We start from the raw sequence: 121,896 nt of genomic DNA on the forward strand, positions 1-121,896 counted from the left end.
TGTGTGTGTGTGTGTGTGTGCTGTGCCTGTGTGTTTGTCTGTGTATGTCTGTGTGTGTGTCTGTGCCTGTGTGTGTGTCTCTGTGTGTGTGTGTCTCTGTGTGCCCCAGCAAACACAGCTTCCTGGGTGACCTCTCTAAATTGTCCTCTGCTGTAGAATTCATGGAGGGTTTTGTTGTTCCTTTAATTAATTTTTTAAGTTAATACACAAAATAATGTGCTTCACCATGGCATCTTCTTTTTTGTTTGTTTGGTTTTGGCTTTGGTTTTGGGCTTTTTTGAGGGGGTTATTTTGGTTTTTTGTTTTTGGGTTTTTTTATTTTTTTTTAAATTTTTTATTATTAATTTATTCTTGTTACATCTCAATGGTTATCCCATCCTTTGTATCTTCCCATTCTTCCCTCCCTCCCATTTTCCCCTTATTCCCCTCCCCTATGACTGTTCCTGAGGGGGACTTCCTCCCCCTGTATATGTTCATAGGGTATCAAGTCTCTTCTTGGTAGCCTGCTGTCCTTCCTCTGAGTGCCTTTGTTTTTGGTTTTGGGGGGTGTTTTTGTTTTTGTTTTTGGCATCTTCTTACATATGTTTTTATAATGTGTTCTCATCTGTTCCCCTTCCCCTTGTCCTTGCCCCAATGCCACCTGATTTGCTGTCTCCCCACTTCAGGGCTTATGCTTACAGTACCATATGTTTTTTGTGAAGTTTTAAAAGCACATTATTTATGTTATGCCCAAATTTTGAGAGTCTCCCCGAACAGACCACCCAAAAGCCAACTCCAAATGCAATGGCAAGGGATTCTTCATTGCAGGTTTGAAGCCGGGACACCCCTCCCGTGCACTGGCACAGCAGATGCAGGGAAGTGGCCTCGAGTCTCAATTGAGGGGTTTTTTTTTTATAGGTTTTAGACAAAGAAATGGGTTTTAAAGTATATAGTTGGATGACATTTGGGCAGAAAAGCTGCAAGCAGAGAGTTACAAGCCTTGGCATTTCGTGGTTGGGTAATAGGTGTAGGGGCAAGCTGGCCTATAGAGAAGATTGGTTGAAGCAGTCATGGGGGCGTTAGGAACTTTGGCCTAGCTTCTCCTAATTGGTTGTTGCTATGTGCAAGACCACCTGCTGGTCAGCTTGACCAGCAGAGAGTATATTTGGACTTTCCCAAGGAGAGCTGATTGTGTTTTCTGTTTAGACTAGTTTGTGGTTTTTCTGTAATCTGGGTTCAGCCCTTGGCTAGGTTTAACAAAAAATGGATTTTGTCTGGTTCTTACTTTTGTTATTTTAGTGGGTGTCTCGCCTGCATGTCTGCACACCACCTGCATACCTGCAGCAGGGTTCAGAAGGGGGCAGCAACTGTCCTGGAACTGCAGTTCCAGATGGCCGCCGTGTGGCCGTGCGGGTGCTGGGAACTGAACCTGGGTCTTAGCAAGAGCAGCAAGCCCTCCTCACCACTGAGCCCACCATAATTTGCATGTATATATTTCTTAGAATGTCTAAACTCACAAAGCGCTGTCCACAAAGAGTGCATTTGTTCCTGAAACAAACCTGTTTTTATTTCACCAGTGAGCGTATGCTGCTCTGTTTTTTTGTTTGTTTGTTTGTTTTGTTTTTTCGGGTCATTAAATGTTTGCAATAAAAATACAATTAAGTATCGAACCTGAGTGATTTGTTTGCTTAAGGATTTGGTGCCTCCTTTAAACAACATGCTTATTGTTCAACTGGGAAGCCACCTTTAGCTGAAGGACACGGAAATTTTATTATGTTTCTAAATATGATCCAAGAGAAACTAGTCTGGTTGTTAGATCAAAGTGTCTGTGAGTTGTTTTAAAGGATTCTCGCTTTGCCTTTCAGATGTGGGGGCCACTTTCTTTGCCTTCACAAGAGTAGGAAGTGCAAGCTTGCCTCGAGGACAAGGGGGGGGACGGGACAGACTAGGTCCCTTTGGCAAGGCAGGCACCCTGGACATGGCAGACGGAGCTTGAAGACCAGAAGGGACACAAAATCCAATCAGAGTAAAGCTGTCCGCTCCTCTGCCCTAGAAAACCCTCCACGGAAACAAAACACTGAAAGCTTGTTTAAGAGGAAGGCTCTTGTTTGCTGACTGAGGGAACACGGACTGTCACGGCCATGAGAGCTTCACCTGGAGGGACTGGGGGCATCCATCCGGCCCACCACAGAGCAGGCGGGAACACTGCGGACCTTCCTTAGCGGGAGTGGAAGCAAGTTCCTTTAGCTAACAGCAACTTTGTTGCCATTGTTGATGTTCTGAGACATAGTCTCACTGCGGTAGTCCTGGGAGGCCGAGAACTGGCCATGTAGCCCAGGCTAGACTCTTAACTCACCGAGCTCCTTCTACCTCAGCCTCCTGAATGCTAGGCTTCAAGGGCTGTGTCACCACAACTGCCTTAAAATAAGGCACATTTTAAACAACTTTTTAAAAGTTACTTCAAAGTAGGCAGGCAACAAACAGACTCATTGCCAGCCCACTCCCCACATGGGCGCTGGTATGGAGAGGAAGAGCATCCTGGTTGCGCTGGCCTTCTTGGCCAACTCTACAATCCTGCAAAAGGAGAAATGTAATTAACCGAGTGGGAGTTCTGAACTAGGAATTGCTTTGTGGTGGACCTGTCCTGGTTTGATCTGGAGCCACCATGCACTCAGATGTTATTTCCTTGTGCCACCGCCTCCCACCTCCCCTCCACCTCCCCCCACCCCTTTGCCTCCCAAATTAGTTATCCCTGATTGGCTAAGTAAAGTCGCCTACATACCTGGGCAGGGCAGAAGTGAGGTTGTCAGAACCGAGGCTCGGAGGACGGAAGGATGCCAGGAGGGGAAGAGGCAGGAGGAGAGAGACAGGAGATGAGGAAGAAGAAAAAGCGGAGCTGTGGGTTAGTGTAAAGAGGCCCTGAGGCACAGGGCCGGGAGGGGCCTGCCCTGAGCACGGGGAGCTGGAGAGAAGCAGCCCAGGTGGAAAACGTGTGCAAATATTTATGGGATTTTGGATGGGAAATAGCCCAGTTAGGAATAGTTAAAGCAAGCAGCGTGGAGTGTGGCACTGGGAGATAACAAGGGAGCTTAGGCCGCTGGAGAGATGGCTCAGAGGTTAAGAGCACTGTCTGTTCTTCCAAAGGTCCTGAGTTCAGTTCCCAGCAACCACATGGTGGCTCACAACCATCTATAATGAGATCTGGTGCCCTCTTCTGGCCTGCAGGTGTACATGCAGGCAGAGCACTGTATACATAACAAATAAGTCTTTTTTTTTTAAAGGTAGCTTAGGGGATTTATTTCTGCCCAGTTCTAATGTTTAGGCATATTAAAAAATCTAGCAAGTGTCTGTGTCTTTTATTGATATGCTAACAGGTTAAATAATAACAACTATATTTATTATATTTATTAATAATAAATACTAATAGCTAATTCTACAACATTGCTTAGATTATAGTTCTGTCCCTTCCAGATCCCACAACATGAATCAAACCACACCTCCCTGCAGCTTCACTTACAGCCCTAAACAGAACCTGGATCCTCCAGGCTCTTTGGAGTGTGGGCTAGCCTCGACTAAATCTTGTGGTGTAAAACTTCTCACCAGCACCTTCAAAACTATAAAGTCAGAGATCCCCTTTCCTTGGGAGAAGTTTCATGCCATCTTGTCCTGATGGCTTCCTCCCTTACCTCAAGCTGTCCAGTCTAGTGAAACTCCTTTCAGGACGTGTGTGTGTGTGTGTGTGTGTGTGTGTGTGTGTGTGTGTGTGTGTACTTTGTTGTTGTGTTGTTGTTGTTTTCCAATACTGGATTTCTCTGTGTAGCCTTGGCTGTCCTGGACTCCCTTTGTAGACCAGGCTGGCCTTGAACTCACTGAGATCCACCTGCCTCGGCCTCCCGAGTGCTGGGATTACAGGGGGCAGCAGTAGGCCCAGCTGAGACCCCTTCTCCTAATGAACCTCATCCTTGAAAGGTCATTGCTCGTCAGCTCCTTTCACAGGCGATGTGCCACACTTCTCCTCCATCCAGCAGGTTTCGCCAGCACATGGCCTGCTGAATGCATTCCTCCCTTGTGGGATTTTATTACATGATTATCCTAATTTATATATGAAGAGAAATTTTAATTGGTAGATTTGATTATTCTGTAACAATTCAAGTGTTTGTTTGTTTGTTTTAAGATGCCCATGTGTTTTCTGTGTACCTGTCTTGAAAGAGATGCCAAGTTTCCTTTTATAGATTCTGATAGCCAGCATTAAAACCTGGTTCTTGGACAGACTAAGCCTGCCATCTGGACTATACACAGCACACTGGCCAGCCTCTGTGAGCCTATTGTTTCATATTTGTGGAAGCCACTGGTGTCCTTGAGCTCACAGATAAGCATTAGAACAGTGGTTCTCAACTTTCCTAAGGCCGCAACCCTTTAATACAGTTTCTCAGGCAGTAGTGACCCCCAACAATAAAATCATTTCATTGCTACTTCATAACTGAAATGTTTTCTTACTGTTATAAATCATAATGTAAATATCTGATGATATGCAGACCACAGGGGGTCACGGCCCACAGGTGGAGAACCACCGCATTAGGGGCCCCTGGATTGTTCCTCACACTGGGTTGTTCCCTCAAGAGAAGGAATGTCAAACCTGTTGCCCACCCAGAAGGCAGGAGAGGACGTGCTCACCAGCCGGCGGCCTGTGCTCTCTCTGTGTGGCCACAGACTTTTCCAGGACCAGACCGCATCTAAGTTTGTTTTTCCCAGCCGGTCTGCAGAGCCCGATCTTCCCGGGCTTTACAAAGTGTCCTGTTGTAATCACGTCTGATCTTTATTTGGCTTTTGTTGTTGTTGTTCCACGAGGAAATTTATATGCACTTTGTGTGGGGTTAAATATCATCCAAAATCACTTTCGCCAAATGGTGCTGTACTTAAATATACCTAAAACAAACCCCTCAGAGTCCAGCTCCTGGGTTGCGCTGAGCCGAACTGTCTCCTTAGTTCCCGTGGCGCTCACTCTGCAGGCTGTGGCGGTCACAGAGACACCCGCACCCGACTCCTGCATGTGCACACGGACCTGTTGTGATTTTCACATTCAAAAGCCAATCCTCAGCAGGGCATGATGGCATGCCAGGCGGATCTCTGTGAGTTCGAGGCCAGCCTGGTCTACAAAGTGAGTCCAGGACAGCCGAGGCTACACAGAGAGACCCTGTCTGTAAAAAACCAAAACTTCAGGTGGCTATTCTCTCACTGATTCTTGTTTTATTTTGTTGTTTTGTTTTTGTTTTTGTTTTTGTTTTCAAGACAGGGTTTCTCTGTGTAGCCCTGGCTGTCCTGGACTCACTTTGTAGACCAGGCTGGCTTTGAACTCACAGCAATCCACCTGCCTCTGTCTCCTGAGTGCTGGGATTAAAGGCGTGTGCCACCATGCATGGCCTTTCTCACTGATTCTTTTTTTATTCCTTAAGTTTTTTAAAATTTATTTACTTTGATGTGCATTGATTTTATGCCTGCATGTATGTCTGTATTAGGGTGTCAGATCTTGGAGCTACAGACAGTTGTGAGCTACCATGTGGGTGCTGGGAATTAAACCTGGATCCTTTAGAAGAGCAGACAGTGCTCTTAAGCGCTGAGCCATCTCTCCCCTCTCACTGATTCTTATAACGCTGACATTTGTTTTCTTGAGCCTCTGAATAAGGTAGCATTCTGCATCTCAGGAAGGCCACTCCTAACGTCTCCAAGTCACAAGCACTCAGAGTGGGCAGGAAGTGCTGTGTATCCCACAGTGCCTTTCTCCTCCTGCTGAGAGTGACGGGGCTGGCATTGCACACGCACACGCACACGCATGCGCAGGCACACATCTGACTGAGTCTCTCTTGACATTTATCCTCAATCATCCCATTGTGGAGCTATATCTAGGCCTTTGGTCCTCCCTGGGCCACCTTCGGACACTCTGGCATAAGCCTCAGGGAAAGCGTCTCTGACTGTGACACTTCCCGTAGTCTGAGCAAAGCCAAGTGTCTGTGTTCACGTTCCCCATGGGCTGCCTTTGACAACACTTCTGGCCCCTTGACCACTGCTCATCTTGAGTCATTCGATAAGACAGATAAGGAAGAGTAGCCGGCCACCCATCCGGCAGCAGGTGGGCGACACTCAGTTTCCTGGAGGATGCCACAACATCCAAGTCATCCTTAGTCATCAGCACTATCACTTGCCTGTCCTGTTTTGTCAGCTGCACCCTAGAGAACTTCCAGAAGTCCTGTTTACTGTCAGTGAGTGCATGTGTGTGTGTACGCGCGCACGTGCATGCAAGCGTATGCGTGTATGTGTGTATGTATATGTGTGTATGTGTGTGTAGATGTGTATGTGTGTATGTGTGTGTGTAGATGTGTGTATGTATGTGTGTATGTGTGTGTATATGTGTGTATGTGTGTGTGTAGATGTGTGTATGTATGTGTGTAGATGTGTGTGTGTGTGTGTGTGTGTGTGTGTGTGTGTGTGTGTGTTACAGGCAGTTGTGAACCCCTTGGCACAGCTGCTGGAAGTTGAACTCCAGTCAAGCAGTGTACCACACCCCTGTGTCCCAGCCCTTGGCTCCTATTTTGTTTCTCTGCCTTGGGCTTGCCATATCCACAGCCATCTCTCCAGCACGGCTGTCATAGTTTATCTAACATGCTCCCCAGCAGGCAACTGATTTCACAGCAAAGCAAGGCCAGCCTTTTGGCTCAAGCCCACGGCCCTCACTGGTCTCACGGAGCCTTTCACCTGGAAGGCGCTTGGCAGACTCAGTCTGGGACATCCAGTCAACTCCGTCAGTGCCTGCTGGAAGGCCGTGCCCGCGAGATGCTGCTGCTAGCATGTGGACGCTCTACACACGCTGTTGCCCTGCAGAGCCAGAGTTTACAGGCCTGGAAATCTAAGGATCTCCCCCCTATTAAATTTGATAAACTCACCTGGGTCTGGCCTCCACTCTAGCAACTTTAGAAGCCATGCAGCCAGCGCTTGAACTGCTTATCCCAGGAAACCTAACGGGTCCGACCCAGAGGCAAGCTCACTGAAATGGCTGCGTCCAGCCAAAGAAACCCCAGGGGGAGTTTTGATTCCTGGACCTTGCAGATCTGAACAAAAGGCATGTTCAGACGGGGAGCCGGGCCTACTGCCAAAATGTCTAGCACGGCCAGTCCCTGGTGACTGCATGTGTCCCCAGAAGGTGACTGCTTTGTATTTCAAGAGTGAGAAAGTTAGCTGTTCCTTTGGACTCTCGTGGTGGGTGGCAGGTGATGGGTGGTGGGTGGTGGGTGCTGGGTGGATGGTGGTTGGTAGTGGTGGATGGTGGTCAGTGGTGGCAGGTGCTGGGTGCTGGGTGGTTGTTTATATTTGGTTATTTGGTTGGTTGGTTTTAGCCCTTCCTTCTTCTGTTGAGAAAACACACAGACCACAACAAAGCTGATTAATAGTGGATAAAAAAAAGGGTATGGGGAAAGCTGTCACACACGCAAAGGAGACGTTACCTCTGAGGTCAAAGGCAAACCACGGGTATTGCTGGTGATTTCTTTTATTTTATTATTATTATTTTTTTTTTTTTTTAGGAGCTCGGCTTGGAACAGTATCCTGAGGAGGAGGATGGCTTCATTGCCATGCGCCTTTTATGTGTGTTTGCTTTTCCTTTTTCTCCATCTTTCCTCAGCCCTGGGGTTGGGTTGGGCCTTGATGGAGTTGGGGTCCAGTTGGGTTTTCCCCAAACAGCACGTGAATCCTCCATCCCAGGACTCTCCTCTCCTCAGCCTTCCTCCATGCAGCAACGAATGCGAGGGCGTCTGGGGGGGAAGGTGGCTAGCAAGGCCCTTGAAGGAGCCAGGAGGCCTGCCTCCCTGGGACTCCCCATTTGACTAATCCAGAAATTACCAAGACATTCCTACTCCGGCAGACACTCCTGAGAAGATAGTCGATGATTCATTATGGAAGATGACAGAACCCTCGACGTTCGTCCCAAACCACCGATTTGAAAAGAAATTGTAAACCCACAAACGCCTTGTTACTCTGTGCTGTAAGGAAAAAGACAAAGTGCACTTACCCTCCACGTATGAAATATTTGGTATCTTGGAGTTGGCTTTCTTTTCAGTTGGTGCTATATTACAGCAAGAGAGCTATTTATACCTGTTTTTATGTTCCTATCAAAAATGGCAGCATAGGCGCTATAACTGGAAATTCTGATTATAGGATGACGCGTGCTCACGGTGTGAGTGGATAGAAGGTATTTTATTCAGCAGGAAGATCTTTAGCGAATGAACTAACAGAAACACACCATTGAACGGTCAGACAGAGCTATGCACCCAGGAGCACAGAGACAGTGTCTGCGGGATGTCGTCCGCTGTGCAGGACACGCAGCCAGTGGCTGCCCCAAAGGCCTTATTTATTGTAGAACCCACAACCTTAGGTAAGGAAGGGAAGAGCCCCGGGTCCTTCCCAGGTCAGGGCCAGAGCCTCCTCTGTACCAATTCCACTGTCTTTATATCCACCTGGTAAGAACTATGACCTCCAAATTAGAATGCCGAGCACATGTCACCCCAGGGTTTGAAACTGAGAAAGATGATTTATCACAGATAAGTTACTGGCCGCGTGTGGTGTGTGCCTGTAACCTCAGCTCTCGGGGAAGTTGAGGCAGGAGGATTGTGAATTCAAGGCCAGCCTACGCTACAAAATGAGACCTTGTGACGGGGAGGGGGAGAATTAAATTATTACTATTATCAAGGATCTCTGTGAGTCCCAGGCCAGCCTGGTCTACAGAGTGACTCCAGGACAGTCAGGGCTACACACAGAAAAACCCTGCCTCTAAAAAAAAAAAAAAAAAAAGTAAAAGTTTAAGACTAACAGTGATGAGGTGGGCTGGAGAGACGGCTCTGTGGCTGAGAGTGCTAACTGCTCTTCCAGAGGACAGAGATTTTACTCTCAGCATCCACATGGCGGCTCACAACTGTAATTTCAGTTCCAGGAGATCTGGCATTCTCTTTTAGCCTCTGCAGGCCCTGCATACATGCAGTGCACAGACATACCTGAGGGCAAAACAGTCATATTAAAATACAGAATAAACAAATAAATCCTTAAAAGAAAAAAGGATGAGATCAGTGTATTGGATCAAATAAGGAACGTCTCACAGCCATGCGCTCCATCTCTTGCTCTCTGGCGTGAGGTTCCTGGAGGTGACTAGGGGCTTGGATGTCATCAATACTTGCCTTTGTTTGTTTGCCCTCACCTCCGACCCCTGCACCGTCCTTCTTCCCACGGTCACCGTGGCAACCATGACATGACCCTTGGCTCTGGTTAATTAGACCACTTCTCAGGTGACCCAAACAGCCTCTTCTTAGGATCGAGCGAGCAAGTGAGCGAGGAGGGGAGGGGGGACGGTAGCTAAGCTTGGGAGCTGGGTAAGGCTGTTACATGAGAGGGAGAGAAGTCAAGGCGCAGTAAGATGTTTAGACAAGAGGCAGATGCCCTGCGTGGCACAGAGAACCCCTAGGTAAGCGGCAGAGCACCAGGCCCGCCTGCAGCCCTGCCTGGAGGTCCCATGATGACCGGCAGCCACTCTTCTTTGTATAAGCTGGTTACCACTGAATTCTTTTCACCACCAGCACCCCACCTCCTACCCCCCAACCCCACACCCACACCCACCCCACTCCCATCCCCCACTGCCACACCCACCCCCACACACACCCCCCACACACACACCCAACCACACCGCCGGGCTCCCTGGCTCCAGCCCTGAAGCCCTTCTGCATCCTTAGTTCATCTGCCATTCCTATACCAACGCCAAGTGCATTTTTAAAAATGACTTTTAAAATTTTTACGTGCATTGGTGTCTTGCCTGCATGCCTGTCTTTGTGAGGGGGTCAGATCATTTGGTAATGGAGTTACAGCCAGTTGTGGGCTGTCACATGGGTGCTGGGACTTGAACTCCGGTCTCCCGGAAGAATAGCTCTTAAGCGCTAAGCCATCTCTCCAGACCCGCCAAGTAAATTTTAATTATATTACTTGATAAAAGAGTTTAAGTTCTGGGAAGATACATTTCCTAACTGTTCTTTTTAAAACTTCTCCGCCGTCTAGTCTCACATGTCCATTTTTTTCCACATAAATTTAGATTCCTTTAGTCGAATTTTTTTCAAAGGCAAAAACCATTACTTATGGGTGTTTGTTTGTTTGTTTGGGGCGGGGGGGGGGGGGGGCTTGAGACAGAGTTTCTCGATGTAATAGCCTTGGCTGTCCTGGAACTCTGTAGGTAGACCAGGCTGGCCTCAAACTCACAAAGATCCACCTGCCTCTGCCTCCTGAGTGCTGGCGTTAAGGGGTGCGCCTCCACACCCGGCCACTGCTCATGAACTTTGCTTTGAAGAGTTTCAACTGCATCGATTGAGCAGGGAAGAGGGAGTGACCTCAGCGCTACAGCAGCTGAAATCCGTGATCTCTGTGAGGTTCCGGCAGATTTTTTGGATGTTTTGTACGTTTCCTAAGGTCACTCTTGTGTGTTTTATGTTGAGTTGCTGCTGGGCTTCTCGGTCGTCCTTAGTGGAGTTTGAGTTCGCGGACCGCAGAAGACACTCCTCACCCCTCCGTCCCCCACCCCTACCCTGCCCCCCCCATCTCCCACCTGCCCCCCTCCCCCGCCTCACGGCCTCTTGGTCCACTGGTTTCTGCCATAACCAGGGGCGGACAGTTCGCATCAGTTAAGCAGCGGGTGCTGACCACGGCTCCTGCAAGCTTGAGTTACGAGTTCTGCTCTAAAGCGTTCTCAAGGGCCATTTGGATCAACAGCACGAGTGCGGTGCGGTGCGGAGCTACCTGGAGTTAACAGCTGTGGGGAGCAGAGACTGCTGGGTAAATCCTAAGATCCGCCGTTCTGTATACTCGGAAGATGCTCAAGGATCGATTGCCTCGGTTGCCCAACACAGGCAGCAATTTTGTAATGCCCTCCTCTCTCTTCTCCTCCTCCACCCCACAGGCTTTCCTCGCCTCAGCTCCTAAGAAACCACCTCCCAGCTGGGCGGGGGTGGCGCATGGGAGGCAGAGGCAGGCAGATCGCTGTGATTTTGAGGCCAGCCTGGTCTTCAGAGTGAGTCCCGGAACAGCAGCTGCACGCGGAGGAAACCCTGTCTCGACAAACCAAGTAAATGAATGAGGGAAGGAAGGAAGGAAGGAAGGGAGGGAGGGAGGGAGGGAGGGAGGAAGAAAAAAGAAGGAAAGAAACTAAGAAAGAGCAAGAAACCACCTCCCTCAGCTCCTCTCAAGCTCGGCTCTTGGGAGACACTCAAGCTGGGACAGTGTGGAGAGCCACGGAGCCCTTTGTGGACCTCCGCCTCCACAGGGCGCCCGGCATGCAGCCGGAGCCGTTTCGATTTAAACAACCCCTTATTTGAAAAAGGCCCGCTGCTCGCGAGCCTATCAGAGCGTGAGACGTGTCTTGGTGTGATTGGCTGTTTGAGTGCTATAAATAAATGTGAGGGGAGTGGCTTGGGGGGATTTTCACCGAAGCGAAGAAGAAAGGCCTGAATAAAGCTGCTTAGGAGAAGAACCGGTGGTCGCGTCTTTCTTGCCGGTCAAGCGAGGCGCGACAGGACAGACCTCTGTGAGTTCTGGCTCTTAATAAGGCAACAGTCTGCTTCCCTCTTGCCGAGAAGCCATCACACCTGCCTGCGTTCAGTTAGCAGGCAGAGGGGGCCCAGCCAGACCTAGAGCCGGGAGCTCTATGATGCTTCAGGTAGAAAGTCCCAGACAAAGGAACCACAGAGAGGCCAGAGAGACGTGGCTGTGTGTTGCTGGGCAGTGGAGGACCTGGCCTTTTTAAAAAGATTTTATTGTTTTATGTATGAATGCTCTATCTGCATATACGCAGATCTCATTATAGATGGTTGTGAGCCACCATGTGGCTTCTGGGACTTGAACTCAGGACCTCTGGAGGAGCAGCCAGTGCTCTTAACCTCTGAGCCATCTCTCCTGCCCTGGCACAAGCCTTCAATCTCAGCACTCAGGAGGCAGTGCACATGGATGATGTCTGAGTTTGAGGCCAGCCTGGTCTACAGAGCAAATGCCAGGACAGCCAGGGCTGTGAAAAAAGAGACTCTGGCTGGACGTGGTGGTGCACGCCTTTAATCCCAGCCCCTGGGAGGCAGAGGCAGGTGGATCACTGTGAGTTCGAGGCCAGCCTGGTCTACAAAGTGAGTCCAGACAGCCAAGGCTACACATAGAGACCCTGTCTCGGAGGAAAAAAAAAAAAAACAACCACAGAAAATCTGTTTCCAAAAAAAATGGCTGTGTCTCACACACACACACACACACACACACCTGACACAGAAGACCAGAGGTGGGGAGCCCAGACAAATATGACTTTCTCTCCTTGGCTCTCCTGCCTTACACACTGGCAACATGTACACACATACTCACATCCTCTGGTGTCTTAGCATTCTCTTTTAAACACTGCCAAAAGTCTCACAGCACACAGGCCCCTAGCTCTATGGCCCTCCTCAGGGTGCCTCACCCCAAATCTAAACCGCTGCCTCTGCCATCCCTGTCAGCTTTACATTCCAAAGCGCAGTTGGTTCCAGGTGGTAAGGAGAATTGAGGCAGGACTGGGGAGGGTTAGAGCATTCAGCAAGGGTTCCCTGAAATGCTTTGTGGGGCAGAGTGGGAAGACAGGCCGTTAGCACCAGCTACAGAAATGCACCTGACTTAAGGTTTGACTTACACTTTCTCTACTTTACAGTGGTGAGAACACAGCATGCCTCTGGCCCGTTCATGCTTTAGACTTTGAATTAGATCCTCTCCTGGGCAAGCAGTATGCCAGATGACCCCTGTCCTACTTTGTTTCTCTATCTCTATGATAGAATATTGACCAAAAGCAACTTGAGGGACAAAGGGCTTATTTGGCTTTCAATCTGCTTTTGGAATGCTGGACAGCGACGAGTCACAGCGCACAGCCGGCCACACTATCAGAAAGAGAGACAGCGACAACGTTCTATACAGCACTTGGGTATAGTGCCATAATTTTGTTCTGTTTTGTTTTGTTTCGAGACAGGGTTTCTCTGTGTAGCCTTGGCTGTCCTGGACTCGCTTTGTAGACCAGGCTGGCCTCGAACTCACAGCGATCCACCTGCCCCTGCCTCCCGAGTGCTGGGACTAAAGGCATGCGCTGCCACCACCACTACCTGGCTTGTGTATAGTAATTTCTAATGGTCAGTGTTATAATCCCCACATGTGCCAGCTGGGGAGGTGGCTGAGTCAGGAAAGTACTTGCCACCAAAGAGCTAGAACCTGAGTTTGATCTCTAGCACCCGTGAAAAAAAAAATAACAACAACAACAACAACAACAACAACCCAGGCACAGCATTACTTGACAATACTCCCAGCAACAGGGTGGCAGAGGCTGAAGGCCCCTTGGGCTTGCTGGCCAGCGAGCAGAGCCAGATCTTCAAGCTCCAGGTTCAGTGGGGGACCCTGCCTCACTGGGGAGAGAGTAATTGAAAGAAAGACACTCACTGCCATCAACCTATGGCCCCACGTATGACAGCATACGTGCACACACACAGAAGGCATGTACAGCTTCAGCTTGCGATGAGTTCATCACATGAGATCACTCGTGATAAATCATGAAGCACCTGCATGCTGTCCCTGTGGAACTTTCCATTAGATGCTGTCTAGGGGTTTTCTTATATTTTCTTTTTCTTTTTTTTTTTTAATGGTTATGTATAGTAGATTTATATGACATGATTACCTCCCAGTTTGCGTCTTTCATGTAAATTCTTTAAAAGTCATTTCTTGCCAGGTGTGGCGCCGCACGCCTTTAATCCCAGCACTCAGGAGGCAGAGGCAAGCAGATCGCTGTGAGTTTGAGGCCAGCCTGGTCTACAGAGTGAGTCCAGGACAGCCAAGGCTACACTGAGAAACCTTTCTTTAAAGATTTATCTTACTTTTAATCGTGTGAACGCGTGCCTGTCTGCATGGCTGTATGTCACGTGTGTGGGGTTGCTTGTCAGATGCCCTGGAGCTGGAGCTACAAGCTAGCAGGGGCTGCCTGTTGTGGGTGTCAGGAATCCAGCTTGAGACATCTGGGAGAGCAATCCAGGTTCTTAACTGACTAGCCAACATCCTAAACACGATCCGCACCCAGCAGCTATTTCTCCAAAGTGTGTCACTTGCATCATATACTCAAGACAGTGTCCTTGTGAAGGGGCCTGAGTGACAACGACGTCCTAGCACAGCTGCACGTGCAGCTGCAGCGGGAAGGCAACAGCTGCTGGCTGCTGGTGCGCAAGGCAGAGAAATGCCTCAACCAGAAGTGACATGTGTTTACTACAGTGTCTTTGCACATTTCTCTGCTGAGCTTTTCTCTGGTGACTTTGTAGTTCCTTATAAGCCTGGATATTAATTACTCATTATAAACCTTGCAAATGCTTCCTCCAAGTGTGTTGCTCATTTCTAATTTTAGTTGTCAGACTTGCCAGTCTTTTCAGTAGAGGTATTGCATTTTGTAAAATGAATATGTACATACTGTATCATTAATATACACATACATATATACACCGATGTATAGGTATATATGCATGTATGTATATACATATATAGACATGTGTGCGTATGCACCATTTCTGATACTTTGGTCTTGTTTATGGGCAAACATTTTGCCCAGCTTTGTTAATAATTCCATGTCTACAAGGTGTCCATAACTGACTTGTCACCACTCCTGTCCTTGGCTGCTGTTATACTAAATATTAATGCTTTGGCCTCTTGTGTTTGTGGCCCTGAGTTGAGGGCTCACCGCACTTATTCGGTCTCCAGAGCCGTTTCTGTGTGTCTCGTTCCAGGTCTCTGGTGCACTCAACACAGGGGGCTGCAGTCCTCTTGAGGCCCTGCCACACCCCCAGACAGAGGTCAAAATCAAGCCTGCTTCCTCAAGCCGGCTTACCTGGACAAAGAAAGCCAGGCTGTGCTGCCCAAAGTCCAGCCTGTTCTCAGGGCACTGCGGCCGGCCTGAGGCCTTCCCAAGCCCGGCCACCCCACGCCTGCTTCCTAATCGCCAATGACCAGACGGCCCACGAATGGTTCAGTATACTTCTTCTTTTTTTTTTTTTCTTCACTCTAAAAAAGGGGGGAGGGTTGAGCACAGCAAGCCGCACACTGCACAAAGCTTCGTAGGTTTCAACAGTTCCACCGCAGCAGGCGTCATGCCGCATCCTCAAACACCCGTCTTTGCCCTCCCCTTAAAACCCAAGATGTGGAGACGCCAAGGTAGGGCCTCCCAATGCTAAACCTCTGCAGCTCAAGGCATTAAGGAAATAAATTAGGGGGAGAGCGGCTCCTAACGGGTCTTGCCCAGGTCTGTCTCACAGACCCAGCGGTAGGGCCTCCTGCACACGTCATCGTTCCAGCGGCCGTCGTTGGTGAGGTGGGCACAGTCCTCGCCCCCTCCGAGGCCATGGCCGTACCAGTCATCGGGCTGCCCAGGTCTCCAATTCCTGCAGACGAAAGACTGGCTGTGAGCAGTGCTCTTCCCCGAGGATCTCCAGCCTTGGGAACGCAAGTGGGAAGGCAGGCGGGGAAGGCAGGCTGGGAAGGCAGGCTGGGAAGGCAGGCTGGGGAAGGCAGGCGGGGAAGGCAGGCTGGGAAGGCAGGCGGAAGGCAGGCGGGGAAGGCAGGCTGGGAAGGCAGGCGGAAGGCAGGCGGGGAAGGCAGGCTGGGAAGGCAGGGCGCCCCCACCCAGGATGGCGCAAACCGCCGCAGGCGTGTACTCACTTGAAGCTTGACTCGTAGTCAGTCCCATCCACCCATTTCCAGTGCCCGTCCTGGTCATTGAGGCCAATCCAAGTGTTTGTAGGGCCCATGTGGTGCTGGACAAATTTCTGAGGGAAGAAGCAGAGCCGGTAACCTCTCCTTTTCACCATCCAGTGTCCCGGAAGAACCCACTGGCAGCCTCACCTGCTCCTCCAAGGAGGCCACCACCACCAGGTGCGCGTTCTCCAGCCGGCAGTACTTGTCAGCATCCGCCCAGGGCTTCCCGGCGCTGGAGAACCAGTAGCAGCTGCCTTCGTACTCAATCCAGTTGACCGGGCAGCAGGTCCTTTCAGAGCCTGAGGTGGGGCGTGGAGGTGAAGGGCTGAGGTGCTACCGACTGTGGGGTTGCTCAAGAAAGCGGGGCTGGTAACCCCGCCCCTCACCATTGCCCCGAAGTACAGCCATCTGACAGCTTAGGCTTCGCAGGTCAGACACTAACTGCTTCACGTGCAGCAGCAAGCTCGAGTGATCTGGGGTTGGCAGAGGGACAGGAGGGGAGAAGAGACAAGGCGGGGAGCAAAGGAATTAGGCAAATGTTAACCAATCGTCACAGCCTTTCCCCTCCCCCCCCAACCTCCGATCTGGGCTGAGAGATCTGGCCCCTCCCCCATGCCCTCCCCTCCCCCCTCCCTCTCTCCCTTCACCTCGCCCTCACCCCCTCACCTTCAGTCAGATCCTGCTGCTGTTTCTCCAGCCGCGACTCTAGTAGCTTCATCTTTCTTCCCACGTTGCCCGCTAGAGGAGAAACGCTTGGTGTCCTGACAACCCCAGCCCCCCTCAGCCCCGCCCCCAGGCCCCAGACCAGGCGCCCCCTCACCCTGTGAGCTCAGGGCCTTGACCTGGTCCTCAGTGCTCACGGTGAAGTTGCTGAAATTCTGCTTTAGAGCCAGCAGGTCGCCCCGGAGGTGGGAGTCTAGGCAAGAAGTGACGCGGATATGAAAAAACAAATTGGGCTGGAGGCATGGCTCAGAGGTTAAGTGCGCTGACTGGTATTCTGGAGGTCCTGAGTTCAATTCCCAGCAACCACACGGTGGCTCACCACCATCTATAATGTGATCTGATGCCCTCTTCTGGCCTGCAGGTGTACATGCAGGGAGAACACTGTATGCATAATAAATAAATAAATATTTTTTTAAAAGAAAAAACAAGTTGTCTGTACCCACCCACCGCTGCGCGCGCGCGCGCACACACACACACACACACACACACAGTTGCCCCCTTTCTCTGCCCAGCCTGGTCACCCACTTTGGGATGAGATCACACAAACAACCACCAGCAACAGGAGGCCGATGGCCAAGGAGAGCAGGAGGAGGCTGGGTCCAGAGCAGAGGCGCTGCAGGAGCGACGGAGTGGGAGGCGGACCTGCAAGAGAGAGGGTTTCAAGGGTTCACCGACCCAGACAACCTGGTGTAGACGCCGGGGTCCCAGGAAGAGCGCAGACTAAGCTCTCCCATAGACTAAGAAGAAGCATATAGATGAAGAAATGTGGGCAGTGGACAGCCCTGTAGGGTCGGAAGCAACCTAAGATGGTGAAGAAAAAGGTTATCAGGAGTGCGACGTTTTGACCTGCCCAGCACAGCCGAGGCCCTGAACCTCTGCTGCCACCTGGTGGCATGATGGTGTCATTACAGACGCTGAACTGCGGCTAGGAAGTCACCAAAGCGTGGGAAAGGCGCATTTCTTCCTTCCTCCGCGAATCCTGAACATCTTTGGCTGCACGCAGGGAGAAAAGGCGAGTCCCGTCAATCGGAGTGTGGGCCTTCTCCTCCGCTTTTCCTCCCCTGTGCTCCTTCTAAGTACACTGCCCACCTAGGCTACCTCAAGAGGCCTGTATTGTTTCTGCTCACACAAAAATCCCTCCTCAGAGGACAAAGAAGTGGCCGGGAGGGGTTTGCACTAGATACAGGGTGCTTCATCTTCCATCAGAATGGAGACCTCTCCAAGGTCCTCAACCTTGGGCCAGGCTGATCCCCACCACAGCCACCGCCACCGCCGCCACCGCCACCACCTACAAACCATCAAAACTGAGGGGGAAGAGGGACCTAACTTCAGAAGGGACTGGCGGTAAACTCATCTCCAAGCCTTCAGTAGGCGCCACACCTTGGATCCACCCATCAGCCAGCGGGGAGCCAGGGAGCCAGGGGCTGAGTCAGAGGGACAGCGCCTCTGCACGGGAGCACCCTCACCTCTCCGCAGTTGGTGATGGTCACTCTCGTCATTGTCCAGGTGCTGGAAATCTTGATAATCCTTTGTCATAATAGCGCCGCAGCTGGGCCTAGGACAGCCAAGCTTAGAGCCGAAGCCAGGGCTAATGGACCCGGAGCTGGGAGAAGTCCAATGCCCGCTTACATCCGGACAGGGTGAACACGCTTCCTTCTTCCCCAATCTGCTCCCAAGCCCAACATCCAAAATCTATCCTCTAGCCGGGCACGGTGGTGCACGCTTTTAATCCCAGCACTCAGGAAGCAGGGGCAGGTGGATCTCTGTGGGTTCAAGACCAGCCTGATCTACATAGTGAGTTTCAGGCCAGCCAAGGCTACATCCTGTCTAAGAAAAATCTGTCCTCTCCCATTTACACAGCGTGTGTGTCTGTCTGTCTGTCTGTCTGTCTGTTTGTCTGTTTGTCTGTATCGCATGTGCAGGACCCCTCCACCCACTCTTTCCTGGCTGCCACCCATCCATTCTCCCCCCCACCCCCACCCCCGCCCCGGTTTACTTACTGAAAGTCCCTCAGCACCACACAGGGCCCAGGCTAAGGAGGGGGCTGAAGTCTGAAGAATCAGGTAGATTCCTGGGCAATGTGAGGGGAGAGGACAGGGTCCACCCAGGGCCCCTGTGTATCTGAGCCCGCTGAACCTGGCATCACCAACGCCAGGACTTTGGACGGTAAACAGAGGTGGAAATAGATCTGGAACTGGGGCAGGGGTGGGGGTGGGGTGGGGGGGTTGGGGGTGGTGGCACTTGGTGTAGAAAAAAAGCATGGATGGGCTCTATTCTATGTCTCAGAAAAGAGGGGTCTACACACACACACACACACACACACACACACACACACGCATGCACACACACGTACACACACACACTCATGTATGCCCCCACTTTAATACTCTTTACCTGTTCGTGAGGAAGACAGGCCTAAACAGGCTAGGGTGCAGTTTGCTGGTTCCCCTCAGAGCCCCTCCCCCCTTCAGTTCTGAATTTCCCAGAATTGTCCATATCGCCAAACATCCCTGACGAGGATCAGAGGCACCAGCTGTTTCCCTGCTCTTGCCCAATCCTGACCTCTGACCTTGGCATTAGAGTTAAAGCTGTGGCTTCCTGGGGGCTCAGCTCAAGGCTCCTCAGCCCCAGCCTGACCCGCTCACTGCCCTGCACACCTCCAAGCACACGGAGGCAGCGGAAGGAACTCTTCTCCCGCGGACTTTGCGCCCTGGGCCTTCAACCTCCTCACCCTCGCCCCAGCGAACAGCGCGTTCTGCAAACAGGAAAGCCCTGTATGCTGCCTTCAGCACCTCACCCAGAACAGCGTCCTTAGCTGGTCCCAACACCAGGTCCCCAAGTCCCCAGAGATGCTTAAACTCGGCCCCTGTAGTCCTGAGGGCTTCAGAGAGGCCTGTCAGAATTCAGCTTCCAGCTTGGAAAGCGAGCAGTATTAAACACAGGCCTCCTGTTAGGCTGCAAAATGGAAACCAGACCTCGGCTGTGGCCGTCAAAAGCCTGTGCGCTGTTCAGGAAGGCATCGCTTACATAAAGGCAGCGCTCTGTGTGTCCTTGTTTGTCTGTGTCCTAAAAATCCTCATGTTTTTACACGGACCGGGCTTGCTGCCAGCGATTTTGGTGAAAATTGGGCCATTAATTTAACACTCTCTGATTTTTTTTTTTTTTTTTTTTTTTTTTTTTTTTTGCCATTTAGTTTATTCTGGCAAACAAAACAGATGCAGATCCAATGTGAATGGCAGTTACACTCATGGAGGTAGCGGCTAGCAAGGAGCAAGGTGGAGGTAAGGGCGAGGGAGCACCTCATCTCTAGATCTCTGAATGCCGGCGATGCCTTGGCATTAGCTTGCAAAACTGCAAAACGCCGTAAACTCGGGAGCTTTCCATCTTTCCTCTTGCACATTGTTCTGAAAGAAGGCATCTTGAAATCTGGTTTGTACCCTAGAGCCAGTGCCTAAGCTCATGGATGAGAGTGCAGCATTGGGCTAGTGGTGAGTGTGCGTGCATGTGTGTGCATGCACACATTTAAATAAGTGTAAGTGTGGATTGTGGGTGTGTGGGTGTATGGGTGGTTTTTCATCCCTTGTCAATAGACTTCTACCTAGGGAGATACATTTTATACTGTGTGTACAATAGGCCCGTCCCATTTGATATCTGTATTAGTCACATATACAGAATAATTACCCCAAATCTTAGCAACTTAAGCAATGAACACAGATCATCCCATTGTGCAGCTGACTCAGAATCTCTCCTGAGGATATGACCAATATCTCAGTCAGCGCTGCGTTCATGAAGACAGAACTAAGGCTGGGAAACCAACTGCCAACGTGACTCGCCACATGGCAGGCAAACTACTGCTGGTTGCTGCTTGAAGTTCTCTGTCCCTCAACACACAGGCTCCTCCATGAGGGTGTCCTCATGACATGACTGCTGGCCTAGCCTCAGAATAGCATCCCACCATCCCTGCACTGCCCTGTGGTCTCCCGGGGCAGCCATCCCATCATCTCTGCACTGTCCTGTGGTCTCCCGGGGCAGCCATCCCATCATCTCTGCACTGTCCTGTGGTCTCCCGGGGCAGCCATCCCATCATCTCTGCACTGTCCTCTGGTCTCCTGGAGCAGCCACCCCATCATCTCTGCACTGTCCTCTGGTCTCCCGGGGCAGCCATCCCATCATCTCTGCACTGTCCTCTGGTCTCCTGGGGCAGCCATCCCATCATCTCTGCACTGTCCTGTGGTCTCCCGGGGCAGCCATCCCATCATCTCTGCACTGTCCTGTGGTCTCCCGGGGCAGCCATCCCATCATCTCTGCACTGTCCTGTGGTCTCCCGGGGCAGCCATCCCATCATCTCTGCACTGTCCTCTGGTCTCCCGGGGCAGCCATCCCATCATCTCTGCACTGTCCTGTGGTCTCCCGGGGCAGCCATCCCATCATCTCTGCACTGTCCTCTGGTCTCCCGGGGCAGCCATCCCATCATCTCTGCACTGTCCTGTGGTCTCCCGGGGCAGCCATCCCATCATCTCTGCACTGTCCTCTGGTCTCCTGGGGCAGCCATCCCATCATCTCTGCACTGTCCTCTGGTCTCCTGGGGCAGCCATCCCATCATCTCTGCACTGTCCTGTGGTCTCCCGGGGCAGCCATCCCATCATCTCTGCACTGTCCTCTGGTCTCCCGGGGCAGCCATCCCATCATCTCTGCACTGTCCTGTGGTCTCCCGGGGCAGCCATCCCATCATCTCTGCACTGTCCTCTGGTCTCCCAGGGCAGCCATCCCATCATCTCTGCACCGTCCTCTGGTCTCCCAGGGCAACCCTCCTCGCTGTGGAACAGAACTACATACAAGAACTACACACAAGTCCCAGGAGGCCAGAATCCCTGGGACCATCGAAAGACAAGGAACACATCCCAGGAAAACACACACTCAAAGATGTCTTACTGGTAGCACTGCATGATAAACACATTTAAGGGCTGAGTTGCTACACCACGGGGCCATGAAGAGTTGCAAGTTGGCCTGGAAATGTCGCTTGGTGATAGAGAGTTTCCTTAATGTGCCCAAAACCTTGGGTCCAAGCCCCAGGACTGCATGAAAGGAGAGGGGAGGAGTGCAGGCCAGACTGTGGTGAGGCCACACATACCTACGGCGTGCAGCGGCCTCGGGGTGGACACGGGGTCAGAGGGGCTAAGTGGCCCAGAGGCAACGAGATGGGTAAGGAGTGTGCCTTGAAGAGGTATACCTTATCCTGGGAGTCTGTCTCCGCCTCTGCCCCCCAAGGCTGCTCTACAGTGGTAAGCAGCCTTCTCTGCCACACCCCCTACCCGGCCATGATGTTCAGCCTCGCCACAGGCCCAAAGTAACGGAGCCAGCCAACCACAGCCTAAGCCAAAGAAATCTCTCCTCCTTTAAGTTGTTTCCTCAGGAATGTTTTCCCAGCAGCAGCAACAACATAGACGACGTCCCTGGCCAGGGGAAAGCAAAGAACGGGGCTGCCAGCTCAGAGCTGAAAGTGACCAAGCAGAAAGAGAGAAATGAGTCTCCTTTGGGGGAAACCAGGTTGCGAGAGGCCTGGACAGCTACAAGGCTGAGAAGGGGCTGGCCCTGGTGAGTGTGGGGGCGCTAAGGATGAGCAAGGGGTACGGAGGACTGGAGGACCCCAGAGCGGGATGTGGAGAAGCCTGTTCTCTGACAATTCTGGGCTCCTCTGAAAAGTTGGAGTAATGCCCATCTCAAGGGTTTGTCGAGTCAGCTTTACTTTGTTCCGGGCAGGCCCATACCGAGTGCTGTGTGCCTGCTGCTTCCTTTATTCTCACCAGCAGCCCAGCAAGAGTTGGATTGTGTCTTGGTCACTTTTCTCTGGCAGTGAAGTGACAACATCACCAAGGCAACTTTTTTTTTTAAGATTTATTTATTGTAAATACGGTGTTCTGCCTGCATGTACACCTGCAGGCCAGAAGAGGGCACCAGATCTCATTATGGATGGTTGTGAGCCACCATGTGGTTGCTGGGAATTGAACTCAGGACCTCTGGAAGAGCAGCCAGTGCTCTTAACCTCTGAGCCATCTCTCCAGCCCCAGGCAACTTATTTAAAATAAAATAGAATAAAGCATTTAATTAGGGGCTTGCTTATAGTTTCTGAGAATGAGTCCATGACCAATATGGCCGGGAATATGGCAGCAGGCAGGCAGACATGGTGCTTGGGCGGCAGCTGGGAGCTCACATCTGACCCACAAGCAGGGGACAGAGAGCACAAGGCTGGGTGGGCATTTTAGACTCCAAAGCCGTCCCTGGTGGCACACCTCCCCTATCAAGATCACACCTCTTAATTCTTCCCAAAACAGCTCCACCAACTAAAGATGAAGTGTTCAAATATATGAGCCTATAGGGGCTATTCTTATTCAAACCACCACAGGTTAGGACTCTCATGTCAAAGCCGGGCGTGGTGGTGCACTCCTATAATCCCAGCACTTGGGAGGCAGAGGCAGGTGGATCTCTGTGAGTTCGAGGCCAGCCTGGTCTACAAAGCATGTCCATGACAGCCAGGGCTACATAGAGAAGCCCTGTTCTGAAAAAAACAAAACAAAAACAAAACAAAAAACAAAAAACAAAAAAAACCCCAGGGCTAGAAAGATGGCTCAGAGTTATAAGAGCACTGGCTGCTCTTCCAGAGGTCCTGAGTTCAATTCCCAGCAACCACATGGTGGCTCACAACCATCTATAGTGAGATCTGGCGCCCTCTCCTGGCCTGCAGGTGTACATGCAGGCAGAAAACTGTATACATAACTTTTAAAAAATTTTTTTTAAAGAACCAAAAACAGAAGAAGGAGGAGGAGGAGGAGGAGGAGGAGAAGAAAAAGAAGAAGAAGAAGAAGAAGAAGAAGAAGAAGAAGAAGAAGAAGAAGAAGAAGAGGAAGAAGAAGAAGAAGAAGAAGAAGAAGAAGAAGAAGAAGAAGAAGAAGAAGAAGAAGAAGGCTCATGTCAAGGAAAGAGGGGGTTAGGATCCAAGTAGCAAAGAGCAGGGCTCTGCTCACTACAGAGTGCAAAGTTGAGGCCCAGAAGATACCTCAGTCTGAGCTGCTTCCCAAACTCATGTATGACCTTGGCCTTGCCCCAGACTTAGAGGATGGTGGAAACTACTTGCCAAGGCACCCGGCACCCTTGACCTCCAGCATCTGGCCCCAGAAGATCTCAAGATGAGGGGACCCAGCACTGAATTCCTGTGAACCCCATAGCTAGGAAGTGCTGAGCTGAAGCCAGAGAGATTATCCAAACAATGATGGCATGAAGCTGGGAAGACAGGGACAGCCAGGGCAAGGAGACGGACCTACACCAAGGGTCCTCGGGCCTTCGGCGTCCCAACGCCATAGGTGACGGGCTACTAAGTCATGGTTAGGACGCATAAGCTATGGAGTCCAGCAGGGCCCCTCTCCCTCCTGTCTAGCACCTCCCTATTGTTTTTAAAATTATCTGTATTATCGGTATCATCAGTAGGCCCAGCTAGCAATCAATTAAAACACAGACACCTGTTATGTTTTAAAATAGCCTTAGCTAACCTGGGGCAGGGCAGACATCAATCCTCTAAACCACCTCCCCTAGTGGGGCAGGCATGGGATCCCTGCCTCAGTCCCATGACATCTGTTTTTACTAACTTCTATCAAGCTACCTCCCATCCATAATTTCAAATACTTGTTAATGCTTTTTATCTGGGCTGGATTTTCTTATCTATGTCGGCCATGTGGTGTTTTCCCATCCAGCCCATGGCGGCCTTCCTCTCCTCTCTCCACCTCAGGTCTCCTTCTGGCCGTTTTTCTTTTTTCCCAGAATTCCTCTCTCTCTAAGCCCCACCTATCTCCTTTGCCCTGCCCAGGTAGGCCGGCTTTTTATTAAGCAAAAGGTTGGGTCACACAAACAGCCAGGAGTAATTAGCATCAAAACACATCAAACCATCCCCCAATGCCTCCCCAATTTCACTCTTTCCAACCCACACATACCCCAAGTTTGCAGCCTTAAGAGCAAGTGGGGTTCTGTGGCCCAAGTCTTTCTGTCTCTTTCCCTTCAGAGGGCGACGATTCAAAAACACATTTTGAAATGCTGTATGCTATGGAGCTTATGTACTTTTCAGTTTTATGCACTCAGTGAAGAGACCCAGAGGAAACACACTCTTGTGACCACTTCCTACTGTGCACCACATCCAAGGCTAAAGGCTTTTTGTCCCATTTATTACTCTGTGAACCCAGCGAGGTAGGCAGTCACTGCAGCCATGTTACAGGAGGGAAACAGCCCAAGGGGCTAAGCTTCTTGGCCAAAGTGTCAATGACACCACAGTATCCTCTCACGTCAATGTGGGCAACTGCCTCTAGGCTCCCTAGCGCCCCCTGCTGTATGTCCCCTACTGGGACCAAAATAGAATCCTGCCACCCTCACAGCTTCTCTTTGTTTACTGTTGGTTTTGTTTTGTTTTGTTTTGTTTTTCTTCGAGACAGAGTTTCTCTGTGTAACCTTGGCTGTCCTGGACTCACTCTGTAGACCAGGCTGGCCTCGAACTCACAGCGATCATCCTGCCTCTGCCTCCCGAGCGCTGGGATTAGAGGTGTGCGCCACCCCGCCCAGCCGTCTTTGTTTTCTTAACATGTCTTTAGTTATTGTGTGGATGTGAGCATGCAGAGATCGGAAGACAACTTCCATCCTTCTGCCATAAGGGTCCCCTGTGAGGAACTGAACTCCTGTCATCAGGCTTGGCCGCGAGCACCTTTTCCCTCTGAACCCTATCTCCAGCCCCTTTAACAGCTTTCCACGGCACTAGAACGCCGTGGGGCTGGAAGCCATGTAAAACCCTAGGAGCTGGATCCTGCCTACTTCTCTCCCCCGTCCTATACCCCGGGGCCCCCTCCGCCTTCCACTCTGCCAACCCCCGTTTGTTGCTGCTCTTCTTGGCACACTCCTCCACCTGTCTCTGCCGCCATTTGTGCCTCAGCACAGGATTGCTCCGAGGGAGCCCACACACATAAACTAGCCCTAGACAGGTGTCCAGCGGGCACTTTATTTGCTTAATAACATCCATCACTTCATGAGGATTTGATGAAAGACATAAAGAGGGTAAGGAAAGAAAAGCCAGGATTTGAATCCAAGTGACTTTGGAAGACCAGGCTCTTCTCTGCCTTCTGGGGCTGGGAGGTGCCTCAATGGTTAATAACACTGGCTGCTCTTACAGAGGACCTGGGTTTGACTCACAGGACCCACATGGTGGCTCACAACCATCAGTAACTCCAGTCCCAGGGACCTGACACCCTCTTCTGGCCTCCGAGGACACCTGGCACGCAGATGGTGCACAGACACAAATGCAGGGAAAGCACCCATACACATAGCTTTTTTTTTTTTTTTTTTACTGTGTGTATGAATTTGTTTGCCTGCATGAATGCATGTGTACCATGTGTGTGTCTGCTGGGTCTCCTGAATCTATGACTGCAGATGGTTGTGAGCCACCCTATGGATGCTGGGAATTGAACCTGGGCCCTCTGCAAGAGCAACAAATGCTCTAAGCCTCTGAGCCATCTCTCCAACCCCACACATTTAAATCAAGACATTTCCAATCTGATGCCAAGAATGGCAGTGCTCGCCTTTAATCCTGCACTTGGGAGACGGGGGCAGGTGGATCTGAGTTCAAGGCCAGCCTGGTCTACATAACGGGTATCAGGACAGCCAGAGAGCTACATAAAGACCCTGGCTCAAAAAAAAAAAAAATGCTCAGGCTGGAGAGATAGCTCTGTGGTTAAGAGCACTGACTGCTCTTCTAGAACTTGGGTTCAATTCCCAGCACCCACATGGCAGCTCACAACTGTTGGAGGAAGGTCCAACTGTGTTTTCAAGTGCTGACTTCAGTGCCTTAACATGTGGTCACTGCCCTGCCATGGCATTGTTATGAATGCTGAACTATCTCCTGTAACCATGTGATAATAAGAAATGTTCCCCAGTTATCCCTGGTTGAAGGAGAGATAACCCTGTTTTTTTATGATCCCAAGTGTGGGATTGGAACAGTTTTGTGAGAAAATAGGTGAGGTTCATCTACTAGAAGACCGACCATCTCGTGCAGGAGCTTGATTGTTGCCAGCTGAAGAAAACCCATGAACACACTCTGGGAGGAGATATAGAAATGAGCCCAGAACTAGAGGCGGGGCTCTTGGGAGACTTGGGATAGTTTTGGCTGTTCACCGCTCCCCTTCAGGAAGCTCCTAGAGAGAACCACTCGAGGGAGGGCTTTGGGGCTCTGGGCTCCTGCTGAAGTTCCGGGTTCTGGTTACTCCAGGTTCCAGCAGAAGAAATCCTGCTGATTACGCCAGGAGAATCGCTCCTCGGAACTGATATCCTTACGGTTTTGTTATTGTGTTCTTTAATCCTCTTCTCCTATTGTTTTGGTTAGCTGGGTTATAAGTGACGTATGCTCAGTTAATACATTGTAATAAAATTATTATTGGTTAAGAAAAAATGAGCCTACACCTGATTGCCTAAATAAAGATGCTAAAGCCTATGACTGGGTAGAAGAGAGAGAGGCGGAGTTCTAGGTTCCCCAGGCTTGGGTTCAAGATGTGAGAGGAGAGAGAGAGAGAAAGCAGCAGAGCAACAGGAGGGGAGGGAGGGACAGAGGGGGGAGGGGAGGGAGAGGGAGGGAGGGAGAGAGAGGAGTTGCCTTAAGGCAAGTTGGCGTTGAGCACATGGCTTAAGGACAGACTGATGGCCACCCCTGGAGTCATCAGATTGGAAAGTGATAGGTTTTCATGGGGGGTTTTAAAGGTACTAGCATTAAAGTAGCTCAGAATCTGCCCAACGTGGTGCTTACAACTTAATAATAAATCACAGTCTCGAGCCAGGCAATGGTGGCGCACGCCTTTATCCCTGCACTCAGGAGAGAGGCAGGGGATCTCTGTGAGTTCGAGGCCAGCCTGGTCTACAAAGCAAGTCCAGGACAGCCAGGGCTACACAGAGAAAGCTTGTCTCAAAAAACCAAAAATAAATAAATAAATAACAGTCTCTCTGTCAGTCATTGGTGAACTAACTGGTTAAACAAAACTGTTGCTGTACCGGGCCCAGTGGCACAGCACTCAGGAGGCAGAGGCAGGTAGATCGCTGTGAGTTTGAGGCCAGCCTGGTTTACAAAGCAAGTCCAAGACAGCCAGAACTACAAGAGAAACCTTTTTTTTTTTTGCGGGGGGAGGGGACAGGGGGAGAAAGAAAAAAAAAAGAGAAAAGTGTTGCCATAATAATTTACTGCATTGTTTAATATAGAAAGAATAATTTGTCTTTCTACAACACACAACTGTCTATATCCAGTTCCAGAGGATCCAACACCCTCACACACACATACATGCAGGCAAAAAACACCAATGCGCATGAAATAAAAATAAATTAAAACATTAAAATTCCTTTTTCAGTTTGCCTCAGGGGACCAGAGGAGCTGAGGACATAGTTCAATAAAATAGTGTTTGCCCGGCCTGTGCCCTCGGTTTGAACCACAATACAAGGTGGCAAGGGCGCCAAAAACTTGTTCTCTGCGGACTTCGCACTGCTAACCACGCCTTCACACTGCTAACCACGCCTTCACACCGCTAACCATACCTTCACACCGCTAACCATGCCTTCACACCGCTAACCACGCCTTCACACCGCTAACCACGCCTCACACCGCTAACCACGCCTCACACCGCTAACCACGCCTTCACACCGCTAACCACGCCTCACACTGCTAACCACGCCTTCACACTGCTAACCACGCCTTCACACCGCTAACCACGCCTCATACTGCTAACCACGCCTCATACTGCTAACCACACCTTCACACTGCTAACCACACCTTCACACTGCTAACCATGCCTCATACCGCTAACCATACCTTCACACCGCTAACCACGCCTTCACACCGCTAACCACGCCTTCACACAGCTAACCACGCCTTCACACCGCTAACCACGCCTTCACACTGCTAACCACGCCTTCACACAGCTAACCACACCTTCACACTGCTAACCACACCTTCACACTGCTAACCATGCCTCATACCGCTAACCATACCTTCACACCGCTAACCACGCCTCACACCGCTAACCACGCCTTCACACTGCTAACCACGCCTCACACTGCTAACCACGCCTTCACACTGCTAACCACGCCTTCACACTGCTAACCACGCCTCATACTGCTAACCACGCCTTCACACTGCTAACCACGCCTTCACACCGCTAACCACGCCTCATACTGCTAACCACGTCTTCACACTGCTAACCACGCCTTCACACCGCTAACCACGGCTTCCCAGATGTGTAGAATGAGGGAACTTTTTTAATCCTGTGAATTTCTAGACGTGCAAATTTGTCAGGGACACAGATTGCTCACATCACTTAAAAACAGAAGACAAAAATGACGGTGGATGCTTGTAACCCCAACACTTGGGAGGTGGAGGCAGAAGGATCAAGAGGTCAGAGTCATCCGTGCCTGCGCCTCAAATTTGAGGCCAGGCTGGGAACCCCCGAGACCTTTTCCCTCAAAATTATAAAGCAAAACAGTAGCCAGTGAGACAGCTCATCAAGTAAAGATACTTGCCCAAGGCTGAAAACCTGAGTTTGATCCTTGGAAACGCACACAATGGCAGGAAAACACTTATTCCCTCCAGGTTGGCCTCTGAACCCCACACATGCACCACACACTTGTGTGTCTCTCTCTCTCTCTCTCTCTCTCTCTCTCTCTCTCTCTCTCTCTCTCTCTCTCTCTCTCTCAAGCAACTGGAAAAGGAAAAAGAAACCCACTAGGAGCTGAGGGGTGGCTGGTTGGTTGAGGGCACTTACTGCTCTTCCAAGGACCCAGGTTTGGTTCGCAGCACCCACAACTCTAGATCCAGGGCACCCAACATTCTCTCCTGGTGTCCTGGGGCATCCACAGGCATGTGACATCCACTTGCATAGACACACACACGGATGGATTTAACTTTTTTTTTTTAATTAAAAGCGGTAATAATAATGCAGAAACTGAGCCTGGCGTGGTGGTGCATGTTTGTAATGCCAGCCCTCGGCAACCTGGGAAACTTCCTAACAAAATGAAACAGAACAAACACACAAAACAACAACTACAAAAAAAAAAAAAACTGGGAAATCTAGGTTAAAACTCTCCTTAATTCCTTGGCCCCAAAACCATTGCTTTAGCACACCTTCCTCAGCTCCTGAATCCTCCTTTGGGCAAGTGACAGGGAATATCAGGGTAGCCTCACCAGGCTGTAAAAACGACCTGCGAGGCGCCCTCTGACCGCCCACCATGATGCCAGGACCACCGGAGCTCCTGCCATGCAGACCCTGGGTCATACACTCCGAGACTTGGAAACCTGAGTCTTGTGGGTCAGGACGCTGCGTGGGTAATTCCACTGGGCAACCCAGGGTCACGGACTCATGGAACCGTGCTCAGTGACCTCTGCCTCGATGCCGGATGCCTTCCCCTGAAACATTTCTACGTTGGACTTTCTGCACCCAGCTGTCATCTCTGCTCAGGGGGTGGCTACAGAAACTGCCCTTTTGCAGCTGTTGAGGATTTAGCAACTCGCAGGGCCCCCACCTCAGCCTTCTCCCCGACAATCAGACAGACATGGGATGGTATCGCAGCTGGTGCCAGCAAATGGCTGGTCTGTCCCGGTGAGGGATGACCATGGCTCACCTTCATATCCCCAACTTTTATATCTGGGGTCACATTTCTGCTCTCTGACCCACAGTATTTGCCAAGACTCCTCAAATCTTTTCCTGCAAGATGGGGCACAAATATATCCAACAATAACTATCCATACAGCAAATTCCTGTAAGGACTCTGTCCACAGCGGGCAGAGGCGGCGCACGCCTTTCATCCCAGCACCGGGGAAGCAGAGGCAGACAGATTTCTGAGTGCAAGGCCAGCCTGGTCTACAGAGTGAGTTCCAGGACAGCCAGGGTTACATGGACAAACTGTCTCAAAAAACAAAAAACAACTAAATAAATAATAAATTCTGTCCACCTTTAATCCCAGCACCAGGAGAGGAGAGACAGAGGCAGGCAGATCTCTGTGAGTCCGAGGCCAGCCTGGTCTGCAAAGTGATTCCAGGGCAGCCAAGGTTACACAGAGAAACCCTGTCTCAAAAAAAAAAAAAAATTCTGTCTACAACCCCATGAGTTTAAGAATGTTTCCTCTACACAGCCCTATATTTAACTGGTTAGCCTGGAGCTTTATCAACTCTAAAACAATGCAAGAAATATACATTTGGTAGAAGTTACCTTTGTTGTTTTTGTTGCACTGTTTGTCTTTCATGGTAGCTTCATCCTGAACCCTCACAGCCTGGGTTAACCCTCATAACCTGGATTAACCCTCAACTCCCACTTCTCTTGCTTGGGCTTCCCAAGTGATGGGATTACAGCGTAAGCCTCCATAATTGAGTTTTTTCATCTTTTCATGGGCTAGTAATGAACTGGGTGACTCTCGATGCTGGGAGGCAGTAGGGCACTTCGGCTTCCAGGCTGTCCCCATGAGCCGTTCAGTCCCTTGTAACACAACAGGCTTTGCCCAACCACGGACCAATGCTCTGAGCCCGTTAAGACGGAGGAAACCGAGTCCTAATGGTCAACAAGTTTAGTATATTGAATTTGTACATTCTGTGCACAGTTTTGTACATAGGTCATTTTCAACCCGCTGTAAGTCAAGGACTTCTGTATCTTCCCTTAGGAGCGAATGCGCTGCCAACAGCTAGGAGCGGTCAGGGCTAGACCAAGCTCGCAGGAGTTAACACAAAGTCGGCCAGGGCCTAGCACGGCTCTAGCTGCCTCGCTTTGGTAACTCCTTCCCAGGACCCCTTTAGGCACTCTGTTCTCTGTGAGGTAAGGAAAGGCCTGAAGTACTCAGACCCACCCGTCCCAGGCCCTCACCTGTGTCTCTCCACTTCCCTCCCTCACCCCCAAAGAACCAGGCCACACACTGGGTTTCAAGTATCTGTCTCTTCCTTTCACTCTCTCAAAAGAAAATATAAATAAATAAATTGCAGAAGGCGGCAGCACTTCCTGTCTTCCCCTGGCTCCCAGACACCCGACCCCTGACCCCTTGCCCCCCACCCCCCTCCCCTGTTCCCCCTCCCTAGACCCATCCCTCCCCTTTTCCCCAAAATAAAATAAAGTAAAATAAAATCCCAGGAAAAAAAAAAAAGTAAAAAGCCACAGTTAGACCTTCCACTCATGCAAACCGGCAAAGAAAAAAAAAAAGGTGGGAGGTGTGTGAAAGACAGGGTACGCATAGTAGAGTCCCCCTGCTTCTCCCCCCAAAGACCACCTTTGAGAAGAAAAAAATGGAGAAAATAAATGAGAAATCAAATGGCATGGGGAGTTATGACGGGGCAGGGGTGACCCCAGCCCCTGCCTCAGGAGAGCGCGGCAGCCTGTGGCCCTGCATCCCTACAGCGGGTACTTGAGAGGGGCCCTGACTTCTGGAATGTGTGTGGGAGATGATGGGGAGGGCGGAGGCCCCCAGTGGGTCTGTGTGTGCATGGGGGCGGGCAGGGGTAGGGGTCCTAAGGAGCAAGGGCTCGGAACCAGGAGCCCAGCTCCCACCCCCCAGACCCCAGGTTCCTGGGGTCCAGGAGCCCTGATCTGGGGTACAGGGATACATGCAGAGGAGTGTCCCCCCTCCAATGGGCTAGATCCAGTTAGAAAGGAAATAAATAAGAAGGGTTAGGAAGGGAAGCCGGGGTGCGAAGGGCTTGGGCTATTCAGTCCAGACCAAGGGCCCAGTGATGGAGGCAGGGTGAGTCCAGGCCGAGCCAGGGCAGGAGTCAGAGTCTCTCTCGGGCTGGGACCCAGATGTAGGGGCCTGAGAGGTCCTCAATGACGCGCTTCACTTTGTGGTAGATCTCTTCAAAGCTGTCGCCCTCTACGATGGCTGTGAGTGAGGTGGAGCAGGGCGTGAGGCCAAGGAGCGCAGAGCAAGCAGTGCCTCCTCCTCCTTCAGGAAGAGCCCACCGACGGGCACCTCCTCCCACGCCGGCCCAGTAAGGCAGCCCCGAGTCTCGGCACAGACGCCGCCGCGCTCACGGCTCCCGGAGCTGCCGGCCTCTCACCTGAGAAACACTCTGTGAACTCCTGCTCCAGCTTCGTGGCTCTGTCGAAGGCTTTCCGGGCTTGCTCCTCTGTGATCCGCTTATTGATCTCTCTGTCAAGAGGGAGAGAGACGCAGACATGAGGGCTGGACCCCTCTCTGCATTTTTACCTCCTCCATCCTGGCGTGCTAAGCCGCAGCTGGAGCACACAGCAAACCCTCTGGGGCTACAGATGAGCTCACGGCCGCCCACCCCATCCAGGACCTCTCTGGAATTCGCCCTTCTGTCTGTGAGCCCCACAGAAGGGATCCAGACTCTAACTCCCATCTGCGTCTGAGGTTCTGGTTCGCCCCAGCCTGTGTGCGTCCCAGGAGGCTACTGAGAACTTAGTCCTGCGTCGCCCACGGCACAAGAAAGGAGGAGAGGCCACTGCGTCAAGCTCCAGCTCCTCTCTACTCTCAAGCCGGCTCTCTGAGCACTGTGGGAGTTGCTGTCCGGGGTTCTAAGAGGACAGATCAAAGTCGGGGAGGCCTTGAGAGCCCAGGATCACAAGCGTAGGGAGCAGAGGGGGAGCCCCCAGGACCATACTCACAGCACATTCTCCAGGGAGCGGGGACGGATGAAGATGGCGATAGGGTGCAGGTGGGCCGCCTGCAGCCGCCGCACGGCATTGGCCGAGACATCCAGGATGCAGTGCTTCCCCTGGGGGCCGGCGGGGTGGGTGGAGGGGGACCAGCAGGTAGCAGGAAAGGACAGACAGAGGTGCCAGGAAGAGACACAGAATATAGAAAGGTGGGGGCAGGAGGTTGGCCAAAGGGGAAGGGACAGATGCCAAAGGACATGTAGGCAAGAGACCAGAAAGAGGTATGGACAGAGTGACCAACAGAGAAGAAAGGAAAAAGGAAGATGGAAATCCAGGCCCAAGAGGGCAAGGAAGGGGCAGAACAGGACACAGGCCAAGAGGGGACCCAAGAGGCGACAGTAGGGCAACGGCAAAAGGTGGGATGCAGGAGGCAACCAGGGCAGACAGGGAAAGACAGTAAAGGAAAAGGATAAAGAAATTAGGATAGAGGGAGGAGGGAGGAGGGAAGGGAGGACGGACAGAGGACAGACAGATGGAAGGAATGGGAGAGACAGATGGGAGGCAGATGGAGAAAGGAGCCACAGAGGGAGGACAGGGCGTGTGGGGAGCAGTAGGGAAAAGGGGATTAGGGAGTGGGAGAGAGGGGAGCGGGGACCCCACATTAAAGGAGAAGAGGAGCAGAGGGGAGTCGGGGAGAAAGAAGGGAACAAATTGGGGAAGGCAAAGCCACCAAAGGCAAAGCCCCAGGGAGAGGGAAGAAACGGGGAAAGGAAGGGAGCAGCAGAGGACAGACGGGGACAGATGGCAGTGCGGCGCGCGGGGTCAGGAAGCAAGGGACGCAGGCGGTCAGAGTTGCCCAAGAGGAGAAGGAGGTGGAGGAGCGGAGTGCAGACCCAGCAGGGAAAGAGACAGAGAGAAAGAGAGTTAGAGAGAGCTGAGGGGCAATGCAGTGGGCAGAGGGGAGGAGGAAGAGGGCACGGCGCCCGCCAGCTCTTACCTGCTCTGCTACTTCTCGCACAGACTGGACACTGGTCCCGTAGAGGTGGCTGTTGTACTGGCCAGCCTCAATGAACTTGTGCGCCTGAATGTCCTTCTCCATTTTCTCCCGGGAGGAGACGAAGTGGTAATCCCGGCCATCTACCTCATATTCCCGCTTAGGACGTGTCGTATCTGCCAAGAAGTCATCGCACCCCACAAAGATCTAACCACCACCCCGTAATACCAGATGCCCCGACCCCCAAACTCACCCCTACCCCCAGAGTACCCAGGGAGACAGAGACTAAAGTGGGGCAGAACTGCCACCCAGGGGCCTCCCAGGCTCTGGCCCAACCTTGCCAGCTGCACACATAGAAGTGGGCAAGACAGCTTTCTCTCCTCTAAAGCGATCTGTGTTGCACTTCCGGTGGTATGGCCCGGAAAAAGTGAGACTCCTTGGGTCCCCCCACCAATTCCAACTCCATAAAGATCCAAGCCCCCGCCCCGCCCCGCCCCGCTGTACTCACGAGGGACACAGGATCCAAACTTGTCGGGGAACTCAGAGAGAAGATCATCGTTGGCACGGTCTTTGGTGGGCCCAAGGATAATGATGGGACGAGCGTAGTGCACTGAGGAGAAAGAGCTTGGCTTAAGCAGCAAGCAGAGCGGGTGGACAGGAGGAGTGAGGCTGGGGCCGAGGCTCACCTTCCATCTGCGTCACTGTCTCATAGCTCAGAACCGAGTCTTCTCGACCTGGCAAAAGACAGGGCATCTGCAAGACAGGGCTCCCAAGACGGGGCACCTGGAAGCCACCTCGCCTGCTGTCCCGGGAGTGTCAAAGGGAGCTCACGCCATGTTCTGCTCACCCCACAGCTTTCCAGTTAACCCCACCTACCCTGTGATCCAGAGCTGGAGCCCCAGTCCTAGAAGAAAAAGCAAGCCTTGTGGTAGGTTCAGGATTTAGTTCAGAGACCAACCCTACCACTTCCCCACCAGGCCCATCAGCTACCTTCCACCTACCTTGGCCTTTAACCTTGACCACTCTCGTCGCTCAACCCTATGGGACACATGGAGGGAGAGCAGGAAATAGTAGGAAAATGCTCAGTGAGGTCCCCACCCTCTGGACCAGGTGACAGCCCCATCTTCCAGGAACACCTGGGCCCTACATCCCTCAGGGGGAAGTTCTCTCTCAGGGGTCAATGGGAGCCATGGTCCCCAGCAGGGCCTAGCAGACTCCCGAGAGTCCCCTATTGAATGCCCACCCTGGTGGGGACCTTGTGAACTTCGAATGCCTCTCCTCCAGAAGGCTGCAGAGTCCCACACGCCTCTCCCCCGAAAGGCTGCAGGGCCCCACATGCCTCTCCCCCAGAAGGCTGCAGGCCCAGGAGCCTCACCGCCGCTTGCTGGGAATGAAGCCAATGTCATCAGCCTCACTGTCAGAGTGGACTCGCCGCGCTTGCCACCACTCTTCGTCACTAGCGTCAATTACATGAAGCACATCCCCAAAGCGGAAGCTCAGGGCCTGGCTCAAGAAGCCGCAGTCCTTGGTCTTGTCGTAATCAAACAGGGCCCTGCAGCACAAGTGACCATGGGTCAGGGCCTAGCTGAGGACTCCAGGAAGGGCACACCAGCTCCCCCAGAGAACCCCGACCCAGGGCAAAGGATCTGCAACAAAGCTGATGGTACAAAGGAATCCCAAAAACTGTCTAAAGACAAAAAGTTCTGTGAAGTTTCTGAAAGAACAGCAGTGTATAGAGAAAAGCCCCCAGGACCGGGTACCATCGCCTGGCAGTGAGAAGTGAATGACCCCAGGGGCCCACTAGTTTCTAAGAGTAAGGGAGATCTTAGGCGTAGACCTCCAAGAAGGAACACAGCAAGTTCAGTGTAGAACATGGTGAATGTGACATGGCCATGGTCAACCCAATGGAGAGGGCCCAAAAGCAACAGCCAGAATTAGTCTGAACCTCCAAGAAGGTATCAAGCCAGGCCAGACAGCTCTAAGAGCTGTACAGCAGAGGGCGGATAGGGCCAGCCAACTGGACAAAGAAGCAAGGCTGAAGGAGAGGGACAGAGAAAGAGAGAGGCAAGAAGAGGGAAGAGACTTCAATACTTTGGGAGGAGACAAGAAGAGGAATCATGAGAAAAGGAGCCCTGACAGTAAATGCTCCTGAGAGTAAATGCTCCTGAGAGTAAATACTCCTGAGAGTAAATGCCCCTGAGAGTAAATGCTCCTGAGAGTAAATGCTCCTGAGAGTAAATGTTCCTGAGAGTAAATGCTCCTGAGAGTAAATGCTCCTGAGAGTAAATGCTCCTGAAAGTAAATGCTCCTGAGAGTAAATGCTCCTGAGAGTAAATGTTCCTGAGAGTAAATGCTCCTGAGAGTAAATGTTCCTGAGAGTAAATGCTCCTGAGAGTAAATGTTCCTGAGAGTAAATGCTCCTGAGAGTAAATGTTCCTGAGAGTAAATGCTACTAAGCAGACAGGAGGTGAGCTGAAGGGGATTTTCAGTGCCTACCTAACATGCATGAAGCCAGGAGTCAAGTTCTAGCATGGTGGGGGGGGGGGCAGGTAGGGCAGGGATTGATGAAAGGAAAGGAAAGAATTAAGAAAGACAGGAGGCAGGCACAAAAGAGCTGCAGCCCTTCCCACTGAAGCATCCCACAAGGGTGCCAAGCTGGAAGACCCAAAATATCCCAAAGCTGGGCATGGTGACAAATGCCTATAGTCTAAGGCTGGAAGATTATTGAGGCACAGGGGCTCAAACTCAGCCTAGGCAACGAGGGAAAAAGAGGGAGAGAGGGAAGGCAGGACAGAGGGAGGGAGCCACGGAGGCCTGCTGTGTCAGGCACTGGCCTTGAGAGCCACTGGGAAAGTACTTGGGTGATCAGGCGCTAGAAGACAATTAAGACACTTGGGGCTATTTTTTTCAACCAGATGATATATTCTAGAAAATCTGTGCAGCCAAAGCCCACAGACCCCTGGCCAAGCATCACGTCTGGATGGGAGAATGGAAGGCAAGCTGGAGTTAGGGAAAGAGCTGTGTTGGTGATGAACACAAGCTCAGGGGGAGAGGAATACAGGGAGACCTCGAGAGTCAGGCCCACCAAGCTTCTCACCTGATATAGAACCCTCTCTTGGGGTTGCTCCGCAGGGACGCAGTCCCCGAGCCCAGGCTACTATTCATAAGCTGCTCTCGAAGATCATGGATCTTGGCCTCGAATCGGCTATACTCTGAGGAAGAACAGGAATGTTCTGCAACTCTCTTCCCATCCTAATGGCACACCCCTCTACCCTCACCCCGCCCCTGCCGAGGTCACCCATGAGCTAATAAAAAGTCAGTGCTGAGGACCGTCTCAGCAAGCAAGACACGCAAGCTTGGGCATGGTACCTTCTGGTTTGTACTGAGCGATTATCGTGACCGTCTGACCCGCGTTCTTCAGAGCAATAGCAGCCTGCTCATGGCTGGCATTACGGAGGTCAACGCCATTGACCTGGAAAGGGAGAAGAGGCTGTCACCTGAGACGGGAAGTCAACAATCAGCCCTTGGGTCGGAGTGGGTCGGGGAGTGGTCCAGTAGGACCAGGCTCGAGCCCTTCGAGCCCCTCCCCAAAGGCATAGTACTCCTGGGGGGTGCGGGAGGGCAGTGCAGACCCTTGCACAGGCCTCTCTTACCGACAAGATCTGGTCCCCTTTCCGAAGCTCCCCACTGAGGTCAGCTGGACCACCAGCAAGGATAAAAGAGATGAAGATGCCTTCGCCGTCCTCGCCACCAACGATGTTGAAGCCCAGGCCCGTGGAGCCCCGATGGATCACAATCCGTCTTGGTTCCCGGGGGATGTCTTCCTCCCCCAGAAGGTCCTTGGCCACAGGGGAGTAGCGCCGAGGGGAGGTGGGGGTCATGGCTGTGGGGTAGTCAGTGCCCAAGTAGCTGCTATGACTGATCTCATTGTCCAGGTGCTGAGAATACGCTGAGGGAAGATAGAAAAGGATGAGGCGAAAATGCAAAAGCAGTGGTACCCACCTGCCCGCCCATCCTCTCCATCACCCTCTCCAGCAGGAGACCAGAGCCAGGATTAGCCAAAGGAGTTGTTCTGCCAGAAAGGTATGTTGATGATCAGCAACAGCAGCAGGGGTCAGAGATTTACAGATGACATCACAGGGTAAGGGTCATATGTCATAAGGTCATCCGTCTTTAGTATGCCAGGATCGGTGATGACAATAGTGACAACAGTAAATACTAGTATTATGCTTTTCAGACGGCCTTTTGGCTAAAGTGTCTCTCAATCCATTAAATTCCTCTCCCTCATGGTCATTCATTTGGTATCTTTTGTTTGTTTGCCTTGTTTTTTCAAGACAGGGTTTCTCTGTGCAGCCTTGGCTGTCCTGGACTCGCTTTGTAGACCAGGCTGGCCTCGAACTCACAGAGATCCACCTGCCTCTGCTTCCTGAGTGCTGAGATTACAGGCATGTGCACGGTGCCTGGCTTGTTTTGTTTTGAAACTGGGTCATTTATCTAAAGTTTTCCCCCGTATCTAAGAGGGATCGTCCTGCTTGTATCCCGTGGTCTTGCTTAACACCTGGCCCCCCGTCTCAACTCCTTCCTCATTTTCCTAGCCTGGTCCTAGAGTCTTGAGCAGACAGGAATTTAGTGTGAAAATATTCTTCCAGGATGGTGCCCTGTACTTCCCACTGCATCACCCCAGGATACAGTGAAGTCACCTGGGTGTGGTACCACACACTCTATAGAGTCACTGGAGAAGCCCAGCTACATAGTAAGACCCTGTCTCAAAAAAAGGGGGTTGGGGAGCTAGCTGCCTGTCTTTCTATAATTGGCAAGTTCTGGTGTCATCAGTCTGGTCTGCCCATTACAGTGTGCTCTGCTTTAACCTAAGTCCCTGCAACCATGTCTAATTCTGATATACACAGGGACTGCAAAATGTTAGTGTTCTACAATCATTAGTGAGATTTTTATAAAGGACTGTCCTTCCTGTTGAGCACTGTGCCCACCCTACTACCTCACTCAAGAGGGTGCTGCACACTGAAGCCTGGTGTGGGCTACATGGTGACTTTGAAGGCAGCCTGGGCTATCTCAAAACATGAATAGTAGAGAGCTGGAGAGATTGCCCAGGGCTTCTGAGCACCACCTGCTCTTTCAGAGGTTCTGAGTTCAATTCCCAGCAACTACACGGTGGCTCACAACCATGCATATTGTGATCTGACGCCCTCTTCTGGCCTGCAGGTGTACATGCAAATAAAGCATTCATGTATATTAAATAAATAAACAAATCTTTTTTTAAAAAAATAGTAACAGTAAGAAAACACACAAGAACTGCTGCACTGCAATCTTATGGTTAGTCTGTGATACGGTTTACATACGAAGGAGAGGCGGATAATCTCTCTCTACACTATTTGCACTTGCAGGAAGAATGGTATGCCTCTAGGCAACCCAGCATCCTCCAAAGGAAACAAGGGGAAACTTTTGTGTAGTGAAGATGGGACCCCAGACCTCACTCATCCAAACACAATCACTGCATGACAGCTCCCCAGTTCAGCCCATTTGACCACAGCTCCATTTGAGTTTTACTTTCAAGTCAGAATCTCAGTCCATTGCTTCTGCCCGGCTGAGCTCAGGTGACCCTCCTACTTCAGTGTCCTGAGTAGCTGAGTCTACAAACACCCACCACCAGGCCTGATTCCCAACTTTTCCTTAGGTGTTATTATGACCTCGTGTGTTTCACATACGAAATAAATTCTGAAAGGCCAGGAAAATCCTCTTCAACAATGGCTCCTGTGTCTGCTGTGACTCTAATAATCTTGGGTCCCTTCCTTAGAGCACTCTAGTGTGACAATACTAAGGCTCATCTTACACATTTATATTTTTCTTTCTCTGGCTTGGTTGGTTGGCTGTTGTGGTGGTGCTGGTGGTGTGTGTGTGTGTGTGTGTCTGCACGCACATTACTGAGCATGCACAAGGATGGAGGCCAAGGCTGACTTAAAGTGTCTTCCCCAAAATCATTCTTTATCTTGTTATTATTCATTTATTTATTCATTACTTATTTCAATACAGGATTTCACTATGTAGCTCTGGTTGTCCTAGAAGTCACTGGGCTACCCTTGAACACACCCCACTGCCATCTGCCTCCTGGGTGCTGGCATTACATGTGTGTGCTACCTCGCCTGGCTCCACCTCACTTTTGGAGGCAGGGTCTCTAGCTGAACTTGGAGCTCACAGGTTCAGCCAGGCTAACTGGCCACTGAGCTCCAGGACGCCACCTGTCTCTGCATCACCCCTCAGGATGACGGATGTGCACCACAGCACCCAGCTTTTTATGTGGGTGTTAAAGACCAAGCTCTATCTCTCATGCTTGTGAGGGAAACACTTTGCTAAGTGAGCCATCTCCCCAGAACTGTTTAAAGTTACTTTTCAGCGCAGGATCTCATGTAGCGACCCCTCGCCTCCACCTCCTGGTCATGTGCTGTTAACACCCAGTTCCAGCCAGCACTGGGGATAAACCCCAAGTGCTTCATGAACACTGTGAAAGCACTCTGTCCTCCCAGCCATTTTTTGGGACAGGTTCTACAGAGCCCAGACTTCCTTTTTATGCCCAATCCCCCCACGTCAGCCTCCCAAACCCCAGGACCACAAGTCTATAGTATCCCTCCTGTCTCTGGTCTTACGCTTCTTGCCCAAGACTGGAAATCATCCTTTTCCCAATGAGCCCAAGTTAATTTTGGTAAATTTAGAAATAGGTCCAGAGGCCGGGCAGTGGTGGCACACACCTTTAATCCCAGCACTCTGGAGGCACAGGCAAGATCTCTGAGTTCAAAGCCAGCCTGGTCTACCGAGCAAGTTCCTGGACAGCCAGGAATGCACAGAGAAACCCTGTCTCAAAAACACCAAAAAATAGGCCTGGGAGGTGGTGGCACATGCCTTTAATCCCAGCACTTGGGAGGCAGAGGCAGGTGGATCACTTTGAGTTCTAGGCCAGCCTGTTCTACAAAGCAAGTCCAGGACAGCCAAGGCTACACAGAGAAACCCTGTCTTGAAAAAAACACAAAATACCAAATAAAATAAAATAAAAGTCCCAGAAAGCTGGACAGGATCACACACCTGCAATGCCAGCCCTAGGAGGCTGAGGCAGGGGGCCTGCTGGGTGAGGGGCAACCTTGGCTACACAGTGAGACTTTGTCTCTAGACAAAATGTCAAAACAAATAGTATCATTAAATGTGAATATGGCCTAAGCGTGTTTCACATTTGATGAAGGAAATATCTCATTCTTTCCACACACACAAAAAAAATGTCTTAGTTACTCTCCCACACGTTTTTCCAATTGAACTTTAAGATGCAGCATAAATTCCAGAGATAATACTGAAATTCTGATTAGGATTCCATGAAATGTATAATTTGAGGAGGGTTGAGATCTTTCACACAGTAAGATTTTTCCATACAGGCTCAGTGGATAAAGATTCCTCCCAACCAAGCCCGACAGCCTGAGTTTGATACCCAGTACCCCATGGAGGAAGGAGAGAGCTGACTCCTAGCAACGGTCCTCTGGCCTCTCCACATTCACTATGATGTGTGAGCCTGGGAGTGTGCATGTGTTCATGCACAAACACACACACACATGCATGCACACGCACACACACACATGCACAAATTAATGTAAAAATAGCTTTAAAATGTTTTCCATCCAGAAATATTATTTTATACCCTTCAGTAAAATTTCATCATTTTTGCCAGGTGATGGCGCACACCTGTTATCCCAGCACTCAGGAGGCAGAGGCAGGCAGATCGCTGTGAGGTCGAGGCCAGCCTGGTCTACAAAGTGAGCGCCAGGACAGCCAAGGCTACACAGAGAAACCCTGGCTGGGGGTGGGGTGTCATCATTTTCAATGGCATGGTGGCACCCAGCTATAGACCCAGAACTAAGGAGGCAGAGGCAGGTGAATCTCTGTGAGTTCCAGGTCAGCCTGGTCTACATAACAAGTTCCAGGCCAGCCAGGGCTATATAATGAGACTCTATCTCAGAAAAAAGAAAAAAGAAATCCGAGACATGGTTTCTCTGTGTAGGCCTGGCTGTCCTAGACTCATTTTTTGACTAGGCTGGCCTCGAACTCACAGAGATCCACCTGTCTCTGCATCCCGAGTGCTGGGTGCCACCACGTCCCACTAATTTATTATATTTCTGGCCAAATGGCAAAAGTATTCCTTTTCTGTGTTCCCCGCTCTAATCGTAACAATCAATATGTTACGACAAATTTAGCCTAACAAAATTATCCTGGTTGAGAATTACACTGCTTTAAAGTAAAATAAAACAACGTTTGAAAACAGAGAAACTGAGGATGGAGACATGGCTCAGCACTGGCTGCTCTTTCAGAAGACCCTGGTTCAGTTCCCAGCACCCACATGGTGGGTCACAACTACCTAAGACTCCAGTCCAGGAAATCCAGCCCCTGTAACACACATCTAACTTGCTTGGGCACAGGCTGCCACACAAGTGGCACACAGATACACATGCAAGCAAGACAATTACACACATTTAAAACAAAATAAAGATGTCTTAAAAACAAAGCCTTACAAGCTGGCCATGGTGGCGGGCAGATCTCTGGGAGCTCAAGGCCAGGCTGGCTACAAAGCAAGTCCAGGACACGCAGGGCTCTGTTAGACACAGAAACCCTGCCTCGAAAAGCAAAAGCAAACAAACAAAAATCTTACAAAAGAGAGAAAGGAAGGAGGGAAGAAGTTTGCCTGGGCATGGCAGCACGAGCCCGAAATCCCAGCACAGCCCAGATCATAGTTGGTATGGTGGCACACAGCTTTAATCCCAGCACTGGGATGGGGTGAGGGCCCAGGCAGGTAGATCTCTGAGTTCGAGTCCCAGCCTGGTCTACGTAATTCCAGGACAGCTAGAGCTACATAGTGAGACCCTGCCTTGAAAAACAAAAACAAACAGGTCATGGGATGGGTGAAGTAGCTGGACAGGTAAAGGTGCCCGTACCAAGGTTGATGGCCTCAGTTTGAACCCCAGAGCCGACATGGGAGAAGAAGAGAACAGATTTCCACAAGTTGTCCTTTGACCTGCGCGCGCGTGCGCACACACACACACACACACACACACACACACACACACACACACACACCATGGCATGTCCATACCCACACAAATATACACAGAGAAATAAGCCAATGTTTTCTCTAATTTAAAAAAAAAGAACTGGTGTAACAAGGTCATGCATGATGTTACACATCTTTAGTCCCAGCACTTGGGAAGCTGGTTTGAGACTAGCTGGTTTCCATAGTAAGTTCAGGACAGCCAGGGCTACACGGAGAAACCCTATCTTTATTTTTAAAAAAAATACCCATAAATAAAAATCCTAAAACCAAGCACGGTGACACACACGTGTAATCCCAGCATTCAGGAGGCTGAGACAAATGAATTGGCACAAGTTCAAAGCCAACCTGGCCTACATAGGGACTAGGTGGAGCTACATAGAATGACCCTGACAAAAAAAGAAAAAAGAAAGCATGGAAGGAAGTGGAGCCCTCTGGGTTCGTTCCTTAATAAACATATATTGAGTCTACTAAGAAGAGGAAGGTGGGGGAAGAAACCACTGGGCTGTAAGCCCCAGGGTGTAATTCAGGTGCGCACACTCACTCAGCATCAGCACACATGGCCCTGGGTTCCATCCCCACCACTTTTGCAAGAAAAAAACAAACAAATAAATAATTTTTGCTTTTGTTTTTTCAAGACAGGGTTTCTCTGTGTAGCCTTGGCCGTCCTGGACTCTCTTTGTAGACTAGCCTGGCCTCGAACTCACAGAGATCCTCCTGCCTCCGCCTCTCCAAGTGCTTGCTGGGACTGCTGGGATTACAGGCGTGTGCCACTGAGTCTGGCTGGTAATTTATTTCTTAGTTATTGCAAGTTTTTGGTTGGTAAGAAATAGCAGCACCAACATGGAGAAACTGCTGGAAGGCAGTGACGACTCGCAGCAGTAAGTGCGCTCTGGCCTAACTGCTGGAGGACGGGCCACACGGCTGCGGCTTACTAATATGGAGTCTCCTCTTGGCTCCTGGTCCATACTCACTCTGTCACAGCACCCTCTACTCCTGGGCTCACTGAAGGTTGGCATTTGAAAATAGATGTTGAGTGTATCGTCAGTTGACTTTCACATCTGCACTTGAACTTCTCTCTTCCTTTTCTTTTTCTTTTTAAAAAATTTTTTTTAACAGGGTCTCATCTCACTCTGTAGCCCAGGCTGGCCTGTTACTTTCCAGTCCTCCCGCCTCTGGCTCCAGAGTGCTGGGATTACAGATGTGGCCACCACACCCGTCCTTCTCAGTGCTTAATACATTTCAAGGAGGTTTTCAATTATTAAACCACCCTTGGTTTTGTCAAACAAACCTCATTCTGTGGCAGTGTTATCCTCAATGGGCTGCTGTGCGTGGGTCCCTACCAGGGTGTTCTGAACTTACACCTCCATTCGGGAGTACAGCTGGCCTCTACGGCCCCCTTCCACGATGTCTCTGTGGCCTTGTGAACTATTGTTACTAAAGAAATGTGAAGCCTTTGTCCTTTTCTCTCCCCCCCCCCCCTTTTTTTCTCACAGTCTTAAGTAGCCCGGGCTGGCCTCAAACTTGCTATGTAGCCCAGGATAGCTTTGAACTCCTGACCTTCCTGCCTCTACCTTCCAAGTGCTAGAAAAGTCAGTATGTCCCATCACGGCAGGCTCTTGTCCTACATTTTGTGCATGGGGGATGAGGGGGTAGAGACAAGGTTTCTCTGTGTAGCCCTGGCTATGCTGGAACCAGTTCTGCAGGAGCAGGCTAGCCTCAAACTCAAGAGATTTGCCTGCCTCTGCCTCTGCCTCAGGAGTGCTGGAATTAAAGGCATGCACCACTGTGCCCAGCTCTTTCCCTACATTTTTAAAGAATGTAAAAATTATCTGTTACTTGAGGACTTGATCAGAACCATGAGACCAAGTGGGTTTTGTGTCTCCTGGACAAGAAGACACCCATGACGGGTGTCAGTGCTTCTCCGCGACTGGCTTTGCATCTTCTCCAGCCACCACAATGACCAAAGGTTGTGGTCATCTCATGGAAATAGGCCACAGGGGCTGTCACGGGTGCCACAGGGGCTGTCACGGGTGCCACAGGGGCTGTCACAGGTGCCACAGGGGCTGTCACGGGTGCCACAGAGGGCTGTCACAGGTGCCACAGAGGGCTGTCACAGGTGCCACAGGGGCTGTCACGGGTGCCACAGGGGCTGTCACGGGTGCCACAGGGGCTGTCACGGGTGCCACAGGGGCTGTCACAGGTGCCACAGGGGCTGTCACGGGTGCCACAGAGGGCTGTCACATGTGCCACAGAGGGCTGTCACAGGTGCCACAGGGGCTGTCACGGGTGCCACAGGGGCTGTCACAGGTGCCACAGGGGCTGTCACAGGTGCCACAAGGGCTGTCACGGGTACCACAGAGGGCGTCATGGGTACTACAGGGGCTATCATGGATGCCACAGGGGCTGTCATGGATATCACAGGGTCTGTCTGTCATGGGTACTACAGGGGCTGTCATGGGAGCCACAGGGGCTGTCATGGATACCATAGGGCTGTCATGGATACCATAGGGATTGTCATGGATACCACAGGGGCTGTCACGGGTGCCACAGGAGCTGTCACGGGTCTGCCTATCTTAGGAATCACTAGGATGGGTCTTGGGAAGCTTCGAGGTTTGGAGGGCTCTCACAGGTTGTGATGTCTGGGGGAGCATAGCTGTCACTCAGGTAGGCATTGCTGGGCTTGGCCACCTTTAGGTAGACAACGTCATATGTGTTCTTCAGGGCTGCCACAGCATCCTCATGCATGACGTCTTCGAGCCCCACACTGTTGACCTGGAGAGTCAATGGAAGCAACGCTCAGACAGTGCCAGAAATGAACCACAGCAGCTAGGGTCAGGCAGTGAGGACCCCGAGACCCCAGGATTCCGGCCCTCACCGCCAAGATCTTGTCCCCGATCTGCAACCTGCCATCCTTGTGGGCAGCACCTCCTTCGATGATTTTCGTTACATAGATGCTGTTATCTCCTGGGATGTGCTGGTTCCCGACGCCCCCCGCGATGCTGAAGCCAAGTCCTGGGTGATGGGAGGGAGAAGTGGCTGCCTCTGGGCCTGGGGAGCAAGGCTTGGAGGCCTGGCAAAGCAGGGTGGTTGGGACGGGGCGGGGCTAAGGGGCGGGGCTAAGGGGTTTCCACTACCTTTAGGCCCTTTGATGAGCTTGATCTCCATGAGCTTTTCAGCTGGGGGTTTCCGGCGCATGACGTAGAGGCGCACGATGGAACCTGCCTCCTTGAGAGCCTCCACCGCAGCTGAGTGGGTCACCTCCCGAACATCCACTTCATTTACAAACAGGATGCTGTCGTTAACCCTGGGAACAGCAACGTCATCCTGAGCTAGGAGCTTCCTATTGCCCGGCCACCCCTTTCCAGGCCACTAGCTTTCTCTCTTTTTTGGTTTTTCGAGACACGGTTTCCTCTGTGTGGCCTTGGCTGTCCTGGACTCACTCTGTAGACCAGGCTGGCCTCGAACTCACAGCGATCCGCCTGCCTCTGCCTCCCGAGTGCTGGGATTAAAGGCGTGGGCCACCACCGCCCAGCCAGCACTACTTACTACCTTTCTAAACCCTGTCTTCTCTCCCCACCTGAGGCGGCCATCTTGAGCCGCAGCCCCACCAGGAATGATCTTGGTGATAAAAATGGATGGGTCGTCACCGATGTGCGGGTTGTCGGTGCCACCTGCGATGCTGAAGCCCAGACCTGAGTTACCCTGGGAAAAAGAGGAGAAGAAGCTCAGCTCCCCTGACTGCTCGACTCCATCAGGGGAGCAGGGAGGGAACAGGATTGGAACAGGACGGCTAGTACACACAGGGACTGAGTTGGGAGCCTGGACACCTAAAAATCACAGGCACACAAAAAAAAAAGAAACAACGGCCCAGAGGCCAGGGACCTTGAGCGGAGGGGCTGGCTCTCACCCTTTCCAATGTGATCTCCTCGTATTCCATCTCCCCCTCTGTCCCGTTCACCTGCAACTCCAGCACGGGCAGAAACACAAACACAGTGAGACAGACATTCGGGCCAGAGGACGTGTCCCTCCCCACACAGGGCTCACTTCCACCCTTCTGCTAGGACCCCAGTCCCAAAATCTAAACAACTCACATATCCTGGGGCTTCTAGGGTGTCCGTGTTGACAATCACAGGGGGAGAGTTGGCCTGTAAGAGGAGACAGAAGACAAAAAAGCCACCTTAGCCTTGACTCCAGAGGGAGTGCATAACTCCTGGGCCCTACCAATCTGGACCCCCCTTTTAGCTACGTAGTCAGCCCAAGGACCCAGCCTCAGTCTACATTACACACACATGCACACGCACGCGCACGCGCACACACGCACGCACACCCCTCTGCCCACCCCAGGCCCCTGTATATTTAAGGAGGTGTATGAGAAGAGAGAAAAGAGAGAGACAGCCAGACGGAGTGGGGAACAGCAGATGGTAAAGAGTGGGGAAACGGGGAGCATGCTGGGGGGGATGCTTCTCACCGGATGTAACACTACAGGGTGTTACATGCATTCCGTGCTACGTATTACACCCCAGGTTCAGGTCCACTAGGCCCTGCTCTCCCATTTGCGGCCCCCTTCCTGTCTTTGTACCTTCACAATCATCCAGATACCTTGATAATCCTCCCCCAAATGTATCCCTCACCCTCACCTTGGCACTCATTTGCTCTAAATCTTGCGCCATGAGAATCCGGGGTTTCCCCAGCTTCTGGTCCCTCCCTCTCTCTCACCCACCCGCCATCCAATCCACCCCTTCCTCCAGGGACCAGGTTGCCTAGCAACAGTATCTAAGACCAGCCAAGACCTGGGGAGACCCACCTCCAGGAGGCCCGGTAGTCAGGACAACGGGTGGGGGCGTGGCCTAAGGTAGGACAGACTCCCCAGAGCAAAGGACTTAGTGACTCCAGTCTCTCAGGCTTTGGACCCGCCTACCGCTACCCGGGCCAAGAGACCACGAGGAGTCTATTCGTGGGCGTGGGCGCAGTGCATCCTGAATAACCTGCCTCCCTCTCTCCTTTGAGCCCCACACGAACTAAGCCGTGCAAAGAATATCAGCAAGCCGCAACGGTAAAACGGCATCCCAAACCTAGCCTCTTCTATTGCCTTCCTCTTCCCAGCCCCCACCCCATTAAGGAAAGGGTTAAAATGAGGCGTGCCCTGGTCCCTGACGTCAGTGTCCTCAACGCAGCCAGGTCTCTAGCTAAAGTGCAGGGCGGGGCCAGCCTTAGAATTGTCCTAGGGGCTTCCCAATTGCCAGGGCAACCGAAGCCACGTCTCTATGGCAATGAGGTGAGGCTGCCAAGAGACTCCTTCCGGGGGTCCCCAATCTATTTCCTCCTTAGACAAATATTTGAAACAGACCAAGCACAAGGGTTCCTAGTCCCCTTCCTAAGTTCTCCCTCTCCTATAAAGGCCTCTCTTCTCTCTTACTGCTCTTCCTCAAAGCCCAGAAATTCCCAGCCATTTCAGGCCCCATAATACACTTCACATCTCCCCCTCCAGGCAAACGCGGCTGTCTGGCCAATAGTCACTGGCTGCGGAAGTCATCCACAGTCTCGCCCTCCGTGGCACACATCCTCAGACCCATCACCCTGCACTACAGCGTCTGCCCACACCCATGCCACTCTCCCTGACTATTCTTTGTCTCTTCTCTCATCCCACACCCTCCCCTAGATCCTTGTGCCCAGCCTTCAGTTTTCCAAAATCTCCCAACCGCAGTCGCCATTCTCCACCCACTTCCGTTTCCCCACACCAGCTTTCAGCTCTACCCTTTACAGTCTCCTGTCCTCACCTGCCACCTCTCTAAAGAGAGGACTTCGTTATTCTCCTGCTCAGCCCCATTCCCCTCCCGGCCCCCGGCCCAAGCCCTGTCCCGAGACTGCAACCACCTTCGTAGCTACTCCCTGAGCTCTGGTACCACCATCCCCTCACACTGTGGTATGACAGCACCTCACTTTCCTCCCCAGCCAAGACATAATGGCCCCATTTTTTTGAAAGGCATCTGGAAACTTCCTTAACTTCTTGAAGCCACAGAGTTACACACACACACACACACACACACACACACACACACAAGCGCCTCTGCCACTTCCCTGCCTCATCCCTTGGCTCACACACTTCCCCCCACCTTCTCAGTGAAATGTCAGCCACTGGGGTCCCCCTTCCTAGAGCATCCTACACTCCTGGCCCCTCAGTATTCTCCTCAATCTCACAGCTTGTGTCCCTAGAAGAGGAGACTGAGAGAAAGTGGGCTGGGAAATACGAGGCCTCTCAGGGCTGGAGGGGGAAAAAAGCATACTGTGAGCACAAAGGGGGAGGGGGCGGGGAACAGGTGGCCATATATAATATTGGGGACAGGAGGTGACTTCAGAAGGAGGTATGGGTGGAGGTGAGACCAAGAAGAAGGAAAAAGACAGACCATCAGGGAAGAGGGAAACCGGGAAAGTGATATGGGAGCTGTAACAGACATAGGACCGACTGCTCCAAGCAGCAGAGGATTGATCGGGCCACAGAGGCCTGGGCTGAGGATCGGAGAGGGGGAAGGAGATGCATGCGTGGGAGGAAGAGAGAGACAGCATCAAGAACCAGCCAGCCAGCCAGCAGGGAGGGAGAAGGGGGGCACAGGAGGGGAGCAAAGGCTGGGGCACAGGAAGAGGCAGAAAGGACCAAGACTCGAAGTCTCAGTCCAGCCAGATGGAAAGAGCTGGAGACACAGGAACAGGCAGAGCCAGGCCCAGAGGCGGAGGTTGGGGGAGGAGGTGGGGAATGGGAGCAAATGAGGGCACCAGGCGCTTGGAACAGAGCTCTGGACAGAGAAAACTGAAGCGGGGGTTGGGGGTGTGAAGGAATAAAGCGCGGCCTGGCCTTGGGGGCACTTCTTGGGGGGTCCATCTACACTCTCAACATACCAAACACACGCAAGGGCACATGCATTCTGGCCTTAGGCTCCGAGCCCACTCCCACTAGCCTGGCCTATTTCTCTTCTGTGAGACCCAAGTGTTCCCAGCATCCATCCCAGGAATCCAGAAGCACACACACCCCCACCCCAGCCACAGGAGCCCAAAATCCAGATGCCAGGCCACCCCCAATCTTTTCCCCCATAGCTTTTTCCCTACCGGCCCTTGGGGATTTGCTGCAGCTCCGAGGCTCCGAGGGCCGCACTGGGGAGGGGGCCGCCAGGGTCTCCTACCTTGAGGGGGAAGAGGTGGGCGTGGCCCACGACCCCGTGGACGGCCTCGAGGTGGGACAAGTTCCTCTCCGCCACGTGCACCAGCTCGGGGGCGTTTACCTGGTTGGGGAGGTGGGCCGGGCTGTGCTCCAGAGGGGGCGTGTCTTCATCTTGGTAGCGGTATTTCTGGGGATGGGGACCCAGGCAGCGTCACCGGGCCAGCCCAGCGCCTTGGGCTCCAGGCGCCCGCCCCGACCGCCTCCTTTTCCCTTAGCAGTGCAGTGCGGAAGGCCCTGGGGCCTGACCAGCTCCTCCCCCCTCCCCCCTTCCCTCTCCTCCAGCCCATTGGCTCCCCTCTCTCCACCCTCCCGACAGTCCCCTCTCCAGCCAAGGCCTCAGCACACCTCTCATCTCTACCCAAGTCCAGGCTCCATCCTCCAACTTCCTACTTCTCATATCCTGGGGCACTGGCCCTTGACCTCGCATCCCCACCACCGTCGTCTTCATACCATTCCCAAGCAAGCCTTCATCTTCCTCTCCTTCCTCTTAAAAGTTCTAGCAGCCGAAGCTCGCACCCTCCTTATCCCCAGGCTCTCTGCGTGCACCACCATTTCCCACTCCCACACTCTAGTTAATGGCCCCCGCTCTGCACTGTCCCCTTATCTTATCACCCCCATGTCCCCCCACAGGTAACCGGCTCTCCAGCACCTTGCATGCCTGAAACAGGCACCAAAGCCAGGTACTTAGGCTAGAAGGGGCTTGCCTTTAGCGGCCCCTGGGCAGGACAAAGCTAAGCCTGGCCCACCCCCTCCTTCACTGGCCTCACTAGTCCTCGTGTACTCGGCAAAGCGGCCCCAGAAGCTAGCCAGCTAATCCGGATATACTAGGCAGGAATAGGATGGGGGAGGGTGGGCACAGAGGGAGGACGGTGGGGGAGGGGTCACAGATGGGTGTCAGCCCCCACCCCCCATTGAGGAAGATGATGCACTGTTGAGACTGAATGTCTGTTCTCCCTCTGAGTTTTGGAGGTAAAAGACTCAACATGTCTCACCCTACCAGCTGCTAGGATAAGATCCTCCGACACCACCAACAACAGTAAACCAGATTAGCGGGGAGTCCGGGGGGGAGGGGGGGGCCGGCGGCAGTGAAGGGCAGTAAGTCAACCTGGCTCCCCTGCTGTGCGCGCATCTGCCCCTGCTGTGCCCTTCTAGGCCCCTCCACTCCAGAGTTGACGCCCACAGCAGCTGACCTGTCAAAACTCCAGACCCAGGGAAGAAGGAAAGAGCAGGTCTTGCTCAGGGACTGAAGAGAACAGAAGGGCCAGCACTCGGGAGGCAGTGGCAGGTGGATGGCTGTGAGTTCGAGGCCAGCCTGGTCTACAAAGCGAGTCCAGGACAGCTAAGGCTACACAGAGAGACCCTGTCTCAAAACACCAAAGGTGGTGGGGAAGAGGCGGGGGCTACTCCACCTGGGCAGACTTTCCTTCCCAAGGTCTCTGGGAAACTGGGGGTATCAACATTTGGAGGGCAACAGTGGCAGGATCAAGTGGAAGGAAGTCCATCAAGGACAGCTGCTGCCTGATGCTAGAGACATGATGGATCAAGCTGACTGTAGATTAAGGATACAGTAAGAGAATCAGGGGAGGAAAATGGTCCTGTCAGCAAAAGACTCTCACACCAGGACCCAGCAGGAGGTTGCTAGTGTTAAAATAGCCCTCTAAGCATGATGGGCCACGTACACCTTTAATCCCAGTGCTTGGGAGGCAGAGGCCTTTAGTCCCAGTGCTTGGGAGGCAGAGGCCTTTAGTCTCAGTGCTTGGGAGGCAGAGGCCTTTAACCCCAGTGCTTGGGAGGCAGAGGCCTTTAGTCTCAGTGCTTGGGAGGCAGAGGCCTTTAACCCCAGTGCTTGGGAGGCAGAGGCAAGCAGACCTCTGACAATTCGAGGCCAGCCAAGTCTTTATAGAAAGTTCCAGGACAGCCAGATTACATAGCGAGACCCTGTCTTAATAAATAAATACAGTAAACAAACAAAAACACTCTACATGTCTGAAGAGTCTTAATGAAGGAAAATGTGGCTCACCAAGTCCGGGTCACAGACTTAGAGAATGCTAAACCCTAGGTGTCGATGCCGTGGGCAGATAAAAATATAGTGGGGGAAAGTCTGGCATGGTAGAATACATTTAAATCTCTGCTCTGGAAGTAGAGGCAGAAGGGTTAGAATTTCAAGGTCCCCCGTGGCTACTTAGTGAGTTCAGGTCCAGCCAAAACCCTATCTTAACCCTCCTCCCGAAAAAAGCAAGAGAAAAGGAAAGTAAGGAGAGCGCAGGCAACACGGCCCTCCCCGAAGGCAGAGGGTCAGCAGCCTGACCCCTGCCCAAGCTGAGGGATAGTGCTCCAGAGCCGTAAATGCCAACAGGAGTTGCCCCAAATTCCCTGCAAAATAGATTAAGCAGGACCAAAACTTGCACCTCCCAAGTTTTGGAGAACTTGAACCCAATGTCTTCACGGTCACCCACACTTAACAGGAAATGTCTACATCTAAGGGACTGCCAGGTGCACCAAAGAAAATGGAGGCATGAGGGGAGACGAGCATCATTTATTCTAGACAGGGGAGAAAGGTGATCCTTTGTCACAGCGAGTCCCACGTCTCCCTGTTCCACCCCTGTGGTGGGGAGGGAGGGACACGTGCCTGGCACTAAAGAACCGGCTTTGGAGACTGAGAGACAATGTGAGTGAGAATAGGGAGCCTAAGTTCTCAAAATGTGGCTGGGAGAGTTAGGGCCTCTGCTCAGTCCTGGGAATTTTACACTGAGAAAGGGCTCTCAAGGGGTAGGCATGGCAGGACAAGTCTGACATTGCAAACATGGGGGTGGGGTGGGGAGGCAGACCCCTCTCGGTCCTAGGTTACAGCCTAGCTGAAGCCAAACAGGAGGGAGGCCACATCTCCTATAACCACCGAGATGCAGGGCCCTGACTGGCACTCCATGCTATTGGGGCAAGTCTGTACCCCCAATATATTAGGACTTGAAACAAGGATGAGACCCGAGAGTAGGGCTCGAATGACGTCCCTGGTGTTCACTCCCCCTACCTTCAAAGCCCCAGCTGCACAGAATGACCCGGAGCCGGGTGTTGCACCCCAAAAATAGAGGGGTATGGGTTAAAGTGGATGACAAGAGGTAGAACCCACTGCGCCCGCTTTCAAGAAGTTGCAACCCAGAGAGACCCCACGCCAAGCAGAGGGAAGAGCAACAGCATTTGAAGCTCGCATCCTGAGACTGGGGGGGGGGGGTGTCTGGGAAGAGGGAAGCGGGCCGGATCCCGTACCGCGGCACGTACCACGCAGAGACACATGGAGGCGAATCTGTTCCGAGCCGACATGGAGAAAGGGGAGGGGGGCTAAGGGGAGGGTATGGATGGGATAGCAAGGGTGCTGGGTTGGGGGAGGGGGAGGGGTAGAGGGGGCGGGGGCTGCGGCGGCCGCGGCGACAGGAGGCTGCGGCCAGGGAAGGGGGGGGCGGCGCCTGCGCAGTACGGGAGAGCGTCATGATGGGACAGAGGGTGAGGGAGACCCTCTTGGCTACCAACTTCTTCCCCGCTGTCTTCAACTCCCCACGGTCTACTCTTATTTCAACCCCTCTACAAATGCTGGCATTTGTAAAAAAAAAAAAAAATTAGCAATTTATCTTTCTGGTTCTCAGGGACCCCCTAATTCCATCTAATTCTCCACCACCCCCAAAACACTGGACTTCTAAGTATTACAAAACCTCACTGTGAGCCTGGCATGGTGGCGCACACCTTTAATCCCAGCACTCGGGAGGCAGAGGCAGGCAGATCGCTGTGTGTTCGAGGCCAGCCTGGTCTACAAAGTGAGTCCAGGACGGCCAAGGCTACACAGAGAAACCCTGTCTCGAAAAACCAAAAACAAACAAACAAACAAACAAACAAAAACCCACAAAAAACAAAAAACCCAAAAACCGCACTGTGGACCTCATCAGTATTTTACTCTTAGGCTACAGGGGAGGCAGCAGCATTTCTCCCTACCACTTGTGAGAACTATTGGGAATCTCACAAGGCCCCACTCTAAGCCTCTCGCTGTAAACATCCAGTAAGATTCCAAAGCACCTGACAGAGTCCCTGCAGACCATCCACCCCATAGGTAGACAGTGGCTCTTCAAGTGTTTAAAGAACCACAGATCTTCGATGTGCTCTCAAATTGATATGCCCTTTAAATCATTCCTTTAGAAGTCCAATCTGAGCCAGGCATGGTGGCGCATACCTTTAATCCCAGCACTCGGGAGGCAGAGGCAGGTGGATCACTGTGAGTTCGAGGCCAGCCTGGTCTACAAAGAGAGTCCAGGTCAGCCAAGGCTACACAGAGAAACCTTGTCTGGAAAAAACCAAAAGCAAACAAACAAACAAACAAGTCCAATCTGTCCCCTAGGCCACCACTAGTGTGGCCACCACTAATGACCCTAACATTAATAGATTACCTTTGGCTAACAAACATCCAAATAAGGTCTCTTCACATTTTGTTAGGAGTTTCCTTCTCCAAATCACTAAACAGAATGATATATATTCCTAAGTCACCAACCTCCAAATCTCACCAGGACCCAATTTTGAGTATTATTTTTTTTTTTTAAACCAACTTTTTTTTTTTTTTTGGTTTTTCGAGACAGGGTCTCTCTGTGTAGCATTGGCTGTCCTGGACTCACTTTGTAGACCAGGCTGGCCTTGAACTCACAGCGATCCGCCTGCCTCTGCCTCCCGAGTGCTGGGATTAAAGGCGTGCGCCACCACGCCCGGCTACTTGAGTATTATTTAATCTACTTTAAAGCAAATCTTCCAAATCCAATTGCAGTCTTCTCAAATTATACCCAAACTCTTGCCTTATGTTAACAAATATTTTATCTTTTATTTAAATTTGTATTACATTTATCTGTGTGTGTGCCACAGCATGTGTGGGGACGTCAGGACAATTTTAGGGGGAGTTGGTTCTCTCCTTCCACTATGTGAGTTACAAGGATTCAACTCTGGTCATCAGGCTGTGACAGCAAGTGCCTTTGCCCGCATCGGTGTGTGGTTGAGGGTGACCTTGAACTCCTGATCCTCCTGCCTCCACTTCCCAAGATCTGGGATTACAGGCATAAGCCACCATATCTAACTATTCTTTGCCCTTCATATTAGTAAACTACTTTTTTTCTGGTGGCTCCCCCGCCACGCCCTGTCCCATTTCAACATCCTCTCTGTGATTCTGAGCTACATTTTTGTTGGAAGATTTGCTCCCAAATATATCTTTTTTTTTTTTTTACACCCAAAAGGGGAAGGAAAATAAAGCACCAGGCTAAACATGGTGGTGCACGTCTTTAGCCTCAGCACGTGGGAGATAGGCAGGCCAGCCTCTGTGAAGCCCAGGAAAACCTGGCCTACATAGTGAGACCCTGTCTCAAAATAATAATTTTATCAGTGATCTGGACTGCAACTTACAGTGATCCACAAATCTTTCACAATGCCCTAAACTGTTATTTCAGTCTTCCATCCTTTCCCAAACTCCTGAACTTGCGAGTTATCTCTCCCAGATATCCAGTGAACGTCCACCTCTCTGCGAGGGTTCTCCCCAAATCAACTGCCTACAGTGAATAAAATTCCCATTTAAGGCAAAAGGCATTAAGGGGCTCTAGAGAATCTGTTAGGTAAGACCCCAAGATGAATCCCCACATCAATGTCCTAGTTTCATATCTAAATAAATGCATGGATCCTCAGAAAGAACCAATGCGGAACGGGCTCGGACTCAAAATTCTTTTTTAGTCTAGAAAACACATAGGCTCTGCTTCTCCACCAGTAGGCGCTATGTACTATTAAGACCCTCTCCCATCCCCCATTTCCTTTTTCCCTCCATTTTCCGTTTCCCCGTTGCCTGGCAACGCAGCAACCAAGGACTTTTCCGTCGCCTAGCAACTGTCTCCCTGGAACATAGAACTGAGGTAGGAGGGGTACTCTGATGAAATCTGAACAGGCCTCCATCTTAGGAAAACTGAGACGTCATATCTCCAACCCACGGATTCTCCTTTCCTAAGACCCCCCGCATCCCGCAGTTACTTGGACTACGGCCACACGAACCCAGTCTCCTTTCCGTACAGGAACCACACCCCGCCCCTACACGGTCAGTCCCGCCCTCATTTTGGTCCGGCAACCTAGTCCCTCCCCTTTCTGAGGGTTGTTGCCCGCCTCCTCCGATAGAGTAAGCCGACCCCGCCCACCTGCTCTGTGAAACCACGCCCTCTCCGCTTCCCGCCCATTCGCTCCCCCGGCCTCGCCCACACTCTCCTTCTGCCACGCCCCTGCCGACCAATGAATGAAGCTATTGGCCACATTGCCCCGCCCCCAGCATCTTAGTTTTGCCCAATAAAGACCACCTAGAGGGCTTAACACCTTCGCCTCCGGGGGGCCCCTGGCCAAATAACCCCTATCTTTTCCCTACTTTTCCCCCAGCCCCCATTTGTTCTGCTCCGCCCTCCGCCACCCTCGCCCGGCCCTCAAGTCCGCTACGCAACTTCAGTCGTCGCTGGTTACCATGGCAACTGCGGCAGCAGCACGGGGAGAAGGGGGAGGGACGGGGGCGGAGTGGGAGAAAGCTGCTCAGAGATAGAGATACTGGCAGAGATCTGGGTACCGAATAAGACTCAGTGATAGCTGTAAAGCAGAGTTTTTTACAGAGCACAGGGTTGAGCACGAATTAAGTATTCAATAAATGTTCCTTAAATTACCGCAGCAGTTCATAAATATAGGCAGCGAAAGATGGGAGGGCTATCAAACAGACTAAGATAGCTCAGTGACTACAAAGGCTGAGCACTCCCAATCCCACCCCCCAGCATTTCCGTAGGGCAAAAGCCATGTGCCCCCTGCTGGTTCTTCCTGGGCCTTCGGCGGCTGGCCTGGATTGAGTGGAACCACAACTCCCAACAGTCCTTAGGACAACCACACTCTACCACTGAGAGATCTTGTACCTCAAGGCCTTATGGGAGTTGGAGTCCCTCCATCCTGAGGCTGACAAGTTTTCTGGCCATGAATGTGTCTAACCTGGGTCTCCAAACCTCAGTAAGGCCCCAATGCATGATCCTCTCTGCAAACCCCCTGCCTCCAGGGATGCTCAATCATGTGCTCCATCGAACACACATGAGTGTGGAACAGAGAAATGAATAAATACATCCACCCAGAATAGTTACCAGTGAGGGCAAGCCCCTCACCCTCACTGGCATCCGTGTGTTCACGTGTTAGAAGCAGAACCCACACATTTCAGTGGGCTTTCTATATACATCTGTACACAGGTGACAACAGCTAGGGAGACAAGGCCAAAGATCAGGCCTAAGGGCAGAGGATAACAAGAGCACAGGCAGACACTGGCTGAAGGAGGGCCAGAAAAACTGAGGCACAAAAATCCACTGAAAACTACAGGAAGCAACCTGGAAGAAAGCCCAAAACCCACAGAACAGGAGAAAACCAAGCAGCCCTGTGGATGAGGTGAGCGATATGGATCTAAAGCCTTTAGCCCCCAATCTCTAATCATGGTCACACGTGCACAATGCATGTGTATACACATGTGTGAGTTTGTGGCAGGGAACATGTGTGTCCTCAGCTTCCTCCCATAAGAAGCTGCAGTTCCCACTAAATATAACCCCCTCCCCAGCCTGTGACTCACCCGGACCCCGCCTCCCCCGGCCCCCACTTCCTGTCCCACCCCCCCAGCCCCCAGCTGCCTGCCACCCAAGCTCCCACCACACACCAGGCGTTCAGCTTTGCCAGCCCCAGAGTCTGGGAGCAAACGACCTAAGGCTGCTTGGGTTCTGCATCCCAGATCTCCCATTGATTCCAGGCTCTAAGCGCAGGGACAGCGTGTACCCCGGCGTGGGTCGCGGCTCTGCTAGCCCTGCCCTCCTCCTACACCTTTTTTTATCCCAGTGGACTCTTTACCCCATAAGTCTTCAGAGACTCTTAGGTCCAGGTGTCCCCCCAAGAGTCAGGGTAACAATCTCCCCACATCTGCTCTCCTGGTTTCCTGACCAGGGCTGGATGAAATTTGGGAGATGGGACTACTGGGCACCTGCCTTGGCTACCCCCAAATGTTGTGCTACCCACATGGTCTCCCTCCTCATCTGCCTTCTCTCTACCCTCTCACCACAAACATCTCAGCTTTCCCAGCCTTCTAGCACCTATGGGAGTCACCCAAATCCGAATCCCACCTGGCCCGTTCTCCCAGGGAGATCTGTAGCAGGCCCATACCTCCGACAACTCCCAGGTCAGTCTATTCCACATAATTAAACTCTAAATTAACGAATCCTTTAAGGCAGGAGAATATCTGCCCCAAGATGGTCTATTTCCTGAAGGCCCACCCTTACCTGCCAACTGACACCCCCACAGAAGGCAGTCACTCACAACCGGTAACCTTTAGCCTCATGCCAAGAGAGCCCCAAAACTGGTCTACCTCCAGAAACCAGCGTTTTTTGCCCAGGAAAGAAGACACCCCGCACCCCCGACACACACACATAGCCCACCTTCCCACATATATGAGCAGAGCTCCCATGTGATCCAGGCAGGCTTCTCCTTAAATACATTGCCCTCAAAACAGTGCTGGTGAACACCAAAGCTACCATGCCACCCCCAAAACCAAATTCTCCATGTCTCTATAGGTACAAAATGATCACTCCAGGAGGCACCTGTGGCCAAATCCATCCTTTTTCTCAGATGTGAACCCCAAAACTAAATTGTGACCCCTCTAATATATATTACTTCAGACGTTCTCACGCCAGTGTCTGCAGCCCTAGATAAGGCCTGCCAACCCCACTCCACAGACCCATCACCTGCTCCCCCTCCCCACTGCACCCCCCAATCGTGCTTACCTTGGTTGTCACTATACAGAGACAGTCCATGTTGGGGGGCCTGGCCGCGGCGGCGAGTAGGGGGCTCTGACTTCATTGGAGTTTTGTTCCTCCCCTCGGTGGGTTCTCACCCCTCCCCCCTCCGCACCCCACTTTTGCAGGGGGGGCCAGGATGGGGGGAGGGGTGAGAGGGGAAGGAGAAGGTTGGAGAAGAGGAGGGGAGGGGAGCGTGGAAGGGAGGGGGGACCCTAAAAAGGGCTCCCCAGTAGAGGGGAGGGGGCTGGAGGAGCACACCTCGATTCTCAGGAGGGGCAGGGGCACCGGGGGCTGGCAGCCCCGGAGTTCTGGGGCTGGGGCATGAGCTGGGGTGGGGGAGGGGAGCTGGATTTCGGGAAGCCCCGGGGTATGCGGGGGTCTTGCCAAACGGCCAGGGGCTAGGGGCCGTGGCGGGGGAGTGGGGTGGGGGGGGGTTGGAGATGGCAGCGGCCGATGAAGCCGCGGAGCCGAGGAGGGAAGGGGAGAGAGGAGGAGAGAGGAAGCAGGGGAGGGAGGGAGGGAGCTAGGAGCCAGAATGGGGGGGTGCCTTGGCAGTGTTAACTCCTTCACTGCCGGCAGGAACCCGGATAATGGGAAAGGAGATAGAAGCCCAAGCAGAGAGGCCCTACGGCAAACATGGAGACCTGGCTAGCCTCGGTGATGACGGCGAAGACACGGAGGATGGATTTCATTCCTGAGAGGGAAAGGGCCCACTACTGCGGGGAAGGGAGCATCCCTGGTTGTTTGGGCGCAGTGTGGGGTAGGGTCTGAAGGAGGGGCTGGCAGCAGAGAATCCCCGGAGGCCTAGTTCTTCCCTAGGATTCACAGGAAGAAGTCTGAAAAGTAATTAGTTGTGGCCTGGACTCTGGTGCTGAAATTGGGGCAATCTAAGAAAGGGGTGAAGAAAGGAGAAAGGGGTACAGGGCTGGCTGACCACAGAAAGAGCACTCTCCGTGTCCCACACCTCAGTCAGCATTCAGGCGTGTGCTGCCAAGGCCCCTAAGTCTGAGTTTAAAATTAGCAAGAATGTGTGCACCCCTCCAGTCCTGCCAGCTCCAGCAGTCAGGAGGCCATGCAACCCCCTTCATCCCCTTACCTGACTCTCTGAGATGGAAGCCTCGTAATAATCCAGGATGTCTGTCACAAGAACAGAACTAAGTCACCCTCCCACACCCTGGGCTCCTCTGGTCACCCCTGCTACCCATGGCTTAGCTAGGATGGCTGCTCTCTTCCTGGGAGGGCACAGGGGGAGAACTCTACACCAGCCACAGCCTGGACCAGACACTCTGCAGGCTTCCAACCAGCCCAGAACCGGTAACACTTGACCTCAAGGCCCAGGCAGTCCTTTCCACTGTGGTCCCTCAGAGCCCTGCCATTACTCACCCAGCAAGGCCTGGAAGAGGTCACTGTGCAGCACCGTGAGGAGGGGAGGTGCCCACCGCAACAGTGGGGGCGCCAGGAGCCAGAGGGCTGACCTGGGAGCTGGAGAGAAGCAAGTGACAAAGGGTGGAGACCAAGCCACTTACACACGTAATCATCTAAGGTTCCCCAGCCTGTGCGCTTTCACCCTGGACCTCATGGAGAGACTCAGGAAGAGAACCTGCTCCCGGACCCCATCAGAGATCCGGATCTCCCCTCCAAAGACCCGTCTTTTTTTTTTTCACCTCTTGTTCTCTGGGACATCTCTCTTCTCTCGCTTTAATCTCCCTAATCCGCCAAGACTGAAGTGAGCTGCCTTCTCCCTACGCAGCTGCACTTGTAGTTGGTAAAGTGGCCAGGCCACACGGTCATTCTTCCGCGAGTCCCCTAGGAGCGACCTTGCCCCACACAGTGTACCTCCCCAAAGGCCAGGCATAATTTTACTACTTTCCTGAGAATGGGAAAGAGGGTTTTCTCTAAGGTAGTCCCAGCAAGCCAGAAGAATGTTTAAGCTGAGCCGGGGCTGACCACGGTGAGCATCGGGAGGCGGTGGGCAGTGGCTCACTGGCTAAGGGGCTTTTCTGCCACACACAAACAAACAAACTTTGATGAGGCTGGAAAGATGGTTCAGCAATTAAGAGCATTTGCTGCTCTCGCAGAGGACCTGTGTTCAGTTTCCAGCGCCCACATACATGGTTGTGCACAACTGTCTATAACTCAGTTCTAGGGGATGAGATGCCCTCTTCTGACCTCAGCAGGTACTAGGCAGGCATGCCGTGTGTGTGTGTATGTGTGTGTGTGGATCACTCTTGCACATAAAAATTAAAAATAACATAATAAACATCTAAAAATTAAAGAAATACATATTGCTGTTCCAGAGAAGACCTGAGCTCTGCTCTCAGCGCCCATGTCAGGAGACTCACAACTGCCTGTGACTCCAGCTCCAGGAGGGACCATTGTCACTGGCTTCTACAGGCGCTGCACCCATGTGCAAGTTCCCACATACACATGCACACATAATTAGAATAAAATACTTTTTAAAAGGAGTATAAATTACTTGGGGCTTGCGTATTTAGAGTTTTTACTTTAACAGGGTCTATGTGGCCTCGGATTCAAGACGATCCTGACTCAGTCTCCCCCAGAGTCCATGAAAGAGACCAGAGGCTCCTACTGCGTGCTTTGAGAAGTGTTTGAGTTGGTGAGACCACCTAGATCGCAGAATTTGCTTAGCGCACACTCCAGCTTGAGTCCGCCACACCATTCCCCTCTTTATTTGCTGGAGACATTTTCCGAGTAACCCAGGCCTCTGCATCTGACATTTACCTTACCTCTCCCTTCTGACTTGAGGTAGAAAATCCTCCCTGCAGTCTACTTCCATCCCTCTGCCTTAGTCACTTAAACTCCTCCCTCTCTCGCTCATCTTATCTTTCTTTTTTTTTTTTTTCCCTAAGCGGGTGAGACTTTAGTTCAGACCAGCGGCTCTAAAGAGTTTGGGTAAGAAAAAAAAAAACCCAGATAGATTGAAGATCGATCACTCTAGGTCAATCAGTCTACAGGGACCGGGTGCACGCGGAACTTCAGTTCCCACCATGCACTGGGGCCCTAAAGACCACGCCCCCACCACGCCGCATTGCATTGTGGAGCATGAGTCAGGGCCCAGACACACAACCTTTGGACAGAGACGCAGGGAGAGGTCAGCGGTCAAGTTTTCAGCGGCGGATTGGACATGCAGTCAGCTCGGATGACCCCGAGTATGGGGCGACAGCTGCTGCGGCTGGGGGCCCGAAGGTCCGTATGTGCCAGGGGGACAGTGGGTCTGGTCACAGGGGCAGGACTCAACCCCGACTCTTTACAGCTCGCGATCTACTGTGCTTCTGGGACAGCCCTGGCCTGCCTCTGCCCAGCGACTTTATGCCAGCGAAGCCACTCAGGTAAGTGACAACGATGAAAGAGAAGAGCAGAGAAACGGTAGTCGCCAGCTCCCACGAGTCTGCGACCGACAGGGGTCTCTCTCTTCGTCCCAGCCACCTGGTGACAGTTCTGGCACCGAAAGTAGGGGAAAGGGCAAGCCAGGGTGCCCTAGTGAGAAAGTAGGGGAAAAGGCACACTTCCTAGGCTGTGTTCTCCCCAACACCTACCTCTACCCAGTCTTAACTGCTACGCTCCCCTCCCCAGGCGGTTCTGGACAAGCCAGATACCCTCGCCTCTGATGCGCCCACCAGAGAAAAACCAGCCAAGACGGTAAGTGGCTCAGAAACTGGATTGACATTTATAAGCCAGGAGTAAGTTCAGCCCAATCAGCTTCTGAAACTCTTTCCTTCCTCGCCCAGGAATCTAAGTCCTTCGCCGTGGGGATGTTCAAAGGCCAGCTTACCACTGATCAGGTGTTCCCGTACCCATCTGGTGAGCGGAGGGCTAGTCAGAGGCAACGTGGGCAGGGCAGCCTCCCTTCCTGACTAGCCTGTTCTCCTTTCCCGTCCTGCAGTGCTTGATAGAGAACAGACACAATTCCTCAAAGAGCTGGTCGGGCCAGTGGCCCGGTTCTTTGAGGTAAGGGATGCCGGGGCACAGTCCCTCTTGGGGTAGGCAGGTGTTAAGGAGCTTCAGGGAGCCTCTGAATATGGGATCCTATTCCTTGCCCAGGAAGTGAACGACCCCGGCAAGAATGACTCCTTGGAGCAGGTAGAGGAGACCACGCTGCAGGGCCTCAAGGAACTGGGGGCATTTGGTCTGCAAGTACCCAGTGAGCTGGGCGGCCTGGGCCTCTGCAATACCCAGGTGAGAGGTCTCCCTGTTAACTAAGACCCCACATTGCTCCAACTTTGGCTCATGCACTACTAGGGCCCAAGTGAGTAGCCAGGACTTACTGTCTGCCTGCTCTATTACTCCACTGTCTATACATCATCCTCTGAAAACATCATCTATGTGCAGTCCACCAGGACCATGGACCTAACCCTGGGTCCCACGTCTTTAGGGTAGTGATGGGCAGTCTTCCCATCAAGACTAAGGGCAGGTGGGCATAGTAGTGAACACCTTTAATGCCAGTGCAGTGGAGGCAGAGGCAGGTAGAGTCTGAGGCCAGCCTGGTTTACAGAGCATGTTTCAGGCTAATTGGAGCTACATAGTGGGACCCTATCTCAAAAAACAAAACTCCCAAAGATCTAGGACCTTTGCCACCCCAGCTCCTGTTTCCCTGCAAAGGATTCCAGGGCCCATGCACGTTAGGCAAGTGCCCTACCATTCAGCCACCCCACCACTACACCTGTGTCCTTTCTACTCTGACCCCACTTTACTACTATATGCCACGCAGTGATGGCCCAGGTCAGGCTCTGTCCTGTTGCCCATACACTGCTGTTGAGGGCAAGTGCGATGCCACCTTCCCCTGCAGTATGCTCGCTTAGCGGAGATTGTAGGCATGCACGACCTTGGCGTCAGCGTGACCCTGGGAGCTCACCAGAGCATCGGTTTCAAAGGCATCCTGCTCTATGGCACAAAGGCCCAGAAAGAGAAATACCTCCCCAGAGTGGCATCCGGTAAGGCCACCCTAAGGAGACCTAGGGGTATGGGATGTGACACTGCTCATGGTGTCGCTGTCGGGGACAGTGTGAGGAGGGCACAGGTTTGGTAGTCTGCATTCCAAGTAAACCTGCTCTCTCCTTCACCAGGGCAGGCTTTGGCAGCTTTCTGCCTCACGGAGCCCTCGAGCGGGTCCGATGCAGCCTCCATCCGTAGCTCAGCCGTACCCAGCCCTTGTGGAAAGTATTATACTCTCAATGGAAGCAAGATCTGGATCAGGCAATAATCCATTTCTTCTCTTCTTCCCTTCAGCCCAACTCTCTGACTTCACCGCACTGAACCCCTCACCACACTAAACATCTCATTTTTCCACAGCAACGGGGGCCTGGCAGACATTTTCACGGTCTTCGCCAAGACGCCAATTAAAGATGCAACCACTGGGGCTGTGAAAGAGAAGATCACAGCTTTTGTAGTGGAAAAGAGCTTTGGAGGGGTTACCCAGTGAGTGAGCCTGGGGAAAATACGGAAGAACCAAGCAAGGGCAGAGCACTGGGCTCTTAAAAGTATATGGTGGCTACAGGTCACACTGGGGCTGTTTATATACAAGAGCCACAGGAGGTGCTACCCTGTGTTCCCCCAAGGAAACGGAGTGCCCACCTCTTCACTGGCTGGGGCGTTCCTCACCACTCCTAAGGATTGTACAGGCCACTTCCCAGACAGCAACCTATGTCCACCTCAACCCTCCCGCCTGCCTTTTCAGAGGACCCCCTGAGAAGAAGATGGGCATCAAAGCATCCAACACGACATCTGTCTTCTTCGATGGAGTGAAGGTGCCGTCAGAGAACGTGCTGGGGGAGGTGGGAGACGGCTTCAAGGTTGCTGTCAACATCCTCAACAACGGAAGATTCGGGATGGCTGCAACCCTAGCAGGCACCATGAAAGCCATCATCGCCAAGGCGGTGCGTCCTGTCTCAGTTCTAGCTAGCTTGAATCGCCTTCTGCACATGTCCGTGCCCGCCCGCCCCCTCACATAGGTCTCCAACCCACCCAGCACCACAGGTGGGACACATGTGCCTTCTTTCAGGTGGAGCATGCTACTAATCGCACTCAGTTTGGGGACAAAATTCACAATTTTGGGCTGATCCAGGAAAAGCTGGCTCGGATGGCCATTCTGCAGTATGTGACTGAGGTAAGGGCCTCCTGTCCCCCTCTCCCTGGAGCCCTATGGCTTTCTTCACAGTTGGGTCAGACTACAACCCCCAGCAGCACCTGGGGCAGTGGGTCTCCAGCTTTACACCAATGCCCTAGGGGATGCGAGGAGGCATAGTCAGGTCAGCTTCTGAAGGAGAGTGCTGCTGCTGTGCTAAGTGCTCCCCCAGATGTGCCAAGCACTAATTTTACCCAGCCCTTTAACAAGTATGAAGCCTTGAGGCCCCTAACTTGCCAAATCAGAGGGCCAGATAGCGGGTGTCTTTGACCTGACCAGGGGGTTAGAGTGAATACGGGCTGTGGGGGGACATCAGAGCTGGTCCTGCTGGTTTGAGTAGGAACCGTCCTGTCTGATGCAGCCCTTTCCTGTTTTCTTTCCCATGTCCTAACCACCCTCACTCAGTCCATGGCGTACATGCTGAGTGCCAACATGGACCAGGGATTCAAAGACTTCCAGATAGAGGCGGCCATCAGCAAAATCTTTGGCTCGGTGAGGACCCAGGCATGGTGGAAGGGCAGAGTCCACTTTAGGATCTCAGCCCCAAAACCAAACTCATTTGGTTCTCTGTCCTCAGGAGGCGGCCTGGAAAGTGACAGACGAGTGCATCCAAATAATGGGGGGCATGGGCTTCATGAAGGTACCGAGCATTCCTCAGCCCGGGGCAGCCGCAAGTGCAGGCAGCCGCAGCTCAGCAGGGGTGTATGCGTCTTCCCTATGCTAGGAACCCGGCGTGGAGCGCGTGCTCCGAGATATTCGTATCTTCCGGATCTTTGAAGGGACGAACGACATTCTGCGACTGTTTGTGGCTCTGCAGGGCTGCATGGTGAGAGGAGGGGTAAGCAGGGAGAGGAACTGTGAAGGGCGCTGAGCACCCACTGGTGCCCCCCCCCCCACAGGACAAAGGGAAGGAACTGACCGGGCTGGGCAACGCCCTGAAGAACCCCCTGGGAAACGTGGGCCTCCTGATAGGAGAAGCGGGCAAACAGCTGAGGCGGTAAGCGCGGGCCAGGGCCAGGGCCAGGGGAAGGCAGGACGGCGCCAAGCAACTGACCAGCCGGTCTTCTGCTCCCTCCCAGGCGTACAGGGATGGGCAGCGGTTTGAGTCTCTCGGGAGTTGTCCACCCAGAGTTAAGTCGCAGCGGTGAACTGGTGAGTGGCCTTGGAGCGGAGCCTGCGGCAGTGGGCTGCCTGCTGCTTCCGAGCTCTGAGACTCTCTTGTCTCTTCAGGCAGTGCAGGCTCTGGAGCAGTTTGCCACTGTAGTGGAGGCCAAGCTGATGAAGCACAAGAAAGGGATCATCAGTGAGTGAGCTGCAGGCCCCTCCCTCCTGCCGCAGCCCCGCCCTCACACTGATAGCCCCGCCCTCAAAGATGGCCCCACCCTCACACTGATAAGCCCCGCCCTCACACTGATGAGCCCCACCCTCATCTACCTGACAGATGAGCAGTTCCTGCTGCAGCGCCTGGCAGATGGAGCCATTGACCTCTATGCCATGGTGGTGGTTCTCTCCAGGTAAGACAGAGTGTTAAGCGTGGGAGGCTTGAGCCACAGTGGCTTGGCCAGCACCACAGCTCAGGACTGTCAACCTCCTGTCTCCTTACAGAGCCTCAAGGTCCCTGAGTGAGGGCCACCCCACAGCACAGCATGAGAAAATGCTCTGTGACAGCTGGTGTATTGAGGTGAGCCTTGGGGCTCCACAGCGCAGGTGGGCATTCCAGACACAGGCCGGACTGACCCTCTCCTTCCCTCCCCAGGCTGCAACACGGGTCAGAGAAAACATGGCTAGCCTGCAGTCCAACCCTCAGCAGCAGGAGCTCTTCCGTAATTTCAAAGGCATCTCCAAGGCCATGGTGGAGAGTGGTGGTGTTGTCACCAGCAACCCCCTTAGAGTCTGATACTCCCAATCAGGCCTAGCATGGTTATGTGCCTTACGCCAACATACAGGCCCCCTTTGTGGGGGCCCTGGCTCCCCTGTTTGTTCTCTGGAGTATTTACTGCCTTAAGAACAGTAAATTTTCTACTAAGTCACTCTTTGCTACTGTACCTTACTGGTCTCTCCTCTCCAAAGCCTGGTTCCCTCCTGGCTTTCTCACACGTTACCTCTGCCGCTGTACCTCACAGGCCGCCTGGTTCCCTCCTGGCTTTCTCACACGTTACCTCTGCCGCTGTACCTCACAGGCCGCCTGGTTCCCTCCTGGCTTTCTCACACGTTACCTCTGCCGCTGTACCTCACAGGCCCCTCTGCGCCTCAGCCCCTCCTCTCCACCGCCTGCCTCCCAAAGAAAGGAGCCAGAGGCTTGGGGAGTTGGCCTCTATTGCTTTATTTGGTGTTTTATACAAGTGACTAAAATAAATAGAATAACAAAGGCAGCTACACAGTCCCCAAGTACACCACCAACTTCCTGGACTGCTGTCTGGGCACCCAGCCCACCCCTTCCTCTTCCCAGGGTACCACTAACCACCACCCACCCCGACTAGGCAACTGGAGGTGGTGGTCATATTCTGGGGTTAGAAGGGGCCCATGAAATTTTAAATGAAGGGATTTTTCATATAAAAGAGGAAATGTCTATTAAAAAATACTCCCCCAAATATAAGAAAGTCTATTTTAACCCCCAAAAAGGCTTATAAAAAATAAAGCTAAAAATAACCAAAGGTTCTCATCTACCCCTGAGGAAGGGGAAGGACCAGGCACTGCTGGTGAGAGTCACAGTGGCAAAAACCTTATGGTGGGCACCAGCCACCAGGCTGAGCCCAGGCACTATGAGGAGCACCGAGCTGAAACTCGACAGGGCAGGGGTACAGACCCACGGTGGCCTCAAGGTGGGCCCTACATCACATCCACAAAAAACTCACTGGGGTTGCCCATGGCCATGTGGAAGCTCTGACGGCTAGCTGTCAGCTCTGGGGGCACAGAGGCCAGGTCCCTGACTGGAGGGGCCCCAGGGGGCTGTACTGCAGTGGAGACAGGGGGAGGGGGCGGGGGCATCATGACCACCATCATGGGGTTATAGGGCAGAGCCATGCCAGGCGGAGGCCCGTAGGGGTGGAGCCCTGGGAGGGCTCGGAGATTCGGAGCACCACCTGTCGAGCCCCTGGATGGAGGAGGGCCCCCATCGCCAGTCCCACCAGGTTCCCCACCCCGCCGAAGGCTGCCTCCCCGGCTGGAGAGCTCCGACTCACTGCCACTGCCAGACTTTGACTCAGGGGCCCGGTCCTCAGGCCTCCCCGTGCGCCCGGCACCCCCATCACTTCTTGTTGACCCACTGCTCCGGCTCCCTGTTGGGGAAGGAGGGAATGAAATAAGTAACACTCTGCCCAAAGCCCTCTGGATCCCCAGACCCTGCTCCTGCCTCCCCTCCCCTCTATGGTGCCCCTGCTCCTGCCTCCCCTCCCCTCTATGGTGCCCCGTTCTCTTGCTGGACTGGTGTGTAGGGTGACTGACCCTCACTGTGCTGGCTGCTGGCACTGCCCCCACCATAGGTGTAAGATGAAAGCTCATGGTAGGGCGGAGGCTGAGGGCTGTAGGGGTGCGGGGCTGGGTACTGGTAGGAGAAGGTAGGCAGCAGGGGCCAGGGCGTCGCTCCGGGAAGAGGAGCCAGGGTATCCTGGTCTGAAGCCCCGCTGGAGCCGTCGTTGTCATTCAGAGACAGGTTAACTAGGTCTGGAACACAAGGGAAGAGCGATCGCTGGTTTAAGGGGACTCCTGAGGACAGAAAGAAGCCAGGAACCATTTTCACAGAGCCACCCACCGCAGGAAAGCCGGAGACTGGAGCTGGGTACAGGAAACTGCTGCTCAAGTAGACACACTAGGGCAGTTACCACTAACCCAGGAGTGCTTTGGGGAGACTCATGAGGCACCCCTTCCCATGGGAATACAGCTCTGTACCTCGCTTATTCAGCACCACACTGGCATGTATTGGCACCCACGGGTGGCCACAGCAAGGCCAAGTGTGGGACGCACAGGGCCTGACTATTGGTGGTGGCCAAGTGTGGGACGCACAGGGCCTGACTATTGGTGGTGGCCAAGTGTGGGACGCACAGGGCCTGACTATCGGTGGTGGCCAAATATGGGACATATAGGGCCTGACTATCCATAGTGGCCCTGGAGAGCAGAGCGAGGCCAGACAACCTGCTATCCCACAGCCAGGGCTGGTGACTTACAACTCTCACAGCCACCACTCAGGTCTCCAAAGACATAATAGCACTGCTCAGAAAAAGTAATCTTGTTGACGGTGTGTCGGATGAGTCCTGCCTTCAACAGCCCGCTGGCATACTTGCGGGCCTCCCGGCGCTCAGGAAAACCTTCCACGTGATGGTAAAGCCAGTCTACCACATCTGAGCCTGAGATGGACCACAGTGGAAGGAGGTCGTATTTCCCTCCCAAACCCTTGTGCTGCCCCAGCTTTGGCTTCCTCCTCCCCTACCCACGACACCCCACTCAAGGCCTAGAAATACCTAGAAAGGCATTTGGGATGGTGATCTTGAGCCACATGCGGTCCCGGACTTCTAGTCCAGACTCTGGAGCTGCCATTGCCTTGGTGACAGAGGCCATGTCCATGTGGATGGAGAGACCCCGGCCTTCACAGCCTGACAGGAGACGACAGAGAACTGAAGAGTGGTCCACTTGCACAGGGAGGTGGGGAAGGGGTGAGAGACTTACCATCAGGCAGGGAGGAGCCAGACGTGATCGTGCTCATGGAGGAAGAGCCTGGGTAAGCAGGGAAGGTGCCAGTCAGCGCAGCAGAGTGCGTCACCCAGGCAGCGGGGTCAATCGGCTGGATAGGCTCATCTGGTACAAAAACAAAAGGAAACAATGACCAAGATGACCTCTACTCAATCCTAGAAAACGAGCCCTGTTGCTCCAGAACTGAGACTCCTGCCCCCACCCCACGGCCCTCCTCACCTCACCCCACGGCCCTCCTCACCTCACCCCACGGCCCTCCTCACCTCACCCCACGGCCCTCCTCACCTCACCCCACGGCCCTCCTCACCTCACCCCACGGCCCTCCTCACCCCACGGCCCTCCTCACCTCACCCCACAGCCCTCCTCACCCCACCCCCTCATCTTCTGGCTCCTCTAATCTCTTTCTGTGCTTTCTTGTTTGAGGCAGGGTTTTACTCTGTAGCCCAGGCTGGCCTGGAACTCACTATATAGTCCAGGCTGGCCTCAAACTTCTGGAGATCCTCCTGTCTTAGCCTCCCGAGTGCCAGGATTACAAGCTTGAGCTACCATGCCCAGGCTCCCCAGATCTCTTAACTTCAGAGCCCTGCCTGAGCATCACTCACTTCGGGGGAGGGTGAAGTAGGCCTGGGGAGAGGGGTCCCAACACTTGGCCACGGTCAGCACGATGGGGCTGTGGGGCAGAGAAGACCAGTCAAGCGAGGAGAGGGAAGAGGCCTCAGGATGACCAAGGCCTGATGCAAGGATGTAAAGACAGAGAAGAAGGCGCGCGCACACACACAGCGGGGCTACAGAAAGTGAGCTCCACAGTGGGGATGACTCAGCAGCAGGGCTAAGTTAAATACATACTGCTGAGGGAAACAAGGGAGTACACGCCGTACAAGCCACTCGCAGGAAGCAGGAAACAGGTAACACTGAACCACCTTGTTCCAGGATCCAGGCATGGGCGGAAAAAACCACTAAAGGTTTTCTTGACCAAAGAACCCCAAAGGGTAATTACCGTCAGTGAGGAGGGTGGGGGTGGGAAGGAAGGAGCACAGTGGGTGGCTTTTCTGAGGTATTCACCCACATCTGTTTTATGATTTAAGCAGGAATGACATGCACAGCCACAGAGATTTGTAATTTTGTTTTGTTTTTGAGACAGAGTCTCACTATGTAGACCTGGCTGGTCTGGCACTCACTATGTAGAACAGGTTGCTTCATGCTCAAAGCACCTGACTGCCGGGAGTACCATGATTAAAGGCGTGCACCACCATGCTGTGCCTCACATCTTGTTAAAATTGTAAAACACAGGTAAAAGGACATGAGAACGAGAAGCTTAGCAGACGCGACTCACCCTGATTTGTGTACAGTGTCTCCAAGCACACACGACTGACTCACCCTGATTTGTGTACAGTGTCCCCGAGCACACGCGACTGACTCACCCTGATTTGTGTACAGTGTCCCCGAGCACACGCGACTGACTCACCCTGATTTGTGTACAGTGTCTCCGAGCACACGCGACTGACTCACCCTGGCTTGCACAATGTCCCCGAGCACACGCGACTGACTCACCCTGGCTTGTGCACGATGTCCCTGAGCACACGCGACTGACTCACCCTGGCTTGCACGATGTCCCCGAGCACACGCGACTGACTCACCCTGGCTTGTGCACGATGTCCCCGAGCACACGCGACTGACTCACCCTGGCTTGCACGATGTCCCCGAGCACACGCGACTGACTCACCCTGGCTTGTGCACGATGTCCCCGAGCACACGCGACTGACTCACCCTGATTTGTGTACAGTGTCTCCGAGCACACGCGACTGACTCACCCTGGCTTGCACGATGTCCCCGAGCACACGCGACTGACTCACCCTGGCTTGCACGATGTCCCCGAGCACACGCGACTGACTCACCCTGGCTTGTGCACGATGTCCCCGAGCACACGCGACTGACTCACCCTGGCTTGTGCACGATGTCCCTGAGCACACGCGACTGACTCACCCTGGCTTGCACGATGTCCCCGAGCACACGCGACTGACTCACCCTGGCTTGCACGATGTCCCCGAGCACACGCGACTGACTCACCCTGGCTTGCACAATGTCCCCGAGCACACGCGACTGACTCACCCTGGCTTGTGCACGATGTCCCTGAGCACACGCGACTGACTCACCCTGGCTTGCACGATGTCCCCGAGCACACGCGACTGACTCACCCTGGCTTGTGCACGATGTCCCCGAGCACACGCGACTGACTCACCCTGGCTTGCACGATGTCCCCGAGCACACGCGACTGACTCACCCTGGCTTGTGCACGATGTCCCCGAGCACACGCGACTGACTCACCCTGGCTTGCACGATGTCCCCGAGCACACGCGACTGACTCACCCTGGCTTGTGCACGATGTCCCCGAGCACACGCGACTGACTCACCCTGGCTTGTGCACGATGTCCCCGAGCACACGCGACTGACTCACCCTGGCTTGTGCACGATGTCCCCGAGCACACGCGACTGACTCACCCTGGCTTGTGCACGATGTCCCCGAGCACACGCGACTGACTCACCTTGGCTTGTGCACGATGTCCCCGAGCACACGCGACTGACTCACCCTGATTTGTGCACGATGTCCCTGAGCACACGCGACTGACTCACCCTGGCTTGTGCACGATGTCCCTGAGCACACGCGACTGACTCACCCTGATTTGTGTACAGTGTCCCCGAGCACACGCGACTGACTCACCCTGGCTTGTGCACGATGTCCCCGAGCACACGCGACTGACTCACCCTGGCTTGTGCACGATGTCCCCGAGCACACGCGACTGACTCACCCTGGCTTGCACGATGTCCCCGAGCACACGCGACTGACTCACCCTGGCTTGTGCACGATGTCCCCGAGCACACGCGACTGACTCACCCTGGCTTGTGCACGATGTCCCCGAGCACACGCGACTGACTCACCCTGGCTTGCACGATGTCCCCGAGCACACGCGACTGACTCACCCTGGCTTGTGCACGATGTCCCCGAGCACACGCGACTGACTCACCCTGGCTTGTGCACGATGTCCCCGAGCACACGCGACTGACTCACCCTGGCTTGTGCACGATGTCCCCGAGCACACGCGACTGACTCACCCTGGCTTGCACGATGTCCCCGAGCACACGCGACTGACTCACCCTGGCTTGTGCACGATGTCCCCGAGCACACGCGACTGACTCACCCTGGCTTGTGCACGATGTCCCCGAGCACACGCGACTGACTCACCCTGGCTTGTGCACGATGTCCCCGAGCACACGCGACTGACTCACCCTGGCTTGTGCACGATGTCCCCGAGCACACGCGACTGACTCACCCTGGCTTGTGCACGATGTCCCCGAGCACACGCGACTGACTCACCCTGGCTTGTGCACGATGTCCCCGAGCACACGCGACTGACTCACCCTGATTTGTGCACGATGTCCCTGAGCACACGCGACTGACTCACCCTGGCTTGTGCACGATGTCCCTGAGCACCCGCACAGCATCATCGTTGCTCATGTTCTCAAAGTTCATGTCATTCACCTGGAAGGAAGGAGCAGGTGGGGGAGGGGCAGAGCCTCTGCCCAGGTCAGCAGCCAGCTCACCTGTAAAAGCGTGTCCCCAGCTTGCCAGCTCACCTGTAAAAGCGTGTCCCCAGCCCCAGCTTGCCAGCTCACCTGTAAAAGCGTGTCCCCAGCTTGCCAGCTCACCTGTAAAAGCATGTCCCCGGGCTCAATCCGGCCATCTGCAGCCACAGCCCCTCCCTTCATGATGGAGCCGATGTAGATGCCTCCGTCGCCCCGCTCGTTGCTCTGGCCCACAATGGAGATGCCCAGGAAGTTGTACTTCTCTGTGGAGAGACGCCACATGGGAGGACTAAGCCCCTCAGACCCCGGAGACCCTCTGCGTCCCTCCTCCCAGGCAGGACCCTCCATACCCATGTTGAGCGTGACTGTGATGATGTTGAGGGACATCGTGGAATCAGTGACACTGCTAAAGGATGAGGTCTGCGGCAGGAAGACAGGACCAAGGTGAATGGCTCTCCAACAGCACCGAGAGAAGCCCCAACCTTGCCTCACAGGACCACCTAACAAGGCCCTCTGCTCCCCAAAGGACCCTCACCCTCTCCATGCGAGGCGGCCGCTGCTTCCTTCGCCTGCGGTGACGCTTGAGGAGGCGGGAGGCACTGCTCTGCTCAGTGGAACTGCTGAACCTGGGAGCCATTGAGGAGCAGCGCATTTGGGGGTGGAAGTGGTCAAGGAGCCAAAGGAAACAATGAAACAACGAGAAGACTGCCTGGGAGGGAGGGAGGGAGGGAGGGAGAGTGGGAGGGAGGCAGGCAGGGAGGGGAGTGTGGGGAGACAGAGGAAGCCCTGAGCACAGAAGTGTTGAAGTCATCCCTACCGGCTCATGCTGTCCTCCTCATCTGAGTCGCCTAGGCTGGTGCTCTCCAGCTCACTGGTCATGAGCGTAGAGGAGCTCTCGTACCCAGCCAGATGGCGCTCCAGCCTCGAAGGGCCGCCAGGCCTGTGGCCACCAGCTGCACATACACAAGACCCTCAGGGCCCAGGCCTGCGTTCTTCACGCCCATCGTGCAGAGGCTAGCCTCCTTTCCCAGCTCCCAGGGCACCCCGCCTCCAGGGCCTGTCCCCTCACCGCCATGCTCACTGCTGTCTCTCCTTCGAGGTCGGTCTCGTCTCAGCGATACCACAGACTCGGTCTCTGTGTCAGGCTCTAGATTTTCGTGGCTACTGGATACGTTAGGGCTACACAGGTAGAGACAGTTTCCAACCAACGTCAGTCAGGGCAGAACACCAAGTCTTCCGTCTCCCTTCTCAGGGACTTGGACTGAAGACCCACTCCACTCCCCGGACTCACTGGAAAGACGGAGGCCTCGAGTCCCCAATGCCACTGGTCCTTTCTGGTGGCAAAGGGGGTAATGGTGGAGGCGGAGGAACCAGTTCTGCCCGGGGCTCGTGGGCTGGGGGCGCCGCCTCAGGCTGGGGGTTGTCTGATGACACCAGCTAGAGGAGTGCAGGCAGAAAACATGGTTCCAGTGGGTTAGGAGAAAAGACTAAGGGAAAGGACCAGAGAGGGGTCAGGGTCCTGGGGAGAATCCAGACAAGCAGCCGGGTGAGAGGCCACAGAAGAGAGGGCTGAGGAGTGCTCCCTGTTTCCACAAGCAGAGAAGCGGGAAGCCAGGGCTGGCAGTGGCTGGGCAGGGGGAGGCCGCTCAGACAGCCTGGGGTTGAAGCAAGGGTGCTGAGACTCCTCACCCAAGACACAACCCTTCCGTTGAAGCAAGGCAGGCGGGCGCTGTCGTCGGAGATCTCTTCTTTCACCACCCTGCAGAGCGCAGAGCACTTAGTCAGTGAGGTGCCCGGCAGGTGCTGACGGTGCAGAATTCTAACACTTGGGAGGCAGAGGCGGGAGGAGTTCAGCGAGCTCAAAACCAGCCAGGGCTACACACACACAGACACACACACACAGACACACACACACAGACACACACAGACACACACACACACACACAGACACACACAGACACAGGCAGACACACACACAGACACACACAGACACAGGCAGACACACACACATACACACACACACACACAGAGACAGACAGACATACACACACACACACACACACACACAGAGAGACAGACAGACAGACACACAGACACACACAGACACAGGCAGACACACACACACACACACACAGAGACAGACAGACATACACACACACACACACACACACACAGACACACACACACACACACACACACACACACACACACACGGTGGTACACGCCTTTATTCTCAGCACTCTGGAGGCAGACACAGGTGATCTCTCAGTTCGAGGCCAGCCTGGCCTACAGAGAGAGGACAGGACAGCCAGGGCTACACAGAGAGGACAGGACAGCCTGGCCTACACAGAGAGGACAGGACAGCCAGGGCTGCACAGAGAGGACAGGACAGCCAGGGCTGCACAGAGAGGACAGGACAGCCAGGGCTACACAGAGAGGACAGGACAGCCTGGCCTACACAGAGAGGACAGGACAGCCAGGGCTACACAGAGAGGACAGGACAGCCAGGGCTGCACAGAGAGGACAGGACAGCCAGGGCTACACAGAGAGGACAGGACAGCCAGGGCTACACAGAGAGGACAGGACAGCCAGGGCTACACAGAGAGGACAGGACAGCCAGGGCTGCACAGAGAGGACAGGACAGCCAGGGCTACACAGAGAGGACAGGACAGCCAGGGCTGCACAGAGAGGACAGGACAGCCAGGGCTACACAGAGAGGACAGGACAGCCAGGGCTACACAGAGAGGACAGGACAGCCTGGCCTACAGAGAGGACAGGACAGCCAGGGCTACACAGAGAGGACAGGACAGCCAGGGCTACACAGAGAGGACAGGACAGCCAGGGCTACACAGAGAGGACAGGACAGCCTGGCCTACAGAGAGGACAGGACAGCCAGGGCTGCACAGAGAGGACAGGACAGCCAGGGCTGCACAGAGAGGACAGGACAGCCAGGGCTACACAGAGAGGACAGGACAGCCAGGGCTGCACAGAGAGGACAGGACAGCCAGGGCTACACAGAGAGGACAGGACAGCCAGGGCTACACAGAGAGGACAGGACAGCCTGGCCTACAGAGAGGACAGGACAGCCAGGGCTACACAGAGAGGACAGGACAGCCAGGGCTACACAGAGAGGACAGGACAGCCAGGGCTACACAGAGAGGACAGGACAGCCTGGCCTACAGAGAGGACAGGACAGCCAGGGCTGCACAGAGAGGACAGGACAGCCAGGGCTGCACAGAGAGGACAGGACAGCCAGGGCTGCACAGAGAGGACAGGACAGCCAGGGCTACACAGAGAGGACAGGACAGCCAGGGCTACACAGAGAGGACAGGACAGCCAGGGCTGCACAGAGAGGACAGGACAGCCAGGGCTGCACAGAGAGGACAGGACAGCCAGGGCTGCACAGAGAGGACAGGACAGCCAGGGCTGCACAGAGAGGACAGGACAGCCAGGGCTGCACAGAGAGGGGGCTAAACTAGTCACCCCCACCCCAAATCTCATTCTCCATGCAGCCCAAGCGTGTGGACTCTCTCGCCACCCCAACTAGTGTTCGTTTTTTATATGTATGTATGTGCGTGTCTGCGTGCTTGACTGTCACATGACGGTGCTTGCAGAGGGTAGAAGAAGGTGCTAGATCCCCTGGCTGGAGTTATGGGGGTGTGAGCCACCACATGGGTGCTGGGGACTGAACCCAGGTCCTCTGAAGAGCACCAAGCACCCTTAGTCTCTACGCCAACTCTCCACACCCAGACCTCTGCCTTTTTTGGGGCGTGGGGTGTCCTCGTTTTGTATCCATGGAATTCATTATGTTGACCAGGTTGCCCTCAAAGTCAGATATTTGCCTGCCTCTGCCTCTTGAGATTAAAGGTGTATGTCACCAAAGCTGGCCATGCCACAACGCCTGAGCACACATCACCATGCCTGGCTCCTCTGGTTCTACAATGAAACCATCTGCTTTCACATTTAAAAAAAAAAAAAAGTACAAACAAGAAAACACACACACACACACACACACACACACACACACACACACACACACGGCCTCCAGACTCTCTCATCACCCCCACCCCAGCCCCCAGCCCCCATCCGCCTGAGCGCATCCTTAAGAGGCACAGTGCTGCTCCAGAGGCTTCTTCGCATCTGATCCAAACCTCAAAGTGCCCTCCCTGCCCATGGCCCTTCCGGGACAGTTCCCCACCTGCTCCAAAGACCTAACGTAGGCGCCTTGCTGGCAGCCTACCTTCATCTCTGCCCTGCACAAGGCTCGGGCATGTCATCAGCAGCGGCACTACTTTTTAGTTTTCGCTCATTCACATCCAAGTGTGTGGCCTTGCTGGGCGAGAACACCCTTAAGTGCAACACTAACACTCCCCAGGAGGAGAGCTCCCACAGAGAGAGGAAGCTGGGCTGCCCATTTCCGGCTGCCTCACCTCACTAAGCAATCTGCTCAGCCTGAAAATCTCCCACAGAAACGCTGGCACCTATTCTGTCGGGCACGTGTCCTGGATGTGCAGCCTCGGCCCTGACACTTAGTAAGCATTAGCAAATGCACGCTGATGGCACAGGAGCCATGAGGAGCCATGAGCCATCCCTCACCCCCAAATTCGACCGTCTTGTCCGGGGCTGGAGCGTTGGCTCAGTGGGCAAGAGTGTGAATTGTTCTCGCAGGGAACCCAGGGTTAATTCCCAGCACCCACCTGGTGGCTCTCAACCTTCCGTAACTCCAGGCACCAGGCATGCATAATATACACACACATACATGTGCATGCAGGCAAAACACTCATATACATCAAAATTAAAACGTCTAAAAAATAAAAGTAATAAAGCCTTCCTGTCTTATTAACTCTAGCCTAATATACTCTGGGGGCATTGGGTATGTGCCTCGTGGACGCATCTGCTGACAAGACGACACAGGCAGCCACCACTGAGCTGCTCAGAATAAGGGACCTCTTCCCAACATTACCCGGCTCAGCACAGCCCAGTCTCCTCCAAAGCAAGCAACCTCACATCACTCTAATCTAGTCTTTGAACCAGTTAGCCTCGACACTAAATGAAAATTACCAGTCGTCAAGAACTTCCCGTGTGCTGTGCACCTAAATTATGCATTTTGCACTGTGATTATCACCATGCCACAGACGAAGAAATCAAAAGCACAAAAACTAAATAAATTGCCCAAAATTATAATGCAAAAAGAACAGCCTTGACTTAAAGCCAAGATAAGCCCCTCGATAGTATCACTCTCTCCACACGTCGAGCAGTCTCTAACAAGAGTCCAGTCTGTTCCGTCCCAGCTGACGGGGTGTGCTCCAAGCACAGGGAGTTTCATAGGGAAGATGTCTCGCCCACAAGGTGGGAGACTGCCCTTGTTCTCCCCTGCTCTGCCTGCTTATGCCAACCCAGGACCTCAGAACCTAAAGCATCCTGAGCCTGGGCACGCAGAAGGCTGAGTGCCAACAGCTACAAAAACAAAAGGGCGCCTCACTCTGCCATACTCACAGTCCCAGTCCAGCCCAGGATCACCCAGAACAAGATACTCTGTTCTAGCATTGCCCCAGTCTCTCCGTACAAGCGCTGTCCGCACCAATGACTGCAGCACCCCGTACAGCCGTGCGTACTGGCACCACTAGCCTATTTGTTCCTATTTGTGCCTGTCTTGTAGTGACAAGCCCAGGTCTGGGCCAGGTGTACCGTCACATATCTAGCCCAGGTTGCAGACTGGAGAGGCAGGACTACTGCGAGTTCAAGGCAAGCCTGTTCTGCCTTTTGAGTTCTAGACGGCTTCAGTTACAGAATAAAACCCTGGCTCGGCAGTTAAGAGCACTGCTGCTCTTCCAGAGGACTGGAGTTCAATTCCCAGCACCCACATGGTGGCTCACAGCTGTAACCCCAGCTCCAGGGCACCCCTGCCACCTTCTGGTTTCCATGGACACTGCAGGCTTCTGGTACCCAAGCGCATTTCATGCATAACACCCAAATACAGAAAGTATCTCTTGTTTGTTTGTTTTTGTTTTTCGAGACAAGGTTTCTCTGTGTAGCTTTAGCTGTGCTAGACTCCCTCTGTAGACCAGGCTGGCCTCGAACTCACAACAACCCACCTGCCTCTGCCTCCCAAGTGCTAGGATTCAAGGTGTGCACCACCACTGCCAGTGGCCAAATAAAATATCTTAAAAACAAAACAAAGACCCTCCAACTCCCCCTTCCCTCTGCCAAAGGGGGGGAGGGGGGCTTCTGGACCTAAGAGAAAATAAGAACCTAGTAAAGTCCAGAAGGGTCCAAGTTTTGTCAGAAAAAAAAAAAATCTATTTCAAAACTGCCTAAAATAGGGCCAGGAGGTGATGGCACTTGGGAGACAGAGGCCAGCCTGGTCTATAGAGCGAGTTCCAGGAGAGTCAAGGCTACACAGAGAAAGCCTGTCTCGAAAAACCAAAAGCAAAAACAAACAAACAAACAAACAACTGCCTAAAATATCCCAATAGAGCCCTCTGTACATTATAACAGATTGCATCGTTCCAAGATAATACTATGGAACCTAATTAATAAGCCAGAACAGCCTAGATTGTTTTACGCCCAATCTCCATAAAGACACTGCACGCCCAACATATCGGCACACACCTGTTAATTCAGCTCTGGAGACTGAGGCAGGAAGACATGAGTTCGAAGCCAGACTAGGATACAAAGAATAAAACCCTGGCCCAAAACAAAAGAACAAATCAAAACAAGCAAACAACCACCACCCACACACACACACACACACACACACACACACACACACAAATATATATGTATTATCCCTATACTAGTGTGCAGATGTCTGGGAGCGCACCGGACTGCCAAAAGGTAGATGAATCTAGTCGCAGCACAGCCTAGGATATCCTCAAGCAGCACTTCTTAGCCTTCTGGCTAAAATCAAGGGGAGAGAACAGCCAAACCAACCCGCATTCCCCACTATTACAACCCAATTTTCTCGCCTCTGGTTTGCTAACGTCCAGCCCGGTCATCTCAACTCCAAGTGTCCAACTATAACCTTGTCCGCCTTGGGATGGGCGATCTACCCTTCTACCCTGGCACATCACAGTATGTTACGCTCCACTACAGGCCAGAAGCATTCCACGGTGGCTCGGTGCCGCTCGGCATCGCCCAGTCCACTCTCGCGCACCCACCGTCCTTCCCAGTCTAGGCCTCGCGCTTACCCAAAATCCTGATCCATAGACTTGAAAAAGTACTTAGCGCCCGCGGGCCGCTGCAAAACGCTCTTGAAATCGCCGAGCGTGATGCGCTCCGCGGGGACAGGGATTTTCACCAGGTAGGGAGTCTCTTCCTCATCCAGATGGTAGATCACCTTCGTCTCGCCTACACCGCCGCCCCCCGCGCCGCTGCCCGCCATGGTCTCGCTCGCGCGCTCCCGGGCTCAGCCGCCCACCCAACGGGACCGAGCGCCCCCGCCGCGCCTGCGCACACCCGCGAACTGACGTGCTGGCGCCGGCGGGGCAGGGCAGGGCCAGCGCGGGGCACGCGCCCAGGGAGGGTGGCGTGGAGCGGCGAGGTGACAACGAGGAGCCGTGGAGCGAAACCTCAAACCCGGGACCCCACGGCCGAGGGCCGCCGCCGCCACGGACGTCGCGAACACTACCGAGGTCCCCGCCCACCTCTCCCCATGCCACGTGACCCAAGCTCGCCCACTTTGAGCTGCGGAGTGCCCCTCACGTGACTCCCTTGTGTCACGTTACTGCAAGCTCCACCTAGGCACCCACGTGACCGCAGCCTTGAGCAACGGTCTTCAGCCCTCAACGACTCCGCCCCCAAGCGTGCACCACCCCCACCCACCCAAAGCAGCTCGGCCAACCAGGCTGCGGCTCTTAAAATGCTCACAACTGGCTCCCACTTTGCTTTATGCATCTCTGGCCAGCTCAAAGCCAACTATTGGGAAGGGGGCTGTTAAAAGTGAGAATGCTAAGTGAGAATTGCAAACCAACTTGGGCCCTTAGGAAGGCTCCTAGATTTTACGTGGGATGAGAAAAGCTGGGAGCTGGTCCTTGACTTTCGGTGGGGATGGGTAGCTGAGAGCTTCCAGCAGGCGCTCGTGTAACCCAAGGCCGCCTTAGCTCCTAAATTCTTCCCTCTCCACCTCCCAAGCTGTGGGATCTCAGCCCTGCACCTCCAGCAAGAGTCCTGCCACGCTTCCCCAATTCGGATCCCCTCCCCAAAGAGGACAAGGAGGGCTGTAAAACACAAGAGCCCACCAGGCTTTATTTACAACACGGAGGGAGGCTGTCTGTACAAGCAGCCAGCCAATATTATTAAAAACAAGGCGAGAGATAATTGACACCTTTCTGCTTTCTCTCCTCACTCCACCAGACTCTGGTACTCACCGGGGGAGCCCCAAATTAAAAATACAACTCGTGTACAGGTGAATGGGAGTGAAAGAGGCGAAATGAGGGGAGTGCTGTATTTACACTACACTTTTATAGACAACTATCCCGTTACATCCCAGTTTGAGCCCTGGCCCTGAAAGTGAAAAGGGTGGCAAGTTCACTGGACAGATGCAGCCTCCCTGACCCAATTGGAATGGGTCAACTTCAAGTCCACGGAGCAGGAAGGACACATGTGTCTCCCTTGGGAATTGCAGCCCTCAGGTGGGGACAGCCTTCCCGGTCCAGGGAAAGGCTCTCTCCAGCCGCGGAGGCTCAGGCCCCCAAGTAACGTCAGGAGTTCCCGCCTCAACAGTGACATCAGGGTTCTCCGGATTTGGGAAGACCCCCTAACCGCCGGGCCTCTGGCCGAAGTTCCTTGCATTTCTGGCAATAAAAGAAGTCAGGAACATTGGTCTTCTTAATCTTAGCACAGGAGAGGTGGATCCATGTCCCGCACAGGCTGCATTCAATCATGGGCCGCCCAGCAAAGGGCTTCCTGCAGTAACATGTGATCAGATCCCAGGAGTCATCACCTGGAAAAGAGGAAGTCTGTTTAGTGTTCTGCTTCAATGCTTGGCTCCTAAGAGCGAGAAACCCATCGTCCCAGCTGATCCTAGCTGGGCAGCCCCGGGTCTCACCTGATTCTACCATGATGTCTTCATCCATGACCCGCATCTCGCCTTCACTGGAGCTGGCATCTCCATCTTGACTTGTCTCTGTGCTGCCCACATCTTTTCCTTCACTGTCAGTAGGGGGAACACCTTCGGGGTGCACTGAAACGGGGGGCCTGGGGGCCTCGGGGGGTGTTGGAAGCACAGGGGCTGGGACTCCACCCCCCACCACTGCTGTCATCTCTTCCTCCTCCTCCTCCTCTTCTTCCTCTTCCTCCTCCTCTTCAGAGTCTGTATCGCTCGGAGGAGCCCTAGGAGGGCCAGGAGGCGGGAGTCTGTCCCCTCGATCTGCCTTTTTTAACTTCCGCTTCTTGCTCTTCTTGATTCGAGACCGTTTTTCCCCATCCCCAGGAGCCGGTCGCGGTCGCCGAAGCACCCCAAAGCCAGCCCCACCCCCTGGTCCCAACTTTCTGTTCTTTCGGTCCTTCTTTCGAGGCTGGGAGAGGTCGCCCTGGGACAGTGGCACTGGGGTGAGCGCAGCAGGGGGCCGGGAGGCATGCGTCAGGGCTGTGGGGGAGAGTGGAGACGCCGCTTTGGGCCCATCCAGATCGAACAGAGAGTCCCTGAGCTTCATCTTCTCAAGCAGAGTGGCACTGTCCGGGGCCTGCAGGCGAGAGAAAGTGGGCCTTGGGGGTCCTGGCTGGGTGGGAGCTGCTTGAGCTGCCCTTCTCTTTGATGACTTTGCTTTCTTAACAAAAGTCTGGATAGTTCGAAGGTCCGAAGGGGCTGAGTCCCAGCCATCGCTGTCGGCTGCACTCTCACCTCGCAATGGAGAGCTAGAGCCAGAAGCGGGCCAATCACTTTCCTTAAAGGGGAAGAGACTAGGGTCAGCAGGAGTCTAGTGACAGCTCGGCCCTGCCCGCCACATGTGCGGCATAAAAATCAGGAACTAGGTATCTCCCTACCCCAAACAGGACACATTCTCTACACCTACCTTCACCCCAGTCCTCACCCGCACTCACCAGCGCTCCTGCCTCCAGCCTATATCGCCGCGGCCAGCCAGGGCCAGACGGTGTTTCTGTAGCTCATTTGCTAGAATTATCCCTCCACACCAGCTTTCCCACCACAACCCTAAGAGCCTCCAATTTTCTTAGTCTTACCTGACTGTAGTAGGATCTTGCTACAAAGTAATTCACTCTAACTCAAGTCAGCTACTTTTTTCTGCTCCCTACCTCTTTGCTAGGAGGGATGTAACCAGCATAGGCCAAGACGAAACTGCAGAATTTGTTGAAATCCTCAATTGTTCTGCGCCGTTTCTCCGGTGGCTAAAAGGAAAAAGAAACATGAACACATGGAGGCCAGGCACGAATGCTAAAGGGCCATTCCCAACACCACAGCCCCTTAACTGCCAGGCGAGTGCCAGCCGAAGGGATGGGACAGCTCACCTGAGTCTCTGGCTTAAGAGTCGGAGGTGGATCTGTGAAATCAATAAAAGCTGAGTCAAGGCACTAGGAAAGTCTCTGTAAAATCCTACCTCTTAAACCTCCGGAGGTCCCAACCTAATCCCAGCCACTGTTAGGTCGCCAGGCCAAACCAGCCAGCCCCCAGCTGTGCCGGACCCGCCCCAGCTCCCCCTTCCGCCCCAAGGGGCGGAGCCTGGGCGCGGCGCCCTCACCGGCCTCGCTATAGCGCTCCCCTCCCCCCACCCCGAGGCCCGGAGCCCCGCCCCCGCCCAGCCTCTCCAGTCAACTCGGCTCTCTTGGCGCCCCACCCCGCCATACCGCTCCCGGGGCGAGACCAGGCCACCGCCCGCCCCCGTCCTTCACACGCGCCCGGAGCCCGGAGTTCCTGCCCGGCCGCGCTCCGCTGCCCTGGGCCCTCCAAGAAAGCGCACGCCGCCCGCCCGCCGGCCGGCCCTCAGGGTCCAGGATGACCACGCCGAACTGCTCCCCGCCCTCCGGCCCCTTCTGCTCGAACACGAGGCCGGGCGCGCCCCTCACCCCCCCCCAACCCAAAACACACACAGGCACACACACTCTGCGCTACTTCGCGTCCGGGACAGCCGGAGAGCTGCAGCCCGGACACGGCCCCACCTGCCCCCCCTCACCCCCAACACCCCGCTGCCGCGCTCCCCACAATTTCGCTGTCCCTCCGCCCCCATCCGGGGCTTTGGCCCCTCCCCGTCTCGAGCTCTTCGGGCTCCCCGCCGGGCCCCCCGGGCCCAGTTCCGAGCTTCTCCGGCCGCCTCCCTCCGGGCCCCCGTACTCAGCGAGTCCTTTAGGCTATGGGCCCCTAAACTCTAGCCTCCCGTCCCCATCCAGCCACTCCACAGAAGGGGGACGACGACGCTGCCCCCCCCAATACGCTCCACAACTCGCAAGCTCTTACCCTAGCCGACCAGCCTCTCCCCCCCCACCGCAAGTTGCCGGTCCTAACCCCCCACCCTCGCCCCGCCGCCCCCTACAAGTACCGGGCTGGCCTCGCTTCCCAGTTACCCGGCCCCACAACTACCCCTCCGTATCGGGCTCTGTGCCGGAGACAATGCCCAGACCCTCTCCTCTCCCCTCAACTACCTGCCCACCCCTCTCACAATCACAAGCTACCGCCGGCGGCAACTACTAGGCGCTCCGGCGCCGCCGTCACAAACTCCCCCACCGCGGCCAACTACCGGGCCCCTCACTCAACCCTCTCCGTGCTCGCTCAACTACTCTCCGGCACATTCCCTCAGCCGCTCGGCTTCGGAGCGCCAACCAGTCCGAGGCCTTTTCAGCCCCTCGCCCCCGAAGCTAGGCTTCCAGCGCCTCTCCCCGGACACTCCGCCGCCGCCATCCACACGGCGCCTGGTGTCTTAACTCTCCCGACCCGGTCTCCCACTCCTCTTTCTCCAAGGTATCGCAACTCATCGCGCTCCCCAACCTCAAGAGCCAGGCCCCCGGCCCCTCTTCCCGCACTCCCCCGCTGGGTGCCGGGGCTCAACCTCCAACTTTGCCAATTGAATCCTCACCCGCTCCCTGCCCTCTGTGCCTAAGGAGCGCTTACCTTCGGGACTGGGCTCCGCCATGGCTTCCAGCATCGCCCCCTCCCCTCCACCCGGTCCGGCGACCCCCTCCTCTAAGCCGGGATTCCCGGTGCTGCCTTGGGTGCTCCGTGTTTCTACGGCCTCGATCCACCGAAGTGTCCGCCTTGGCGCGGTTGAGACTCCAGTCCGCTACCGCCACCTCCCTCTATCACTGCCTCCCGCACTCCCGGACCGGGCCCCCTCCCCCCCGCACCGCCGGCCGCCTGCTCCCTCCTCCTCCTCCTCCTCCTCCTCCTCCTCCTCTCTCCTCCCTCCCTTCTCCCCCTCCCCGCCGGCTCCGTCGCGCAGTGCACCAAGGGATTTGTAGTCTGTGCAGGGGCAGCGGAAAGGGGACTGCAAGATCCTCCGGAACTTCATTTCCCATTAAGCCACGGACTAGCGCAAGCGCAACACGCAACTTCCCCCCGCCCCACCAGGGGAGTGGCGGGGAGATCCTGAGCTCGAGGCCTAGAACGGAAGAGTGCGCACTGACTCCCGGGAAGTGTAGGCTGGGCGGGACCAAGAAAGTAGACGAAGAAGGGATTAGAACTCTCCGCCACCATACTGTCTCATTTTGTACCTTTTTATCCCCTTCCCCCTCAGGGTGCCGCCCCACTTCCGGCCGAGAAGAAATGTATGCTGGGAGATGGAGTTCTCCTAGGGATAATGGCACCCTACTGCCAGTATTTGCCCTCTCTCAAATTCCACTTCACAGGATCCCAAACACTGGCACAAACTCTGCAAGTGACAGCCAGTTAAAGACAGTTCTTTTACCACATCCCAAACATAAGCATCTCTTCTTTAATACAAAGTAGCAAATTTGAATATGCTCGCCAAAACATGGAACTTTCAAACTTTCTCCACAAGACCACCGTAAAAACCGCCACCCCTCTGTATGCACCACGACCCAATACACACATACATAAAGTGAAAGTGTCATGAGATAACGCTCACATTATTCACTCATCAAAAAGCAAAGACAACAAACAAAACCCGCCCTTTCTCGAAGAGGGAAATACCACATCAACAAAGTGTATCCATCTCTCGATTCCCAGCCCGGAGGTGGAATGACACACGGCAAACTTCAATTCAGCTCGGTGGTTTTCTCTTTATTGATGTGCCTCCTCCCTCCCCTCCCCGTGCCAGTCCCTTCCATCTACCCCAGAAAAAGGTAGTGAAAGGAAGGGATGGTTGGGGTTCTAAGCCCAATGGGCAGTTAGAAAGGGAACAGAAACCAAAACAATCAGATGTGACAGAGATTGACAGTCAGGAAGTCTAAAGAAGAGTGGGGGCGGAGGGTGAACAGGGGGAGAGAGATGTACAGAGGCTGCATCTGCCATTACCCTCCTGCTGAGAGCTGAGAGGACTGGGGAGGCAGCCTCACACACTAAGTGCAGGTCCTGAAGAGAGGAGGTGGTGTTCTCGCCTGAAGGAGGAAGTGCATGTCAAGGAAGGAGCGCCACCTCCTCGGGTGCAGCAGCCTCACAGACCATAGACGCTCTCATCACTGTAGGCAATGTACAGAAAGAAGTCTTCTTCGTGGTGTTCCTAAGGTAAAAGCAACAAAGGGGGTTCAGGCAACTCATATTTAATGACACTGACTATGCACCACCAAGACATCCGTTCTCTTGAGCATGGCCTGGTAATTCCAGCTACTGGAAAGGACTGACACTTCAAGGCCACCAAGGCAACTCAAGGACCTGACTCAAAATAGACTTGAAGGTACAGATCATCTGGAAGGTACCTACCTGGCAATTTTAGGCACTAAATATAGTCCCTAGTATAAAAGGAATAAAAGAAAAGCCATTCAGCTGGGTGGTGGTGGTGGTTCCCGCCTTTAATTCTGTCACTGGGAGGCAGAAGTGGGAAGGTCTCTGTGAGTTCAAGGCCAGCCTGGTCTACAAAGGGAATCCAGGACAGCCAGGGTGATACAGAGAAACCCTGTCTCAAAAACTTAAGAAAAAAAAAAAGGAAGAAAAGAAAAGGCTGACCTCAAACTAGGTAGCCAGTGGTTTCTGACTCACCAGAAGAGCCTCAAACTCCATCTATCAGCCTCTGACTCCTGATTGGTAGGATTAATAAAGTTGTGTGCAGAAGCATCTATGCTTGTATCTCATGAGACACACTTCTTGCCTCTTGAGGGCTTAAAGGATCAAAGGCGCGCACCCGCGGGCAGCTGTTATTCAAGACAGGGACTTCTAACAGGTGTCCTGGCCCTCAGGAGGCAGAAGCAGGAAGATCTCTGAGTGTGAGATCAGCCTGGTCTGCATAATGAGATAGACAGGGCTACACAGAAAAACCCTGTCTCAGAAAAAAACAAAAACAAAAAAACTCAAACTGTTTTCTGACATCTTGGATGAGGGAAAGAGATTTGGGTAATAACAGTCCCAGTCAAATCAACCCCTCCAGCCTGCACATTCCAAGCCAGCGGCATATTGACATTTTACAGCTGGTTCAGGACCTGCTGACCTTTTCTTTCCTGTACTCAACCTGTCCCGGACTCCTCTCCGAACATCCCGACCACTTCCGGGATCCTTTACCTGGTATAGCTGGCCCATCGTGGCGCTGGTGGGTGGAATGACATTGTTGACAAAGAAGAACAAGGCGTCCTCAGCACGGAGATGAATTCGCTTCCGGATCAGGAAGTAGAACTGACCAACTGCCAAAAACACGAGATGTAAGAAAGTCACGGAGGTCACTGGTGCGGGCAGAAAACAGCTGCCAGGCGAACCCTCCTCCCACAGCGACGCCGTGCCCACCCGCAGAGGGAGACATGCACACCGGATCACGCGCCCACCTGTAAGATCAGAAGGCACCAGGTATTTCTTTTTGTCCAGATCTCCTATCCGAGCTTTGGGGGCTTTTTCCACAATCACCTGATGAAAGGAAAATAAAAATGAGAAGACAGTGCAGTACATCGATGAAAAACTCAAGGTACACTATTCCCTGCACTGAAACCTGCAATCTAATTTCTCTTTATCCTCACAGACATGGTGTACACAGCACTGAGTCCAGAGATCCTGGCCTCACTGGCTCACCTAAATATTGAGAATTGATCCCAAAACGGCGCATCACAATAACTATTTGTATCAAAGAAACAGGATAACTTGTTTGGGTCAAAATCTGCCTTCAATCCAGCTAGCTGGGAGGGGGGCCATGGGAACCCTGGTTGTCAAGCTCACTAAAGGCCTCCATCCTGACAAATGCCAAGGTCTCTCTCCTGTCCACATCTCAGTCCCAGCTCTACTTCTACAGGCCTCTCACCCCTGGTACCAGAGACAACAGTTTCAGACTTGAACCCCACGACGGACTGGAGCCTGACCTCAGCTTTCCCAGACTCAAGCCTAGCTTGTGGCGACAGCGTCAGCGTCCCTAGCCTCTGCGCTGGCACCAGCCTTACCGGGACCCGGTCTGGATATTTCTTTCGGATTTTCTCGCCCTCAGAGCGGCGCTTCTCGAACGGATGCTCCTCTTTGTACACGAACTTCATTCTCCCGAGAACCGGGCTGGACCGAGCTGGGCTGAGGGAACCCAGGGGGGGGGCCGGGACAGGGGGCGGCGGCGGAGGCGGCCTCGACGAGCAGACTCTGCGGAGCGATCTACGAACTTGCGCCACTTCCCTATTCACCAACCCCGCCCCCGCCCTCCCGGAGCGGCCCCGCCCGCTACATACGCCACTACCGCAACTTGCGGACGCTGCTGGCGTAGTGCCACCTGCAGCCCGGCCCTCTTACGCCCTCAGCGTAACCGCTGTGGAATCAGCTTGCGGGTTCCAGATGACGGCGCAGACAAGAGTGCTGTCGTTTTAACTCTACAGAAAACCCTTTCCCTGGCAGCCCCACAGTACGAAGCCGAGGACGGAACGGGGCAACAGGAGACAATCATGAGATGGGATTCTCCAATTATTTTCGGAGGTTACGTTGGGGAAAGCATGTATTCACGAAACGTGCTGCTACGGTGAAGGTGGCCGTTGACACCAAAACAAAGTAGTACCCAAGATGTGAACACCGACACCGCGAGACAGGAAGTAAAGTTTACAGACACGCACAGAACGATCAGGGTTCGCGGTTGTGTAGACCAATAGGAATTGTAAAAGTCCAAAAAACAGGGACTATGGCAGGGCGGAGGAACAAAATTTTCAAGTGTAGCTAACATCATGTGACTTGAGAAAAGGGCGGAGCATCACGTGGCGGGTGTCAGAAAGTAGGCCCGGCTCTGGAGAGGAGGTGCCAGAAAGGAAGGTTCCGCCCCGACCTTAGTGCTGGAGTGCCAACGGCCCATAGGCAGCGCCCTCAGCCTGTCCACGTCACCCTCCCAGACCAAGCCCAGCCTGTCTCCAGCAGTCCCTCTACTTCAGCCTTCTCCTTCTACTGTCAGGGCCCCCACCCTGTCACTAGGACCTTTCATGCAAAGCCACGTTGATGTAAACTACTTTACCCCTGTACTGAATCCCACTTCCCCACGACTCCAAACAGCATTTGCCCCTCTTCACGGGCAGGGCAGACGTGAACAAAGTTCCCTCCACTTCCAAAAACATCAGAGAAGGACCTCGGGCAGCTGTGGTTCAAAGTTATAATGCATGGTTTAAAAGAAGAGAGGACTTGGTTACAGGTATCAGGGGATTGGGAAAAGAAAAAATGAGGAAAAGTCAGGGAAGGACAAGTTTGAGGCCGATCCTATCCAGTGGCCCGAAATCCCAGTCTCCCACCCACAGCCCAGCCCTTGAGCAGGAGTGAAGAATTAGATCAGTTTTGTACAAGAGTTTTTAAAAAATCAAATCACAACAAAGTTGACGTGGCTTCTTTTGAGCCTCTGGGATATGTCTGTCACTCTGGCCAGTCCTGCCTCTCCAAGGCCTTTGCCTGTCGCAGTCTGGCATTTCCATGGAGTGTGACCAGGAAGAGTGAGGCTGCTTCACAGTCTGGCCCGAGTGTCCATCCAGACTCCATGGAGCGCAGGGCTCCGGGGCGGAGAGGACGGGAGGAGCAGACTCTGCCCAGGCAGTCCTCACGATGGCAGGGCAACAGACGGCACCCCGAGAGTTCTCCCTCCCTTCCCCCCCACCCTAACTCAGGTGGAGGGGGAGCAGCTGTCACCAGAGCCTATGTTGGTGAAGGTTTCGGCTCAGCACGGACCGGACATCAGCAGTGAACCTGTAATGACAGTGACTCTGGTCAGCGGACACCTTACAGTTGACAGACTCACTGGGCAGTGAGGTCAGAACTCAATACCACTCTCACACATTCAGACAGGCTCAATGTGCCAAATGGCTAAAAACAATGCACTCTGCAGTAACAAGACTTGGCCCTGGCTGGGCATAGTGGCACACGCCTGTAATCCCAGCACTCGGGAGGCAGAGGCAGGTGGATCTCTGTGAGTTCGAGACCAGCCTGGTCTACAAAGAGAGTCCAGGACAGCCAAGGCTACACAGAGAGACCATCTGGGGGGGGGGGGGGAAGAGGACCAAAAAGGAGCTACAGGTCACTTCCCTTACCTGAGGGCGTCCAGCATTGGGAGAAGGTTGAGAAGGGCCGTGTCACTGGGGTCACTGAACCAGGACTTGATGGGGATGGCGTTGTCTAGGGCAGGTGGAGTTACAGTTGAGAAGAGGCAAAGATTTAGCCCACCAAAAACCATCAAATACCTAAATAAAACCCTTATTTCTCCTCTAATGTCAAACCGATCTAAGAGATTTCACAACAGTGCAGATCAAACTGCCACTGTGCCTCACTTGAAGTGAATGTGATAGGGAAGTCCATTTATAAAATGGACACAAGAGAGCAGCTACCTCATTTGGAATAGAGAAACAGCATCTTCAGATCTGCAGGACAGTAGGGAATCCAAACTGTGGGACTAGAAGCCCCGGAGTCTTTTGCCTGCTAAGCTCTGTGCATGTAACACCTCAAGGAGTTAGGTGTTGAGCTTCGTCAGCAGTGCACTGCTCGCCTAGGACTGAGTGTGAGGCCCTGGGTGCCACCCCAAGAGCCTCTAAAGTAGCATCAGGTCAGGCCAGCCTGCGATATATGGGGAGACCCTGTCTAAGAAATAAAACTGTGACGTCCTCAGAACCATGGTCTGGTCCGGCCACACTCACCACCTTCTCCCGTACCTGGGTGGCTCCTGTAAGCCCCGGGGGAATTATCCAGGATCACAATGCTGGAAAGGTCACTGTGGACCACAGAGAGGTCTTTGATGTAGCTGCCCAACTCCAAAGTGCAGTGCTGAAAAGCAGAGGGCCATGTAGCACACACCCCACCCCAGCCCACCTCCCGGGCCGCCCCGCTCCCTACCTGTCTGTAGTATCTCCTCTTGAGGATGCTTCTGCTATTGTCCAGCTTGTCTGCCACCGCAGAGCCGTAGATTTCCATGCTTGCTGTGAACACCACCAGCTCATACCACTGGCTTACCTGAAGCAGATCAGAGGTGAAAGTGTCATACGGAGTAATCAACATTTAGACAAAAGGTTCTCTTTTCAGTCTCCAAACATTAAATGTCTATGAAAATACAAACTATTTGAGCTCCCCATCAAACTCCAACCTCAGTGTCTGAAGCAACCGAGACCCTTAAGATTCAGAGACACAAACACAAAAGTGCAGGGTGTCTGGGAGGAACAGAACTGTTATCACTGTGACTCCAGCTACTAAAAGCCTCTCCCTGGCCTGCCCTCCTAAAGCCTCCTTTACAAAACTGCCCTTACTCACTGTCCTAGTTTGCTTCTCTCATAATTAAACACTAACCAAAGCCAACTTGGGGAGGAAAGGTTTTTATTTTATCTTGCAACTCCCAGGTCTCACTCCATTACTGAGGGAAGTCAGAGCAGGAAATCAAGGCAGGGACCTTAGGCGCAGGAACTAGTAGAGATCACAGAGAAACGCTGCTTGCTTTCTACGGCTTCCTTACACAAGCCAGGCCAACCTGCCCAGGGGAGCACTGCCCTCAGGGGACTGGGCAACTACCAAGTTGCCCACCTCTCCAGCCACAAGGACACAGCATCTACTAGGTCCTCAGCCTCTCAGCTGTATGACAACTCACTCCTATTCTTTGAATACATGTTCATCCTGTCAATCCTCTTCCTCCAGAGAACCCTTCTACAACCAGCAACGGAGAATGGGATCTTGCCGGGACAGAGCTGGCCGCTCCCCTGGGGGGGTCATGGAAGCACTGGGAACTGTGGAGCTGGAGGAGCCACTGGCTGCTGCTTGCTTAGTCGGCTGTTCTGGACTTTCGCTTTTTTAACAGTTTTGATTACATGAATATGGGTATGTACATGCAGCTGAAGTTTCAGGCAGTTTCAGGCAGGCCATCTGAAAGAGCAACAAGTACTGCCCACCACTGAGCCATCACTCCCGTCCAGGATTATAGTGACATGTTACTTTGTCGAGTGACAAAGGATGCATTGTGATGTGTAGGGTTTTTTTTTGTTTTGTTTTTTTTGTGATGTGTAGTTTTAATGTCAATCTGCCAAAGGTTAGAACCACCAAATAGGAAGCTCATCTGAAGAACTGTCCTGACTGCCTTAACTGAGGTGGGAAGACCCGCCATGATGCTGGTAGATCCTTCTGATAGCAGCCCAGGTAAACAAGCGTGATACAAGATGGCCTCTTACTCATATGACCTCCCTCTTGCCAGTGTGGTCATTCACCCTGCTGCAGCAGCTGCTTCCTTCACGAGCAGTACAACCAGCAGCTTCAGGAGCCTTCCAGGCTTGCAGCACCAGCCTGTAACTTCTGAGATACCAGCTTCATGGACTGAGCAACTACCAAACTATCAACCTCTCCAGAGTGAGACCAACACTGTGGGACGGCTCCGACTTCTGAGCCACCCAGCCTCAGGATGGGCATCTATCCAGAGTGAGACCAACACTGTCGGACGGCTCCAACTTCTGAGCCACCCAGCCTCAGGACTGGGCATCTATCCAGAGTGAGACCAACACTGTCGGACGGCTCCAACTTCTGAGCCACCCAGCCTCAGGACTGGGCATCTATCCAGAGTGAGACCAACACTGTGGGACGGCTCCAACTTCTGAGCTACCCAGCCTCAGGACTGAGCATCTATCCAGAGTGAGACCAACACTGTGGGACGGCTCCGACTTCTGAGCCACCCAGCCTCAGGACTGGGCATCTATCCAGAGTGAGACCAACACTGTGGGACGGCTCCAACTTCTGAGCTACCCAGCCTCAGGACTGAGCATCTATCCAGAGTGAGACCAACACTGTGGGACGGCTCCGACTTCTGAGCCACCCAGCCTCAGGATGGGCATCTATCCAGAGTGAGACCAACACTGTGGGACGGCTCCAACTTCTAAGCTACCCAGCCTCAGGACTGGGCATCTATCCAGAGTGAGACCAACACTGTCGGACGGCTCCAACTTCTGAGCCACCCAGCCTCAGGACTGGGCATCTATCCAGAGTGAGACCAACACTGTGGGACGGCTCCAACTTCTGAGCTACCCAGCCTCAGGACTGAGCATCTATCCAGAGTGAGACCAACACTGTGGGACGGCTCCGACTTCTGAGCCACCCAGCCTCAAGGACTGGGCATCTAGCAGGTTTCTCAGCTCCTCAGGTATGAGATACCTTGTTACGTTTTTAGATTTTTTGTTTGTTTGTTTGTATTTTGTTTTTTGGAACAGGGTCTCTCTGTTTAACAGCCTCAACTGTCCTGGACTTACTTTGTAGACCAGGCTGGCCTCGAACTCAAGAGATCCACCTGCCTCTGACTCCCAAGTGCTGGGACTAAAGGTGTGTGCCACTACACCAGGCTAACTTGTTATGATTTTAATGTCAAAACATATATATGTAGGCATATGTATATGTATATATTCTGTTCCTCTGGAGAACTCTGACTACTACAGCAATTTCTTACCTTTTCCCCTGAATCCCCTAAAGCCCTACAAGTGACAACCATTCTTTCAGCAGGGAGCTCCCATTAGCGCACTCACCACTTCTAAGAAGAAATCCACATGGGGTCTCTTATGTACAAAAAACCGGACAGGATGTTTGTCTATTACCACCTGCAGAGAACAGGGAAGAGGTGAGGGAACTCCTAAGCAGTACCACGCTGCCCTTGCCCCCAAGCCTACCACCTGCTTGTCTCCTTCTGGCTGACCCTGGTGCCAGATACTGTCAAACCCTAACCCTTCAGACTAGGAAAGAGAGTTTGCTTCTGGACACAGTAAGAGATATAAGCATTTCCCAGTCTCCACACACGCACCTTGAGAATGAAGTCAGGAGGTGTTCCAGGCCTCACTGTAGGCCTCAGGACCCCATCATGGTGAGAGTGAATAAGTGTCTCGTCCAGATCCAACACCAGGATTTTCTTCTTCACCTGGGCTGAACCGCAATGGCAGAGGATGACGCCAGCTGACCGCCATGGGAAGCGGGCACCGCCTTCCCTCCCTGCCGCCCTGCCACCCACACACTCACCTAGGCGGTTCCGGGACAAAGGCGATAAGGGAAGAATATCGTATCGAACAGTTTGATACTGAATCACCTAGGAACGGCAAGAGAAGGAGAATTAGAACCTCACAGTGAAATCACAGCAGACCATGAACACTTGCCACCTGTCAGCCGCTGTGACTATGGTTCAGGCCCTCGTACATAGCCCTAACTGTGACAGAGGGGGACAGCATTCGATGGTGGAGCACAAGACTCTACGGCCAGTGCTCAGCACTGTGAAAACAAACAAAGCCCTAGAAATACTGTTGCTATCCTTGTTTAAAGGATGGGAACGAGGCAGCAAAGACCAGCTTCGTGCCTAGGAACTGCACAGCTAGCCTTACCTCCTTAGTTAAAATGAAAACTCCGTAAGAACATTCATTTCCTCTCAGTCACGCCTATTTTCCCAGTGCATCAATACAGCGAGGATAATGACTTAAGAGCATTATGTCTCTTAACACATCACCCTGCTACACTGAACAAAGAAACACACACGCCCCCCACCTTCACCTCAAGGGCCCTTCATGGTCACTCTGTCATCTCTCACCGGGAGCCAAGAACCGCAGACTCTCAGTGGGCGGAGAGTCGGAGTCAGGAAAGGAAAGCCTTGGCTCACTGGGTGGAGCAGCAGGTGAGGGGATCCAGGGGTTGTCAGGTCAGCTAAGTTCCTCTGGCTCGGGGCCACCAGGACTATTTTAACCAGCCACCTGTCCACTTCTGTTTCTACTAGCCAAGTCACAAGATGTAGTGACTCTCTGAAGAGCTTCTTTACCCAGGGCGATGCAGAGAACATTAAAAAGTTCTACTTGCAGCCAGGCATGGTGGCGCACGCCTGTAATGCCAGCACTCGGGGAGGCAAAGGCAGGTGGATCACTGTGAGTTCGAGTCCAGGACAGCCAAGGTACACAGAGAAGGCCTGTCCAGAAAAACCAAAAAGTCCTACTTGCCAATCTGACAGTGTACAGAGAAGACCAGGATCAAGTAAGGACTGTGACGGAAAGGCTGAGGGAAAGCCCAGCATCACCTCAAGCTCAGCAGCTCTGCTTCCCCACGAGCTATTTCCTAATCCCCGCAGCGGCTAGGCAAAGCCCGGCAACTCCCTCCTGACTTTCCTTCTAACATCCGAATGTTTCCCGCCCATCCCGAGACCCTAAGCCACACACTCCCTACTTGAAAACCAAAAGGGCCTCTCTTCTTTAACCCCACGGCATCTGCCCTTCTTTTCTCCCTGAGCCTGTGCTGAGGGCTGGAAACAGCTCGGATGTCCTGCCCTGCTATCTCGGGTTGCACATGCTGGGCATGCAGAGAATGCTCCAGGCATCTGCCAAAGGGCGTGGGGAAGAAGCCAGCCTGGAAGGGAAGAGGACAAAGGCTGTGGGGTCATGGTGTACAGGAGCAGTTTAGGAAGTAACTAATCTTCCAATGGTGAGGCTAGAGCACTACGCCCTACACTCATAAAAAGAAAAAAGAGCTTTTAGAAGAGGTAAGATTCTCAGGACACTCTGAGAAAGAAAGGATGAGAAGTCAATACATAAAGAAAATCACAAAATGTAGGCCCACGCTGTGTCAGCATGGTGCACCCAGGCTTTCTCATGGATCCTGTCCTGTCTGTCTCAGGAGACTAGGTATGCATATAACCACCTCCCAGACTAATCCTCACCCTAAAGCAGGAAGTGGAAGACACAGAAGCAGCTGCCAGAGAATGAATCAAGTGCAAGCCGCTCAATCAAGTCTACCATACACCAAAGTCTGTCTGGGAACGCTCTTGACTTAGGCTGACAAAGATTACACCAGCGCGCTCATTTCCCCCAGAGTCTCAGGGACGAGGAAAAACACGGGGGCACACTCATTAAGTGATGTTAGCTGAAGTAAGTTTTACATTGGCTAAAAGCTTGAGGGAGAGAACCCGGAGATGCTTGGGTCCAACCAAAGTCTCTACACGTCAGGTATCCCTTCACAATGGCTACAGTCTCCTGGACACAAGCTCTACTGCCAACAACAGCCAGGTCTTCCAACGAGACACCTAACTTTAATGTGCTGCATCTCACAACTAAAGGTGCCCATCATAAAAGCATCTTTTTCAGGCCCAGCGTCTCAACACAGATACACAGGCTGTATGTTTCCAGAATCTTTTTGGAGGTGTTCTTTACAGCCAAGGCTTTTCTTCAAGTCTCTATCCCTGCTACGTATGCCCTGCTACCCACCCACACCGACAAAGGAACCTCACTCTTCCAACAGGAGGGTCTTTCCAGAGTCCACACCAACAGTCCAGCCACCAGCAAACAGGTGTTTCCCGCCTCTTGCTTCCTTTAGCAACAACTCTGGCTTTCTTAAGGAGAGCACCATTACAGCCCCCAAGAGCTGCCAAAGCCTATCCCACCTAGGCAGATTTAAAAAGAAACCAAAATCACCAAACACCGTGGTTCTTTTACTAAGGTCTAAACCCTGCCTAAAGGTGTCCTACTTCTCCAGCCGGTAAAGTTCTGGCAAAGACTCCCTTCCTAGGCCCAAAACGGAGGCCCAACACTATTCCAAGATTCCGTGAGCACCGCGGACAGAGGTCCCCACCACTGCCTGCACCCAAACTCACCGTGCGGATCTGCCTCCGCAAAAGGTAAATAAAGAAGCTCCAGAGCTTGGCGGCGAAGGCCACGAACGTGCGCAGCCCCAGCAGACACTGTGTCCGCATCATCCCGATGACCCCGGCACCGCCGGCCCCGGGGCCCCCGCGGCCCAGCTCCGCCAGCCCCCCGGGGGCAGCCCCCCGCCGCCGGGAGGGGGAACGGGGGCCCCGAGCGGCAGGAAAGGCTGCAGAGACCGGCACGGAGTGGGTGGCTCAGAAAGCCACCCCCAGCGAAAGGAAAGCCCAGCGGAACCAGGAGCTGGGGGACTGGCGTGGGCAGCCCTCGGGGGCCCACATGAGCGGGAAGTGGCACCGACGGCTTCGCGTGGGCAGCAGGCCCAAACAGGTCGGGCTAGGACGGGGTCCTCCGGGACCAGGAGGGAAGGGGATGGAGAATTGGGGGAGGGGGTAATGGGGGAGGGGGCTGGGGAGAAGGGAGGGAGGGAGATGGGAGGGGGAAGGGGGGGGAAGCGAAGGGTGGCCCTCTGCGCAGGCGCGCTAGGGGTCTGCCCCGGGAAGGGGGCGGGCGAGCGGGGGCAGCGGCGCGCGACGGGCCGCGGCGACTCTTGTGGGGGGGGGACGCCGAGCGCTGGAGCTGGGGAGCAGGGGGGAGGGGGAGCCGGAAGGCGTGCAGAGCGCTGGGCCCGAGTGGCCTCCCCCTCCCCGAGGTCGGGGTCTCTTAGCCGCTGAGGAGCGGGGCTGCACCCTCTGCAGCTGGGCTTCCCACTCTGACAGGCGCCATTTTACCGCCCAAAGGGCTCCCTCCTCTCTTCCCTCCTCCTCTTCCCCTCTGACATTACTTCCGGTAGTGACGTGTATGCACTTCCCCGGGATGGATGTTTCCTCGGCTGGTTCTAATGAAGGAGGGTCGAGTCGAGGCAAGCGGAGAGAGCGCTCAGGCCGGAGGGGGGCGGGAGGGTGTGCAGCGTTACGCACGCGCGCGAGCTCGCCGCCCCGGCTGCCGTGGGCGGGGCCGGTGACGTCACCGCCCGGGCTCGGACCGCCCCGGGGAGCAGGGCTCGCGCGCCCCTTCTCCCCGGTCCCACCGGGTAACTGCTGCAACGGCCCTTCTCGCCCCTGTCATGGTGCTAGAGCCGACTGAGGATGTCACGTCTACGGCTGTGCACGGAGGAGGCCTTGGAGCGGCCCCTCCGCCTGAGCCCGCCAACTGAGAATGCTGAACGTAAAGAGACAGGCCCCCGCCCCCCCTCCGTCCCGGGCTCTGCGGGCCTTTAAACTTGGAAGCCATCGTAAGAGCCCCGCCTCAAGCCGGGCGTGGTGGCGCGCGCCTTTAATCCCAGCACTCGGGAGGCAGAGGCAGGTGGATCGCTGTGAGTTCGTGGCCAGCCTGGTCTACAAAGTGAGTCTAGGACAGCCAAGGCTACATAGAGAGACCGTGTCTCGAAAAACCAAAAAAAAAAAAAAAAAAAAAAAAAAAAAAAAAAAAAGAGCCCCGCCTCCTCGGTCGTGACGACATCAGAAGGCGTCCGAGATGCTGGACTCGCTGCTGGCCGTGGGTGGCTTGGTGCTTCTGAGAGGTGAGGGATAAAGGCACGCGGCGGCGGGGAGCCTGGGGCTTGGCCGAAGGGAGGGGAGTCTGGGGGCCCCGCCGGGGGTGCCTGGCTAGGGGTGGAACCCTAAGGGCTCTGTGGGGCTTACCCCTGCTCGGCTTTCCGCAGACTCGGTGGAGTGGGAGGGGCGTAGTCTCCTGAAGGCTCTTGTCAAGAAAGCCGCACTCCGGTGAGTTAGTTACCCCGCAGCTTCTCCTGGTCCTTCCCGGGAAGGGGGCCGGTGCCCCAACTCTTCGACATATTTCCTTTATCTCTACCCTAGTGGGGAGCAAGTGCACGTTCTGGGCTGTGAAGTGAGTGAAGAGGAGTTTCGCGAAGGTTTGGGCTCTGATGCCAACAGCCGGTACGTGTCCATCAGAATGGGTTTTATCCGTGCTACAGTGGCTGAGGGGATTCCCTTCAACGGAAAGCACAGAAACTCCTATTGTGCATAAATGGGCATCGTGTTTGGCTTGGAACAGTAGAAATTACAAGACTAGCAAGGTGTCTTTCCGAGACTTTAGCCCCAGCTGGCGGACTTACCTGGGGATGAAGGGGTACAGCAGTGATGCGGAGGCCACCAGGCTGCTGCGCTGTAAACAGAAGCAAGCAGGAGACTCTTAGACGTTTGCTGGGGTGGAACATGAAGATATTTCCCTGTGTGCACATAGCATTTTGGCTTCAATGCCAGTGGGTTAATAAGTAGTCAACCAAGAAACTGTCGAGTTTCTCCTATAGTTTCAAATCTTTCTTTGTGTTTCTTAACTTTATATCTCTTTCATAAATGTCCTTGGAGTTGGAGCCTGATTACAAGGCTCGGGACTACAGACAATAGAATTGAAATGAAAACACACTAGTTCCAAAGGGTAATGGATAAGTTAACCTTTGGACAAAACTCTTTTTTTCTGCCTCAGAAAAGGACATTTGTTATTTTAAAAAACAAAAAGTGGGCTAGGCGTGGTGGTGCATGCCTTTAAACCCAGCACTCAGGAAGCAGAGGCAGGTGGATCGCTATGAGTTCAAGGCCAACCCGGTCTACAAAGAGAGTCCAAGACAGCCAAGATAACACAGAGAAACTCTGTCTCAGAAAAGAAAGGAAACAAACAAAAAATGATGTCATTGTGTGGCCTAGGCTGCCTTGTAACCCACTGTGTAGCCCGGGGTAATCTCTTAACTCTCAGCCTTCCTGCCTCATCTGGTGTGCTGTGATTATGTTACAAGCTACCACATCCAGTTTATAAAGTTTCGTCAATCTAGAAATGGCAGCCAGGAATGGTGGAGCCCCCATGGGCTGGAATGCTGTAATCCCCAACACTCAAGAGGCAGAGGCTGGTGGCTCTCATAGCCAAAGCTACACAGAAGAACAAAACCAAAAAATGGCGTAAGGCCACTGTGGTGGTGTGCACTTGGAATACCTCCACTCAAGGCAGATACAGGCAGAGCTCTGTGTGTTTGAAGCAAGTCCGGTCTACATGGTTCCAGGCCAGTCAGGGCTACATATTGAGACTGTCTCTAAATAAATGACAAAATTTAAAAATTGTTAATGTTTGTTATGTATACAGTGCTCTGCCTGCATGAACACCTGCAGGCCAGAAGAGGGCACCAGATCTTATTATAGATGGTTGTGAGCCATCATGTGGTTGCTGGGAATTGAACTAAGGACCTCTGGTAGTGCAGTCAGTTCCCTTAACCTCTAAGCCATGTCTCCAACCCAAAATCATATTTTTTTAAAGGCACAAATAACTAGTTATCTAAATGATTGTATCCTTGAGCTGTTGTCATAATTACATGCTAAGAAGACAAAATTATTTTAAAGGTTTTTCTATTACTATTTTATGTTGGGGCATTGGGGTTTGTTTTGTTTTGTTTTGTTTTCAAGACAGGGTTTCTCTGTGTAGCCTTGGCTGTCCTGGACTTTGTAGACCAGGCTGGCCTCGAACTCACATCAATCCACCCGCCTCTGCCCCCACTTCTACCCTTCCCATGCTGGCATTAAAGGCTCATGGTTTTGGTTTTTTGAGACACGTTTCTATATGTAGTCCTTGCTGTCTTGGAACTGGTTTTTGTAGACCAAGGCTGGACTCGAACTTACCGAGATCTGCCTGCCTGCCTCAAGTGCTGGGATTAAAGGCATGTGCCGCCATGCCTGGCAAATTTTTTTAATTTTAAAAAATGATCTTTAGATTTCTGTAAAACATCCTGGGCAAGGCTTCTTAAATTCTTTCCACCTGGGAACTTTTCACCTGAGAACTTACCGTGTAATGTGTGGACATACAAATTAAATACTTAGTAATAGTACTAAGGCCTCTTAGGAGTTGACGGCCAGCCTACTCTACATAGTTAGTTCCAGGTCAACCAAGGCAACATAGTGAAATCCTGTCTCAGAGGTGGGGGAGAAAAAAAAACTGATGGGGTCTGGAGAGATGGCTTACTGGTTAAGAGCACTGGCTGCTCTTCCAGAGGACCTGGGCCAGTCTGGGCATGGTAGTGCACACCTTTAATCCCAGCACTCCGGAGATAGAGGCAGACGGATCACTGAGTTCGAGGCCGGCCAGCCTGGTCTACAAAGTGAGTCCAGGATAGCCAAGGCCACACAAAGAAATCCTGTCTCGAAGAACAGGAAAACACAAAAACAAAGGGCCCAGGTTCACTTCCCAGCAACCACACAGCAGGTCACCGTTGCCTGTACTTAGAAGTCTAGCTTCAGGAGATCTGACCCTCACGGACAAGAATCAATCAAAACCACCAGTGCACATAAAATAAAATTAAATAAATTAATTTTTAAAAAGAAAAGCTGGACTTGGTGGCTCACGCCTGCAATCCAAGCACTCGGGAGACAGAGGCAGGCAGATCTCTGTGATCCAAGGCCGGCCTGGTCTACCAAGTGGGTCCAGGACAGCCTACCCAGAGAAACCCTGAATCAAAAAAACAAAAACCAAACAAACAAAAAAAGGAAGCACTCTTACTCCAACTGAGCCATGTCTCTAGTCCTAAAGTAAATTTGACTTTTAGCCCTGCCCCCCCCCCCCGTCCCCGTCCCCGTCCCTGTCACCAAACAGGTTTTTTCTAGGTAGCCTTGGCTGTCCTGGAACGCACTCTGTAGACCACACTGGCCTCAAACTCACAGAGATCCACCTGTCTCTGCCTCCACGAATGCTGGGATTATAAGCACATGCCACCATGCCTGGGTGATTTATGATTTTGTTTGCTTGTTTGAGACAGGGTTTCTCTGTGTAGCCTTGACTGTCCTGGACTCGCTTTGTAGGCCAGGCTGGCCTGGAACTCACAGTGATCCACCTGCCTCTGCCTCTTGAATAATGGGATTAAAGACGAGCGCCACCATACCCAGCCTCTAATTTAAGATTTTTAAAAAGGGTTTTTTAATCTCACACTGAATTTTGTGTGAAAGTTTGAGTGTGACTATGTGCAAGTGAGTACAGGTGCCCAAGGGAGCCAGAAGAGGACATTAGATCCCCTGACCTGGAAAAACAGGTGGCTGTGAGCTGCCCTGTGAAGATGCTGGGACCAAACTCAGGTCCTCGGCACCATGCCTGTGTGAGTTATTAGATTAGTAGAAGTAGTTTTCTTTTCTTTTTTTTATTTTTTTTATTTTTTTTTTTATTTTTTTGAGACAGGGTTTCTCTATGTTAGTCTTGGCTGTACTGTCCTGGACTCATTTGTAGACCAGGCTGGCCTTGAACTCACAGCAATCAGTCTGCCTTTGCCTCCTGAGTGCTGGGATTAAAGGTGTGCGCCACCACCACCTGACATGTCAGAAGGACTTTAAAGGGTAGAATCCTCAGTTATTTGACCTAGAACAAGGTCCAAAGCCAAGCTTGGAACTTAGGTTATGACACACCAAAGCCTGTCCTGTGGACTACTAAATCCTTTCAGTAATTAGCTTTCATTAATATTTGAGGTACTGGTGAAAGTTGAGAAAAAAATATTCCAAAAATTAGGAGGAAGTTCAAGGTTGTAACAAGTCTTCTGTTTTCCCTTTGTAGCCTGCTTTACCATGACCTCTTCAGAGACCCTCTCAGCTGGTCAGAACCTGGCACAGCTGTCCCTGGAGGACCTCTGGGGGCCTTGAGAGCCATGTGCAGAAAGACGGGTCCCAGCCCAGCCACCGTGGCGCTTGACTCTCTGAGCTGGCTGCTGTTTCACATCCCCTGTGTTACCCTCTGTCAAGCCCTTCATGCCCTGAGCCAGCGAAGTGTCCACCCAGGTGAGCTTCCACCCTTGCTCCTGTGTAGCCCCTGCCAGAGCGCTGCCTCGCCCTTCCCGCCCCATCCAGAGGCGTCCAGGTCTCCAGTCCAGTGTTCTGCCATCTCCTTTTGGGGAGAATTGGGGGGTAGAGTGTTGGTTGTTGGGAGTTTGTTGTTTTAAGACGGGTGTGTGTGTCGGTCTCTGTCTAGCTGGCATGCCTTTAATCCAGCACCCAGCAGGCAGAGGCAGGAGGATCGCTGTGAGTTCAAGGCCAGCCTGGTCTACAAAGTGAGTCCAGGACAGCCAAGGCTACACAGAGAAACCCTGCCTCGAAAAACAAAATAAAAACCAATTTTTAATGTGAATTTGCCTACACGTATGTATGCCGTATGCATGACTGGTGCCACAGGGGCCCAAAAAAGGGCATTGGATCCATGAACCTGTAGTTACATGTGGTTGTTGTGAGGCAGCGTGTGGTGCTGCCTGTGGAGCGGGGTCCTGGTGCTCCTAACCCTGCGCCGACTCTCCAGACCCTGTAGTTGTTGTTTGCTTTGTTTTGTTAACTTCTCTTTGGGTATCAGTTGTTCTGTGGATTGTTTTGCCTTTAATTCTCTACTTTTTAAAATATAAAGTCTCATATATCCCTTATAACCTTAAAATCAAAGCTGGCTTCAATGAGTATATATAGCCAAGGATGGCCTCAAACAACTTTTTTTTCTTCATGAAAACTTTATGTTGTCACAAATTACATCTTTATACATTGTGTGCCCCATTAAGTCCCCAGTATATTTAGACAGGTTTATTTTTGTTTTAATAATTTTTTTCCCCTGAGACAGGGTTTCTCTGTGTAGCCCTAGCTGTCCTGGACTCACTTTATAGACCAAACTGGTCTTGAACTCAGAGAGCTGCCAGTTTCTGCATCCCAGAGTACTGGGATCACAGGGGTATGCCATGATGCCTAGCTTATTTTAGTAATTTTTTAAATTGAAACATAAACATCATTTCCCCTTTCCTTCTCTCACACCAGCCCTCCCATGTGTGCCCACCCTCTTCAAGTTCATGGCCTCCCTTTCTTTAATTATTGTTACATATATAGATATCCCTAAGTATGTAAATATACCCTGCTTGGCTTGTATAATGTTACTTACATGTGTATGATTTCAAGGTTGGTCCTTTGGTATTATGTAACAAACTGGGGGGCGTTTTCCCTTGGGAAGATTGTTGCTCCTGCTCTGAGCCTCCTTAGTTGCTTGTAGTTCTTTGTCAGGGCTGAGGCCCTATGGAAATTTTCCCCTCCGTGCTGGCATGTCTGTTGGTGTCTTTCTTGTTCTGGCCTTATTTAGGAAGCCATGTTGGTGAGATTTACTGGGTGTAGCTTCTCTGACTTCTCTAGGAGATAAAAATCTGAGAATGGGCTAGGCGTGGTGGCGCACGCCTGTAATCCCAGGACTGGGGAGGCAGAGGCAGGTAGATCTCTGTGAGTTCGAGGCCAGCCTGGTCTACAGAGCGAGTCCAGGACAGCCAGGGCTACACAGAGAAACCCTGTCTCAAAACAGACAAACAGGAAAAAAAAAATCTGAGCATGAACTTCCTTTTCCTCTGGCTCTCACAGTCTTCCCACCCCTCTTCCCAGGTGACCCCTGAACCTTGGGTGCTGGAGATGGGGCCGGGGCAGGGGATGGGGATGGCACCACAGTCATTTTGCTCTCTGCATTTTGGTCTCAGTCCAGCTAGATCATGGTGACGAATGTGTAGGATCTGGATGGGCAGAGAGGTTGGATCGACCTTGAGCTTCTAGTCCCCTGCCTTTGCCTCCTAAGGCTAAATAAGTACAGGCCTGTACTGCCACGCACATCCTCAACTAAATAACAAATTTAAGGCTAGCCTGAGCTTCCTATAAAAATAAACACAGGTAACAGTTATAGGACAGTCTGACAAGGGATGTGAGATAGAGGGATTATTTTGATCCATGCACTGGTACCTTAAGAAAGGAATTTTTTGGGACTAGAGATGGCTTAGCAATTAAGAGCCCTGGCTGCTCTCCCAGAGGACCCTGGTTCAATTCCTAGCACCCACGTGGCAGCTTATGACTGTCTCTAGCTCTAATTCCAGGGAACCTGACACTCTCGCACCAATACACACAAAATTAAATTAACTATACTAAAAGAAGAAGAAGCTGGATGCAGTGGCGCACGCCTGTAATACCAGCACTTTGGAGGGAGAAGCAGGCGGATCTCTTGAGTTCAAGGGCAGCCTGGTCTACAAAGTGAGTCCGGAACATCCAGGGCTGTTACACAAAGAAACTCGGTCTTGAAAAAAGAAGAGAAAGAGAAAGTGACGGGGCGGGGTGGGGGAGGGGTGTCTTGAAGAGCAGGGTTCAGGCAGACAAAACGTGGCCCAGCAGGACCTTTGTGTCTGGCTGGAAGGGCTCTGTGGATCTAGGAGATCTTACGTCAGAAAGACAGAAAAGGCAGGTGTGGCTGTGACGCCTGTAGTCCTTGTGCTGGAGAAGCGGATTGGTTCAGGGTCATGTTTTAGCTGTGAGTTCGAGACCAGCCTGGACAACATAAGATCCTGTCTCACAAAAAAAAAAAACAAAAAACAAAAAGTAGGCGAATGTGACAGCCTGAGGACACGGCAGTTGACAGTGTGTGATTTGATCTAAAATGATGACTGGACAAGAGCTCAAACGTTGGGGCAGAGGCGAGGCTTGGGGGTCACCTACACCAACACCTACAGCCACCTACTTCTCAGCCTCAGGGCATCAGCACCCCCCTCTGGACTCTGGACACCAACACACATTAATACAAATAAGCCATCAGCCAGGCATGGTGGCGCATACCTTTAATCCTAGCAGAGGCAGGTTGAGCTCTTTATGAGTTCAAGACCATCCTGATCTATATATAGAGATCCAAGCCAGCCAAGGCTATCTAGTAAGACCTTGTCTCAAATACATTTTTTTACATTAAAAAAAAAAAAAGAATTAAAATGTGCCCAATTCGGCCACCCAGCAAGGCAGCTCATTGGACAAAGGTGCCGCCAAGTCCAATGACTTTATTCAACACCTGGATCCCATGTAGTAGAAGAAAGGGTTTCCACAAGTTAGCCTCTGATCTCCACAAGCATGCCATGGCACAGGCACGCCATGGGACATACACATGTTCACATAAATACACATAATATAAATAAAAGGCAAGTATGCCGATGTGGTCAGTGCAGTGTGTCACGGTTAAGGCTCCTGCAGAGGGAGGGGAGGCTGCCTGACATCACAGCACTGGAGCAGCTTGCTGACTGGCAGATGCTAAAAGACTGAAGTCACTTGTCCCTGATCAGTGTCGTCCTGGATAATTAAGGTGTGGACTAGTAGAAGCACGGTGTGGCGAGATGGTGCGGCTGGCCAGGGTGGGTCTGGTTGTGGTAGAACTTGGGGCTCTGCTTTCTCTCCCTCGCGGTCTGCTCCAAGGCCTTCACTTGGCTTTCGTGTTCTGCACTTCTTGTCCCTATCCAGGTGACAACTCCCCAGTAGAGCAGGTGCGTGTCCTGGGCCTCCTACATGAAGAGCTGCTTGGTCCTGGCCCCATGGGAGCATTGAGTACCCTGGCTCACACCGAGGTGACCCTGAGTGGCAAAACGGGCCGGACTTCAGCCTCCATCCTCTATCGAAGGCCCCAACAGCGCGCAGCTCAGCAGGTCAGAGCCGGCACAGAAGACCGAGACTAGGAGCAGAGCAGGGCCAGGGTCTCAGGTTTCCGTGCCTGCTGAGGCGACACTCCATGACCAAAAACAAGTTAGGGAGGAAGGGTTTATGTGGCTACACTTCCACGCTGTAGTCCATCACTGCAGGAAGCCAGGACAGGATCGCAGACAGGGCAAAGGGCCCGGAGGCTGGAGCTGGTGCAGAGCCCATGGGAGAGCTGCTTACTGGCTTCCTCAGCCTGCTTATAGAACCCAGGACCACCAGCGCATGGCCCCTGCCCCTACACCTTCCCCACCCCCACCGGTCAGTCACTAATTAAGAAAATACAGCTGGAGCTGGAGAGATGGCTCAGAGATCAAGAGCACTGTCTGTTCTTCCAAAGGTCCTGAGTTCAATTCCCAGCAACCACATGGTGACTCCCAACCATCTACAATGAGATCTGGCGCCCTGTTCTGGTGTGTAGGCACATATTCGGGCAGAATAAATTTTTTTAAAAATGCAGCTGGGTCTTATGAGGGGATTTTTCTCAGTTGCGGTTCCCCCCTTTGAGATGACTCTAGCTTGTGTCAAAATAACATCAAATGGACCGGGGCGGGCAGCATGGTGCTGTCTTGGGAGGGGGAGGCAGGCAATCGGGAGTTAGAGCTCCAGAAAGGCTCAAGGACAGCCTGGGCTGTGTGACAGTGAGATACATGAGGTCCTGGCTCAGAAAAGAAACAAAATGGAAAGTTGGCCTAGTTAGACAGGACTAGCTTTGAACCCACAGAGTTCTGTCTACCTCTGCCTCCCGAGTGCTGTGCTTAAAGGAGTGTGCTACCATGCTTCCTGTGTTTTACTTTGTGGTGCTGGAGACTCAAACCCGGGTCCTTAAACATGCTCCGCACACATCCTGCCCTTGAGCTCCGCCTCCAGCCCCTTCCCTGTTTCCTGTCATTTACCTCATCAGTCTTCAGCACTACCCTGCAAGTAATTGCTTTATTGTAGTTTTTCAGACTGGGAACAGATCCGGGCATATTAAAATTTAAGTCATTTACCTAAGTAATAAAACATAAGCACCAAGTAAAGTGCCCAGGCTTCAAACTCAGCTGCTCAACTCCAGGGCTCATAACCCAGCCAGACATGGTAGTGCACATCTTTGGTCCCAGCTCCTGAGAGGCAGAGGCAACAGATCTCTTGAGTTCAAGGTTCACCTAGTCTACATAAATAGTTTCCAGGGCAGCCAGGGCTACATAGATACCCTGTCTCAAAAAGAAAAAAAAAACCAAAAACTATTAGTTTAACCAATTAAGAGTACCGTCTTGCCAGACGCACTGGTACACACCTTTAATCCCAGCACTTGGAAGACAGAGGCAGGTGGATCGCTATGAGTTCGAGGCCAGCCTGGTCTACAAAGTGAGTCCAGGACAGCCCAGGCTAACACAGAGAGACCCTGTCTTGAAAAACCAAAAAAACCCCAAACAAACAAATACTGTCTTACAGCAAGTAAATAAAGGGGATTTTTTTTTCTTCCCTAGACTTGGTGGTTCTCCGTTCTTCCTGACTTCAGCCTGGATCTACATGAGCAGCTTCCCCTCCCTTCTGAGCCACGCCCAGGTCCTCACACAACCCAGGTATCTAAAAGTGCAGGGCACTCGGCAGACAGGGGCGAGTGGATCTTTTGAATCTGAGGCCAGCCTGGTCTGCAGAGTGAGTCCAGGACAGCCAGGGCTGCACAGAGAGAAAAGAAACAAAACTAGAGCTACTGTGGTCTGGATCTGAAAAGCAGAACTGAGCACAACAGCCCCTTTACCCACAGGTGGATCCCACGACTCATTTGACCTTTAACCTTCACTTATCAAAGAAAGAAAGAGAAGCCAGAGACAGCCTCACTCTGCCTTTCCAGTTCAGCTCTGAAAAGTAAGGTTGGGCTTGGATCTCAGCATCTGGGTCACAAAAAGGTGGGGTGGTGACAGGTTATTGATTAACGTCAAGATTTTATAGGGACTGAAGTCCACCTCCAGAGACCAGGGAGTGGCTCCCCACCCGGCTGGACAGAGCTCCACAATGGTGGAGCTTCCTTTATTTCTCCAGGACAGCCGTGGCCCCTGGCTGAGCCAGACCAGATGGGGAGGCGGCAGCAGTGACCAGGCCTCAACATGGATGTGTCAAAGGCTTGTTCACAGGGCTTTGAGAGGTGGCTCTTGCTCTGTGCCCAGTGTGTGGGTGGGTGTGGAGCAAACCTGAAGCATCTTGGCCTTCTTGCTGCTAAGGACTTGGGCTTTGTTGGATCTGTACAAGACAGGGCCTAGTGGCACTCAGATCCCTCTTGGAACCTCAGAGGAAGGAACAAAGACCTGGGATGGGTTATCTGAGCAAGTATCGCTGTCATGTGAAGGACCCGCCCAGACCTGACTTAGAACCCACCCTCACCATCATAACCGCTTCCTTCTCAGACAGCAAGCTCTGCTGCACCCTGACCTGGGCCAGAAAACTGGCCACATCTTCTACGAGCCTGATGCTTTTGACGACGTGGACCCCGAAGACCCAGATGACGACCTAGACATCTGACAGACGAGCAGGAGAGGCTCAGCCATCCTCCTGTTTGCACTCTCCTTGTCCTACCCTGCCTTGTTGCTTCTGGCTATGGAGACCCCACCATATGAGCCAAAGAGCCACATATAGTTAGGACAAAAGTATGGAGCGGGCGTGGTGTATAGCAAGAAAATAGGGCAGTCTCTCCTTCCCAGTCCGGGCTGTGGTGGCACACACCTTTAATCCCAGCACTCGGGAGGCAGAGGCAGGCAGATCTCTCGAGTCCAGCCTGGTCTACAAAGTGAGTCCAGGACAGCGAGGGCTACACAGAGAAACTCCCTGTCTCAAACAAAAAAGCCCCTCTTCCCCTGCCTGTTTCTAATAAAACACATGTGTGTTAATTGAAAAAGCTCCTTGGTAACTGATTGAACAAGGTAGATGTGGTTGAACAAGGGGCTGGTGAGAAGCCAGGCGTGGTGGTGCATGTCTTTAATCCCAGCACTTGGGAGGCAGAGGCAGGCGGATCACTGTGAGTTAGAGTCCAGCCTGGTCTACAAAGTAAGTCCAGGACAGCCAAGGCTACACAGAGAAACCCTGTCTTGAAACAGAAGACAAAGGGAAGGGGGCTGGTGAGCTGCGTTAGCAGTGAAGGTGCTTGTCACAAGCCTGGCAACCTAAATTCAATCCCCGGGGCCCCACTCCACAGAGCTGTCCTCTTACGTACACACACCCATACTTAGGACACTGGGTAGGCCTGGGGATGTAGCTGAGCGCTTAAGAGCACTGGCTGCTCTTCCAGAGGTCCTGAGTTCAGTTCCCAGCAACCACATGGTGGCTCACAACCATCTGTACTGGGATCTGATGCCCTCTTCTGTCGTACATGCAGATAAAGTAAGCACTCATATGCATAAAGTAAGTTTAAAAAGCAACAGGATAGGGGCTGGAGAGATTGCTCAGTAGTTAAGAGCACTGTCTGTTCTTCCAAAGGACCTGGGTTCAATTCCCAGCACCCACATGGCAGCTCACAACTGTCTATAATTCAAGTTCCAAGGGATCTGACACCCTCACACCAATGTTCAAAAAATAAAATAAAGCAACAGGATAATTAGGAAAATTTGGGAGAGAAGAGGGGAGACTACATTCTAGTCAGTTTTTAGTGACAAAATAGGGACTAAAGGCCTGGGGACACACACCACAGCACTTGATTGTCCTGCTGCCCTAGGTATGTGGTGGTTCCAGCTCTTGTGCAAGTGTGGACAAAGGAGGTCTGAAAGACAGCTAATTTCCAAAACACTTTATTACTGTACAAAAAGCACACCCCATGTTTTGTCTTCCTCTCCCAGTCCCCACCCCCACTTTCTGCCCCACCCCCACCCCCCAGGGAACTGTACATGGTGTTCAGGGATGAAATGACCAGGAAGTCTTTCTCCCACAGGCTGAGCACCCCAGCTCACACATACTCCTTGGCGGAATTCGACTTAGGGTAGGAGCGGGGTGCACGGTACACAGCTTTGTTTTCACTGCCAGGACAGGAGCAAGAGAGCAGGGCACCTCCCAGGAGGACCAAAGCAGACCCCGCCCAGCCAATAAAGATGGCTGGACCAAACTCATACCTGTGGAGAAGAGAAAGAATTGGAGTCAAAACTTGGGCCTGATGACCTCCTCCCTGTCCCAAGTCCACAGATCTGTCTCCTCAAGCGGGAGACTTACTTTACATTCATGGGCGTCAAGGGGTTATAAAAGTCTGTGACAATCTGATGACCAATCCAGGAGCATGCTACCAATGCAGCAAGGCCTAGAAAGAGGAAAAAAAGGTTCTGGCACCGGGTGTACAAACCAAGACTTTGGCCTTGCTCTTCTGGGTGGAACAGTGAGCCCTTGGTCCCACCTGTAGCTCACCTGCCACAATGAAAATAATGCCTCCAGTCATGGCTATCCGAGCCTTCTTCACTTTGTCATCTCCCCCACAGCGCGTGCACTTCATGCCCATCGTAGCGACAAACATGGCCAGGAAGCCCAATACCAGGGACACCACCATTAGGGCTCGAGTGGCCTGCAAGGCCGCTGCAGAGGAGGAAGGAAGGAGGCGGTCATTGCTGGAAATGGCAGGTAGCCTTAGGATGGCGCCAGCCTAAGCACGGCAGACCGCGCCCACTAACCCCTCGGCCTGTCGGGTTCGCCGCCGCCGCCAGCCTGGGGCCCCCTAGTCCAAGGCAAGCCTTGGGCAGACGGTTCCCGCCCCATCCCGCCACCGAGGCCCTCCAGCTCCCTGCCCCGCCCTGCGCTCCAGAACCCGCCCGGGGCGCCGAGGTTTCGATGAAACCGCTCCAGGTAGGGGGAAGGGAGGCAGGGGGCGAAAGAGAAGAGCAGGTGGCGGCTAGGGCCCTCGCGTGGGCCACGGCGGCCGGCGCGCGCCCCAGCTCCGGCCCCGCTATCGAGGCCACCGGGTTTGTGGCTTCAGCTAATCGGCCGATAAGATTAGAGGTCACAAGTGCGGTCCCACGTCTAACGAGGGCACGACTCTGGGGCCCGGGGCACCTCCGCCCCTCTTCCCCTTTGTCCAGAGAAAGAAACAGGAGGAGACCAGAGTCCACCGGCTCCGGGAGGCCTTCTGCCCGGGATGCCCCCCTTTAAGCCGGACAGAGGGGCGTGGGCCCACGTGCGACAGCCAGATCCCAGGCCCGCTCCCTCTCGGTCCCACCGACCGCGTTCAAGGCGTCCACTTCCTCCTCCCTGGCAACCCCGGGCGCCAGGCCGTGCGGCCTCGGCCCTGCCCCACGAGCAACCCCGCCACCTTGACCCCGGGCCCGTCCGCCCCGTCGGTCCCGCGGGCTTACCTGGCAGGGCGAGCACCGAGTCGTACATTTTGCAGCTCATCATACCGGTGCTCTGCGTGACGCAGTCCATCCAGAGCCCCTTGTACATGGCCTGGGATGTGATGATGTTGTCGCCCGCATAGGAGCTCATCTGCCACTGCGGGATGGCGGTGCTCGCTATCAGGCCCACCCAGCCAAGCATGGCCATCGAAAAGCCCAGCAGTTGCAGGCCCGAGTTGGCCATTTCCTTGTTTCAGAAAAGATGGGACGCGCCTCCCGGGAGGGCGACCCTACAGTAGAACAAAATCTGGGGAGCAACACAAGAAAATTTGGATGGAGATTTAAGTCACCCGGAGACCAAAGACCAAAAAAAAGAAAGAAAAAGAGAAAAGGGTTTTGGCCGGGTAGCTGCAAATCCTGTTAACTCAGGTAAACACAAATCGTCCCCTCCGGTGAAGCGACACTCTCACAGCAGAGGGAACCGGCTTCGCCCGAAGGACTGGTTCCAGACAAAAGCGGTCCCCGAAGGTCAGGCGGTTCCCCCCGGCGTGCTCAGAGACTACCCAAAGAAGTGGAGGGGCCGTTAGGCGTGGCCCCCAGAAAGTATGCGGGCCCTTGGGCCCCAGGCTGCGGAGCGCGGCGAGGGAGCCAGGCGGAGAGAGTGGGCAGGTGCGGGCGAACAGGTGCGGCGCACCTGAGTATATGTAGGGCGTCGGGGACGCGCCCCCGCAGGTACCGGGAGCGCGGGAGCTGGGGCGGGACCAGAGGGGCAGTCGAGGGTGACCTGACGTCACCGAAGGGACACTCACCTGAACCGGAAGTCTTGGCCCCCACCCCCTCCTTGTTCAGGTGAAGAGGAAGAAACCTGACCGCCAGGGTCACGCCCCTTCATTCGCCTAGCTCTAACTGCTGCTGGGAAGTGGGCGAAGCCTTCTCAGAAGTCCCTGGGGGTCGGAGTCGGCCCTGCAGACTCCGCGTTGTCCCCTGCTTTCTCTTCCATACAGGTGCGCCAGGGTCGCTGCGGACGGAGCCAGTTCCCACAGACGCGCCTGGGAAGGCCCCTCGCCATCCCTTCCCCAGTGGGTTCGGGCGCGTGCTGTTTCCCTGCCAGCTCTACTTTCGCCTCCACTCTCAGCCCCCTTTTTCTTCGATCTCCTACCACGTCCGGCTCCATCTTCAGGGGCCCTAACCCAGTGTACGGTACAATCACCCGCGCTGCACCCTTCTAGGAATTTCTGCTCCCTGAGACACAGTCTAGCAACCCGCGGCTTCACTGCTCAAGCCCTGCACGTAGGCCGTCCACAAGGCTCTCCAACGGCCCCCGCACGCCTGGTTCCTGGACCCAGTGGCGGGAAATAGGGCTTAGTACCTGAGCCTTTCGGCGCCTCCTCCAGCATCAAGGATCCTTCTACCTGAAGAAAGCTCTGAGAGTCTTTCCGAAGGTGGGGAGTAGGGTAGGACCAAGGCGCGGGAATCGACCACACCCCCCATTCCCCTCCCCAGGTGCAGTTTCGAGCTTACCCTCTGCTCTCACCTCCTTCCCCAGCCGCACACTTTCTCTTTTCCTCGTTCTGAGCTTAATTTGCGCCTTCAAGTCCCCTCCCACTCACTCTAGCATCTGACTCCCCAAGGTGGCCTCTGATTCATCCCTTAGGAACCCTATCTCCGGGGTTGGAGAGATGGCTCAGCAGTTAAGAGCACTGGATGCTCTTCCAGAGGACCTGGGTTCACTTCCCTGCACCCACATGGCAGCTCACACTTGTCTGTAATGCCAGTTCCAGGGGGAGTCTGACCATTTCACATAGAAATACATGTAAACAAAACTTGCAAAGCATCAATGCACATAAAATTAATTACAAGAACCCTATCTCCGGGCGTGGGCGCACGCCTTTAATCGCAGCACTCGGGAGGCAGAGGCAGGTGGATTGCTTTGAGTTTGAGGCCAGCGAGGTCTACAAAGCGTGTGGAGGACAGCCAGGGCTACAGGGAGAAAACCAAACTTGTCTCGAAAAACAAAAAACAAGCGAACAAACAAGAACCGTATCTCAGCCTTGCATTCCTTCCCACTCTTCCAAAATTTTGACCCCATCCTTCCTCCCTTTGATCTTTTCCCTTTTCCTGCCTTTTGTATTTTTACTTCCCCACTTTTTTTTTTTTTAACGAGACAGGGTTTCTCTGTGTAGCCTTGGGTGTCCTGGACTCGCTTTGTAGACCAGGCTGGCCTCGAACTCACAGCGATCCGCCTGCCTCTGCCTCCCGAGTGCTGGGATTACAGGTGTGCGCCACCATGCCCAGCTTCCTCCCACACTTTTAGACTATGGTTTCACCCTCCAGACCCTTGAAGCGCAGTGACACAATGTGCCCATCGCTGCGTCCCCAGACCCTTTTCTAGTTCTTTCTTCCAGACTGCCTCTCCCACAACCTTCTTACACCCCCCCAGACCTTCACACATCTTACTCTGGCTATTTTGTTGCCTTCAAGCCCTTCCCCCTTCCCTGCCTGGGTCTCCCCTTACACATCTCTCTGTAAATCCTTTCTTCATTCACCCAGTAAACAAACCTACAGGCCCTTCTTGCTCCGCTGATTAACCTGCTTTTGGATGTGATGCAGACTTTCAAGAGCTCTAGTGTTTGTGTCTGGTTTTGACCTTCTTGATTTTTGTTTTGTCGGGCGTTTTGGTTTGGTTTTGGTAGCTTGGTTGGTTATTTTTGAGACAGGATCTCACTCTGTAGCTCCAACTACAGTGAGTGAGTTGAAACCCACTATGTAGACTAGGCTGACCTGGACCTCAGGAGAGGGTCGCCTCCGGGAGACAGCTTAGCAATGAAGAGCACTTTATGGTCTTGCAGAGGACGAGGGTTCTGTCTTCAACATCCATGTGGCGACTCACAGCCTTCTATGACTCCAGCTCTTGGTGATCCAACACCTCCTGGATTTTTATTTATTATTATTTATATTCTTTATTACTACTATATACTAACTTTTTATTTCATTTTTTTTTTAAACAAGGTTTCTCTGGGTAGCCTTGGCTGTCCTGGACTCACTTTGTAGACCAGGCTGGCCTCAAACTCACAGAGATCTACCTGCTTCTGCCTCCTGAGTGCTGGGATTAAAGGTGTGTGCCACCATGCCAGGCCCTATTTATTTACTTACTTACTTACTTATTCATTTTTGTTTCTGTTTGTTTGTTTGTGACAGGTTTCCCTGTGTAGCCTTGGCTGTCCTGGACTCACTTTGTAGACCAGGCTGGCCTCGAACTCACAGCGATCCGCCTGCCTCTGCCTCCCTAGTGCCGGGATTAAAGACATGCGCCACCACACCCGGCATTTTTAGACTAAGTCTCTCTTTGTAGCCATGTCCTGAAACTTGCTCTATAGACCAGACTGGCCTTGAACTCACAGTGATCCTCCTGCCTCTACCTTCCGAGTGCTGGGAGTAAAGGAGCTAGACCTTCCCAGGCGGTGGTGGCCCACGACTTTCATCCCAGCACTAAGGAGGCAGGGGCAGGCGGATCTCTGCATTTGAGGCCAGCCTGGTCTACAGGGTGAGTTCCAGTACAGCCAGGACCACACAGAGAAACCCTGTTGGGGAGCGGGGAGGAGCAGGAGATGTCGCCACGCCCAGCTCCATTCCTTCTTCTGACCTAATCTGGCTCCTGTATACACTCAGACACACAAATAAACAAACAAATAAGCAAATAAATAAATAAATATTAAGAACAAAAGTCATGCAGGGCGCGGTGGCGCACGCCTATAATCCCAGCACTCGGGAGGCAGAGGCAGGTGGATCACTGTGAGTTCGGGGCCAGCCTGGTCTACAAAGCGAGTCTAGGGCAGCCGAGGCTACACAGAGAAACCCTGCCTTGAAAAAAAAAGAATAAAAAAATCATTCAGTGGTACTTCTTTTCTTCTATTGTGGTGGCTTGACGCCAAGAGCCTCACACAAGTGCTGTTGACGCTGGGTTACACTGACGTGTCACTCTCGGCTACTGACATGCCTGCCTTGTCCCTCAGCTGTGTTGGTTTCCTCCCTGTCCCCTGCCCCCCACCCCTGGAACACACTGTGCAGGTTCTACCCCACTAAAGCACCTTTCTGTTCTCTGCGCCTGAGTGCTCTCACCCGCTCGCCCCACCCACCTTCCTCTTCCCAGCTAATCAATTCATCCTTCAGCTGTTGGCTCTGGCCTCTCCTAGGCAGCCTGACCTGACTGCCCCACCCACGCTGAGCTCCCATGGTTACCTGTTCTTTCCTTTCAAGGCTCTGACCACAGTCTGAAGTTGTCTTTGTGTTCTTATGGGTTGAGTATCAATTTACCTGCTGTAATGTAAAACAGAGGTGTGTCTAGATTTGTTTGTTTGTTTGTTTCGAGACAGGGTTTCTCTGTGTAGCCCTGGCTGTCCTGGACTCACTTTGTAGACCAGGCTGGCCTCGAACTCACAGCGATCTGCCTGCCTCTGCCTCCAGAGTGCTGGGATTAAAGGCGTGGCCACCACCGCCCGGCAAATTTTGTTCTATTTTTTTGTTTGTTTGTTTTTGTTTTTGTTTTCTCAGAGCTGAGGACCGAACCCAGGGCAAGCACTCTACCACTGAGCTAAATCTCCAACTGTGTCTAGATTTTTTATTACCAATGAATGAATTGTTGGGGGGGGGGGGATGAATGTATCATCCGGGCGTGGTGGTGCACACCTGTAATCCCAGCACTCAGGAGGCAGAGGCAGGTGGATCGCTGTGAGTTCAAGGCCAGTCTGGTCTAAAAATCGAGTCCAGGACAGCCAAGGCTACACAGAGAAACCCTGGCTCAAAAAGCCAAAAGAGAAAGAAAGAAAGAAAAAAGTGTCCCCTGGCCCACACATGTTTTCCGAATGCCTGTACATGTACTGTGCCCTGTAACTAACCCTAGGGATACACGGTGGACAAGACAGATAAGGACACTGTGCTCATCTGGTTACCTTCTAGAAGGAGGAAGCAGAGCAATAAAAATATGGAGCTCTGCTTGTTTTGAAGGCAATGAAACAGAGTAACGTTCAGGGATGGGTCCAATCTCAAGTGAGGTCAGGAAGGCTTTCTGACAAGTGGCTGTTAAATTATGAGTCACTCGTGAGGGAGCCATGTTATAAGCAGTAAGGAGAGAGAGAGCAAAGGCCCATGCTCACCGCCCCTTTAGAACTTAGTCACTGATTTAAAGCAGGATTACGTTCGTTTTGGTTTGCTTTGCTTTTTGAGAGAAGGCCTTGTTCCGTGGCCCAGGGCAGCCTGCCTCCTCCGCTGGTGGTTTTGAGGCAGGATCCTAGCGTGTATCCCAGCTGGCCAGGGACTCACTGTGTACGTTAAGATGGCCCCGAACTTGCAGCAGCATTCTTACGTCCTGCCTTTGTGGCGCTGGGATCACAAGCTCAGGCCTCCGTGTTGACCTTAGAGCTAGGCAGCCTTTGCCGCTGTGGGTAAGACGGCATGTATAACACTATCCTGAGATCTACCGATGCTAGTAGAGATTAGATGTCCCCAGACCCTTCTGCCACACCTCAGTCCGACACTAAGCTGGGAGCGGTGACTCATGTCTTCGGCCTTTAATCCCAGGAGGCAGAGGTAGCAACTGAGGGACATTCCAGATGGCTCTCCATTTGTGCTCTTGCTTTCGTTTTTGTTTTTACCTTCTTCGTTTTGTGTGCATGGGTGTTTTGCCTTGTCTGTATGTCTGTGCACCCCATGCATGCAGTGCCCTTAGAGGCCAGAAGAGGGTGTCAGATCCCCTGGGCCTGGAGTTACAGACAGTTGTTAGTTGTGGGTCACTATGAGTGCTGGGATTCAAACCTGGATCCTCCGGAAGAGCACAAACGCTCTTAACCCTTGAGTCGTTCCTCCAGGCTCCCTCCTGCTTTTGACAAAACTTCCAACAGTGGAACATTCCAGCCAGCCACCCATTTGAACTCTTGGGTTCTTGCATTTAGGGAAAAAAAAAAATCCACAGTGATGTTGACCACTAAAGCAGTGGTTTGTTGCTTTTTGTTTTGGTTTCTCTGTGTAGCCTCAGCTGTCCTGGACTCGATTTGTAGGCCAGGCTGGCCTTGAACTCACAGCGATCTGCCTACCTCTGCCTCCCCAGTGCTGGGATTAAAGGCATATGCCACCATGCCCAGTTTATTTTTTTTTTAGTTTTCAGACAGCGTTTCTCAGTATATCCCTGGCTGTTCTGGAACTCTATCTGTACACCAGGCTGGCCTCAAACTCCTGCCTCTGCCTCTCAAGTGCTGGGATTAAAGGTGTGCAACACGACCAACCCAATAACTTTTGTTTATTTATAAATATTTAATTATTGAAACCCCCGAGAGACCTGCCTGTCTCTGGCACTGGACTTCTAGAAAAGCAAACAGTCTTAACAACTGAGCCATCTCTCCAGCCCTATGGTTTTTGAGGCAGGGTTTTGCTAGTTGATCCAGACAAGCCTGGAACTCACAGCCTCCCAAATGCTGGAATTACAGGCATGTGCCACCCACCACACCCATCAAAACCGGCCTCTAACTCACTTCGTAGACAAAAGATGGCTTTGAATTCCTTATCCTCCTGCCTCTACCTGTGTAATGCTGAGATTTCAGGTGTGGGCCACTACACTCAGCTTCCTGTGGTGCTGGGGGTCAACCCAGCCAGGAATGGTAGGCAATAACTCTACCAACTGCACTGTACTGCTAGCCCCTGTGTGTGTGTGTGTGTGTGTGTGTGTGTGTACACATGCATTGTAGGGTTTGTTTGTTTGATGGATTGACTGTTCTTTCCAACTTGACATACCGTAACTAGAGTTGCCTGGCAACAATGAATCTTAACTAAGGGCTGCCTCCTTCAGATTGTCTAAAGGCAAGTCAGTCGGTGGAGACATAGTTTTGATTGGCAGTTGGTGTAGATGGGCCCCGCCCACTGTGGACAGGGCCACCCCTGGGCCTTGGGTCTTGGGTGCTGTAAGAAAGCTAGCTGAAGCCGGGCGTGGTGGTGCATGCCTATAATCCCAGCACTCAGGAGGCAGAGGCAGGTGGATCGCTGTGAGTTCGAGGCCAGCCTGGTCTACAAAGTGAGTCCAGGACAGTCAAGGCTACACAGAGAAACCTTGTCTCGAAAACAAAAAAAAAAAAAAGGAAAGAAAGAAAGAAAGAAAGAAAGAAAGAAAGAAAGCTAGCTGAACCAGCCGAAGGGCCAGCCAGTGAGCAGCATGTCTTCCCGGTCACTCTCCAGTTCCTGTGTGGCGCCTGTCAGTGACGGATCCTGTGAGTCATCAGCCAAGTAAAGACTTTCCTCCCTCCAGAGGCCTTCTGTCGAAAAGTTGACACAGCACCAACGACAGAAACAAATTTAACAGCTGGAGTTTGTTTTGGGTTTTGGTGTTTTGTTTTGAAGACAGCTTCCCACACTGCAGCTCAGGCTAGCCTAGAACTACATAACTCAGACTAGCTTCAAACTCGCAGTGTTCCTCCTGCCTCAGCCTCCCAAGTACCTTGATTACAACCCTGAGCCACCATGCAGTTTCAAAGCCAGTCTCTGGTACATAGTGAGTGATAAAGACCAGCCTGAGCTGCAAAGACCCTGTTTCAAGAAAAACAAAGGTGGTGTGTGTGTGTGTGTGTGTGTGTGTGTGTGTGTGTGTGTGTGTGTGTTTTGTTTTGTTTTTTGAGACAGAGTTTCTCTGTGTAGCCTTGGCTATCCTGGACTTTCATTGTAGACCAGGCTGGCCTCGAACTCACAGAGATCCGCCTGCCTCTGCCTCCGAGTGCTGGGATTAAAGGCGTGCGCCACCATGTCTTACCATAATACAATTCTTGATTTGTGCATTCATTGATTATGTTTTGTTTTGGTGTGTTTATTTATTACATATACATATACAGTGTACATGCAGGCCAGAAGAGGGCACCAGGTCTTATTTATAGATGGTTGAGGGCCACCATGTGGTGTCTGGAAATTGAACTCAGAACCCTTGGAAGAGCAGCCAGCTCTTAACCTCTGAGCCATCTCTCCAGCCCTGATCTATGTTTTGTTAGTTTATCTTTTTTTTTCCCCCAAAATAGAGTCTCTCTTGTAGTCCTGGCTATCCTGGACTCACTTTGTAGATCAGGCTGGCCTGGAATTTACAGCAAGCCACCTGCCTTTGTCTCTAGAGTACTGGGATTACAGGTCTGTGCCACCACACCCGACTCCTGATTTTCCTTTTAAAAGTGTATTTCCAGCTGGGCATGGTGGCGCACGCCTTTAATTCCAGCACTGGGAGGCAGAGGCAGGTGGATCGCTGTGAGTTAGAGGCCAGCCTGGTCTACAAAGTGAGTCCAGGACAGCCAAGGATACACAGAGAAACCCTGTCTTGAAAAAAACAAAACAAAACCCCCCAAAAAAGTGTGTTTCCGGGGGCTGGAGAGATGGCTCAGAGGTTAACAGCACCGCCTGCTCTTCCAGAGGACCTGAGTTCAATTCCCAACATCCACATGGTGGCTGACAACCATCTATAAATGTGACTTGATGCCCTCTTCTGGTGTGCAGGGGTACATGCAGATAGAGCGCTGTATACATAAAAATAAATAAATAAGAAAATAAAGAATGTATTTCCAGGTTGGGCATGTGGTCAGGTGGGGTTGACAGAGTGACTATCTGGCGTGTGTGAATCCCTAAATTCCACGCCCAGCATCACACAAGCCAGGCACCGCATCACATTCCGTTCAGGAGGTAGATCAGGAGTTCATGAGCTACGCTGAGAATCTGAGGCCAGCCTAACTCTATGTAGTAACAGTGAGAGACCTTGTCTCCAAACACACAGTGGAGCACTCTGGAAGCAGAGGCAGGCAGGAGCGTTTTATTTTACCTGCCTATGATCCCATTAATGGCCCCATGTCCCTTCTAATTTCCAACCACGAAGAACAACACGGTCTGTGGCAGTGACTGTTTTTCAGTCAGCCCCTTTGGGGGAGACATGTCTGTGTCGTGACTGTGACTCTGTCTGTATTTATAGCTAACCACCTGTAGAAGCAGTGTGCCCAGGTCACAGGGTGTCGTGCGTAGTTTGGCTCTGTACTGTGCTGCCAGCTTTCTTCAGAAAGGCTGTCCTGTCTCTCAGCAGTGCAGGAGGGCTCTGTCACCACTGTCCTCTTCTTCAGGATGAGGCAGTGGTGGCACAGCACGCCTGCCTAGGCTGAGCTGCAGCTGCGGGACTTCCCAGCTTGCTGCCCTTTGGAAAGTGACCTCGCTGGTAAACCGAGAAGGGAGGTAAGAATAGTCGCTGCGTCTTCA

At 53.0% G+C, this 121,896-nt stretch overlaps 9 protein-coding genes and 4 long non-coding RNA genes across 32 annotated transcripts; 4 read left to right on the plus strand and 9 right to left on the minus strand.

The window, feature by feature from the left end:
- Positions 1–7,875: 7,875 nt before the first annotated feature.
- LOC311585973 lies at positions 7,876–11,556 on the minus strand. The gene is made up of 3 exons (XR_014775413.1): positions 11,225–11,556; positions 8,837–9,017; positions 7,876–8,009 (listed from the first exon to the last, which is right to left on the minus strand). It is a non-coding gene; the product is annotated as an uncharacterized lncRNA (long non-coding RNA).
- Positions 11,557–15,051: 3,495 nt separating this feature from the next.
- LOC311587383 (asialoglycoprotein receptor 1-like) lies at positions 15,052–19,580 on the minus strand. 5 transcript variants are annotated; one of them, XM_084764112.1, is made up of 10 exons: positions 19,298–19,580; positions 18,501–18,571; positions 17,967–18,055; positions 17,026–17,142; positions 16,598–16,693; positions 16,444–16,515; positions 16,164–16,250; positions 15,925–16,076; positions 15,742–15,848; positions 15,052–15,464 (listed from the first exon to the last, which is right to left on the minus strand). In XM_084764112.1, exons 3-10 carry the CDS (start codon positions 18,034–18,036, stop codon positions 15,308–15,310), a joined length of 858 nt encoding a protein of 285 aa, XP_084620238.1. In that variant the 5' UTR covers positions 18,037–18,055; positions 18,501–18,571; positions 19,298–19,580; the 3' UTR covers positions 15,052–15,307. The 5 variants fall into 5 exon arrangements, with proteins under 5 accessions (XP_084620238.1, XP_084620237.1, XP_084620239.1 ...); XM_084764111.1 differs by lacking the exon at positions 19,298–19,580 and having other exon boundaries at positions 18,501–18,648; XM_084764113.1 differs by lacking the exon at positions 19,298–19,580 and having other exon boundaries at positions 17,967–18,103; positions 18,501–18,634.
- LOC311587386 lies at positions 15,374–16,801 on the plus strand. The gene is made up of 3 exons (XR_014775841.1): positions 15,374–15,484; positions 15,895–16,206; positions 16,665–16,801. It is a non-coding gene; the product is annotated as an uncharacterized lncRNA (long non-coding RNA).
- Positions 19,581–27,360: 7,780 nt separating the features above from the next.
- On the minus strand, positions 27,361–31,580 carry LOC311585854. The gene is made up of 2 exons (XR_014775369.1): positions 28,692–31,580; positions 27,361–28,652 (listed from the first exon to the last, which is right to left on the minus strand). It is a non-coding gene; the product is annotated as an uncharacterized lncRNA (long non-coding RNA).
- Positions 31,581–31,673: 93 nt separating this feature from the next.
- DLG4 (discs large MAGUK scaffold protein 4) lies at positions 31,674–59,719 on the minus strand. 11 transcript variants are annotated; one of them, XM_084763704.1, is made up of 20 exons: positions 59,294–59,719; positions 50,422–50,586; positions 47,338–47,391; positions 47,154–47,204; positions 46,824–46,948; positions 46,381–46,550; positions 46,122–46,258; positions 45,874–46,018; positions 37,803–38,098; positions 37,519–37,621; positions 37,247–37,361; positions 35,525–35,701; positions 35,151–35,187; positions 35,026–35,053; positions 34,836–34,883; positions 34,658–34,759; positions 34,153–34,325; positions 33,165–33,274; positions 32,594–32,685; positions 31,674–32,415 (listed from the first exon to the last, which is right to left on the minus strand). In XM_084763704.1, the coding sequence occupies exons 1-20, from the start codon at positions 59,321–59,323 to the stop codon at positions 32,309–32,311; spliced, it is 2,265 nt and encodes a 754-aa protein (XP_084619830.1). In that variant the 5' UTR covers positions 59,324–59,719; the 3' UTR covers positions 31,674–32,308. The 11 variants fall into 11 exon arrangements, 10 of the variants coding, with proteins under 10 accessions (XP_084619830.1, XP_084619829.1, XP_084619834.1 ...); XM_084763703.1 differs by having other exon boundaries at positions 47,154–47,212; positions 47,337–47,391; XM_084763708.1 differs by having other exon boundaries at positions 50,521–50,586; positions 59,294–59,717.
- A 2,634-nt stretch (positions 59,720–62,353) lies between these two features.
- ACADVL (acyl-CoA dehydrogenase very long chain) lies at positions 62,354–67,480 on the plus strand. The gene is made up of 20 exons (XM_084763724.1): positions 62,354–62,515; positions 62,583–62,658; positions 62,903–62,968; positions 63,058–63,130; positions 63,213–63,277; positions 63,371–63,505; positions 64,116–64,260; positions 64,393–64,522; positions 64,619–64,744; positions 65,004–65,202; positions 65,328–65,432; positions 65,856–65,942; positions 66,028–66,090; positions 66,175–66,276; positions 66,350–66,447; positions 66,530–66,602; positions 66,681–66,753; positions 66,892–66,964; positions 67,056–67,131; positions 67,207–67,480. The coding sequence occupies exons 1-20, from the start codon at positions 62,454–62,456 to the stop codon at positions 67,345–67,347; spliced, it is 1,968 nt and encodes a 655-aa protein (XP_084619850.1). The 5' UTR covers positions 62,354–62,453; the 3' UTR covers positions 67,348–67,480.
- Positions 67,481–67,756: 276 nt separating this feature from the next.
- Positions 67,757–81,385, minus strand: DVL2 (dishevelled segment polarity protein 2). Of its 4 annotated transcripts, none has more exons than XM_084763711.1 (15): positions 80,909–81,385; positions 75,408–75,543; positions 75,010–75,155; positions 74,800–74,897; positions 74,536–74,671; positions 74,254–74,344; positions 74,069–74,138; positions 73,842–73,981; positions 73,598–73,674; positions 70,739–70,806; positions 70,113–70,241; positions 69,908–70,039; positions 69,614–69,793; positions 68,895–69,113; positions 67,757–68,728 (listed from the first exon to the last, which is right to left on the minus strand). In XM_084763711.1, exons 1-15 carry the CDS (start codon positions 81,100–81,102, stop codon positions 68,280–68,282), a joined length of 2,265 nt encoding a protein of 754 aa, XP_084619837.1. In that variant the 5' UTR covers positions 81,103–81,385; the 3' UTR covers positions 67,757–68,279. The 4 variants fall into 4 exon arrangements, with proteins under 4 accessions (XP_084619837.1, XP_084619839.1, XP_084619838.1 ...); XM_084763713.1 differs by having other exon boundaries at positions 75,408–75,477; positions 80,909–81,384; XM_084763712.1 differs by having other exon boundaries at positions 74,788–74,897; positions 75,408–75,477; positions 80,909–81,384.
- A 553-nt stretch (positions 81,386–81,938) lies between these two features.
- Positions 81,939–86,045, minus strand: PHF23 (PHD finger protein 23). Of its 3 annotated transcripts, none has more exons than XM_084763715.1 (5): positions 85,780–86,045; positions 84,186–84,217; positions 83,973–84,065; positions 82,768–83,404; positions 81,939–82,662 (listed from the first exon to the last, which is right to left on the minus strand). In XM_084763715.1, exons 1-5 carry the CDS (start codon positions 85,811–85,813, stop codon positions 82,448–82,450), a joined length of 1,011 nt encoding a protein of 336 aa, XP_084619841.1. In that variant the 5' UTR covers positions 85,814–86,045; the 3' UTR covers positions 81,939–82,447. The 3 variants fall into 3 exon arrangements, with proteins under 3 accessions (XP_084619841.1, XP_084619840.1, XP_084619842.1); XM_084763714.1 differs by having other exon boundaries at positions 82,768–83,605; XM_084763716.1 differs by lacking the exon at positions 85,780–86,045 and adding an exon at positions 84,775–85,037 and having other exon boundaries at positions 82,768–83,605.
- Positions 85,219–87,152, plus strand: LOC311587213. The gene is made up of 2 exons (XR_014775795.1): positions 85,219–85,629; positions 86,402–87,152. It is a non-coding gene; the product is annotated as an uncharacterized lncRNA (long non-coding RNA).
- On the minus strand, positions 86,887–89,420 carry GABARAP (GABA type A receptor-associated protein). The gene is made up of 4 exons (XM_084763723.1): positions 89,199–89,420; positions 88,596–88,674; positions 88,339–88,457; positions 86,887–87,346 (listed from the first exon to the last, which is right to left on the minus strand). Exons 1-4 carry the CDS (start codon positions 89,286–89,288, stop codon positions 87,281–87,283), a joined length of 354 nt encoding a protein of 117 aa, XP_084619849.1. The 5' UTR covers positions 89,289–89,420; the 3' UTR covers positions 86,887–87,280.
- A 936-nt stretch (positions 89,421–90,356) lies between these two features.
- On the minus strand, positions 90,357–98,272 carry CTDNEP1 (CTD nuclear envelope phosphatase 1). Its single transcript, XM_084763718.1, has 8 exons — positions 97,826–98,272; positions 95,224–95,290; positions 95,012–95,130; positions 94,740–94,811; positions 92,089–92,205; positions 91,908–92,019; positions 91,293–91,377; positions 90,357–90,951 (listed from the first exon to the last, which is right to left on the minus strand). Exons 1-8 carry the CDS (start codon positions 97,925–97,927, stop codon positions 90,891–90,893), a joined length of 735 nt encoding a protein of 244 aa, XP_084619844.1. The 5' UTR covers positions 97,928–98,272; the 3' UTR covers positions 90,357–90,890.
- Positions 98,273–99,250: 978 nt separating this feature from the next.
- Positions 99,251–110,231, plus strand: ELP5 (elongator acetyltransferase complex subunit 5). The gene is made up of 8 exons (XM_084763717.1): positions 99,251–99,396; positions 99,538–99,598; positions 99,692–99,772; positions 103,413–103,633; positions 107,123–107,304; positions 108,826–108,921; positions 109,107–109,207; positions 109,744–110,231. The coding sequence occupies exons 1-8, from the start codon at positions 99,351–99,353 to the stop codon at positions 109,856–109,858; spliced, it is 903 nt and encodes a 300-aa protein (XP_084619843.1). The 5' UTR covers positions 99,251–99,350; the 3' UTR covers positions 109,859–110,231.
- A 964-nt stretch (positions 110,232–111,195) lies between these two features.
- CLDN7 (claudin 7) lies at positions 111,196–113,375 on the minus strand. The gene is made up of 4 exons (XM_084762624.1): positions 112,660–113,375; positions 111,722–111,886; positions 111,533–111,617; positions 111,196–111,435 (listed from the first exon to the last, which is right to left on the minus strand). The coding sequence occupies exons 1-4, from the start codon at positions 112,880–112,882 to the stop codon at positions 111,273–111,275; spliced, it is 636 nt and encodes a 211-aa protein (XP_084618750.1). The 5' UTR covers positions 112,883–113,375; the 3' UTR covers positions 111,196–111,272.
- Positions 113,376–121,896: the final 8,521 nt, after the last annotated feature.

The sequence above is a fragment of the Acomys minous genome, assembly GCF_964271855.1.
Source record: "Acomys minous genome assembly, chromosome: 16".
In the NCBI taxonomy this organism is placed as follows: domain Eukaryota; kingdom Metazoa; phylum Chordata; class Mammalia; order Rodentia; family Muridae; genus Acomys; species Acomys minous.

Coding starts and splice junctions, on each gene's coding strand:
- LOC311587383 (XM_084764109.1), bottom strand. CDS start 17,395: ATGCCACCAGGTGGCAGCAGAGGTTCAGGGCCTCGGCTGTGCTGGGCA. Junction 16,077..16,163: donor GGCTGTACTTCGGGGCAATG/GTGAGGGGCGGG, acceptor GCCCCACCTCAG/GCTCTGAAAGGACCTGCTGC. Junction 15,849..15,924: donor TGGCCTCCTTGGAGGAGCAG/GTGAGGCTGCCA, acceptor TTCTTCCCTCAG/AAATTTGTCCAGCACCACAT.
- DLG4 (XM_084763700.1), bottom strand. CDS start 53,777: ATGTCGGCTCGGAACAGATTCGCCTCCATGTGTCTCTGCGTG. Junction 46,259..46,380: donor GCTCATCAAAGGGCCTAAAG/GTAGTGGAAACC, acceptor CCCATCACCCAG/GACTTGGCTTCAGCATCGCG. Junction 35,188..35,524: donor TTCATTCCCAGCAAGCGGCG/GTGAGGCTCCTG, acceptor TGTGTCCCATAG/GGTTGAGCGACGAGAGTGGT.
- ACADVL (XM_084763724.1), top strand. CDS start 62,454: ATGCAGTCAGCTCGGATGACCCCGAGTATGGGGCGACAGCTGCTGCGG. Junction 62,969..63,057: donor GAGAAAAACCAGCCAAGACG/GTAAGTGGCTCA, acceptor TTCCTCGCCCAG/GAATCTAAGTCCTTCGCCGT. Junction 66,603..66,680: donor TAAGTCGCAGCGGTGAACTG/GTGAGTGGCCTT, acceptor TTGTCTCTTCAG/GCAGTGCAGGCTCTGGAGCA.
- DVL2 (XM_084763710.1), bottom strand. CDS start 81,102: ATGGCGGGCAGCGGCGCGGGGGGCGGCGGTGTAGGCGAGACGAAGGTG. Junction 74,139..74,253: donor GGCCGCCTCGCATGGAGAGG/GTGAGGGTCCTT, acceptor TTCCTGCCGCAG/ACCTCATCCTTTAGCAGTGT. Junction 73,982..74,068: donor CACAGTCACGCTCAACATGG/GTATGGAGGGTC, acceptor GTCTCTCCACAG/AGAAGTACAACTTCCTGGGC.
- PHF23 (XM_084763716.1), bottom strand. CDS start 84,901: ATGGGGGCGGAGGGACAGCGAAATTGTGGGGAGCGCGGCAGCGGGGTG. Junction 84,218..84,774: donor GACGCGAAGTAGCGCAGAGT/GTGTGTGCCTGT, acceptor TTGATTTCACAG/ATCCACCTCCGACTCTTAAG. Junction 84,066..84,185: donor CTCTTAAGCCAGAGACTCAG/GTGAGCTGTCCC, acceptor TTTTCCTTTTAG/CCACCGGAGAAACGGCGCAG.
- GABARAP (XM_084763723.1), bottom strand. CDS start 89,288: ATGAAGTTCGTGTACAAAGAGGAGCATCCGTTCGAGAAGCGCCGCTCT. Junction 88,458..88,595: donor GGTGCCTTCTGATCTTACAG/GTGGGCGCGTGA, acceptor TGTTTTTGGCAG/TTGGTCAGTTCTACTTCCTG. Junction 87,347..88,338: donor CGATGGGCCAGCTATACCAG/GTAAAGGATCCC, acceptor CTTTTACCTTAG/GAACACCACGAAGAAGACTT.
- CTDNEP1 (XM_084763718.1), bottom strand. CDS start 97,927: ATGATGCGGACACAGTGTCTGCTGGGGCTGCGCACGTTCGTGGCCTTC. Junction 95,131..95,223: donor TTTGTCCCGGAACCGCCTAG/GTGAGTGTGTGG, acceptor ATTGCGGTTCAG/CCCAGGTGAAGAAGAAAATC. Junction 90,952..91,292: donor CCAATGCTGGACGCCCTCAG/GTAAGGGAAGTG, acceptor CTGTCATTACAG/GTTCACTGCTGATGTCCGGT.
- ELP5 (XM_084763717.1), top strand. CDS start 99,351: ATGCTGGACTCGCTGCTGGCCGTGGGTGGCTTGGTGCTTCTGAGAG. Junction 99,397..99,537: donor TGGCTTGGTGCTTCTGAGAG/GTGAGGGATAAA, acceptor GGCTTTCCGCAG/ACTCGGTGGAGTGGGAGGGG. Junction 99,773..103,412: donor GGCTCTGATGCCAACAGCCG/GTACGTGTCCAT, acceptor TTCCCTTTGTAG/CCTGCTTTACCATGACCTCT.
- CLDN7 (XM_084762624.1), bottom strand. CDS start 112,882: ATGGCCAACTCGGGCCTGCAACTGCTGGGCTTTTCGATGGCCATGCTT. Junction 111,887..112,659: donor CTCGGTGCTCGCCCTGCCAG/GTAAGCCCGCGG, acceptor CCTCCTCTGCAG/CGGCCTTGCAGGCCACTCGA. Junction 111,618..111,721: donor CATTATTTTCATTGTGGCAG/GTGAGCTACAGG, acceptor TCCTCTTTCTAG/GCCTTGCTGCATTGGTAGCA.